Source organism: Tiliqua scincoides, chromosome 8, assembly GCF_035046505.1.
Source record: "Tiliqua scincoides isolate rTilSci1 chromosome 8, rTilSci1.hap2, whole genome shotgun sequence".
NCBI classification, from domain to species: Eukaryota; Metazoa; Chordata; class Lepidosauria; order Squamata; family Scincidae; genus Tiliqua; species Tiliqua scincoides.
This window is the reverse complement of record NC_089828.1, coordinates 40,396,275-40,520,366: the sequence shown is the minus strand read 5'-3', so window position 1 is coordinate 40,520,366 and position 124,092 is coordinate 40,396,275. Positions and strand designations below refer to the sequence as shown.

At 48.0% G+C, this 124,092-nt stretch overlaps 3 protein-coding genes and 1 non-coding gene across 6 annotated transcripts; 3 read left to right on the top strand and 1 right to left on the bottom strand.

Annotated features, from left to right (window-relative positions):
* Positions 1 to 39,955: 39,955 nt before the first annotated feature.
* LOC136658509 (procathepsin L-like) lies at positions 39,956 to 63,362 on the top strand. Its single transcript, XM_066635130.1, has 8 exons — positions 39,956 to 40,013; positions 52,198 to 52,334; positions 53,250 to 53,372; positions 55,702 to 55,860; positions 58,211 to 58,435; positions 59,420 to 59,579; positions 61,251 to 61,350; positions 62,844 to 63,362. The coding sequence occupies exons 2-8, from the start codon at positions 52,206 to 52,208 to the stop codon at positions 62,941 to 62,943; spliced, it is 996 nt and encodes a 331-aa protein (XP_066491227.1). The 5' UTR covers positions 39,956 to 40,013; positions 52,198 to 52,205; the 3' UTR covers positions 62,944 to 63,362.
* A 4,565-nt stretch (positions 63,363 to 67,927) lies between these two features.
* On the top strand, positions 67,928 to 76,484 carry MYDGF (myeloid derived growth factor). The gene is made up of 6 exons (XM_066636189.1): positions 67,928 to 68,111; positions 72,132 to 72,182; positions 72,623 to 72,684; positions 73,421 to 73,502; positions 73,971 to 74,043; positions 75,913 to 76,484. The coding sequence occupies exons 1-6, from the start codon at positions 67,944 to 67,946 to the stop codon at positions 75,990 to 75,992; spliced, it is 516 nt and encodes a 171-aa protein (XP_066492286.1). The 5' UTR covers positions 67,928 to 67,943; the 3' UTR covers positions 75,993 to 76,484.
* Positions 76,485 to 86,007: 9,523 nt separating this feature from the next.
* On the bottom strand, positions 86,008 to 99,408 carry TNFAIP8L1 (TNF alpha induced protein 8 like 1). 3 transcript variants are annotated; one of them, XM_066635585.1, is made up of 2 exons: positions 99,333 to 99,408; positions 86,008 to 89,037 (listed from the first exon to the last, which is right to left on the bottom strand). In XM_066635585.1, exons 1-2 carry the CDS (start codon positions 99,367 to 99,369, stop codon positions 88,472 to 88,474), a joined length of 603 nt encoding a protein of 200 aa, XP_066491682.1. In that variant the 5' UTR covers positions 99,370 to 99,408; the 3' UTR covers positions 86,008 to 88,471. The 3 variants fall into 3 exon arrangements, with proteins under 3 accessions (XP_066491682.1, XP_066491683.1, XP_066491684.1); XM_066635586.1 differs by lacking the exon at positions 99,333 to 99,408 and adding an exon at positions 99,099 to 99,167; XM_066635587.1 differs by lacking the exon at positions 99,333 to 99,408 and adding an exon at positions 98,322 to 98,370.
* Positions 93,523 to 93,594, top strand: TRNAG-UCC (transfer RNA glycine (anticodon UCC)). The gene has a single exon. It is a non-coding gene; the product is annotated as a tRNA-Gly (tRNA).
* Positions 99,409 to 124,092: the final 24,684 nt, after the last annotated feature.

The window sequence follows — 124,092 nt, the reverse complement described above, 5'->3', positions numbered from 1 at the left end:
CCAGGTCAAGAGAAAATGGGGATGGGGCAGGGGTTCAGAACCACAGTTACAAAAGTGACTGTTCTTTGCAGCTAGATGTACAGGTGCACTGTCAGCTAGCAGCAGCACACCTTCTGACAGGCAAACATCTCTTTTTCATTGATAACATCCTGTACTTTTTGTAGTAAGTTCCTGTAGTATGCCCTAGTTATTGTCAACTCTTTTGGTAAGTAATCTGTCAGTATTGCAAATTTGTGGTCCTAAACCCCAGACCACATGACCCTGCTGGTTGACCATATGATGGACATTCCTCACCACACACAGCTGACTTCTCTTCATGGACTGTTTGTGCAAATTTCTCTTGAAGATGGAGGAACCATATCATGGTTTGATACCCAATTTTGTCCAGCCTGAGACCTTCTCCTACTCTTGTTGTTCTAACTCCGATTGAATAGGACTTGTAAAGCCAAAAAACTGGCATGCATATTATGAAGGTCCCCATCTTTAACACTGCAAAATTACAGATCTCTAGTGTACCTACACTATTGTGAGGGTAAGAACTTTTAGCCTCCCCTTATACAATAGTGGAAAAACAAGATAAAACATGGCTGTAAGACACTCCTATCTCATGAATAATCTAAAACCTTGTGAAATATCCCCCCTTAAAGGGTCCTCTGGCAGTCTGAATTGAATCCAATTCACATTGGATTCAGAAAACACTTCCTGTCACCCAAAATCATGCTCCCCTAAACTATTTAAGCTATGAGCGGGACTGAAACCGTTTAAAGCAGTGTTTCTCAAACTGTGGGTTGGAACCCACTAGGTGGGTCATGAACCAATTTCAGGTGGGTCTGCATTCTTTTCAATATTTTATTTTTAATATATTAGCCTTGATACTACCACGGTATGTGACTGCATCTGGGGAAATGTTACAGACCTGTACTTTAACAGGTTACTGTGTATATGCTTTTAACAATGGTAGTAAATGGGACTTACTCCAGGGTAAGTGTGGGTAGGCTAGCAGCCTAGTATTGTTAAAAATTTTCTGGCTTGATGATGCAACTTTTGGTCATGATGTCACTTCTGGTGGATCCTAAACCCACTAAAAAGAGAAACACTTGTTTAAAGGATTTTGGAAAGGGAAGAGAATTTCATTGGTACACCAACCTTACTTTACATCCGAGTATTTGGGGGGGGGGGGAGAACAGCATAAAGGAGCTTCAGGCATGGAGCTCAGCTTACTGGACATCAGCAGGTACTAGGAGATGGTGTCCCAGGCCTGCTTAGATTCTTAGTAACTCTGCTAAGATAGCTTTCACTAGTGCCAGCCTTCATGGTAACTTTACCTGCTTTCTCAAATAAAAATGTTTGGTTACAGTGAACAGTGCTGGGAGGGCATAAAAGGAGTGGAGAATGGGTGACAAGGGGCAGGGAATGGCTAGATAGGGTCCCAAAAGGGGAGTGGGACGAACTGCGGGACCCCAGTCTCATACATTATGTACTTACTAGGGTACTTTATGTACTTTATGTACCTTCCTGTGAGTGAGCCCCAGGACTGCATAGGGGTTGACTCCTGAGTAGGGAGGCACTGGCAGGGCTCTGAGACTACCCTCCTGCACACACCTTCCTGGGAGTGAGCCCCAGGACTGCAAAGGGGTTGACTCCTGAGTAGGGAGGCACAGGCAGGGCTCTGAGACTACCCTCCTGCACACACCTTCCTGTGAGTGAGCCCCAGGACTGCAAAGGGGTTGACTCCTGAGTAGGGAGGCACAGGCAGGGCTCTGAGACTACCCTCCTGCACACACCTTCCTGTGAGTGAGCCCCAGGACTGCAAAGGGGTTGACTCCTGATTAGGGAGGCACAGGCAGGGCTCTGAGACTACCCTCCTGCACACACCTTCCTGGGAGTGAGCCCCAGGACTGCAAAGGGGTTGACTCCTGATTAGGGAGGCACAGGAAGGGGGCTCTGAGACTACCCTCCTGCACACACCTTCCTGGGAGTGAGCCCCAGGACTGCATAGGGGTTGACTCCTGAGTAGGGAGGCACAGGCAGGGCTCTGAGACTACCTTCCTGCACACACCTTCCTGGGAGTGAGCCCCAGGACTGCAAAGGGGTTGACTCCTGAGTAGGGAGGCACTGGCAGGGCTCTGAGACTACCCTCCTGCACACACCTTCCTAGGAGTGAGCCCCAGGGCTTGACTCCTGAGTAGGGAGGCACAGGCAGGGCTCTGAGACTACCCTCCTGCACACACCTTCCTGGGAGTGAGCCCCAGGACTGCAAAGGGGTTGACTCCTGAGTAGGGAGGCACTGGCAGGGCTCTGAGACTACCCTCCTGCACACACCTTCCTAGGAGTGAGCCCCAGGACTGCAAAGGGCTTGACTCCTGAGTAGGGAGGCACAGGCAGGGCTCTGAGACTACCCTCCTGCACACACCTTCCTGGGAGTGAGCCCCAGGACTGCAAAGGGCTTGACTCCTGAGTAGGGAGGCACTGGCAGGGCTCTGAGACTACCCTCCTGCACACACCTTCCTAGGAGTGAGCCCCAGGACTGCAAAGGGCTTGACTCCTGAGTAGGGAGGCACAGGCAGGGCTCTGAGACTACCCTCCTGCACGCACCTTCCTGGGAGTGAGCCCCACGGAGTGCAAGGGGACTGATTCCTGAGTAGGGACGGACAGGGTAGGGCTGGGGCCGCCCCCCTGCCCCCACTTCTCTGGGAGTGAGCCCCACAGACTGCAAGGCGGCTAACTCCTGTAGAGGGAGGCAGTCAGGGCTCTGAGGCTGCCCTCCTGCACACAACTTCCTGGGAGTGAGCCCCAGGACTGCAAAGGGGCTGACTCCTGAGTAGGGAGATTCAGGTAGGGATTGAGGCCGCCCGCCTGCCCCCACTTCCGTGGTAGTGAGCCCCACGGACTGCAAGGGGCTCTCCTGAGTGGGCGCAGGCGGGGCTGAGGCTGCCTTTGAGCGTCCTCTCAGGGTGCAGCGTCGCACGCCGTCGCCAGGGGCGCTGGTGGGCCCGCCCGGCTCGCTGAGCACAGGCTGGCGGCGTGCGGCTGCTGGCTGGCGCGAGCCAAGTGGGCGCGGCCGAGAGGCTGGCTTGTCAGGGCGCGAGTGGCTCACCGAGTTCGCTCCAGGCTCCAACTGCGCAGGAGCGGAGTTCGCGGACACGGGTGCCAAGGAAGGGCCCAACTCCCGGCTGCCGAGTCTGCGTACGTTGTCCGAGCGGGGCCAGAGCCTCGGCCCGCGCAGCGCAGACTGGAGGTCCGGGCAGCGTGGCGCCCGCTGCTGCAGGTGTCTTGTCTCTGCGCTGTGAGCCTCCTCCCCAGGGAGGAGCGTGCACCCGACATCCTTTTGCCCCCAGGCCGACCTTGCCCGAGGCTGCCCTCCTTGCCCACGTCCCTGGCAGTGAGCCCCAAGGACTGCAAGGGGGCTGACTCCTGAGGCTGCCCTCCTGCCCCTGGCAGGACTGCAAGGGGGCTTGACTCCTGAGTAGGGAGGCGCAGATAGGGCTGAGGCAGCCCTCCTGCCCCCACTTTCCTAGGAATGAGCCCCACGAACTTTAAGGGGGCTGACTCCTGAGCAGGGTGGCACAGCCAGGGTTCTGAGGCTGCCATCCTGACCCCACTTCTTTTGGACTGAGCCCCACAGACTGCAAGGGGGCCAACTCCTGTACAGGGAGGTACAGTCAGGGCTCTGAGGCTGCACTCCTGCACACACCTTCCTGTGAGTGAGCCCCAGGACTGCAAAGGGGTTGACTCCTGAGTAGGGAGGCACAGGCAGGGCTCTGAGACTACCCTCCTGCACACACCTTCCTGTGAGTGAGCCCCAGGACTGCAAAGGGCTTGACTCCTGAGTAGGGAGGCACAGGCAGGGCTCTGAGGCTACCCTCCTGCACACACCTTCCTGTGAGTGAGCCCCAGGACTGCAAAGGGCTTGACTCCTGAGTAGGGAGGCACTGGCAGGGCTCTGAGACTACCCTCCTGCACGCACCTTCCTGTGAGTGAGCCCCAGGACTGCAAAGGGCTTGACTCCTGAGTAGGGAGGCACAGGCAGGGCTCTGAGACTACCCTCCTGCACGCACCTTCCTGTGAGTGAGCCCCAGGACTGCAAAGGGCTTGACTCCTGAGTAGGGAGGCACAGGCAGGGCTCTGAGACTACCCTCCTGCACACACCTTCCTGGGAGTGAGCCCCAGGACTGCATAGGTGTTGACCCCTGAGTAGGGAGGCACAGGCAGGGCTCTGAGACTACCCTCCTGCACACACCTTCCTGGGAGTGAGCCCCAGGACTGCAAAGGGCTTGACTCCTGAGTAGGGAGGCACAGGCAGGTCTCTGAGACTACCCTCCTGCCCGCACCTTCCTGGGAGTGAGCCCCAGGACTGCAAAGGGCTTGACTCCTGAGTAGGGAGGCACAGGCAGGGCTCTGAGACTACCCTCCTGCACGCACCTTCCTGGGAGTGAGCCCCACGGAGTGCAAGGGGACTGATTCCTGAGTAGGGACGGACAGGGTAGGGCTGGGGCCGCCCCCCTGCCCCCACTTCTCTGGGAGTGAGCCCCACAGACTGCAAGGCGGCTAACTCCTGTAGAGGGAGGCAGTCAGGGCTCTGAGGCTGTCCTCCTGCACACAACTTCCTGGGAGTGAGCCCCAGGACTGCAAAGGGGCTGACTCCTGAGTAGGGAGATTCAGGTAGGGATTGAGGCCGCCCGCCTGCCCCCACTTCCGTGGTAGTGAGCCCCACGGACTGCAAGGGGCTCTCCTGAGTGGGCGCAGGCGGGGCTGAGGCTGCCTTTGAGCGCCCTCTCAGAGTGCAGCGTCGCACGCCGTCGCCAGGGGCGCTGGTGGGCCCGCCCGGCTCGCTGAGCACAGGCTGGCGGCGTGCGGCTGCTCCTGGCGCGAGCCAAGTGGGCGCGGCGGAGAGGCTGGCGTGTCAGGGCGCGAGTGGCTCACCGAGTTCGCTCCAGGCTCCAACTGCGCAGGAGCGGAGTTCGCGGACACGGGTGCCAAGGAAGGGCCCAACTCCCGGCTGCCGAGTCTGCGTACGTTGTCCGAGCGGGGCCAGAGCCTCGGCCCGCGCAGCGCAGACTGGAGGTCCGGGCAGCGTGGCGCCCGCTGCTGCAGGTGTCTTGTCTCTGCGCTGTGAGCCTCCTCCCCAGGGAGGAGCGTGCACCCGACATCCTTTTGCCCCCAGGCCGACCTTGCCCGAGGCTGCCCTCCTGCCCCCACTTCCCTGGCAGTGAGCCCCAAGGACTGCAAGGGGGCTTGACTCCTGAGTAGGGAGGCGGAGATAGGGCTGAGGCAGCCCTCCTGCCCCCACTTTCCTGGGAATGAGCCCCACGAACTTTAAGGGGGCTGACTCCTGAGCAGGGTGGCACAGCCAGGGTTCTGAGGCTGCCATCCTGACCCCACTTCTTTTGGAGTGAGCCCCACAGACTGCAAGGGGGTCAACTCCTGTACAGGGAGGCACAGTCAGGGCTCTGAGGCTGCCCTCCTGCACACACCTTCCTGTGAGTGAGCCCCAGGACTGCAAAGGGCTTGACTCCTGAGTAGGGAGGCACAGGCAGGGCTCTGAGACTACCCTCCTGCACACACCTTCCTGGGAGTGAGCCCCAGGACTGCAAAGGGGTTGACTCCTGAGTAGGGAGGCACTGGCAGGGCTCTGAGACTACCCTCCTGCACGCACCTTCCTGTGAGTGAGCCCCAGGACTGCAAAGGGGTTGACTCCTGAGTAGGGAGGCACTGGCAGGGCTCTGAGACTACCCTCCTGCACACACCTTCCTGGGAGTGAGCCCCAGGACTGCATAGGTGTTGACCCCTGAGTAGGGAGGCACAGGCAGGGCTCTGAGACTACCCTCCTGCACACACCTTCCTGGGAGTGAGCCCCAGGACTGCAAAGGGCTTGACTCCTGAGTAGGGAGGCACAGGCAGGGCTCTGAGACTACCCTCCTGCCCGCACCTTCCTGGGAGTGAGCCCCAGGACTGCAAAGGGCTTGACTCCTGAGTAGGGAGGCACAGGCAGGGCTCTGAGACTACCCTCCTGCCCACACCTTCCTGGGAGTGAGCCCCAGGACTGCAAAGGGCTTGACTCCTGAGTAGGGAGGCACAGGCAGGGCTCTGAGACTACCCTCCTGCACGCACCTTCCTGGGAGTGAGCCCCACGGAGTGCAAGGGGACTGATTCCTGAGTAGGGACGGACAGGGTAGGGCTGGGGCCGCCCCCCTGCCCCCACTTCTCTGGGAGTGAGCCCCACAGACTGCAAGGCGGCTAACTCCTGTAGAGGGAGGCAGTCAGGGCTCTGAGGCTGCCCTCCTGCACACAACTTCCTGGGAGTGAGCCCCAGGACTGCAAAGGGGCTGACTCCTGAGTAGGGAGATTCAGGTAGGGATTGAGGCCGCCCGCCTGCCCCCACTTCCGTGGTAGTGAGCCCCACGGACTGCAAGGGGCTCTCCTGAGTGGGCGCAGGCGGGGCTGAGGCTGCCTTTGAGCGCCCTCTCAGAGTGCAGCGTCGCACGCCGTCGCCAGGGGCGCTGGTGGGCCCGCCCGGCTCGCTGAGCACAGGCTGGCGGCGTGCGGCTGCTCGCTGGCGCGAGCCAAGTGGGCGCGGCGGAGAGGCTGGCATGTCAGGGCGCGAGTGGCTCACCGAGTTCGCTCCAGGCTCCAACTGCGCAGGAGCGGAGTTCGCGGACACGGGTGCCAAGGAAGGGCCCAACTCCCGGCTGCCGAGTCTGCGTACGTTGTCCGAGCGGGGCCAGAGCCTCGGCCCGCGCAGCGCAGACTGGAGGTCCGGGCAGCGTGGCGCCCGCTGCTGCAGGTGTCTTGTCTCTGCGCTGTGAGCCTCCTCCCCAGGGAGGAGCGTGCACCCGACATCCTTTTGCCCCCAGGCCGACCTTGCCCGAGGCTGCCCTCCTGCCCCCGCTTCCCTGGGAGTGAGCCACATGGGCTGCAAGGGGGCTGACTCCTGAGTAGGACGGCACAGGCAGGACTATGAGGCCGGCTGCCCGCCTGCCCCCACTTCCGGGGGAGTGAGCCCCAGGGACTGCAAGGGGCTCTCCTGCAGTGGGCGCAGGCGGGGCTGAGGCTGCCTTTGAGTGCCCTTTCAGGTCCCGCCCGGCTCGCTGAGCACAGACGTGGCGTCGTGCGGCTCCTCCCTGCCTTCTCTGGCAGTGAGCGCCACGGGAATGTAATTGGGGCTCTCCTGAGTGGGCGCATTCGGGGCTAAGGCTTCCTTCCTGCCCTCACTTCCTGGGAGTGAGCCCCAGGGACTGCAAGGGACTCTCCTGCAGTGGTCGCAGGCGGCGCTGAGGCTGCCTTTGAGCGCCCACTTAGGGCGCTCAACTTTAAAGAAGCAGGCTTAGAAATGAGCTCTCCCGAACTGGATTGGTAAGGGTGGAAAAACCTCTACCAGGGGCACAAGATGTACCAAGGGAAGAAAGGGGGGGGGGAGGGAAACTGAGGAAAGGAATACTGTGGGTCTGGCCAAGTTTCCACAGCCGCCGGAACCCCGATGCGCACCACAAGTTACCCATGAGCTGGCAGTGACTATTGACAGACCTCGCATGAGCAAACTGGAACATACTGAACTGACAACAGGGAGTCGGAAGACTTCGAGAGGACGGATCAGGCGGATAGACTCATACCTAATCCCAGGGACAAGGAGAGACTGATCGGATGGAGGTCGATGGCTTTTCCTAACAACCTTCCTCACTCATTTGCGGGGACACCTCCGCGGAGGCGGTCCCCTGGATGCATGAGAGAGCTCTAATCCGTGGCATCCTTTCAGAAGCAACCCAGATGAAAGTTTTTTGAAGAAAGCAACCCTGAAAGTTTTTTACTCCATCAGAAGAGGTACAGGTGTGTTTTCCATGTCCTAGGGAGCCCCAGAGACTCTCCTACATGGCGCTGCTCCTTGATCCAAGGTACCCCCCTGCTTGTGCCTCCCTACTCAGAAGTCACCCCTTTGCAGTCCTTGGGGCTCACTGCCAGGGAAGTGGGGGCAGGAGGGCAGCCTCGGGCAAGGTCGGCCTGGGGACTATCTTGGTTACAGGCTTTCAAGCATCTGATTGGTCAGTTTCAAGTTACAGATCCATATAAGGATATTACATTTTCAGAAAACACTGTTTCCAGCAACCACTAGGTGGCACCGTTTACCCATTTATTACAGATCTAGTTTGAATTCTTCTTTATCAAACAATGTAGACTTTTTATAGACTACTAAACCTTTGGTCCTCTGTAATTCTCAATATGTATATAAACTTAATTTGATACCAAAAAACTGAATTCTTCCTGCAAACAAGGGTTTTCAAGAGACTTCTTTTTGTTAAATCCTGCTTTCTTTGTTAACTTAGAGCTTCCAGATCAGGAGCCACTCTTAGGAATGTTCTTTTGCTTATCTGTTCTCTGTCCAACTGATTTGTAAGTATTTGCATCTACCAAGCACTATCTCTATCTGTCAAACAAGATAGACTGTCCTTTATATTAAACTTCTTCTGAACCCAACTATCTGCTCTTGGCGCCAGGGGAAAGACATAAATTTTCTGGTCACTCCCTAATTCTCTGTATGGTGTTTCTTATCTGGTTCCATTAAGGTGACAGGCATGATATAGTCTTGGTATGCCTTTGCTTTATGATAAGAATTCTAACTGGGAGGAGTAAACTTATACTGCATTCCAAGTTCATGAGCTTGTTTGTATTACCTTTGATTAATTGTGCTACATCTGCTTTTCAAGGCTACTTTGAGGCACATCTGAGACTTAGTCTTTTCCACTATTATGTGTGTCCCATGCTTTGATCAAACTAATTTTAACAGCTAAAATTCACTCTTCCTTATATATTGTTAATTGTACTCTTTAACCATTAAGGCAGTAAAGAGTAAATCATTTCTATGAACCTTGGGTGTGAGGTTTTGGCAGCTTCCAGATACCTCCTTCTGTTAATTTACAACCTTAGAGGCACTTCTCATTAGACTTTGCACAGTAGCCTGTCATTAGCACAGATCTGTAACATTTTCCCAAATGCAGTCACACATCATGATGTTGCTTTTTGGTAGAATGCATACACAAGATTCTTCTGACATGAAACTTCCTGATAGCTTTTCCCAGTGCACATTTTGGAAAGCCTATTGAGTTATATATTAACATGTTCTCTGTTCAGAAGCCTGAATGGTTCAAAATACAAAAGTCTCTTTCTTTTAATGTGCTTTCTCTGTTTAGATGCAGCCACTCAGGCTTGGCGGGGGGGGGGGAGGGGGGTGTAAATGAAACTACTGCTTAGCTTCATTTATCATACTTGACACCCTAGTGTAAAATTCTTTTCCTAATTTATTGCTTGTCTACTGGCTGCAGCTTCAGAGACCAAAAATGCTCTTTGTTCTAAACACTGCTAAGCACAATATTTTCCTATTCCTTGAATCATAGAGACAAATAACTAATCTAGCTATAAACACCCATTAACATTTGGTTCATTACCATTTGCATAAATGATTGGTCTTTTATAAAAGATTTGGGGTGCTTTCCAGCAAGCTATGTTTTAAGCAAAAGGGAGTATTTTCTGATTTAAAATGAAACTTAGTCTGTTGTGCCTAGCTTCATATATTATTGCAATTAAATTTGACAACTGAACATTCCAGCCTCTAACTCCTTTGAAGCTCTCAATCTAATCTCTATTGTGACAGCTCAGCTAAAACATTCCTTGCTGATTTATACTGCCTGTCTGGTTGCAGTTTGCACTTTTTACATCAGACTGAAAACCCGTGAAAGGCTTTTGTTCTGAATTAAACATGTGAGATGAACATTTGATCTGATCTCAGCATTCATTTTCCCTATTAAGATGCTTAGCTAATGTGTTTGTGAATATGGCTTTTCTTTAGCCTGCCTGAAGAGGGCGCTCAGAGGCAGCCCACTCAGGAGAGCCCCTTGCAGTCCGTGAGGCTCACTCCCACGGAAGTGGGGGCAGGCGGGCGGGCCGCCGGCCGCAGAGCCCTGCCTGTGCCTCCCTACTCATGAGTCAGCCCCCTCGCAGCCCAAGGGGCTCACTCCCAGGGAAGTGGGGGCAGGAGGGCAGCCCCAGCCCTACCCTGTCGGTCCCTACTCAGGAGTCAGCCCCCTTGCACTCCGTGGGGCTCACTCCCAGGAAGGTGTGGGCAGGAGGGCAGCCTCAGCCCCGCCTTCAGAAGTCAGCCCCCTTGCAGTCCTTGGGGCTCACTGCCAGGGAAGTGGGGGCAGGAGGGCAGCCTCAGGAGTCAGCCCCCTTGCAGTCCTTGGAGCTCACTGCCAGGGAAGTGGTGGCAGGAGGGCAGCCTCGGGCAAGGTCGGCCTGGGGGCAAAAGGATGTCGGGTGCACGCTCCTCCCTGGGGAGGAGGCTCACAGCGCAGAGACAAGACACCTGCAGCAGCGGGCGCCACGCTGCCCGGACCTCCAGTCTGCGCTGCGCGGGCCGAGGCTCTGGCCCCGCTCGGACAACGTACGCAGACTCGGCAGCTGGGAGTTGGGCCCTTCCTTGGCACCCGTGTCCGCGAACTCCGCTCCTGCGCAGTTGGAGCCTGGAGCGAACTCGGTGAGCCACTCGCGCCCTGACAAGCCAGCCTCTCGGCCGCGCCCACTTGGCTCGCGCCAGCGAGCAGCCGCACGCCACCAGCCTGTGCTCAGCGAGCCGGGCGGGCCCACCAGCGCCCCTGGCGACGGCGTGCGACGCTGCTCCCTGAGAGGACGCTCAAAGGCAGCCTCAGCCCCGCCTGCGCCCACTCAGGAGAGCCCCTTGCAGTCCGTGGGGCTCACTACCACGGAAGTGGGGGCAGGCGGGCGGCCTCAATCCCTACCTGAATCTCCCTACTCAGGAGTCAGCCCCTTTGCAGTCCTGGGGCTCACTCCCAGGAAAGTGTGTGCAGGAGGGCAGCCTCAGAGCCCTGACTGTGCCTCCCTCTACAGGAGTTAGCCGCCTTGCAGTCTGTGGGGCTCACTCCCAGAGAAGTGGGGGCAGGCGGGCAGCCGGCCTCAGAGTCCTGCATGTGCCTCCCTACTCATGAGTCAGCTCCCTTGCAGCCCAAGGGGCTCACTCCCAGAGAAGTGTGGGCAGGAGAGCCCCCTTGCAGACCATGGGGCTCACTCCCAGGGAAGTGGGGGCAGGCGGGCGGCCTCAACCCCTGCCTGTGCCTCAGTCACACTCAGGAGGTGTGACTCCCAGGAAGGTGTGGGCAGGGGGCAGCCTCAGAGCCCTGACTGTGCCTCCCTATACAGGAGTTGGCCCCCTTGCAGTCTGTGGGGCTCACTCCCAAAGGAGTGGGGCCAGGACGGCAGCCTCAGAACCCTGGCTGTGCCACCCTACTCAGGAGTCAGCCCCCTTGAGACAAGGCCATGAAAGCAATCTAAAGCTAATCATTTATGGAAATGTTTACTTATGTTAATGAACCAAATGTTTATGCTATATTATGGGTGTTTATAGCTAAATTAGTTTAAACATATTATTGGTTTATATGTTTAGGAAATAGGGAATAGTGTTCATATGCTTAGCAGCTTAATAGGGAAAATGTGTGCTTAGAACAAATCAAATGTTTAAAAAGCCTATGTGTTTAGCTTGCCCACAAACAAGCTTAAATCCATTTTGCCCTCTCTCAGTCTGAAGAAACTGCAAACAACAGACTTGTTGTAAATCAGCAAAGGAATGTCTCTTCTGACAAACTGCCAAGGACTAGATAATGGTTCGGGCTTCAAAGCATCAGATAAGGTGGAAAGGGAGTATGAAGCTGGAATTTCCATCTGTCAAGCTTAATTGCTCTCTAGTGAGCACTAAGAGAGTTATTTACACCAGAGCATCATAGAAGTGCCAAATGAATTACTAAGTTAGCATGCTTGCATGCCAATAGTTCTTTAATGCATTAATAATAGAGATTGTTTCTTAAAAGTGTAAATTAATGTTAGTGGCAATATATGGTAGTTCAAAGTGAATTTTTAGCTATCAGAATAGTTAGATCAAAGCATGAAATACATAGAAAGGGAAAAATTATTAAAGAGGCTTAAAACCACAAGTTTGAAAATGTAATTCAAATTGTAACCTTGAAGAAGCAGATGCCTGGCAAAAGTTAATTGAAAGAGTCTGACAGGAGACACTGGAATGTGGTATAGAGTTATTCCTCAGATAAAACTCTTATCTTAGAGCAGAAGCATTCCTAACTCTGTATCTCCCCTGCTTGATACGTTTTAATTGGAACTAGAGATTTACAACTCAAAGAGAGACAGATTTAGATAATAGCCAGGATGCACTTGCAGCCATTAATTAGGAAAAGATATCTCTTGGCACCAAGAAACGATAAAACCAAAGGTTATACACAGGTTAGAGACATTTTTAATGAGGAGACCTAAGCAGACAGTTTATCTTGTTTGACAGACAGGGATAGAGTTTTCTAAGATACAGACACCTGCAAATCAGCTAGACAGGAACAGATAACAGAAATAACATCAATGGGAAAGTCCCCCAATTAAGCCAAAAATAATAAGAGCCTCTAAGCTGACACAGGGAAATGAGATTTGTTTTAAATAAGAGTTCTAAAAAAGAATCCTTTTGTACAATACGAGGTTAGTTTGTCCTGTATTAAATAAATGAAGTTACACCACTATACAAATCACATATAAAAGGAATTACACATAAGGGAAAACCAAAAGGCTTAGTGTACACAGGTTGATAGAAAGCCCACAGTGATTGAGGAGACCAGACAGAAAGGAATTTGGAAAGATAACACTAGTAACTCTGTCAAAGTCAGAAATTAGTACAAGACATGCTAAAGGCCAGTAAAAGAGTAAACAGTGCCATCTAGTGGTTGTTGGAAACGTTTTCTATATGTCTCAGTTGTACATTTTGCCTTTTTTGGAGTTTGTAACTTGAAGCCAACCAATCAAATGCTTGTAAAGTTATCTCTGGCCAACCCTGAGAAAGCCCCCATTTCTGATGTCACACACCAGCCAATGAGAAATATAAGACTCCTCAGACAAAGGAGCCAGAATCAAATATAAGGCTCACACTGGAATATTGCTCTCTCTGAGGGCTCTGGGAGTTCCCACATGGTTCTCATTGCTCTCTTCGCTTTGGACAGGAGTCCCTGAGAAGTCCCTAGCTGGAAACGAAATAAAGCTCGCAGACGATCACCACTCTTGCTTACTGACTTTGCTTTTGACCTTGCAACACCCTTAAAGTCCATGGGGCTCATTTCCAAGAAAGTGGGGGCAGGAGGGCAACCTCAGCCCTATCTGCGCCTCCTTACTCAGGAGTCAGCCCCCTTGCAGTCCTTGGGGCTCGTTGCCAGGGAAGTGGGGGCAGGAGGGCAGCCTCGGGCAAGGTCGGCCTGGCGAAGGTCGGCCTGGGGGCAAAAGGATGTCGGGTGCACGCTCCTCCCTGGGGAGGAGGCTCACAGCGCAGAGACAAGACACCTGCAGCAGCGGGCGCCACGCTGCCCGGACCTCCAGTCTGCGCTGCGCGGGCCGAAGCTCTGGCCCCGCTCGGACAACGTACGCAGACTCGGCAGCCGGGAGTTGGGCCCTTCCTTGGCACCCGTGTCCGCGAACTCCGCTCCTGCGCAGTTGGAGCCTGGAGCGAACTCGGTGAGCCACTCGCGCCCTGACAAGCCAGCCTCTCCGCCGCGCCCACTTGGCTCGCGCCAGCGAGCAGCCGCACGCCGCCAGCCTGTGCTCAGCGAGCCGGGCGGGCCCACCAGCGCCCCTGGCGACGGCGTGCGACGCTGCACCCTGAGAGGACGCTCAAAGGCAGCCTCAGCCCCGCCTGCGCCCACTCAGGAGAGCCCCTTGCAGTCCGTGGGGCTCACTACCACGGAAGTGGGGGCAGGCGGGCGGCCTCAATCCCTGCCTGAATCTCCCTACTCAGGAGTCAGCCCCTTTGCAGTCCTGGGGCTCACTCCCAGGAAGTTGTGTGCAGGAGGGTAGTCTCAGAGCCCTGACTGCCTCCCTCTACAGGAGTTAGCCGCCTTGCAGTCTGTGGGGCTCACTCCCAGAGATGTGGGGGCAGGGGGGCGGCCCCAGCCCTACCCTGTCCGTCCCTACTCAGGAATCAGTCCCCTTGCACTCCGTGGGGCTCACTCCCAGGAAGGTGTGGGCAGGAGGGCAATCTCAGAGCCCTGCCTGTGCCTCCCTACTCAGAAGTCAACCCCTTTGCAGTCCTGGGGCTCACTCCCAGGAAGGTGTGTGCAGGAGGGTAGTCTCAGAGCCCCCTGCCTGTGCCTCCCTAATCAGAAGTCAACCCCTTTGCAGTCCTGGGGCTCACTCCCAGGAAGGTGTGGGCAGGAGGGTAGTCTCAGAGCCCTGCCTGTGCCTCCCTAATCAGAAGTCAACCCCTTTGCAGTCCTGGGGCTCACTCACAGGAAGGTGTGTGCAGGAGGGTAGTCTCAGAGCCCTGCCTGTGCCTCCCTAATCAGAAGTCAACCCCTTTGCAGTCCTGGGGCTCACTCCCAGGAAGGTGTGTGCAGGAGGGTAGTCTCAGAGCCCTGCCACTGCCTCCCTACTCAGGAGTCAACCCCTTTGCAGTCTGGGGCTCACTCACAGGAAGGTGTGTGCAGGAGGGCAGCCTCAGAGCCCTGACTGTGCCTCCCTGTACAGGAGTTGGCCCCCTTGCAGTCTGTGGGGCTCAGTCCAAAAGAAGTGGGGTCAGGATGGCATCCTCAGAACCCTGGCTGTGCCACCCTGCTCAGGAGTCAGCCCCCTTAAAGTTCGTGGGGCTCATTCCCAGGAAAGTGGGGGCAGGAGGGCTGCCTCAGCCCTATCTGCGCCTCCCTACTCAGGAGTCAGCCCCCTTGCACTCCGTGGGGCTCACTCCCAGGAAGGTGTGGGCAGGAGGGCAGCCTCAGCCCCGCCTTCAGAAGTCAGCCCCCTTGCAGTCCTTGGGGCTCACTGCCAGGGAAGTGGGGGCAGGAGGGCAGCCTCAGGAGTCAGCCCCCTTGCAGTCCTTGGGGCTCACTGCCAGGGAAGTGGTGGCAGGAGGGCAGCCTCGGGCAAGGTCGGCCTGGGGGCAAAAGGATGTCGGGTGCACGCTCCTCCCTGGGGAGGAGGCTCACAGCGCAGAGACAAGACACCTGCAGCAGCGGGCGCCACGCTGCCCGGACCTCCAGTCTGCGCTGCGCGGGCGAGGCTCTGGTCCCGCTCGGACAACGTACGCAGACTCGGCAGCCGGGAGTTGGGCCCTTCCTTGGCACCCGTGTCCGCGAACTCCGCTCCTGCGCAGTTGGAGCCTGGAGCGAACTCGGTGAGCCACTCGCGCCCTGACATGCCAGCCTCTCCGCCGCGCCCACTTGGCTCGCGCCAGCGAGCAGCCGCACGCCGCCAGCCTGTGCTCAGCAAGCCGGGCGGGCCCACCAGCGCCCCTGGCGACGGCGTGCGACGCTGCACTCTGAGAGGGCGCTCAAAGGCAGCCTCAGCCCCGCCTGCGCCCACTCAGGAGAGCCCCTTGAAGTCCGTGGGGCTCACTGCCAGGGAAGTGCGTGGCGGAGGGCAGCCTCAGCCCCATCTGCGCCCACTCAGGAGAGTCCCTTGCAGTCCATGGGGCTCATTCCCAGGAAGTGAGGGCAGGAAGGAAGCCTCAACCCCGCCTTCAGGAGAGCCCCCTTGCAGTCCATGGGGCTCACTCCCACGGAAGTGCGGGCAGGTGGGCAGCCGGCCTCAGAGTCCTGCATGTGCCTCCCTACTCATGAGTCAGACCCCTTGCAGCCCAAGGGGCTCACTCCCAGAGAAGTGTGGGCAGGAGAGCCCCCTTGCAGTCCATGGGGCTCACTCCCAGGGAAGTGGGGGCAGGCGGGCGGCCTCAACCCCTGCCTGTGCCTCCCTATTCAGGAGTAAGCCCCTTTGCAGTCCTGGGGCTCACTCCCAGGAAGGTGTGGGCAGGAGGGCAGCCTCAGAGCCCTGACTGTGCCTCCCTGTACAGGATTTGGCCCCCTTGCAGTCCGTGGGGCTCACTGCCAGGGAAGTGGGGCCAGGACGGCAGCCTCAGAACCCTGGCTGTGCCACCCTACTCGGGAGTCAGCCCTCTTAAAGTCCATGGTGCTCATTTCTAGGAACGCGGGGGCAGGAGGGCAGCCTCAGAGCCGTGCCTGTGGCTCCCTACTCAGTAGTAAGCCCCTTTGCAGTCCTGGTGCTCACTCCCAGGAAGGTGTGCACATGAGGGCAGCCTCAGAGCCCTGACTGTGTCTCCTTGTACAGGAGTTAGCCCCATTGCACTCTGTTGGGCTCACTCCCAAGGAAGTGGGGCCAGGATGGCAGCATCAGTCCTGTCCTGAAACTCCGCACTAGCGAGTCAGCCCCCTTGCAGTCCGTGGGGCTCTCTCCCAAGGAAGTGGGGGAAAGAGTGCAGCCTCAGAGCCCTACTCAGGGGTCAGCTCCGTGGGGCTCATTTCCAGGAAAGTGGGGGCAGGAGGGCAGCCTCAGCCCTATCTGCGCCTCCCTACTCAGGAGTCAGCCCCAGTGGTGGGACTCTCACCAGGTTCTCACCTATTCTATAGAACCCCTACCTAATCCAGCTGTTGGTTCTAAGAACGTTTGCTGGCCAGGGAGCACGTGCCTTGAAATGTCAGGGCTAACCCTCCTGGGAGCAGCAGCCATGCGGGGCCAACCCGTGGGGGCGGGGGTCGCTCCCAGTGGGTGCCGAGGCTGCTGGGGCGAGCCGGACGCGGCCAACTGGAGTCTCCTGCGATGTGGCTCCAGCTCACCAGCCCTTGGTGCCTGCAGATGCAGCCTGCTGACCAGGGCGAGAGAAGCAGCCCAGCTGCCCGCCCCATGCCTCCCCTCCCTGGCTGAGCTGGCCGACTGGCGAGTAGACTGCTTCTCCGTCTGGAGGCTCCTTGGGCTTAGCTCTCCTGGTGGGTCAGGGGCACAGGCGGGACAAAGAGGAGGGTGCCGGAGCAGCTCCTGCCCAAAGAGTTCAATTGGTCTTACTCCCAGGAAAGTATGGATAGAATTGCAGCCTTTGACCAGAATCCTATGCATATCTACTCAGAAGTAAATCTCATTATAGCCAGTGGAGCTTATTCCCAGGAAAGTGGAAGTAAGATTGCAGCCTTAGGGCACAATCCTATGCATGTCTACTCAGAAGTAAGTCCTATTGTGCTCAGTGAGGCTTTCTTCTAGCACCTGTGCAATCACAATGCAGCCCTGAGGTAAGGGAACAAATGTTCCTTGCCCCCCACCACAGGTTGCAGTGCATGCGCTATTGGTACAGCTGCACTGGCACTGGAAAATTGGATAGGATTGGGTCCTAAGTCCTCTTAACTGTAACTTTCTAGCACCAAGTCCTGGAGGTCTCCTTGTGACAAGGGAATGTTTGTTCCTTTACCTTGGGACTGCAGTGTGGCTGCATTGGCTCTGGAAAGTTGGATAGCCCTTAGGCTGCAATCCTACTCACACCTGGGAAGCAAGCCCAATTGACTATATAATGTGATTTACTCCTGTGTAGGCTTGCATAGGATTGGGCTGCTATTCCCAGGTAAGTGTGCTGAGGATGGTACAGTTAGCATTGCTCCTTCTCTAGCAGAAAAGTTCCTTTAGGTTATTCTCTCTCCCCTCCCCCCCCCCATGCAAGTGAAATGGCAGGCTGACTAGAAATTGAAGATTTTTTGAACAAGTTTGCAAATTGGGTTTAGGTCTTATCACCTAATGAAGAAGAACTGGAGAAGCACTGGGAAGAACTTGTGATCAGGGTGAACCTCAAAACCTGCAAGGCTTGTTATATGTGCTGTTAATTTTCATTTTTAGGCTGGGTTGTGGGTGCTTGGGCACCTACACAGCTGCAACACTTTCAAAGGACTGTGGTGGGGAGGTTCTGCCTCACCTGCCTCCCCACCCACTGCAGGCCCCTGCTTTGCACTCCCTAGTCAGTAGCAGCCCTCAAACTTGTGGGAGACTTGACACTAGAGTAGACCAAAGCGATGGGTATCTGCTGTTGCCTGTTGGAAAGCAACCTAGAAGAACAGTCCACTCATAGTACTTTTTTGCTCATTAGTGAAACTGTCCTTCAAGGCTGCCATTCTCTCTCAAACCCTGGAAGTCAACAACTCCCCTTGAACTTGTTGGGCTTCTTAGTAGACGTGCATTGGATTGCAGAGTTGGAAGTTGGATGGGGAAGCTTTAGAGTTCACTGGAATTCTTTTTGGGGCTGGGTGGTAAAAGCAATAGAGCAGCATTTCTCAACCAGTAGTACTCATACCACCAGTGGTACTTGAGGTGGTGACCAGTGGTACTCATGGCAGGACCCCCCCCCCCAGACCTCCCACTGCCTGGCAGTGAGACCAGCAGTACGATGCTACGAACAGTGGTAGGAGGCTCAGTTCTGCTTTGCTTGCACTCAAAAAAGCCCTCCCATCTACCCTGGGAGCCCAATCCTATGCATGTCTACTCAGAAGTAAGTTCCATTATAGTCAATGGGACTTACTACCAGGAAAAAGTGGATAGGATTGAAGCCTAAGCCTCTTAATAATAATAATAGGTATTTTTATATCACCTTTCTTGGTCTTTATTCAAGACTTTATTCAAGGCGGTTTACATATGCAGGCTTTATTTAAATCCCTTATTAAATAGGGATTTTTACAATTTGAAAGAAGGTTCTTTCTTTCAAGAACCACTACATTCAAGGTGTTTCATGGCTTCACATTCTGGCCTCCATCCTCCCACGCTCAGAGCAGATGGAATAGCTCGGCTTCAGCTTGTTAGCTGTTTACAAGGTCGGGCGGTGCTGGTGGCCTCGAACTGGCAACCTTGTGGATGTTATCTTCAGGCAGACGGAGGCTCTACCCTCTAGACCAGACCTCCTGCTCTTACCGTGGTTTGTTGCATCATGTCTGGCCTCTTAGTATGGAAATAACTGGTGATAAAGTCATTCCAGTTACTTCCAGTTGTACATCCCAGAGGTGGGCCATGCAAAATGGTATAGCGGGTGAGAGGCAGATGCTGAGGAATACTGTAATAGAAAAAAAGAAGGGGAGATGTAAAGATGTTACTATGCTGTTGTTGCTTTTGGTTGATGGTAGACTATGTGCTCAGTGCACTTTTGCTGACCAGATGTTCACCACTAAAAGTGAACCAGATCCTTGAGAGGATTGACTGCTCTGGTAAAAATCACCAAGTTCCCACTGAGAAGGAAGGTGGCCCAGCTCAAAGCCCAGTGCAGCAAGTTGGTTTGTGCAGATGTGAAGGTGCTATGCTGCTGTGGTGTCTCCAGAGGTTGGTAACATGGAGCCCTGGCAGTTCCCACCTCCTCTTCTTGGTGCCTTCCTTTTCATTATACAACTGCCTTGAGAATTCAAGAAAAAATGTCCATTTGAAGTGTGCATTTCAGCCGCATGTTTATCCTCCTTGGAAACTAGTGGCCAGAGGCCTGTAAGTATGACTATAGAGGACAGAATTGCAGCCTTGCAATTTGGATTTAAACATTGGGTTAAAGTTACAGTAACTTGGTTAAAGTTACAGTGCAAACCTATGACTGTCTACTCAGAAGTAAGTCCCATAATGTTCAATGTTGATTATGGGTTGATTATGTTCAAGGGTTATGTTGGGTTGATTATGTTCAATGGGACTTACTCCCAGGAAAGTGTGTACTGTACAGTATAGGAGTGCAGCCATAGTCTTTCAACTTCCTTTGCAGAAGACAATTGCAGCTGAGTTGCTCATTGCTCATTAGGACATAGAACCTGTTGTTAATTTATTTGAATCCCACCACTGGTCAGCCCCCTTGCAGTCCTTGGGGCTCGCTGCCAGGGAAGTGGGGGCAGGAGGGCAGCCTCAGGAGTCAGTTTACATAAATGAATATATTAAAGATGAACTTATATGAATGAATGAAGGTCTTGCAATAGCTCAAGGCCTTGCACAAAGGAAGGCTGGCCTTTCCTTTGCTACCGCTACTGCATCACAGACATGAAACAACAAGCATTGGAGGGAGCCCTCATCCCACAGCTCACGCAAGAGGTCAAACAGTCGTCTTCACGCTGAGAGCAGTTGCATCGGGCCAGTGTGGGCTCCAACAAATCTTCGGAGGGCCAGAGGCTCAGTGGAGACTGGGGGCTCCCTGAGGGCCGCATTGAGAGGTCTCAAGGGCCACGAGTGGGCCCAGGGCCGGGGTTTGGGCACCCATGTTCTAAACCCTTATCTCTCTTGTTCTGCTGCCAAGTATTCCTGACATTCTGTCTGTTTGCAATTTTCAAACAGAACAGTTTTTTTCTTTTCAAGCCTTTTTTTCCTGAATGAAAAATGGTTTGGTTTGCAACCTCATAAACTTTTAAACATTTGCCCTAATGGCATAACATTAATGGCAATTAATTACCTTCTATCAGGATCAAACCTATAAAACACACAGGTTGATTTGGAAGAAATGGGGAAGCCAGGTTTAATGAGCAAAGACTAGAAGTCTTTGGGTTTTTGCCCCGTGAATTAGGAAATGCATTGTAGAATCAGTTGAAATACAGATGTAAAAAACGTCCTGTTTCTCTTCCACTTTTGGCCTATTTGGTTCTTATGTTTGGACACTCGTAATCTTCTAGAACAGGGTTTCTCAAACTGTGGGTCACGACCCACTTGGTGGGTCACGACCTGAGGTCAGGTGGGTTGTGGAAAGATGGGTGCCGCCATCTTGGAATCTGGCAAATTAGGCAGGCAGCGCCATCTTGGAAGCTGGAACTGCGTTTGCCTAAGCTTGCGATGTATGTGTGTGGCCATCTTGGAAGTTGGCAAAGTAGACAAGCGACGCCATCTTGGAAGCAGGAACTGCCTTTGCCTAAAGCCCTGAGCTTTCTGTGTATCTGCGACGCCATCTTGGAGGCTGGCAAAGAGGGCAGGCAGCCATCTTGGAAGCTAGAACTGCCTATGCCTCAGCTTGCCTGTGTGTACTCAGAGCTCCTCCCAGGAGCAAAAGGGCAGCTTGTACAGGCGCACAGGAGTGAGTGTGGCTACTGAGTGTCTCAGGGAGCATTGCTGGATTATCTTGAGGTGGGCTGCAGCCTCTCTCTGCAAATGGGGGGCTTTGCTTTCTCTTTCACCACCACTTCTATCCAGCCCCAGCTCTGCCTTTCCCTCCTCCCTCCAGGAACTTAAACCTCAGGAGATCCCTGAAGTGGGGGATTTTTAAATAGGTTTAAATATGTGTCAAGGTCTAAATGGGTTTTTTCTCCTTATACTTTGCTATTGGAAAATGGCTGAGAAATAACCCAATAAAAGATAAGAGAGTACCATGAGATACTCTCCCTTTAATACAGTGAACATTGATAGCAGTGGGGGGGGGGTTGCAGTGAGAATTGAAACAAGCTTCTGAGCTGGACTATTTTTTCTTATCATTTGCAGTTTATGAACTACTAGGTAAGAACAGCAATGTCACTTCCTGCTTGATGATGTCACTTCTGGCCATGACATCACTTCCAGGTTGATGACATAAGAACATAAGAACAGCCCCACTGGATCAGGCCATAGGCCCATCTAGTCCAGCTTCCTGTATCTCACAGCGGCCCACCAAATGCCCCAGGGAGCACACCAGATAACAAGAGACCTCATCCTGGTGCCCTCCCTTGCATCTGGCATTCTGACTTAACCCATTTCTAAAATCAGGAGGTTGCGCATACACATCATGGCTTGTACCCCATAATGGATTTTTCCTCCAGAAACTCATCCAATCCCCTTTTAAAGGTGTCTAGGCTAGACGCCAGCACCACATCCTGTGGCAAGGAGTTCCACAGACCGACCACACGCTGAGTAAAGAAATATTTTCTTTTGTCTGTCCTAACCCGCCCAACACTCAATTTTAGTGTATGTCCCCTGGTTCTGGTATTATGTGAGAGTGTAAAGAGCATCTCCCTATCCACTCTGTCCATCCCCTGCATAATTTTGTATGTCTCAATCATGTCCCCCCTCAAGCGTCTCTTTTCTAGGCTGAAGAGGCCCAAACGCCGTAGCCTTTCCTCATAAGGAAGGTGCCCCAGCCCCGTAATCATCTTAGTCGCTCTCTTTTGCACCTTTTCCATTTCCACTATGTCTTTTTTGAGATGCGGCGACCAGAACTGGACACAATACTCCAGGTGTGGCCTTACCATCGATTTGTACAACGGCATTATAATACTAGCCGTTTTGTTCTCAATACCCTTCCTAATGATCCCAAGCATAGAATTGGCCTTCTTCACTGCCGCCGCACATTGGGTCGACACTTTCATCGACCTGTCCACCACCACCCCAAGATCTCTCTCCTGATCTGTCACAGACAGCTCAGAACCCATCAGCCTATATCTAAAGTTTTGATTTTTTGCCCCAATGTGCATGACTTTACACTTACTGACATTGAAGCGCATCTGCCATTTTGCTGCCCATTCTGCCAGTCTGGAGAGATCCTTCTGGAGCTCCTCACAATCACTTCTGGTCTTTACCACTCGGAAAAGTTTGGTGTCGTCTGCAAACTTAGCCACTTCACTGCTCAACCCTGTCTCCAGGTCATTTATGAAGAGGTTGAAAAGCACCGGTCCCAGGACAGATCCTTGGGGCACACCGCTTTTCACCTCTCTCCATTGTGAAAATTGCCCATTGACACCCACTCTCTGCTTCCTGGCCTCCAACCAGTTCTCAATCCACGAGAGGACCTGTCCTCTAATTCCCTGACTGTGGAGTTTTTTCAGTAGCCTTTGGTGAGGGACTGTGTCAAACGCCTTCTGAAAGTCCAGATATATAATGTCCATGGGTTCTCCCGCATCCACATGCCTGTTGACCTTTTCAAAGAATTCTATAAGGTTTGTGAGGCAAGACTTACCCTTACAGAAGCCATGCTGACTCTCCCTCAGCAAGGCCTGTTCGTCTATGTGTTTTGAGATCCTATCTTTGATGAGGCATTCCACCATCTTACCCGGTATGGATGTTAGGCTGACCGGCCTATAGTTTCCCGGGTCCCCCCTCTTTCCCTTTTTAAAAATAGGCGTGACATTTGCTATCCTCCAATCTTCTGGTACCGTGGCCGTTTTGAGGGACAAGTTGCATACCTTAGTCAAGAGATCTGCAACTTCATTCTTCAATTCCTTAATAACCCTTGGGTGGATGCCATCAGGGCCCGGTGACTTATTGATCTTTAATTTATCAATGAGGTCTGAAACATCTTCTCTTTTAACCTCTATCTGACTTAACTCCTCGGTTAGGAGGGGCCGTTCGGGCAGCGGTATCTGCCCGAGGTCTTCTGCCGTGAAGACAGATGCAAAGAACTCATTTAATTTCTCTGCCATCTCTAAGTCTCCTTTTATCTCCCCTTTCCCTCCCTCACCATCCAGAGGGCCAACCGCTTCTCTGGCGGGTTTCCTGCTTCTAACATATTTGAAGAAGCTTTTATTATTCCCCTTAATGTTGCTGGCCATGCGTTCCTCATAGTCTCGCTTGGCCTCCCCTATCACCTTCTTACATTTCTTTTGCCACAGTTTATGTTCCTTTTTATTCTCTTCATTAGGGCAAGACTTCCATTTATGACATCACTTCCGGTGAGTCCTGGACAGATTGTCATTTTGCAAAGTGGGTCCCAGTCTAAAAGGTGTGAGAACCACTGCTCTAGAAACTTCTGACTGGATCAGCAGCTGAAATGCCACTGGGAAATCCTCTTGCCTTGTGCTTTGTTTGAAATGCTGTTGCCAGATGGCCACATGCTGATGTGGATCTGAATCCTGTTGTACTTTGTGTCTGGGTAGCTAACCTGCTCCTAGGATTGGCAGGTGCCTACTAATTGGCCAGCCCAACCTAATAATGAAATGGAAGAGGCCAGGTGGATTCCTCACCCCTAGTCAGGTAACTGCAACATCATCAAACCTAGGTTACTTAAGTTTATGCACAGGAATGCCCCATGAGTGTTTCCTGCCAGGTCTGTCATGCAGGGATGTGAAAACCCCCACAGCTAGACTTGAGTCAAGTCCTGAGTTCCCACCCCCTGTGCTTGAGTCTTAATGGGTGACCTGGGGGACTCATCCAGAGTATTTTTGGGACTTGATTTGACATGAGTCACATGACTGTTCCATACACATGTCAGGTGCAGGCAAGGTGTGTGTGGGGACTGGAGTTCTCATTAGACATTCTCCACATATCCCCACCCATCCCATTGGTAAACAAAAGTTCTGCTATTCTTTGAGTGAAGGCAGCAGCGCAAAAAGCACTGATGAGATTCTGACGAACCCCAGCCATGCACAGAGTTCCATTCACATCATGATTCCTGATTCTGTAGTCAGAAAGGGCGCCAGCTCTAAAATGCGAGGGGTGGGACAGACCATGTGAGAGCAGGGACAGAAGCAGCAAGCCCAGGGAGAGTTGCTTGCAGCATCTGGGAGCCTTACCAGTATGACCCAATCTTTTTCAGCTCTACTCAGAAATAATCCCATTGTGGCCGGTCATTCAATGAGCCTGCTGAAGCCATGATTTTCTCTTGGATGGCTAGCAACTGGCTTTGCCACCTCCTTGTGCTTCTCCAGCCTCTCCTAAGGCAGGAACCCCATACCCATTCGTTGGGCTCCTCCTTCCATCCATCCTTTCCTTCAGAGATGGACAAGAGAGCCCACTCCCGTCTCCCCCCCCCCGCCTCCTACTCAATGCAAAACCAAAACATTTGGTCCCCATTCATTTCAATATTTTATTTTTAAAATATTAGATTTGATGCTCCCATGGTATGTGATTGCATTTGGGGAAATGTTACAGTCTGTACTATTAACAGGCTACTATGTATATGCTTTTAACAATGACAGTAAATGGGACTTACTCCTGGGTAAGCATGGGTAGGATTGCAGCCTAGGATTGTCAAAAATTGTCTTTTGCTTTACTTCTTAGTAGCATCCCCTCGCCTCCTGCTGGTGTAACTAGTTATTGTATCCAATTTGATCAAGCTTTTTCTTTGTGTCCATTCAACAGAGTTCAGTCATCAGCCTGCTGTTGCATTTCCTTCTGTCTCCTTCTTTCTCATCTTGTTTAACTCATTTTCTTTTGGTCTTTGGATAAATAAGTTGCATTTTGTCTCTTTGCTTGCCTGTGTAATTCAGTGTTGTCACATCTGATGTACTCATGGGTGCTGCTGTGGTGTGAATTTAAATAACACCTGGGGTTCTGTGCTCTCCTGAGAGTGAAATTTTTCTCAGGTAATTTATGGAGGAATTTATTTTTCCTCCATAAATTGGTCCAATCCCCTTTTAAAGGCATCTAGGCAAGATGCCATCACCACATCCCGTGGCAAGGAGCACCACAGACCAACTAAACACTGAGTAAAGAAATATTTTCTTTTGTCTGTTGTAACTCTCCCAACACTCAATTTTAGTGGATGTCCCCTGGTTCTAGTGTTATGTGAGAGTCTAAAGAGCATCTCTCTATCCACTTTATCCTTCCCATGCATAATTTTGTATGTCTCAATCATGTTCCCCCTCAGGCGCCTCTTTTCTAGGCTGAAGAGGCCCAAATGCCTTGCCTTTCCTCATACGGAAGGTGCCCCAGCCCAGTAATCATCATAGGGTGCAATCCTAACCGGCACTTATGCCAGCATAGGTGCCCTGGGAGGGTTGCAAACGTGCCGTAAAGCACTTTTGCACCTCCGTGGGAGGAAGCTGCACCGGCGCATCTAGATGCGCCAACACACGGAGGCCAGCAGAAGCCTCCGTGGCAGCTTCCTCACCGCTGCTTGTGCCTGTGCAACCGTGCTGACACAAGTGGCGAAGGTAGGCGTGGGGGTGTGTGGAGGAGGTGGGAGGGAGGCATTCTGGGTGGGGAGAGGGCGGGCAATGGGCGGCCCCGGGGGTGGGCGTGTGGGGAGTGGGGGGCGGGGCTGGGACCTGGTGGTTATACCGGATCCCTACCCCTGTCCCCAGGGAGAATGGAGTGACTTCAAGGCGCTCCGCTCTCCTCTGACTTGCGCCACCTCCAGAGGTGGTGCAGGTCCAAGGAGACTCATTGGGGCGAGCAGCCCTTACCCAGGGGTAAGGGGAAGAGCTTCCCCTTGCCTCTGGCTGAGCCGCTGCAGCCAACGAACCTGCGTTGGATGCAGCGCAAGCCTCCTGGCTTGTCCACTCCAGCGCATGATTGGATTGCACCCTTAGTCGTTCTCTTTTGCACCTTCTCCATTTCAGTGGATGAAATCAACGCAGCTATCAGCATTCTGAAGTGTGGCAAAGCCCCTGGCTTTGACGGCATCCATCCTGAGTTTTTCATAAATTCTGGGAGACACACAAGGAAGTGGCTTGGCAAATTCTTCTCGGACATACTTTCTAGTGGACATCTTCCACCGGAATTTTAAAAAAGCTAAAGTAATATCAGTCCTGAAACCCGGTAAACCACAAGACAGAGTAGACAGTTATCGCCCAATTCTTAGCTCATGTTACAAACTTTTGGAGAAACTAATCATAAACAGAATTGGCCCTATAATAGATGAACAACTGCCTGTAGAACAAGCGGGCTTTCTACAAAATCGTAGCTGTGTTGATCAGGTGTTGAGCTTGACAAGCTATATCTAGGCTGGCTTTCAACAAGGTTTAAAAACTACAGTTGTATTTATTGACCTAACTGTGGCATATGACACAGTGTGGAGGGAGGGTCTGCTATATAAATTGTGTCACATCATCCCATGTATAAAACTGTATCGATTAGTCAACAATATGCTAACTGACAGATCTTTCTAGATCATAATGGGAGACAATGCAAGTAAGGTAAGAAGGCTAAACAACGGCCTCCCACAAGGCTCTGTAATGGCACCCACACTATTTAACCTGTACATCTCAGACTTGCCAGTAACAAAAGGACGTAAATTTGGATATGCCGACAACTTGGCTCTAGCAGTGCAGGGAAAAAACATGGAGGTGTTGGATGGCCTCCTCTCAGAAGACCTCAAGATCCTGGGAAAATATTTTGCTGACTGGAGGTTAAGCATTAGGATTGATCTACTCCGCAGCAGAAGACTGTGCTCCAGTTTGGCTCAGCAGCTGTCATACTAGCAAGATTGATGCCAGATTAAACGAAAGCAGGAGGATCATAAGCGACTGTAGAAGACCCACTCCTGTCTGTTGGCTCCCCGTTTTGAGCCACATAGCACCACCAGCCCTATGGAGACAAGAGGCTTTAGTGAAAGAATATAGAAAAATCACCAACAACCCTCTTTTACCAGTACATGCCAATCTTCTTCATCTATCAATTGGTAGGCTTTAATCCAGGAAGGCTTCTCTGGCACTCGCACATCTGCACAACAATTTTAACATCAATGCCCAATGGAAAGCTAAATGGGCAGTCAAACGCCCAGAAACGGGTAGATATATAGACGATCCTACAATTAAAGTGCCAGGTTTTGACTTACCTCGCCAGCACTGGAAAACTTTGAACAGGATCCGTACCCTACATGGTGTTAGTCAGGACTCAGTGTTCAAATGGGGGCTATTATCTACCCCACAGTGTGATTGAGGGTTCTCCCACCAAACCACATACCACATTGTGTCTGGCTGCAAACTGAGGGCCCATGGTCTGACGTTTTCAATGAAGGTAACTCTGTCCTTGAATGGCTCATGAACTGGACATTGACATTTGATCTGGTTTAACTGATATATGTCCATATATTATATGCTAAATAAATAAATCCATTTCCACTATGTCCTTTTTGAGATGTGGCAACCAGAACTGGACTCCAGGTGTGGCTTTACCATCGATTTGTACAACGGCATTATAATGTTAGCCGTTTTGTTCTCAATTCCTTTTCTAATGATCCCAAGCATAGAATTGGCCTTCTTCACTGCCGCCACACATTGGGTCTACACTTTCATCGACCTGTCCACCACCACCCCAAGATTTCTCTCCTGATCTGTCACAGACGGCTCAGAACCCATTAGCCCAGGGGTGTCAAACATAAGGCCCGGGGGCCGGATGCAACCCATGGAAGCTTTTTATCTGGCCCCCAGGCTGTCAGCTGCTGAGGTGTCACTGTTGAAAGAGCAGCCCACATAAAAATTGGGCTGTCCTGTATCTTGAAGTATGACAAAGATTTATGTATTTTCTCTTCCGTCATTTGCAGCTAATGAGTTCCCAAGTGAGAAAAAGTGCTTATTTTTGGTTATGACCTGTTTAATGACATCACTTCCGGCCCTCAGCTGGCATCATGGATGCTATTTGGCCCTCTGTATGAAATGAGTTTGACACCACTGCATTAGCCTATATGTGAAGTTTTGATTTTTTGCCCCAATGTGCATGTCTTTTACACTTACTTACATTGAAACGCATCTGCCATTTTGCTGCCCATTCTGCCAGTTTGGAGAGACCCTTCTGGAGCTCCTCACAATCGCTTCTGGTCTTCACCACTCAGAAAAGTTTGGTGTCGTCTGCAAACTTAGCCACCTCGCTGCTCAACCCTTTCTCCAGGTCATTTATGAGCAGGTTGAAAAGGACAGATCCTTGGGGCACACCACTTTTCACCTCTCTTAATTGTGAAAATTGTCCATTGACACCCACTCTCTGTCTCCTGGTCTTCAACCAGTTCCCAATCCATGAGAGGATGTGCCCTCTAATTCCCTGACTGCGGAGTTTTTTCAGAAGCCTTTGGTGAGGAACCGAGTGGAACGCCTTCTGAAAGTCCAGATATATAATGTCCACGGGTTCTCCCGCATCCACATGCCAATTGACCTTTTCAAAGAATTCTAAAAGGCTTGTGAGGTAAGACTTACCCTTACAGAAGCCATGCTGATTCTCCCTCAGCAAGGCTTGTTCGTGTATGTGTTTTGAGATTCTATCTTTGATGAGGCATTCCACCATCTTACCTGGAATAGATGTAAGGCTGACCGGCCTACAGTTTCCTGTGCCCCCTCTCTTTCCCTTTTTAGAAATCGATGTGACACTTGCTAACCTCCAATCCTCTGGCACCGTGGCTGTTTTAAGGGAAAGTTACATAAGGAGAAGGGGAACAAAGATCTAGCAAAAAAATAGCAGAACTGGACATAGGAACCGTAAGAAGAAACTACCATCTGCAGTAGGATACTGTTTTATATTATCAGAGAAAGTAAAATAGTGGCTGGCTGAACCAAGAGTTGTTGGCATCCTTCAGTCTCGAAAGACTATGGTGTCACGCTCTGAATGGTGGTTCTGGAACAGAGTGTCCTCTCCAGTGCGCAAAGCCTGGGTAAAGTAGGTATGGAGGATAGGCTGTTACCCATGCAGCAAATTCCCCCTCTCCACATCACTCAAATGGTCCAATGGAAAGGCAGAGGCCAATATGGTTGGTTCCAGCAGCGTCGCAGGAGTTGCCAGAACGTGACTGTGTTCAGCCATGAACTGCCTCAGGGACTCCGGCTCCGGATTTTGTCTCGAGGTTGACTCCTGAAGCCTTTTCCATAACTGGATGTAGCCACAAGGCAGTGGAGGTTTGGGGTCAGAGTTTTCCTTCTCTCAGATGAGCTGCCTTCCCAGGCTGACGAGTCCCATCTACCCGGTGGCTGTTTAGTCTCCTCTTACGACAAGTACAGCCAAACTGAGGGCCTGTTCTTATCCCCAGCCCCCAGGGGAACTGAACCAAGAAGAGGAATGAATAACATCAAAAGATGGTAACCCAAGAAGGAAACACAAAGATTTGTAGGGCAACATAGATACACAGTAACATAGGTTGTAGAAGTGGAATAATAACAACTTCAACAGGACCAACTTATTGTCATTTTTGGAGTAACTTGCTACTGCTATGAATTGCAGTCCTCTGTGCTGGCTTCTAAGATCTAAGCCCCCTTGCAGTCCGTGGGGCTCACTCCAAGGAAGGTGCGGGCAGGAGGGCTGCCACAGACCCCTGCCCTGTGCCTCCCTACTCTGGAGTCAGCCCCCTTGCAATGGGGTGAGTCCTGAGTAGGGAGATACAGGCAGGGATGAGGTTGCCCTCCTGCCCGCACCTTCCTGGGAGAGTTCCACGAACTGCAAGGGGGCTCTCTTGAGTGGGCGCAGGCGGGGCTGAGGCAGCCTGCCTGCCCCCACTTCCCTGGCAGTGAGCCCCACGGGACTGTAAGTGAGGCTCTCCTGAGTGGGCGCAGATGGGGCTGAGGCTGCCCTCTTCCCCGCACCTCCCTGGCAGTGAGCCCCAAGGGGCTCTCCTGAATGCTGGTGGTCCCGCCCGGCTCGCTGAGCACAGGCTGGCGGCGTGCGGCTGCTCGCTGGCGCGAGCCAAGTGGGCGCGGCCGAGAGGCTGGCTTGTCAGGGCGCGAGTGGCTCACCGAGTTCGCTCCAGGCTCCAACTGCGCAGGAGCGGAGTTCGCGGACACGGGTGCCAAGGAAGGGCCCAACTCCCGGCTGCCGAGTCTGCGTACGTTGTCCGAGCGGGGCCAGAGCCTCGGCCCGCGCAGCGCAGACTGGAGGTCCGGGCAGCGTGGCGCCCGCTGCTGCAGGTGTCTTGTCTCTGCGCTGTGAGCCTCCTCCCCAGGGAGGAGCGTGCACCCGACATCCTTTTGCCCCCAGGCCGACCTTGCCCGAGGCTGCCCTCCTGCCCCCACGTCCCTGGCAGTGAGCCCCAAGGACTGCAAGGGGGCTTGACTCCTGAGTAGGGAGGCGCAGATAGGGCTGAGGCAGCCCTCCTGCCCCCACTTTCCTGGGAATGAGCCCCACGAACTTTAAGGGGACTGACTCCTGAGCAGGGTGGCACAGCCAGGGTTCTGAGGCTGCAATCCTGACCCCACTTCTTTGGGAGTGAGCCCCACAGACTGCAAGAGGGCCAACTCCTGTACAGGGAGGCACAGTCAGGGCTCTGAGGCTGCCCTCCTGCACACACCTTCCTGTGAGTGAGCCCCAGGACTGCAAAGGGGTTGACTCCTGAGGCACAGGCAGGGCTCTGAGACTACCCTCCTGCACGCACCTTCCTGGGAGTGAGCCCCACGGAGTGCAAGGGGACTGATTCCTGAGTAGGGACGGACAGGGTAGGGCTGGGGCCGCCCCCCTGCCCCCACTTCTCTGGGAGTGAGCCCCACAGACTGCAAGGCGGCTAACTCCTGTAGAGGGAGGCAGTCAGGGCTCTGAGGCCGCCCTCCTGCACACACTTTCCTGGGAGTGAGCCCCAGGACTGCAAAGGGGCTGACTCCTGAGTAGGGAGATTCAGGCAGGGATTGAGGCCGCACGCCTGCCCCAACTTCCGTGGTAGTGAGCCCCACGGACTGCAAGGGGCTCTCCTGAGTGGGCGCAGGCGGGGCTGAGGCTGCCTTTGAGCGTCCTCTCAGGGTGCAGCGTCGCACGCCGTCGCCAGGGGCGCTGGTGGGCCCGCCCGGCTCGCTGAGCACAGGCTGGCGGCGTGCGGCTGCTCGCTGGCGCGAGCCAAGTGGGCGCGGCCGAGAGGCTGGCTTGTCAGGGCGCGAGTGGCTCACCGAGTTCGCTCCAGGCTCCAACTGCGCAGGAGCGGAGTTCGCGGACACGGGTGCCAAGGAAGGGCCCAACTCCCGGCTGCCGAGTCTGCGTACGTTGTCCGAGCGGGGCCAGAGCCTCGGCCCGCGCAGCGCAGACTGGAGGTCCGGGCAGCGTGGCGCCCGCTGCTGCAGGTGTCTTGTCTCTGCGCTGTGAGCCTCCTCCCCAGGGAGGAGCGTGCACCCGACATCCTTTTGCCCCCAGGCCGACCTTGCCCGAGGCTGCCCTCCTGCCCCCACGTCCCTGGCAGTGAGCCCCAAGGACTGCAAGGGGGCTTGACTCCTGAGTAGGGAGGCGCAGATAGGGCTGAGGCTGCCCTCCTGCCCCCACTTTCCTAGGAATGAGCCCCACGAACTTTAAGGGGGCTGACTCCTGAGCAGGGTGGCACAGCCAGGGTTCTGAGGCTGCCATCCTGACCCCACTTCTTTGGGAGTGAGCCCCACAGACTGCAAGAGGGCCAACTCCTGTACAGGGAGGCACAGTCAGGGCTCTGAGGCTGCCCTCCTGCACACACCTTCCTGTGAGTGAGCCCCAGGACTGCATAGGGGTTGACTCCTGAGTAGGGAGGCACAGGCAGGGCTCTGAGACTACCCTCCTGCACACACCTTCCTGGGAGTGAGCCCCAGGACTGCAAAGGGGTTGACTCCTGAGTAGGGAGGCACAGGCAGGGCTCTGAGGCTGCCCTCCTGCACACACCTTCCTGTGAGTGAGCCCCAGGACTGCAAAGGGGTTGACTCCTGAGTAGGGAGGCACAGGCAGGGCTCTGAGACTACCCTCCTGCACACACCTTCCTGGGAGTGAGCCCCAGGACTGCAAAGGGGTTGACTCCTGAGTAGGGAGGCACAGGCAGGGCTCTGAGACTACCCTCCTGCACACACCTTCCTGGGAGTGAGCCCCAGGACTGCAAAGGGGTTGACTCCTGAGTAGGGAGGCACAGGCAGGGCTCTGAGACTACCCTCCTGCACACACCTTCCTGTGAGTGAGCCCCAGGACTGCATAGGGGTTGACTCCTGAGTAGGGAGGCACAGGCAGGGCTCTGAGACTACCCTCCTGCACACACCTTCCTGGGAGTGAGCCCCAGGACTGCAAAGGGGTTGACTCCTGAGTAGGGAGGCACAGGCAGGGCTCTGAAGCTGCCCTCCTGCACACACCTTCCTGGGAGTGAGCCCCAGGACTGCATAGGGGTTGACTCCTGAGTAGGGAGGCAGAGGCAGGGCTCTGAGACTACCCTCCTGCACACACCTTCCTGTGAGTGAGCCCCAGGACTGCAAAGGGGTTGACTCCTGAGTAGGGAGGCACAGGCAGGGCTCTGAGGCTGCCCTCCTGCACACACCTTCCTGTGAGTGAGCCCCAGGACTGCATAGGGGTTGACTCCTGAGTAGGGAGGCACAGGCAGGGCTCTGAAGCTGCCCTCCTGCACACACCTTCCTGGGAGTGAGCCCCAGGACTGCAAAGGGGTTGACTCCTGAGTAGGGAAGCACAGGCAGGGCTCTGAGACTACCCTCCTGCCCACACCTTCCTGTGAGTGAGCCCCAGGACTGCATAGGGGTTGACTCCTGAGTAGGGAGGCAGAGGCAGGGCTCTGAGACTACCCTCCTGCACACACCTTCCTGTGAGTGAGCCCCAGGACTGCAAAGGGGTTGACTCCTGAGTAGGGAGGCACAGGCAGGGCTCTGAGGCTACCCTCCTGCACACACCTTCCTGGGAGTGAGCCCCAGGACTGCAAAGGGGCTGACTCGTGATTAGGGAGATACAGGTTGAGGTCGCCCGCCTGCCCCCACTTCCCTGGGAGTGAGCCCCATGGACTGCAAGGGGCTCTCCTGAGTGGGCGCAGGCGGGGCTGAGGCTGCCTTTGAGCGCCCTCTCAGGGTGCAGCGTCGCACGCCGTCGCCAGGGGCGCTGGTGGGCCCGCCCGGCTCGCTGAGCACAGGCTGGCGGCGTGCGGCTGCTCGCTGGCGCGAGCCAAGTGGGCGCGGCCGAGAGGCTGGCTTGTCAGGGCGCGAGTGGCTCACCGAGTTCGCTCCAGGCTCCAACTGCGCAGGAGCGGAGTTCGCGGACACGGGTGCCAAGGAAGGGCCCAACTCCCGGCTGCCGAGTCTGCGTACGTTGTCCGAGCGGGGCCAGAGCCTCGGCCCGCGCAGCGCAGACTGGAGGTCCGGGCAGCGTGGCGCCCGCTGCTGCAGGTGTCTTGTCTCTGCGCTGTGAGCCTCCTCCCCAGGGAGGAGCGTGCACCCGACATCCTTTTGCCCCTCAGGCTGACCTTCGCCAGCTGCGCCCTCCTCGCAGGGCTGTTGTGCCGACCGGAGGAGCCCTCTAATTCCACAGTCAGGGAATTAGAGGACAGGTCCTCTCATCGATTGAGAACTGGTTGGGGGCCAGGAAGCAGAGAGTGGGTGTCAATGGGCAATTTTCACAATGGAGAGAGGTGAAAAGCGGTGTGCCCCAAGGATCTGTCCTGGGACCGGTGCTTTTCAACCTCTTCATAAATGACCTGGAGACAGGGTTGAGCAGTGAAGTGGCTAAGTTTGCAGACGACACCAAACTTTTCCGAGTGGTAAAGACCAGAAGTGATTGTGAGGAGCTCCAGAAGGATCTCTCCAGACTGGCAGAATGGGCAGCAAAATGGCAGATGCGCTTCAATGTCAGTAAGTGTAAAGTCATGCACATTGGGGCAAAAAATCAAAACTTTAGATATAGGCTGATGGGTTCTGAGCTGTCTGTGACAGATCAGGAGAGAGATCTTGGGGTGGTGGTGGACAGGTCGATGAAAGTGTCGACCCAATGTTCGGTGGCAGTGAAGAAGGCCAATTCTATGCTTGGGATCATTAGGAAGGGTATTGAGAACAAAACGGCTAGTATTATAATGCCGTTGTACAAATCGATGGTAAGGCCACACCTGGAGTATTGTGTCCAGTTCTGGTCGCCGCATCTCAAAAAAGACATAGTGGAAATGGAAAAGGTGCAAAAGAGAGCGACTAAGATGATTACGGGGCTGGGGCACCTTCCTTATGAGGAAAGGCTACGGTGTTTGGGCCTCTTCAGCCTAGAAAAGAGACGCCTGAGGGGGGACATGATTGAGACATACAAAATTATGCAGGGGATGGACAGAGTGGATAGGGCGATGCTCTTTACACTCTCACATAATACCAGAACCAGGGGACATCCACTAAAATTGAGTGTTGGGCGGGTTAGGACAGACAAAAGAAAATATTTCTTTACTCAGCGTGTGGTCGGTCTGTGGAACTCCTTGCCACAGGATGTGGTGCTGGCGTCTAGCCTAGACGCCTTTAAAAGGGGATTGGACAAGTTTCTGGAGGAAAAATCCATTATGGGGTACAAGCCATGATGTGCATGTGCAACCTCCTGATTTTAGAAATGGGTTATGTCAGAATGCCAGATTCAAGGGAGGGCACCAGGATGCCGTCTCTTGTTATCTGGTGTGCTCCCTGGGGCATTTGGTGGGCCACTGTGAGATACAGGAAGCTGGACTAGATGGGCCTATGGCCTGATCCAGTGGGGCTGTTCTTATGTTCTTATGCGCATCGCCCTCTGCTCCCTGGCTGCAGTCCCCTCCTTGCCCAGGAGGAAGGCCCACTGACGCTCCCTGCTCCAGCACACAGAGTAGCCTGTTTCGAGGACAGGGAAGCCTCCAGGGTGACCTTGGCTAAGCACTGCCTCTCAGATATGAAGTGTATCAATACCGGTTAGTCAAGGCCTCTAAATGAAACCTTCATGGGCAGGGGCAATGTACCTGGTGTAATGGTTTGGGAGTTAGACTTTTAAGACCCAGGTTAAAATCCCTACTCACCCATGAAGGTTCCTGGGTAAACTTGGCCCAGTCATTATCTTTCAGCCTCACCTACCTCATCTTGATTTTTACTGCTGTTCTTGGCAGCTGAAGGAGTTGTTGAGAAGCCTCAATTTCAGATCTGAGCAAAAGCAAGGTTTTCTGATTACCAACATAAATAGGGGGGGGGCTGTATCTGCAGATCTCATATCCATGGATTCACATCTGCAGATGCGGGAGGAGGGCCCCCATGCCCCAACCCCTCCTCAGGAGGCAAGGATAGCTGTGCTCCCCTTGCCTCAAGAGCATCCCGGCAGGGGCTGTGTGCATCAGCCCGTGGCCTCTGCTGGGCTCAGAGTAACTTAAACCAGCAAAAAAAACTACTTCTGGTCTCTCCGTGGAAACTGGAAATGAGGTTTTTAATGCCAGTGGTCTCTGCTCTAAAGGGAGCCAAATCCAGGAAGTGCTGCATTGCCCCAGGAACATCTCACCATTTGGGGATGTGAGGTGCACAGAACGACACAAATGAATGGAAGGAACAGAAACCTGTGTCAGCCTGCATCTGCTCTACTTCTGGAATTTATCATATTCGTTCCATTACAGTTCATGAAGAGTGGAAACTTTGTTGGGAAGAGTAAACACATCAAATAATTGAGGAACATGGGAGATATCCTTACCCTTAATTAGGGCTCAACTGAAGCTTCCAGATGCTCTTCAAGGAAAGCTCTACATTGTGCTCCAACTAGACAAGGGGAAGGGGAATGAACTCTGTGGGGCACTGAAGATACTTGCTGACCATTAGAAACCTTAGGATCAAAGTAGACGTGATCCTAAACAAGCAAAGCTTCTGGTTTTTGTTTCATTGTCGTAAACAGTGTGCATTGCGAAGGGGGAATGAACAAGACCAAAGCTGTGGTGGCGAACCCGGGGGGGGGGGGGGCTTTCAGTGCTTTTCCCCATATGATAACAGGAAGCTCTGCTTATATGTTGAAACAACAATCTGTTTTATTTTGAAACAGACTGCTACCAGTAAATTCCACTTTCAAAACAAAACACCAATCTGCGGTTTCTATTTGTCAACTGAATTGGATATTTCTAAATTCCATGAAACAATCATACTTTTTACAAAATTGACCTCCTTTTGATGCTGAAATATTGTGTGTTTTGCCCCTGCCAGGCTCGGAAGATGCTCTGCGCTCCCCTCACCTCCAAAAGTTGGGGGTGGGGATGGGGGCCTTGCATCTGCGAATTAGTGAATCCACTGATATGGAATCCATGGATATGAGGCCCCTTGTATTTATGTTGGTCATTGGAAAGCCTTGCTTTTGCTTAGATATAAAACTGAGGCTTCTCATCAACTCCTTCAGCTGCCAAGGACAGCACTAAAGATCAAGATGAAATGGATGAGGAGTGGCACATCCCCTGCAACACCATCCACACCATCCCCTCAGAACCCAGTGCCAGTAACTCTGGTATTAAGAAGACAGCAGCTCCTTGCAGAATAGGACAGCGTGATCTCATTCAAAGAGCTTGTGATGGCCTTATTGCTAGAGCTCACATCACTGCCCTACAAAGGGATTGTTGTAACTGTATGTATGGAGGACTTGTGACTGACATCAGAGGTGTCCATATACAATATAGGTATTTTTGACCTGAAAAAGTGTGTATGCCTCAAAATTGTGTCTTTTAGGGCGCAATCCTAATCCTTTATGTCAGTGCTTTCCAGTGCTTTTTTTGTAAATAAAAAGGTGCAGGAACTCACAACTTGTTAATCTTTTTATTTATTTATTTATTTATAAACCATTTTTTATTGGAGAAATAAAATATTTTTATGTGCTTCCCCCCTAAAGATGAACTTACTTCTGAGTAGACAGGCATAGGATTGGGCTGTCAATCTCCACATCCCCTTCCCCCTAGCTATTTTTTCTACACAAGGGGAAAAATACTGTACAGGTGCACTTGTAGTGTGTAGTATGTAGTGTGGCACTACTTCGAGGAGAGGAAGCAGTGAATGGATTCCGAAAAATGGCTTACATGAGTTCCATGTAATAAAATTACTCTAAGCAACTGTGGGAGTAAGAACAAAAAAGGACTTCTTACCAGAGAGGGGTCCTTAGGTGCACATAGAAACAGCTTCGTTTGCAAACAAGCTATTAAATATGGTTTAATTCAGGTATCAGAATACTCTGTGGCTTTGGGAAGGTGCTTGGCATGCAATTGTATGTTCTCTGCTGCCCTGAGCAGCTGCTGTGCATTGCTGGAGAGGAGCTGCAAATGCTGGCTGGTGGAGGGCATGCTTGTGGGGGAAGGATGAGGAGGATCTCTGGCAAGGCTGGACAGCACATTGTACACAGGTAGAATCCCTTTTCACCTGCCCTTAGCATGTGAAAACGGGTGCAGATATATATCTCTGCCAGGATTATTATCTCTGCTAATTGGGTAAGAGGCACTTTTTCAAGTGGGTGCTCCTTTTTTTAGCAGGGGGAGAGTAACTGGCCCACCTCACCCCAGCACTGTCTGTTTTAGTGGCTGTCTGCTGGTATTTTTTGCATCTTTTTAGATTGTGAGCCCTTTTGGGACAGGGAGCCATTTAGTTATTTGATTTTTCTCTGTAAACCGCTTTGTGAACATTTAGATGAAAAGCGGTATATAAATACTGTTGTTGTTGTTGTTGTTGTTGTTGTTATTATTATTATTAAGAGCCCAATCCTAGGTATGTCTACTCTGAAGTAAGTCTTGTTCTAATCAATGGAGCTTACTCCCAGGAAAGTGCCTAGGATTGCAGCCTAAGAGCCCAATCCTATGGATGTCTACTCAGAAGTCCACTTTAGTGAATGGGGCTTACTGTGGATAGGATGGCAGCCTCAGGACCCAATCCTGTGCCTGTCTACTCAGAAGTCAATCCCATTAGAGGCAGTGGGGCTTCCTCCCAGGAAAGTGTGGACAGGACTGCAGCCTCAGAGCCCCTCCTGTGCCTGTCTACTCAGAAGTCAGTCCCACTAGAGGCAGTGGAGCTTCCTCCCAGGAAAGTGTGGAGAGGACTGCAGCCACAGAGCCCTTCCTCGGCCTGTCTGCTCAGGCTGCAAGGCTATGACACTTTCCTGGGAGTAAGCCCCATTGAACACAGTGGAACTTACTTCTGAGTAGACATGCTTGGGCTCTCAGGCTGCAAGGCTATGCACCCTTTCCCAGGAGCAAGCCCCATTGAGCACAATGAGACATACTTCTGAGTAGACACGCCTAGGCTCGTGCTGCAGATTGGCACAGGGCTGCACCAGCCAGCTTCCTTCCCCTCCTCCTCCGACAAGCCAGTACCTGGGCGTTCTGTGGGTGCCGCAGCCCATCTCCCTGGCTGGCTGGCTGTCCGTCCTCCTCCTCGGCATCAACGCGTGTCCCCCGTGCCCTCCACCGGCTTGGAAGCTGTGCTGGGAAGCATAGCGCGGGGGGAGGAGAGGCAGGCTGGGCTCAGGCGAGAGCTTGGAGATGGGGGCAGGAGGGGGTCGTTGTGTGGTCAGGCAGGGGCCAGGCGCCCGCCCACCCTGCACCCCCCAGCACCCACCCAGCGAATGCCTCTGTTTTGCTCCCCCCTCCTGGAATGCCTCCAAAGGGGAGGGGCCCCTGCAAAAAGGTGCTGGAACTCCGTTCCCCCGCGTTCCATTAGAAAAAAAGCCCTGGTGCTTTCCAGCACTGATATAAGGGCAATGCAGCTCTGAGGTAAGGGAACAAACATTCCCTTACTTTGAGGAGGCCTCCATGAGTGACACCCAACTGCAGGATGCGGCACATGTCCCATTGGCACCGCTATGCCCGTGCTGGGAAGCTCTGACATAAGGGGTTAGGACTGCACCCTTAGATGCTTCCTTTGGAAATGGCCATTTAAGAAGAGCCCTGCTGGATCAGGCTAAAGACATATCTAGTCTGTTGAGTGTTATGCAAATTGTCATGTCAATTGTAAAGTACAATTGTTAATCGTTTGATATGCCAATAAAGGTTTCAGAGAAAGAAAGAAAGAAAGAAAGAAAGAAAGAAAGAAAGAAAGAAAGAAAGAAAGAAAGAAAGACATATCTAGTCCAGCTTCCTGTGGCCCACCAGATGCCTTTGGAAACAGGGCCGGCTTTAAGCCAATTGAACCAATTGCTCCCAATTGGACCCCATGCCTAAGGGAACCCCATGCTAGGGTAATACACTCTAGTTTTGTCAAATACACACAACATACATTGCAACAGACACCTAACACCACAATGCAGGTTTTATAGAGAACAGCAATAATTTTAATTTTCTTCTGAATTCTTAACAAGTCAAAGGTAATCTACACATGTTTGTTTACTTGTAGGCTTACACATATGCAATTTTATATTAAATCTAGCTGGATATCCCTGCTTCGCCATGTATCTTAAAATCCATTATCTACTTAAAATCCATTTTGACTCCAATAAACTTTCCTTTGATAGGAACAATTTAAATGTAGCACAACTACCCCATGTGAGGCAACACCCTGTAATTATTCAGTCATGGTTCCATTGAATGACATAACCAACATCACATTCATTTTCAGGTTTAAATTTCCTTTAATTTGAAACTTCACATTATAGTTTTAGACTTCAGGAAGACAAATATTAAGCTTAAGTAAAAATAAGGTGAAAAAAGACTTACAACTTTTATTTGTCTAATTAAGGACCTGTTGGTAGACCATACTGGTGTTTCTCCCCTCAGGTGTTAGGATAAAAATGAGTGAGCTCACTCTAGAGCAGGCAACGCAGAACTGCCCATGAGAGAAGCGCGTCCTCCCTCAAGTCAATCCCTGCCACATTCAGCGACTGCCCCTGGAATCTGCTGATGGTCATAGCAAAGCAGACCTTGAGGGGGAACTGCAGCCTCTTGGAAGGGGTACTCTGATGGTATAATGGTAAGTGGTGGTGTGGACAGCGACTCCCCCCAAGCAGAGCCGGTGAACACTGTGGCCTTGATGACGTTCCTGTGGAGGGCCTTCACTTGTAGCCTGGTGCCATTGCAGAGTTTGGGTGGGTTGAGGTTCCACAGCAACATCACTTTGAGGAGAAGCTTGTGGTCTGGGAAGCCAGGAAGGTTGAGGGTGTTGAGGAACTCCACAGGATAGTGGACAGTTTGCATCAGAATTCACAAACCTGTAATCAGTTTCTGCTCCTTCAAATGAGCTAAGTAGAGTGTGATCAATGATGGTAGCCTTGTTATTCTTGGGGGTCAGAATGGCATGGTTGCACAGCCAGTCTGTGGACATAGGCAATATTGCAGTACATCCTGCTGTGAGGGCTGCTAGGGTCATCACTATCAAGCCCAGCCGTGCAGGGATGGTAACCTTTCCCTCAGAATCTGGATGCTATCCGTTCCCTATTTTGAGTAAGAGTTCAGAGAATTGCCCAGCAGAGACATCGCCTCTCAAGTGAACCCTCATGTTCTTCCTGACAGAATTTCCAGATGCGGGGCCATAGATACAATGCCTTGACCTCATCAGCTTGACTTCCCCTTGGCATTACTAGCAGAGTCTGCTGGAAGTCTCCAACCAGCAGCACAGTGACTTCTCCCATCCCTCCATCATTGGCCCTGATGTCTTTGAGGGTTATGCTCAGTTCCTTAAAACCCCCAGTTGTGCACCATCCCCAACAATGAGCTCACAGTCCCACAGCATTTGGGCCATGTTGCTTTGTTTTGAAATGCTGCACAGCTGTGTATCTGCATGGATACATAGATGGCAGCATGGGCCATCTTGCCTCCCTCCAACAGCATAGCAACGATCCAGAAGATGCAACAACCAAGGCGAAGCCACATTCTCTCCTCACTTTCGCCAGGAGCAAGTTGATGTGGAAGGTCTTCCCAGCACCACCAGTAGTATCCAGGAAAAAGATCTTCCCAGCATCTGATTCAGTGCTGCAAAGGACCTGCTGATAGACAGCAAGCTATCCATCCATCAGTGAACCCTCGTTATTATGCCATACCGAGTTAAATTGAGGGACCCTCTGGTGTTATTTACAGCTGCTACTGTCAAGAGAAAATGCCTTCTGTGAGGGAAGCTACACTGCACCACACAACTCTCGAGCCAGTTCCCCTCCCTGACTCTCCTGTCACTGAAACACAGGGAGGAGTACAGCTATGTCTCCTGTGAGGGAAGCTAGACTGCACAGACAGTTGCCATGTAAGCCACATGCCTCTCTGAGGCAGGGGGAAAAGCCAGCCAGGCCTAAGTAATAGGAAAGGTTTTGTAATTCACCTTCAGCTGTTATTTACAGCAACTACAGTCAAGAGAAAATGCCTCCTGTGAGGGAAGCTAGAATGAGCCACAATACTCTAAGCCAGCCATTTTCAACCTTTTTCATCTAAAAAATGAAATTTTTCATTTTAGGCACTAAAATGGTCAAGGCACACCATCCATTTTTTGACAATTGAAAAGGCACACTGTGCTGTCACATCACTCAATGGCCCTACTAATAAATGACCCTCTCCCAAATTCCTGTGGCACACCTGGGAACCATTCATGGCACACCAGTGTGCCACGGCACAGTGATTGAAAATGACTGCTCTATGCAGAGCAAGGGCTGGTGATCGTAAACAGTAAAACAACTGTTACTTTTCTGTTATTGCAATGTGACCATCCTTTGCCATACATGTTGGCAACCTTCAGTCTCAAAAGACTATGGTATCACACTCTGAATGGTGGTTCTGGAACAGCGTCTAGTGTGGCTGAAAAGGCCAATTCGAGAGTGACAATCCCTTCCACATCGGAAGCAAGTGCAGTCTGTCCCTGGTCTGTCTCCCTGGCTATGGGCCTTCCTTCTTTGCCTCTTTGCCTCAGACTGTTGGCCAAGTGTCTCTTCAAACTGAGAAAGGCCATGTTGCACAGCCTGCCTCCAAGCAGGCCGCTCAGAGGCCAGGGTTCCCCACTTGTTGAAGTCCATCCCTAAGGCCTTCAGATCCCTCTTGTAGATGTCCTTGTATCGCAGCTGTGGTCTACCTGTAGGGCATTTTCCTTGCACGAGTTCTCCATAGAGGAGATCCTTTGGGATCCGGCCATCATCCATTCTCATGACATGACCGAGCCAACGCAGGCGTCTCTGTTTCAGCAGTGCATACCGCTATGCCATATCTACTTAAAAAGGGTTACATTTAAAGGGCAGGCCTAGCCTCAGTTGCCATAGAGACCACAGGCCTCTCTCAGGCAGTAGCACAGGAGGAAAAGCCAGTCAAGCCTAAGTAATAGGAAAACACATTTGACCCCTTTTGATGCCCTTAGGGGTTGAATTTCTAAAATCCCTTCTTAGTGGAAGGAATATACTTCATGAACGCCATATTTCTGGAAGGCTTCCCTGGGCCTCCCAATGTCTTATGAGGCATAAAAAATGCCACTTACAGTTTCTCTGTGAAACTGGAAGTCTAATTTTTTCTATTGTCGAGCTCAGGATGTCTTCAGCCTCTGCTGAGCTCAGAAGCCACTCTGGAAGCGAGGGGAGCAGAGCTTCCCTCGCCTCCAGGGGGCCAGACCGCAGGGATGGGCTTTTGCCGGCATCCGTGGTTTCAGCTATGAGGGGGTGTGTGTGTTCCAGAATGGAACCCCTGCAGATAAGGGGGTACACCTGTATAGATGTGCTTAGATCCATTTGGTCCATTTAGACCACAATCCAGAACACCCCTTGGGCAGCAGCAAGTCCCTTGCACCAGCCTATGACGGTTGCAAAAGTGCCATAAAGCACTTTTGTGCCATCTCTGGAGGAGGGAAGTTAGTGCAAGCCCTGTTCGGCTGGCCAAAGAGGTGAATCTGCACCAGTCAAACTTGGCCAGCACACGGCTCTGGAGGGGGAGCATAGGGAGGGTGGGAGGGAGGTGTTTTGAGGAAGGGGAGGCCGGGCAGCTGGTGGGCCCATGGGCAGGCAGGGGGTAAGCAAGGGTGGGGCCAGGATCCAGCACTTACGTCGGATCCTATCCCAATTCCCAGGCAGCCCAGCGTAGCTCCAGGCTGCCCGGATCTGAGCTATGTCTTTTGGTGGTGCAGTAGCCCTACTGGGAGCCACTGCATCATGACATGGGGTAAGAGGAAGCGATTTCCTTTATCCCAGACTGCGCCGATTTCAGCCAACCCTGCCTAGGATGCAGGACAGACCTGCCGGCTTGCCTGCTCCAGGGCAGGTTAGGATTGGGCTGTATGTCAATGCACTTAAGGGCACGGTTTGATTGCACTCCACTTTGTCATTGACATATAAAGCCTACAATAATTTTTTTATATATATTGCTAAGATTCTACAAATCTACAGCCCAACAAAAAATGTTTCCAATTTGGTAGTGCAGCTCCTAGGGCCAGCCCTGTCTGGGAGCACCCAAGACAGGAGATACCTCTCCATCCTGTTGCTGCTTTCTTGCATCTGACATTCAAAGAGAAGCTACCTTCAAATGTTGCATACAGTCATCATAACTTGAGAGATGGTTGTCTACATTTTCTCCTGGTCCTGTTGCTGAGTTTTTCACATGCAGACATGTGCTTCAACTGTTTTTTTTCCTGCATTTTGGCAAGCAGCTATGAAAGGGAAGGATGGCTCAAAGTTCATAATTACTTAGGTCAGAATACAAATTTGCCCAGCTTGTAAGGCTCAGCTGTATTACAAACTGACCACCACTTCCCTCAAAACGTCTTCTGACTCAGAATAGAGAACTATACCTTCTCTACCCCAAAAGTTCATAGCTTCCAGTTTAAATGAAATATTACCATAATCAGTGTTGGGAATTTGAGTCAGGTGACTCAGGCTCAAGTCGCAAAAATGCGTAATTTTTGCTGACTTAGCAACTCATGAGTTTCACACATGGAAGACTCTGAAAAAGACTCGAGTAAGGACCTTCCTGACTCAGCACTCGTCCCCACACATGCTGGCTCGAGTCTGCCTGTGTCTGGGGGTACCTGCTTACTGTTTTTGCCACTTGGTAAACCTTGTGGGGCCAGCATTCTGACCAGCGAGCAGTAGGAAGTTCCAGCCGGGAGGAAGGAATGGGTTAATGAATCGGGCAGGGGAGAAGGCAGGAATGAGCTCTGTTTCTTCTTCCCAGGAAGGAAGGAAGGAACCAAAGATCATTGGATAAACTATGGGCATTTGAATATTTTTATTAGCTGAGGAAGAGCAGAGAAGGAGTCCAAGGGGTTCTTGCCTTACAATTGGCTGCAAAAGCCCAGGGGGGCGGGAGAAAACTCTTTTGCCCTGTGCTACTTTCCAACCTTATGACTTCTCTTGGCTCTATTCTTACTTGAGGGAGGAAGCCCCACTGAATGACCAGCTACAGTGGGACTACTTCTGAGTAGAGCTGCAAGGATCAGGTTGTCCTAGTAAACCTCCCAGCTGCTGCTCATGATTCTCCTCCCTCTCGCCACTTCTGTCCCGGCTCTCATCAATCCCTCCCACCCTGTTTACAGATGGAAGGGGCAGCAGGGAAGTAGTTAAACAGAATTCCCACACTCAAGCAGAGCCTGGCAGCAGCCCCATTTTTCCCATGGCTGGCTTTTTAAAGGGGGAGACTCAGCTCAGGGAGAGAGAGGAGCCAGGGAAGGAGTTCATAATGATCACGCTTTACATGGCATGGCTCTGTTGTTACTTGGGAGGGGGACCCTCATTGAATGACTGGCTATAGAGGGACTACTTCTGAGTAGAGCTGCAAGGATCAGGTCATTCCTGTTTCCAGATGGGCAGGGACATCAAGGGAGTGTTCAGAGAGAACTTCCATACTCACACAGAGCCTGGCAGCAGCCCTGTTTTTTCCACAGAGAGCTTTTTAAAGGGGAGAGACTTGACTTGAGGCCATTAGAGTCACCAAAGGGTGACTTGGAGACTTGGAAAGTGTCCCCGTTATGACTCTTTTTTGAGTCGAGTTGCAGGGGGGCAGTGACTCAACTCAAGTCAAGCCCTACTGAGTTTTCCCAACACTGACCATAATTACTGTGGGGACAGTGGGGTGTCTGAGTGCAGAGTGCAGTTTTATTGCAACTTCTGCTCATTTTGTACAGCTACATACATTGTACTTGAAGTTGTGGCAGTTATGACAAAAACCAGAGGACATGTGGTGAAACCTGTATCCTGTTGGTCCCTAAGTTGGGGGGACACCGTGCAGGAAAGCCAGACCATGTACATATATGATGTGTGTGTGAATGTAATGTTTGCAAGCTACAGGTTTTGATACCTATGTGAATTATTTGGGCATTTGAGCATCATCATCTGCTCTTTTCCCCATCCCATTTTTTTTGCATCTCTTTTTTTTTTAGCAAAAAACTGGTTTCTCTGTGGAAACTGGAAATGAGGTTTTTAATGCCTTCTAAGGCATTATGAGGCCTGGGGAAGTAACTTTTTTTGATGTTTTAAGTCATTCTGAGCCTGGCAGAGGGCACAGGCAGGTATTTAGGTATTTGAGCAGCATTATCTGCTCTGTTTACTGTTGTGTCTCTGTACCAGTACCGATGCATTCCAGATTGTCAGTGTGTGTTTCTTCAAAAGACCCAGAAACACCTTGGTGGGACTGGTGAGCCTTAAAGGAAGTTCATCATACTTTCTGCTTGGAAAATGTTCTTGGAAGTGGACTTTGGGTCCATCAGGGTCAGGTCAGGGTCATCATGCACCCCTTCCATTCTCCAAAGTTGTAGCTCAGCACTCCCTCCGCATTTTCCCTCTGTGCCCCTCTTCTTTTTCCCAATCCAGAGCGCAGAAGAAGGAGGAGCAGTGGAGGCAAGCAGGCAGGCAGAGATGGGGACCTACAACTTTCTGTAATGTATTTGTAGGTTTCAGTGGTCGCTGCTCCAAAGGGAGCCAAATCCAGGTAGTGCTGCATTGCCCCTGGAACAACTCACGATTTTGGGATGTGAGGTGCACAGAACGACACAAATGAATGGAAGGAACAGAAACCTGTGTCAGTCTGCATCTGCTCTACTTCTGGAATTCATCATAGAAATTCTCTTAGTTGCATTAGAATTCATGAAGAATGGAAACCGTGATGGGAAGAGTAAACACGCCTAATAATTGAGGAACAGAACATGGGAGATATCCTTAGCCCTAATTAGGGCTCAACTGAAGTTTCCAGATGCTCTTCAAGGACAGACCTACATTGTGCTCCAACTAGACATGGGGAAGGGGAACGAGCTCTGTGGGGCACTGAAGATACTTGTTGACCAACAGAAACCTTAGGATCAAAGTAGACATGATCCTAAACATGTGAGTGAAGCTTCTGGTTTTTGTTTTATAGTAGTAAATCGTGTGCACAAGGAAGGGGGATGAACAAGGCCAAAGCTGTGATGGCAAACCGGGGGGGGGGGGCCTTCAGTACTTTGCCCCATATGATAGCTGGAAGCTCCGCTTGTATGTTGAAACAAAAATCTGATGTGTTCTGAAACAGATTGCTAAATTCTGCTTTCAAAACAAAATGCCTGTCTGTGGTTTCCATTTGTTAACTGAATTGGATATTTCTAAATTCCATGCGAGAAACATTTATACTTACAAAATTGACTTCTTTTTTTGTGGAGTTTAGAAACTGCTCCTAGGAAAGAAGCAGCTGACATTCTTTTCGAGGAATTGTGGGGAGGAAATTAATCAGAGACACCCCTTTAAATACATGAGCCATTTTTCTTTCTCTTGCACAGAGAGATGTGCAGATAACCAACAAGTATCTGTTTTCAAACCCTTTCTGCTGGAAAAGCAGGCAAGTGTGTTGGGGGAATGAATGCTGTCTTTGAGTCTGCTTGTAAGAATGAAGGCTTGAGGGGTGCCAGGGTTACCAAGTCTGAGTAAGGCTGTTCTGGGAGATTTGTTTGTCCCCAACATGGTATTATGTTGAAAATTCATGGGGACGCTTTTTCAAATTTTCAGGATTGCTTTCAGGATTGATGCTGGTTCCTGGAGACTTGAGGCCAGTCCTGGGTTCATGGCTAGCCTGAGATCTCCTGGCACCTGGTGTGTCAAATGGCATCCCCTTACTTGTTGAAGTGCCAGCCCCACTGCTCTCCTCCATGCTTCCATTGTGGTCCACTTTTCCAATCCAGGGAATGGGAGAGGAGGAGATCAGGTGGACGGTACTGGGAACCTCTCATCAGCCTGCTGCCTGAGGTGGCTGCTTCAGTTGGCCTCACCCATGGGCTGGCCCTGCCTGGAGGGTGGGCAGCCAGAAGTGTAGCAGAGGGGCAGTAAAGCTCCTAGACTTCTCCTACAGCAGGAGCAATGATATCAGCAGGAGTGCTCAGGTGCTGCCTTTGAAAATATCTCAAAGTACCTAAGCCAAAAAGAAGCAGCATGTTCTGTAGCAGGCAAAATGAGATATTTGCCCTGTAGCATATATTAATGTCTAGATAATTATCTTTCTCAAGGGCTGTCTGAGACGCAGTACTGAACTCAATAGAAAGTATGTGCTGAATACTTACTTAGAGGGTGACGTATATGGTAATAGCCTACTTGGTAGGTTTAGAAATGCCCCGAAGGAAGAACGAATTTGCAGTTGTGGCCTCAGAGAGGTAGACTCTCTTCCACACATTGTTCTGCACTGTTCTTTCAATCAAGTGCTCTGAGACCAGTATCTCCCTTCATTGTCAAGAATCAAAAAAGGTCTCTCTGAGAATACCTTTTTACAACTTCTGCTGGTGGGTGAATCTGAACCAGTGACCCTTCCAGTTGCTAAATTTTTATATTTGAGCAACTTGAAGCGGGCTAAGCTGCTGGTCCTAAGCAACTTGCAGTAACTCTATAAGTAAGTGCTTGTGTTTTAACCCTTATTTTTATTTCTCTTTTAACATATACTTTTATACACGACTGTCTGGAGATATTAGTTGTAAAACTATATATAAAACTATATTTGTATTGGCAACCTTCAGTCTCGAAAGACTATGGTATCGCACTCTGAAAGGTGGTTCTGGCACAGCGTCTAGTGTGGCTGAAAAGGCCAATCCGGGAGTGACAATCCCTTCCACACCGGGAGCAAGTGCAGTCTGTCCCTGGTCTGTCTCCCTGGCTATGGGCCTTCCTTCTTTGCCTCTTAGCCTCAGACTGTTGGCAAAGTGTCTCTTCAAACTAGGAAAGGCCATGCTGCACAGCCTGCCTCCAAGCGGGCCGCTCAGAGGCCAGAGTTTCCCGCTTGTTGAGGTCCATCCCTAAGGCCTTCAGATCCCTCTTGCAGATGTCCTTGTATAGCAGCTGTGATCTACCTGTAGGGCGCTTTCCTTGCACGAGTTCTCCATAGAGGAGATCCTTTGGGATCCGGCCATCATCCATTCTCACGACATGACCGAGCCAACGCAGGCGTCTCTGTTTCAGCAGTGAATACATGCTAGGGATTCCAGCACGTTCCAGGACTGTGTTGTTTGGAACTTTGTCCTGCCAGGTGGTGCCGAGGATGCGTCGGAGGCAGCGCATGTGGAAAGCGCTCAGTTTCCTCTCCTGTTGTGAGCGAAGAGTCCATGACTCGCTGCAGTACAGAAGTGTACTCAGGACGCAAGCTCTGTAGACCTGAATCTTGGTATGTTCCGTCAGCTTCTTGTTGGACCAGACTCTCTTTGTGAGTCTGGAAAACGTGGTAGCTGCTTTACCGATGTGCTTGTTTAGCTCGGCATCAAGAGAAAGAGTTTCGGAGATCGTTGAGCCAAGGTACACAAAGTCATGGACAACCTCCAGTTCATGCGCAGAGATTGTAATGCAGGGAGGTGAGTCCACATCCTGAACCATGACCTGTGTTTTCTTCAGGCTGATTGTCAGTCCAAATTCTTGGCAGGCCTTGCTAAAACGATCCATGAGCTGCTGGAGATCTTTGGCAGAGTGGGTAGTGACAGCTGCATCGTTGGCAAAGAGGAAGTCACGCAGACATTTCAGCTGGACTTTGGATTTTGCTCTCAGTCTGGAGAGGTTGAAGAGCTTTCCATCTGATCTGGTCCAGAGATAGATGCCTTCTGTTGCAGTTCCAAAGGCCTGCTTCAGCAGGACAGCGAAGAAAATCCCAAACAAGGTTGGCGCAAGAACACAGCCCTGCTTCACTCCGCTTCGGATGTCAAAAGGGTCTGATGTGGAGCCATCGAAGACAACAGTGCCCTTCATGTCCTTGTGGAAAGATCTGATGATGCTGAGGAGCCTGGGTGGACATCCGATCTTGGGGAGAATCTTGAAGAGGCCGTCTCTGCTGACCAGGTCAAAAGCCTTTGTGAGATCTATGAAGGCTATAAAGAGTGGCTGTCGTTGTTCCCTGCATTTCTCCTGCAGTTGTCTAAGGGAGAATACCATATCAGTGGTGGACCTGTTGGCTCAGAATCCACACTGCGATTCTGGATAGACGCTCTCTGCAAGTACCTGGAGCCTCTTTAGTGCAACTCGGGCAAACAGCTTTCCTACAACGCTAAGGAGAGAGATGCCACGGTAGTTGTTGCAGTCACCCCTGTCACCTTTATTCTTGTACAGCGTGATGATGTTTGCATCCCTCATGTCTTGAGGTACTCCACCTTCTCTCCAGCAGAGACAGAGGATTTCATGCAGCTCAGTGATGATGATCTCTTTGCAGCATTTTAGGACTTCAGCAGGGATGCTGTCTTTTCCAGGTGCCTTGCCAAAGGCAAGGGAGTCCAGGGCCACGTGAAGTTCCTCTAGGGTTGGTTCACTGTCAAGCTCTTCCAGCACAGGCAGGCACTCAATGTTGTTCAGTGCTTCTTCGGTGACTACATTTTCTCTGGAATATAGCTCAGAGTAGTGCTGCACCCAGTGTTCCATCTGCTGCGCCCGATCCTGGATGACCTCGCCTGTGGCAGACTTCAGAGGGGCAATTTTCCTCTGTGTTGGACCTAGGGCCTGCTTGATACCGTCATACATCCCCTTGATGTTGCCCGTGTCAGCTGCTATCTGTATCTTGGAACAGAGCTGGAGCCAGTAGTCGTTAGCACATCTCCTGGCAGTCTGTTGGACTTTGCTGCGAGCAGTTCGGAGGACCTGCAGGTTGCACTCACTGGGACAGGCCTTGTATGCTGCTTGAGCTCTCCTCTTTTCCTCAATGACTGGTGTCAACTCCTCAGAGTGGGCTTCAAACCAGTCTGCCGCCTTGTTGGTCTTCTTGCCGAATATGGACAAGAAGGTGTTGTAAACCCCTTTGTATTGTGTTGTATATAGTTGTGTTGTATATAGGTGTTGTATTATTTGTATTGGCAACCTTCAGTCTCGAAAGACTATGGTATCGCGCTCTGAAAGGTGGTTCTGGCACAGCGTCTAGTGTGGCTGAAAAGGCCAATCCGGGAGTGACAATCCCTTCCACACCTGGAGCAAGTGCAGTCTGTCCCTGGTCTGTCTCCCTGGCTATGGGCCTTCCTTCTTTGCCTCTTAGCCTCAGACTGTTGGCAAAGTGTCTCTTCAAACTGGGAAAGGCCATGCTGCACAGCCTGCCTCCAAGCGGGCTGCTCAGAGGCCAGGGTTTCCCACTTGTTGAGGTCCATCCCTAAGGCCTTCAGATCCCTCTTGCAGATGTCCTTGTATCGCAGCTGTGGTCTACCTGTAGGGCGCTTTCCTTGCACGAGTTCTCCATAGAGGAGATCCTTTGGGATCTGGCCATCATCCATTCTCACGACATGACCAAGCCAACGCAGGCGTCTCTGTTTCAGCAGTGAATACATGCTAGGGATTCCAGCACGTTCCAGGACTGTGTTGTTTGGAACTTTGTCCTGCCAGGTGATGCCGAGGATGCGTCGGAGGCAGCGCATGTGGAAAGCGCTCAGTTTCCTCTCCTGTTGTGAGCGAAGAGTCCATGACTCGCTGCAGTACAGAAGTGTACTCAGGACGCAAGCTCTGTAGACCTGGATCTTGGTATGTTCCGTCAGCTTCTTGTTGGACCAGACTCTCTTTGTGAGTCTGGAAAACGTGGTAGCTGCTTTACCGATGCGCTTGTTTAGCTCGGTAGCGAGAGAATGAGTGTCGGAGATCGTTGAGCCAAGGTACACAAAGTATAGGTGTTGTATATAGTTGTAAAAGTGTAGGTGTTGTATATATATATATGTAAAACTAAATATAGGTTTGTTGTATGTATGGTAACAGAGGCAAGAACAGTGTTGGCTCAAAGATGGAAAGATAGAGAAATCCCAAAAATGGATGAAGTGATTAAGAAACTGTTGGACATTGCAGAAATGGACAATCTATAGGCTTATACTGTTAAGGCCCAAATCCTAACCCACTTTCCAGCACTGACATAAGGGCAATGCAGCTCTGAGGTAAGGGAACAAACATTCCTTTACTTTGAGGACGCCTCCGTAAGCGCCACCCAATTGCAGGATGCAGCACATGCCCCATTGGCGCAGCTATGCCAGTGCTGGAAAGTTGGTTAGGATTTGGGCCTTAACAGTATAATCCTAGGCATGTCTACTCAGAAGTAAGTCTCACTTAGCTCAATGGAGCTTAATCCCAAGTAAGTGTGTGTAGGACTGCAGCCTAATTCAAAATACAAAAGATGGGGTGACTACGAACAACATCTTGTGCTATTGCATAAGTATGGCATGCAAATGTCAAGAATGAATCTGTCATGAACAAGTACCTGTCTCCTGGAGATCCCCCCCTTCCACCCAAATGACTGCTGTCTGTGTATACAAACCAGCTTTGTGAACCAGTCTGTCAAATCTTCTATCCAGAGCTCTGAGTCACATATCACAGACGGTACTTCCTTCTTCAAATGTATACTGGAATCCCATGTCTGACTGCCAGGGAGACAACAGCTTTGACAGAAACCTTCCTGGATCCCCACAGGGTTTAGCTCATACTTAGCCATTGGTCCAATCAGCTAATGTGAGTTGGAAGTGGGAAATTTCATTTGTTCCAAGATTCTCCATTCCTTCCATGCCCTCCCACCTCAGGTGGTCAAGAAACAGGTTATTAGGTCGTCAAGTGGAAAGGTAAAGAAAGTAGATATCCTTAAAATGCACAATCTGCCTATGAAACAATCTGCCTATGAAACTCCGCCACAGGATGGGGTTACATTGCAGCCTGTTTCAGTGGCAGACTGCTAGATGGTGGGGACTAACGCCAGGAGAAGTGTTAAAACACTAGAAGCATGATAGCTAAAACATAGTTAACGTTGGGGATGTTTTACCAATTTAGGTAAAAACATGATCTTGTTCTCGCTGGTGGCAATGACCTGGCTGCTCTTCCTGAGCCATTTCACCACAGCACATGATGTGTCTCTGGACAAAGCCTGGAGAGACTGGATGAGTGCCCATTCTAAAGTATATGGCAAGGTTAGTTTGTTCCAATGTGATTGAGATTCCACCTTCTTGTGTTTTTCAAAAATTCTGGCATGTTGAGCTGAGAGGCTCTGAGACACTACAGAATGTTGTTCTGGAGAACCAATATTTTAAAAGCAGGCATAAAGGCTGAACATCTCTTTGCATCTACAAAATTCCTGCCTTTTGTGAATGGAACTAGCACCCTTGTAAAAATACAATATTAGCACAGAAATTGCTCTACTACAGTGGTTTTCACTCTCCTGGAGAGTTTGAGCCACTGTAAGTGCTTGTGAGGGCGGGGGGGGGGGGGAAGGGAGGCAGCAGGGGCGGGTGGAAGTGGATCGCTCGGCTTTCACTTTCACTGCTGTGGGGAGCCCTGCCAAAGGTTTGCACTGGGCTCCCCGCACCCTGGGAAGGCTGCAGGAGGCTTGGTAAGTGCACCCAAGCCCCTGCAGCCCCCTGAGTGGCGCGATCCTGGGGATCGTGCCAGTGCCTCCTCCCTGCCTCCAGGCTGCCCCCACCCCTTAAGGGGGCAGAGGCCAGGGCCCACAGGCTGGGGCATCGTGACGCCCCAGTTTGAAAAGCCCTGCTCTGCTGGATCAAACCAAGACCCATCTAGTCCAGTAAAATGCCAGATGCTACTTTGGGAAACCCTCAAGCAGGTTGTGAAGGTGACCCCCCTGCCCTTTACCCCCAGGCAGATGCTGCATGTAGCTACACCTAGTACATGCTCAGACTCACTCTCTTCCCTAACCAGTGTTCAACTCTCAGCAAAATTTGTACAGTGCAGTGGGCACTGGAAACACTTCTGGAGCTGTACTTTTTTGACTCAAATTGATGCCCCCCTGACTGTCACTTTTTGAGGCAGATGGGATGAAGGAGCCTATTCAATTGTAACTAACTGACCTATGCAATAATTTCTTGCAGGGGGAAGAGGCTCACCGGAGAGCCACCTGGGAGGAGAACATGCGGATGATTGAACGTCACAATCTGGAGGCTTCCCAAGGGAAATACTCTTATCAACTGCATATGAACCACTTTGGTGACTTGGTAAGTGAACTGGATCATTGCATGGATCTTGAAATCACCCAAGGTGGTTCTTGTTAGGAGCGGGCTCCACTCTGCTCAGGCTCCCTTTTTGTTATCCTCTTCTATTTATACTTTGTCTATTGACTTTCAGACTTCTTCATTCCCTTGCTTCAGTTTATCAATCTACTCATCTGTTTCCCCATCCCCTTCTTGCTTTCTTTGCTTCTTTTGTCCTACATCGGACTCAGATGATACCTCGACTCTACTGCCCAGCTGCCCAATCCTTTTTCTCTGTTGCTGATTTCGCTCACTACAAGGCTTTACCTAATGGCACCCACCTGCCTCCTACTGTCAAAGTATTTAAATGCCAAGTTAAAAATTAGCTTCTGCACACATGGTCTATGGGTTCCTCAGATGGGGTGCCTGTTTCCAACTCTTCTTCATTGGCCCTCTGTTGATGGGGTGCCTGCCTCCATCTCTTCTTCATTGGCCCTCTGAGGGTCAGTCTCTCCTGTCCTCTGTTCCTCCTCCAGTCATTGCTGGCACCAGTTTGCGGTATACCCTGGAACAAAGCCTTGCACTGAGCAGAAAGGTGCAAAGAGCACTGCTCCATTTTCTCTCTTCCTATGCTCACTGAGTCCATGGCAGGACATTCACCAACTGGAAGGAGCCCTTATGCCGGGGAGGGACAGGAACAAGCCACAGGGGAGCCTGAACAGCACTCAAGTAAAGCAGCCTGCTGCTAGCTCACTGCACAAAGACAGTTGGGAGTCAGGCAGGAGGCGTTCAAGCCCAGTCAAAGGACTTGCCCTTCCTAGCAAGGCACTCACCTTTTGCATGATAGGCCAGAAATGCCCATGGCAGAGACAAAAAGATAGGGGGGGGAGGGAACAGGTCTAGAACTCACAGCAGCTACTCCAAAAAGCCACATGGGCCAATCATTGGGCTGGCATGTGATACATGCCTACTGCAGCAGCCTGCCCAGTTAGCCACACTTGCACATCCCCCATGCTTTTTGTTTCATCTCTGGCACCTGCCAGTGTGACTGTTGGTATGCTACCTCTTCTGTCCCCCTGCCACTGCCAACCATGGACCATGGCAGAGAACAGGCGGCTCATGATTACTGGGGAGCATCCTGTCCCTCCTGAATTCCAAGAGGTCATGGAGTGAGGATGTGATAGACCCTGGAAGCAGACAGACTGACACAAGCCTCCACACCGGCTTCCTTGGTTAGCCTTGTGTTATCCTGGCTGGGCTGATGTAAGGCTCCGGGGTGGGCAGGGAGGAGGCAGGGGGAAGGGAGGCGTTCCTGGGCAGGTGGGGGGCAGCCCCAGCGGGCGGGCGGGCGGATGGGGAGCTGGAGTCATGCCTGGGATCCAGAACTTATGCTGGATCCCAACCCACGTTCCCGGGGAGTTCAGAGCAGCTTCAAGCCGCTCTGCTCTCCTCGGACTTGTGCTACCTCAGGAGGAGGCGCAGGTTTGAGGAGACCCTTAGGAGCAAAGGTTTGGGAACTGCTACTATAGGCATTCCTTGGGGTCTGCACAAAGTCCTCACCTGTGGAACAGCTGCCTTTGGGGAGCAGGAAGAAACAGAGTAACAAGGACTTGACAACAGCATCAGCCACACTGGTTCTCTGGCTTGAGATGCCTACCTGGTGTTTGTGAGGGGGAGTGGTGTCAAACAACATTGGTGCAGTGTTTTTCTGATGTTGTAGGCATGTCCTGGTGTCTGTGGTGTCCATTTGGCAGGTGGAATTCTATGCCATGGCATTGTTCCTTTGCTGCACTGATCTAGAATGAAATGGAGATATACCTTAGCAGGGGTGTCCAAACTTTTTGGCAGGAGGGCCACATCATCTCTCTGACACTGTGTTGGGGGACGGGAAAAAAAGAATTAATTTACATTTCAAATTTGAAAAAATTTACATAAATGAATTTATTAGAGATGGAACTTATATGAATGAATGAAGGTCTTGCAATAGCTCAAGGTATATAAAAGACCTTGCAGCAAGCAGTGGAGGGAGCCCTCGTCCCACAGCTCACATGAGCTGTGGCCATCACGCTGAGAGCAGTTGCATCAGGCTAGCACAGGCTCCAGCAAGTCTCCAGAGTGCCAGAGGCTCATTGGAGACTGGGGGCTCCCTGATGGCCATACTGGGAGTCCTCAAGGGCTGCAAGTGGCCCCAGGGCCAGGGTTTGGGCACCCCTGATCTAAAGGATGGGTCTATGAGTTAATGCTTGAGGCAAGATTTGAAGCAGGACCTAATTGGTCAACAGCTCAACTATTACGTTACAGCCATCCCAATGAGAAAGTTTGGCATTGATGTTCACTCTAATTTCCTTCCCAGACAAAAGAAGAATTTAATCAGAAGATGAATGGCTTCCGCGGAGACCTGGCCATAGCACATGGTAGGAATGGCACAGTGTTCCAAGAATCTGCCTCTTCAAGGCTTCCCAAATATGTGGACTGGCGCAAGAAAGGATATGTCACCCCAGTAAAAAATCAGGTAAGCCAAGAACTGTCTGAGAAGAGTTAATGACCAAGCCAGGGATTCATAGTGGTTTGTAATGATGAGAATCCATTCCTCCTGAGAAAAATGTAAACCAGGGCTCAAGGCTTCCATTTAAATCAAGCAAACCTTGTTCTCTTTGGAAGGCTCACATCCAACCCTTTTGCACCATTTTGCAAATGTCTGGCAGGTCTGGTTTTTAAAACACCAGGATGTGATCCACATTTCCATCTGAAACAAAGTCCGAGGCTACAATTCAGTGCACCATCACTTAAGAATAGCACCTTAACAGCACCTGGAAAGCAATGGGTCTAACTTCTGAGTAAATTGGGTTGCAACTAGGTATAGCTGTGCTCACGCTCAGTCCTTGTTGCTTGTCTCTGTGCTATGAACTGAATTCCCTGCTCCCAGTTATGTGTTATAAGTTGTATGTTATATGTGGAGCTTCTGACTTAACACACCAGGCACCTTAAAGAAGGATTTGATTAATGGTTCTGCTGGTATGTTGTTTTCAGTGTACTTATTCTGATAGTGTTTACAAAATGGTTGTGAAGACCAGAATTTAAAAAGTCAATGAATAAAAATGTATCTTACAATCTTTTACTAAATTTTTAATAAATTAGAACAGTTTCTCAAACTGTGGGTCATTTCAATATTTTATTTTAAATATATTGGACTTGATGCTACCATGGTATATGTGATTGCATTTGGGGAAATGTTATACACCTGTACTTTAAACAAGCTACTATGTATATTCTTTTAACAATGATAGTAAATGGGACTTACTCTTGGTTAAGTGTAGGTAGGATTGCAGATGTCACTTCCAGTCATGATATCACTTTCAGAGGGTTCTAACAGATTCTCATTCTAAAAAGTGGGTCCTGCTGCTAAATGTGTGAGAACCACTGCCCTAAAGTGTACAACAAACAGATCCTGCAGATGTTAACAAGTTGAATTGATTGGAACTTTCAGGAATGTTAAAATCTGGTAGATTTAGGTCACTGAGCAGCCCTACTCACTGTAAAATTATGTGGGCAATTTGCCTCCCTCTCTGAGTGAAATGTGGGGGGAGGCAGGGAGAGGGCAGGGAGGAGGAATGCCAGGGGAGGGAGAGGGGCAGGAGGGAGGCGTGATGGGTGGAGCTCCGCTCCTCTGCATTCAAAGCCTCTGTGTCAGTCTGTGGGTCCGACACAGAGGCTCTTGATTCTATGGCAGCCTAAAGGTTGATGCAGAATTGAGTATCCCCGTTGTGGGGCTACTTGCCTTCTCCGGAGGACCACTGGCAACTGCCCCATTGCACATAGGATGCCATGGCAGCTGTTTTGGCACCACGGCAGTCCCGGCGCAACAGGCAGCTCAGGATTAATTAATTCTTGATTTCACAGGCCCAGCTGACCCTGTCCTATTAAGTAACATGGAAATATCTTGCTTTGCAAATTAGATAAGAGCTGAAGGGAGATTTTTGTGAACCAAAATTAGGGGTTCAGAACTAAGGTACTTCATTAATTGTCCTGACCATCCATGCCCTTAGAAATACTTGGGGGCCCCTTTTCTTTGCCAACATCAGTTTTTCCTTCCCTATACATTCTCTTGACAACTTTGTCCATGTTGTGGTCACCACCATTCACTCTAAGCTGTGTGGTTGCACAGATGAAATAGGAGCTCCAAACAGTTTCTGTCAGGGAGCTGTGGTGCTTGACAGTGATGTCAGAAGCATATCTAGGGTATGGCAGGTGGAGACACCTGCCATGGGCACCAATTGAAGGGATTCCCACTGCATCAGTTTCCTGGCTGAGTTTCATTTTCTGCTGAGCTGCAGCACAGTCTGCTGCAGGAGGAGGTCTGCCGCAGCCTGGCAGAAGATGAAAGTCAGCCAGGAAGCTGCTGAAGAGAGAAAGGGGGTGGCAACGACATCGTGAAGCCACCATCACCCCTCTCCAAACCTGGAGGTGAGGTCAAAGTGTTACTGCCCTTGGATACGCTACTCGAAAATGTCATCTCCAAACACTCTGAAGCTGCCCTCAAGCACTCATACCATGGTATGAGCACTCATACCATACTCATGCCACTCTGCATTCCCCTGTAAAAATTACAGGGAACATTGCTGGTCACATCTCTTTGCAATATGTCAGTGAGTTTGATCTCTGCTGGTCATCCCTCTTGCTGCAGCTCTATTCCAGCTGGGGTCCTGCTCCCAAATTCCTCCAGGACTCTTTCTTTCTTTCAACTGCCCATGCTTCAGCATTGGTGGAGAGTATCTTGCCTAAAGTGAATCCATAGCCAAGGTGGAACATGGAGCCAGATCAGACCTTTCACACTGTATCATGCTGATTTTTCATTTCCACAGGGAGAGTGTGGTTCATGTTGGGCCTTCAGTGCAACTGGAGCTCTGGAAGGCTTGCATTTCAAGACAACACACAAACTGGTGTCACTGAGTGAGCAGAACCTCATGGACTGCTTCCGGAAGCAGGATACTAACGGATGCCATGGAGGTGTGATAAACAGCGCTTTTGAGTATGTGATACAAAACAGAGGCATCAATTCAGAGCGAACCTACCCTTATAAGGCAAAGGTAACTTGTGAGTGAGAGTTCTGCAATATGGTGATCAAGTGGGACGGGCTCAACAGATTCTGGGAGGCTGGGTTGTGCTTAAACAAATGTTTAAGCCATACATTTATGAAAGCCTCTGGACAATGGGAAGGAGGAACAGCTTTAATGGTGGGCAGTGGCAGGTCTGGCCCATCCATGAGACCAGCTGAAGCAGTCACCGCAGGCAGCATATTGGCAATGGGTGCACACTTCTATCTACCTGGTTGCCTCTGCTTCCCTTCCTTTCCACTATATAGATTAGAAAAGAAAAAGGGGGACAGAGCAGAACTGTGGAGGAAAGCAGAGTAGTAGGCTAGACTCTACTACTGTCAGTGTCAGAGGAGCAGAAGCTGGCAGGCAGCATTTGGCAGGCACAAGTTGGTCTTGGGGCAGCCCTGGTGGGGGGGGGATGCCAAGTGCAAACCTTGCCAAATGCTATAAAGTCATGCAGTGGCTTTACTACCCAAAAGTAACAGCCTTGTAGCTGAGTGGCCCATTTTGGATTGAACAGGTTTTTCCTCCCTTGCATATGAAGCTGCCTGTCACCTGTGTGAGTGTCATCTAGTTGGCCACTGGTTTTTTGTTGGTTACTGATTTGTTCGCTGACCTGTACTGTTATATATTAAAATAAAGTTAATGGGAGTTACACCAACCCTAGCAATGCCACTGCATTTAGGTTGTGCATATGATATTGTCATTTATTCTGTCATTTATTCTGTCATGTATGGTCTGGTACAGGAGGAGGTCCATCATAGGGGGATGTAGTGAGCTGTCACACTGGGTGACACAAGCCTTAGTGACTCCTCTGCTGACAGTGTCTCTTCAGTGTCTTCCCCAGATCTACCTAGAGATGGCAGGGATAGAACTGGGGATTTTTTGCTTACAAAGCAGGTGATCTGCTAGAGAGTTATGGCTTGTCTCAGTCTCCTAGACACAGAGTAAATCCTGGCTGCATTTTTTCTGCAGGTTGGGCACTGTCATTACAATTCCCGGGCCAGAGCAGCGACATGCAAATCCTATGTGAATATTCCAAGGAACAATGAGAGAGCCCTGGCACAAGCTGTGGCCAGTGTTGGCCCTGTTTCCGTTGGTTTGGATGGTGCTCACTTTCAGTTCTACCACAAGGGTATGGTGCCTGTTGGGAGGGAAGAGGCTGGGTTTGCAAAAGCAAAGGTGACCACTAAGTGATGATCAAAAAGGCAACCATCATTAGCAGGGTGGGATGGGACATCCAATGAAGGGGTGGGGCACATGTGCTCCATTATTTGCAAATAGGCCAGTTGAATTTGCTAAATGCCCAATTTGAGCCAAATTCCACATACAGTATTGTCAAAAGTTGTGCATTCTAAGAATCTTGGCAAACAAGATGTGACACTTATCTGTGGAGCAATCAACTACATTTCTGCTCAGAAATTTTAGGCACACTTTAACTGCCCTTACTAATAGGACAGACCTTTAGATAAGTTAGATGGTTTCTTGTTGGGGCGGGGTTGCAACTGCTGCTCTGTGTGCAGTAGGTCACAGGTTCAGTCCCTAGCAGCATCTCTAGGTGGGGCTAGGAAAGACTTTTCTCCATCTGAAACCCTGAAGATCCTCTGCCAGTCTGGGTAGACGAGACTGAACTAGATGGGGCAATAGGCTAGCAGATGGCAGCTTCTTATATTCCTAAATTATAATTTTAGCCATAAACTGGGATGATAGTCATGTAATGTTCACATCCTGATGACACTCTAGCAGGGAAACATCTTTCCTATAAAGGTTCCAAGGAAGTGGGAAATAATTTGGACTCTTGCTTTTGAACCTTTGCCTTCTCATATTTTCTTTCTGCTGTAAAATGCAGCTTTATCCCATATGAGAAGGCAGGAAAGGAAAGTAAGAGAAGGGACTATGGAGGAACAACATGGGAAGACCGACCGGTGTGACACTGCAGTAGTTAACTTGAGGAGCAATAGGAGGACAATTCAATGTTTTATAGCCCAGTCTGATTGGGCCTCTGTGTCACTGAACATGCATTTCAGCAATGCAGTCTGCCTTACGGCTGTTGTACAATGTGGTGCACCATACTGCACAGCCTGGCCACTGCTGCAAACAGCAGGCTGTTGTGCATGCATGACAGCAACCATTGCAGAAGCCCCAGCACTGGTAAATTGGTATGGCAGGGGAGGGTGTAATGGGGAGGGGATGGGAGTGCCTCAGGGGTGGGAAGTGAGCAGTTATTGGTGCCAGCGGCTCTGCTGATATCTTATCCCCTGTTCCTGGCCTTGATTCATCTACTTGGGTCCACTTGGACTTGCACGAGTAAAATCACTGGTGCAGATCCCTGTAGATCTATTGAGACAGTGGAGGCTTGCCCCTGAGGCGTGGAACAAATGTTCCCTTACCTCAAGGAGGTCTCTGGGACTCAAAACACCCCTGCAGGATGCAACGTGTGCCACATTGGCACCGCTGCATTGGCACCAGGGGGAGTTGGACTGGGCTGTTAGTGGTTACCAACTGAAAGACCAAAGAAGATCTTAGAAATGTTGAGTTGAGGAGGCAATGGCAACCCAAGTCATCATCCCTTGAAGGTGTGCCATTAAGTGATGAAGACATTATCCACCTTTGAAGTGTCTTAAGCCAATTTGTTTAATAAGAGCAGAGAAATCTCAAGTTCCTTGCTATGAAAATTCTGATGGGAAAAGGAAGCAGTGCAAACTGCCCCTGCTGAAAGTTGATTTGAGCACATACAGAGACAATGGCTCACACTACCCTCTGTTTTGTCTCTTATCCTCCTCCAACAAATGTCTCCTCTGCCCAGGAATCTATCAGAAGAGATGTGGTAAACATGTGAACCATGCCATGCTGGTAGTGGGCTATGGAAACTCCAGGAATAAAAATTATTGGATCCTGAAGAATAGGTGAGAAGGATGGAACGGGGTTGGGGGGAGGCAGATATATTGTGTTTATATGTCTAAGCAGTGAAATACCAACCATTATGACATATGCGATCCAAAGGGAGGCCCTGTGCATTTTTATCCGTCTAAGGTGGGGTCTCCAAACGTTTTGGCAGAAGGGCTGCATCATATATTTGAAATAGTGCCAAGGGCTGGAAAATAAATAATTTATAAATGCATGGAGAAATGACGTGCTAAGAGTTTGAATACAATTAGTGGGTGGGGGTGGAAGGAGGTGGAGAGAAGAGGGCAAAATTGACTTGTACAGGAAGTGGAGGGAAAGAATTTTTAAAAAGGACTAGAAAAGCATGGGGTATACTGCATTCAGCCACTAGAGGTGCTGAATGGAATGGAATTATTCCACTGTATTACATTCAGTACCTCTAGTGGTTGAATGTGGTATATACCAATGTTTGGAGACCTGCAAGTGTGTCTTGCCAGCTATTTTTAACCCTGAGAAGCTGGGGAACCATGTGGACTGTATAAAATCCTCCAGAGGGCTGGATTTAGCCCCCAGGTTGGGGTTTGGGTACCCCTGTTTTTAGGAGACCAAGGTTCCTATGTGGTTTCCCCATCTTCACTCCCACAACAACCCAAGAGCTGAGAGATGGTAACTGGTCCAAGATTGCCCAGTGAGCTTTATGGTGAAGTCAATATTTGAACTCTGGTTTCTTAAGTCAAAATCCAACGCTATGTCATGCATGATTGAGAAACCTGGTCAAGATCATGCGCCTATATATCTGTGCCCATCGTAGTTGGGAGGCAGGGGTGGATTTACTGTAACACCTACTCCCACTAGGAGTAAATGGTAGCCATTGCTTACATAAGCAGAATAAAAGAATACAGTTAGGACTGAGTCCTATCCAACTTTCTAGTGCTGATGCAATCGTGCCAACAGGGTATGTGCTGCATCCTGCAGTGTGTGGGGGGGGAGGAGTCATGGAGGTCTCCTCAAGGTATGGAAATGTTTGTTCCCTTACCTCAGGGTTGCACTGCAGCTGCATTGGTGCTGGAAGGTTGGATAGGATTGGGCCTTTATACATACTCTGCTTGTAGCTGCAGGGAGGTTTAAACCTGCCCCTTGTCTCTGAGAGAGAATTTTGGCACCTCCACTCAACTACTATTTCCCACAAGACAAACCATTGTTCAAGGGGTGGCACAGGGGTCAGTTAGGGCACAAGTGTCCATGCTCATCAGGGGGCCTATTTGACTGATCCTTACCCCTAGTTCTTAGAAGGAAAATCCCAACTCAGAAGGAGTTTAAATGGCAGGGTTCATTGGGAACCACACAGGGTGGTGGTGGAGGATAGCAAAACCTAGTGCAGTGCCCCCTTCCGCCCGGAACAATACTGCTGGCTGTCCTAAGTTCCATCCAATCCCCATGTAGACTTTGCACGTACCCTTCTTCCAAAGTTCATGAACAGACCTCACATTCTCTTCATTTTATTCTCCCACAGCTGGTCTAAAGATTGGGGTGAGAAAGGCTACATGAGACTGGCAAAAGACAAGAACAATGAATGTGGGATAGCAAGTGATGCGAGTTTCCCTACCATGTAACCAGCCACGGCATGAACATACTTTCTTCTGGATATTTTCTTCTGTAGCACTATCTGTGGTTATACAAATGCTTGCTTGCTGAACCGTTCCTTTCAATTTCATAGTTTTCCCTTCACTGGAAATGAAATTCTGCAAATGTGGAATTCCAAATGCTTCCATATGTTAAGGGAAACCTGGTAATTCTGAAGAAATCTGCATCAGTTGGAATTTGGGCAATGACTATACATTTAGACCAGTGGTTTCCAACCTTTAGGAGCCCGCAGACCACCGAGGCAAAACTTGGAGTAGTTGTGGACCAATTTATAATAATTGGAGATTTATTACGAGATTTGTTATTTATAGGGAAGATTTGTGGGTTGCTGCTTATGTGAAAAATAATTTCAAAAATAGACTTTTAAAAAAGGTTTTACAAACAATATGTACACAACAGGATAAATACTTGAAGAATAAAACATTATGCAATTGCAAATGGAGCACCTGATTCTTGAACCTCTTATTTTGAACTACCGCAGATACTCGCCAATAAGTCGACCCCCCAGATAAGTCGAGGGCAGGTTTTGAGCCAACAATCACAGAATTTTCTATGATCCTCAGATAAGTCGGGGGTTAAACTTAGAGGGGTATCTGACTATAGTTTTGTCTGATTTTACCCCAGGCCAGATTCTGAAAAATAACTTACCACTAATTGTTACCTAAGAACTGTAGCCTCTAATTTAACATAGTAAAAGATCATAAGATACATTTTTATTCTTTTTAAATTCTGGTCTTCACCACCTTTTTGTAAACACTGTCAGAGTAAGTGCGCTGTAACCAACATACCAGTAAATCAGTGGTTCCCAACCTGGTATTCATGTACTCCCAGGGACACTCAACAGGACCTTTACGGGTACTTGAAAAAGAATGGAATAATGGTAGAAAAAGGCAGGTCATGTTCCAGAATGCCTTGCAAGGACCAGCAAGGCAGGAAGGGAGGTAGCTAGTTGGCTTTGAAAGCCCCATCAACAGCTAGTTTTTGGTCATTAATTCATGTATGAACCAGTGATTGAAAACCAGCACAGTAAAAAAGCTGAAACATAATATGGAAAGTGATGAATCACCCAGAATTTCTCAGCACACTTCTGGTGCAAAACAGTGCAAAGGCAGAGTCTTCTGTTCCTCAAACAGAAAAAAGAAAAAACACTGATGAATACATGAAGTCTGGGTTTTCATAGAGAGGAGATGAGGGCGCGTATTATTACAAACATTTTGCTAATATGAAGGGTACAATTTATTATTGCCCAGGGATATGCAAGTGAAAAAGGTTGGGAACCACTGCACGAGAACCATGAATCAAATCCACCCTTAAGGTGTCTGGTGTGTGAAGCCAGAAGCTCTACATACAACATACAACCCATAACACATAACTGGGAGTGTGCAATTCAATTCATGCATATATTTGCAACCCTTTTACTCAGAAGTAGACCCACTGTTTTCCATGGGTATTATTCTTAAGTAATGCTGCATTGAATTGTAGCCTGGGAATTGTTGCTTCAAATGGAAAGGGGATCCCATCCTGCTGTTGAAAAAAAAAAGACCTCTGCCAAATGCAAAGCCTTTGCAAAAGGGAATCAGATTGCAGCAGCAAAAGGGAACAAAGGGGAATAAAAGGTTAACTTTGGCTGAAATGTCCCAGGAAAGTAACTAAGAACATAAGAACATAAGAACAGCCCCACTGGATCAGGCCATAGGCCCATCCCGTCCAGCTTCCTGTATCTCACAGCGGCCCACCAAATGCCCCAGGGAGCACACCAGATAACAAGAGACCTCATCCTGGTGCTCTCCCCTACATCTGGCATTCTGACTTAACCCATTCCTAAAATCAGGAGGTTGCGCATACACATCATGGCTTGTACCCCATAATGGATTTTTCCTCCAGAAACTCGTCCAATCCCCTTTTAAAGGCGTCTAGGCTAGACGCCAGCACCACATCCTGTGGCAAGGAGTTCCACAGACCGACCACGCGCTGAGTAAAGAAATATTTTCTTTTGTCTGTCCTAACCTGCCCAACACTCAATTTTAGTGGATGTCCCCTGGTTCTGGTATTATGTGAGAGTGTAAAGAGCATCTCCCTATCCACTCTGTCCATCCCCTGCATAATTTTGTATGTCTCAATCATGTCCCCCCTCAAGCGTCTCTTTTCTAGGCTGAAGAGGCCCAAACGCCGTAGCCTTTCCTCATAAGGAAGGTGCCCCAGCCCCGTAATCATCTTAGTCGCTCTCTTTTGCACCTTTTCCATTTCCATAACTATAGCAGCTAACCAGCTGCCTGCCTAAGCTTAGCAGAGAAAGAACCTGTTCAGAGTTGAAAGGCTCTGATTGACCCGGAGATCAGACAAAGTGAAAATTGGAGCTTGATTACTTGGCAAAAATTTCACATACTATACCCGAGTATCTACTTGCCATGCTTTCTTGTTTAGGAGTTCAGTTCTGGTTCCAGTCAATTCAGAGTTCTTAGATTTGGGCCAAGTTGCAGTTCGCTGGGGGGAAAAAACCTTTCAAGCAGTTTAAGTCTGAGTGGTTTCAGTTCAAGATCACCCTAACCTGCTCAGAACTCTTGAGTTCTAAACACTTCCTTAGTTTACAGTTTATATTGCAGAAAATGGGGTCCTGCCTAAGGCAGGGGTTTGGACTAGATGACCTATTAGGCCCCTTCCAACTCCATGATTCTAAGATTACATACATTTGCATAAATGAGTGAGCTTCTATGTCAGTGGACAAGACTGAACTATGAGCCACAGTTCCTGGTTCAAATGTCACCTCAGGATTTAACCATATTGTCTAACAGTATACCTGCTCTGCACTATTGGCTGAATCATCTCCAAAGCATTCTGGGAATTGTAGCTTGAGTGTGTGTGTAGTGACTGAACCCTTGAGCTCTCTGCTCACATACGTAAAGGTCTCAGGGTTTGTTGGAAAAACAAAATGATTGTTACACCAATTTAAGGCTACAATTTTTTGCTTACTTACTTGGGAGTAACCCCATTGAATTTAGTAGGATTTATGAATACACAAGCACAGGATTGCACTTGTAAGTCTGTAGCATAAATACAGCTGAAGGTGTTGAAGGTGTTGGACCCTTAAGACTAAAGGATAATGCTGAGGTTTCCATGATGAACACTGGCGGAGTTACTGGGATGACTGGGCCATCATGGAGTTGTTAGGTTCAATTCCCCCTCTCCTTTTGTGCTTGATGCCACACTTAGAATATGACAGACCTTGCTCAGGCATTATGAAAATGTAGCAGCAAATTAGCTAATACTACTACTTGGACCATAAATCCAAGTAGTAGCAGCAAAGTAGCTAACACTACTACTTGGACCATAATCCAATTTAAGTCAGTGCAGGGTGACCAGATGTCCTCTTTTTCCAGGACATGTCCTCTTTTTTAGTCTTGTGTCCTGGAAAAAACTTAAATGTCCTTTTTCCTGTGAGCAGGCCTCTGCAGGCAGTAATTGTAATTAATAAATTATATGTAATATAGTTTTTAATATAATATAATATACAGGTCCAACCTTGTTATACATGGATTTTTTATACACATAATTGATTCAACACGAATGGCCCTTGCAAATGAGAAGGAATGTGCTGATCCCTGGAGAAGGGAAAAAATACACCCCTTTAAAATCAGTTTAAAAAACTGCTTTTTACTGTTGCAGACAGTCATACAAGTGATCAGGTATACTCTAATTATCCACACACTCCACAGATTTTTCTTTCTCAAAGCTGATGAGAAGGGCCCTTTAAATTAAAGGAAAACAGTTGTTTAATAATGCCAGAGGGCAGCTGGCTGACAATCCATCAATCATTCTCTCTGCAGGCTTCACTTCTCCCTTCCCCCTGAGCACATGAAAGAAGGCTTAAATGCAGCTATTATCACCTCCTCAATTCTTTCCCCCCTTGCTGGGGTTTGTGAGACTCATTTCAGGTGGGTCCCCATTCATTTCAATATTTTATTTTTAATATATTATTGATGTTACCATGGTATGTGACTGCATTTGGGGAAATGTTACAGACCTGTATGTTTAACAAGCTACTATGTATATTATTTTAACAATGATAATCAATGGGACTTACTCTTGGGTAAGTGTGGGTAGGGTCGCAGCCTAGGATTATTAAAAATGTTCTTGCTTGACCCACTTCCGTTGGGTCCTGACAGATTCTCATTCTAAAAAGTAGGTCTTGGCGCTAAATGTGTGAGAACCACTGTACTACACATATACATAAATGAATACTATACATATATAAACTATATATATTATACTTATATATACTATACTATGTATAGCATGCATATATATAGTGTATATAATATAATATAATTTAATATAAAACATATTCTTCAATAACAATAATATATTTTTATTTATAATACAGTATATTATATATAATATATATCATATGATTGTATAATATGATTTATTAATTGTTATTATTGTTGTTGTTATTAATTATTATTATTATTATAGAATATAATGTTTAAATTAACCACATGAAATCAATATATTTTTAGTTTTTATGTTGTCCTGTCCTACATTTTTTCATGTATGTCCTACATTTTGGGGTGCCTTGTCCTCTTTTGTGGTTATGACATCTGGTCACCCTAAGTTAGTGGCATCCTGTGGCAGTGAGTTCCACAGGTTAATAATGATTCACTCACTGTGTTTTTATCAACCTCCCACCCCAGAGCCTTTAAAATATGACAGGCTGATGAACAGAAACAAATACTGTTCACCACTCATCGCCTGGCAGCGCCCACTGTGTGCCCACGCTTGGAAAGGAGGCGAAAGGGGTCATGAATCACGAAAGGGTTAATCCCCTCCCAGTGTGGGCAACGCTGCCCTCTTTAAATATGGCCACCCTGACATCACGATTAAAAAATCACGAGGAGCCATGCGATTGGTCCTTCCTGCTTTCCGTAGCCCAATCATCAAACTCTCGCGTTTCGCCTTTCCTCTCCAAAAGATGGCGGCGCCCAGGCTGCTCAGTGAGCGGAGACTCTGGGACGGGCTGCTTTTCACTCTCTTTCTCCTTCAGCTCCGTCCTTCGGTGTTGCGGGCGGAGGAGGGCGTCACCACAGCCGAGTTCGACGTGAGGCCCGGAGGAATGGTCCACTCCTTCTCCAAAAGCCTGGTGAGAAGGAGAGGCTAAGCGATTAGGTGGCCCCAGCCGATTGGCTGAGTTGCCTGTCAGTTGCCGTAAGGAGGCGGGGCAACTGCGGTATCGTCGTTGTGATTGGTTCAAGCGGTGATTGGAGAGAAATCTGCGTCTCCCAGTGGACGAGGGGCTGGGGGCAAGAGGCTTCCAGAGCTGGAGAGGGAGGGAGTGAGGGGTGTTGGCGTGTCCCTGCGAGGCTTCCGTAGAAAGTGGCCAAGTGGCAGAACTCTGGTTCACCTGGAACTAAATTGGCCGTAAGCTGGGACTCAATGTGTGGGTGGAGTCTCCTGGCACTGCCCCTGTGTGGACGGACAGGAGTTCATTCGCTTTAGGGGGGCACCAGCCTCCTTTTGCGCTCTAGGAAGACCTAAAGGCCACCAATTGACCCTTGAAAGGTGGGCTAGGTTGAGAAGGTGCAGCTGTTGAAGTGGGGAGGTGCGGTGGGTGGGGAGGCAGGTGAGGGCAGAGCCTCCCCTCCCCTCCCCTCCCCTCCCCTCCGGAGTCCTTCAAAAAGTGCCACCACTTTGTGAGGTGCCCAAGCACCCACAACCCACGCACTATGTTGACATACTAAAGTCTGCCATTCCACACACTCCGTGCGCACTCCATATGCACACACACACACAGGCACCTGCCACTTAACAACCTTCCGATTAACAACAGACCACATATATGGTAGTGGTCAAAGCACAATAAAGATGCTCTTAATGAGGCAATCACCTCTTCCATAGCCTGCAGCAGAGTGTCTGCTTACAGAGAGGCTTCTAATAGTAAAGAAGAGACAAGCTGTCTCCAGTAACTTGTACAGCCAGCTAGTGTCTGGCAGGGAGTGTCTGTTTATACAACAAAGGAACTAGATTGGGCTGAATGTTTGCTTAATAATGTAATCGCATAACAAGGGAGAGTGTATCCCTGTCATTAAGTGGTGCAGACCTGTGTGTGTATAGGCCATGCGGTGGCTGAGTAGTTAAATACATTGGACTGCCAGCTGGAGGGTCAGCAGCCCAGGAGTTCAAGAACCCAGTGCTGCAGAATAGGGTGAGCTCCTGTTACTTGCCTCAGCTCCTGCCAACTTGGCAGTTCGAAAGCATGTAAATGCGTACCACTTTGGTGGGAACAGCATTCTGTGTGCTTCAGTGTTTAATCATGCTGGCCACATGACCATGGAATATATCTTTGGATAACATTTGGCTCCCTCAGCTTGGAGATGGAGATGAGCACTGCCCCCTCAAGTCAGACACGACCTTGCAGGATATATTCTGCCTTTCTATCCCACAAAGGGCACTCGGTAGCCACTAAGCTAGTATGGGCAGATCTGTGTGAGCTGACTTGGAGTATTATGTGTACATGTAAGGAGAAGCAGTGCAGCAGATGTGAAACCGAACTGTGAATTTGGTAGGTCCCCAGTTCGAATCCTATCTTCACCATCAGCTCATTGAGCAATCTTGGATAAACTGCAATCTCTCATCTCCCTGTAATATGGGGATGCTGATGCTTGCAGAAGTGTTTGTAAATGCTGCATTCATATGCATTAGCCTGTTGCTTTTGGATGCTCTGAAGTGCAATTTGAATGTCAACTATTTAGGGCACAATCCTAACCCCTTGTGTCAGTACTTTCCAGCACTGGCATAGCAGTGCTAAGGGGGCGTGTGCTGCATCCTGCAGTTGGGTGTCACTCACTGAGGCCTCCTCAAAGTAAGGGAATGTTTGTTCCCTTACCTCAGAGCTGCATTGCCCTTATGTCTGTGCTGGGAAGCACTGACTTAAGGGGTTAGGATTGCACCCTTAGAGTTGCATACTGAGTTGCAATGTCTGTATTGGAAGCAGCTTGTGCAGTTTGCCCCATTCCTAATCACTAGTCTGTGTCTGAATTTCTTATCAGTGAAAGTTTGTGGGGAGGGGGGTTGTCAGTAGATCTGGGTTGCCAAAAGAGAAACTTAGGCTGCAATCCTATCCTCACTTACCTGAGAGTAGGCTCCTTTGACTATTATGGGGTTTACTTCTGAGTAGCCACGCATAGGATTGGGCACTAATAGAAGCAAAGCATAATAGGAATTAAAAACGTATGTGTACAGCCAACTGAATAGAGCACAGATGAGCAAAATAGGGCTGTGTTGGGTAAAGGGCAAACTTTATATTTTACCTTCATATATCCCAAGGAGAAAGCAACCTAATTAATTTTACTTCTTGTTCATGTTTCCAAAATTATATTGTTGATCCAGCCCTCATAATTGCTCCATAGAGCATCTTTATTTTGAGGGCTCATGATCCAAAGAAGATACCATTGTTTTCAGTGGCGTCACTAGGGTTTGCATCACCCGGTGCGGGAGGCCAGCGCATCACCACCCCGTACCCTGTGGTGATCTACCATCGCCCCGCCCCCACTGGTTTTTTGGCTGTACCTTTTGATAGAATAAAGAGATTTCAATGTAGTTTGTTTCATTGCATTCTGCATGAAATTACACACTGATTAATATATAACATGATGGTAGTATTCCTCCAAATAGTGATTTTGGTCACTAGTGGTGTCACCTCCCCCCAGGGTGTCAACTTACTGACACCTTATTGGAGCAGTTCTCAAACCTTTAGCACTGGAACCCACTTCTTAGAATGACAATCTGTCCAGGACCCATCATAAAGCAAATTAAAATAAATAATTATAAATAAATTAAAGTAAAATCAATAAATAAGGGAAAGCCAGCTCTGTTCCACCAATGGAATTTTCTCTGTAGCCTGCCTGCAATAACACCCCCCCCCAAAAAAAAGAATCAGTAAGATTTTCACCCCTACCCAGTACATTTGTTGGGCTCCAGTTGCATCAAATCAGGACCATTCTGGTGGCCTCACATTTCCCTTTGCCTGACCTGTCCAGGAACCCAGGCATGTTTGCTTACTCATGAGTAAACATGACCAAGTGGCTTAGTTTTGCTTTCCATAGGGCTCAATACATTCGACAGCTTGGAGGGAGGGACATCCTTCTCGGATGTTTTTTGGGGGGCTACGTTCATTGGATCAGGACCATTCTGGTGTTGTTGGCTTCCTCTCTGCCTGCCCTTTCAGTTGGACTAAGGCATGTTCACCTACTCGCAAGTAAATGCGCGATACCCCTTGGTTTCTCTTTCCATTGGGTTCCATGCATTTTTTGTTTTCTGGTTTTTTGTCAATAACTTCTGATAGAAAGTAGATATTTCACTCCCGTTTTTTGCATTGCATTCTGCTCGAAATTCCGCATCCAACAATATATAACATGTTGGTATTACTCCTAACCGGCACGATTTTAGTACATCACCCTCCCAGTGCACGTCACCCCCCTCTTGCACGTCACCCGGTGTGGCCCGCACCCCCCATGCCCCCTAGCGACGACACTGATTGTTTTCCTTTATTTGTTAAAATGATTTCTGTCCTGCCGTTTCACAGAGCTATCCAAGGTGGCTTACAGAAACAACATATGAAATTACACTTTTAAACACTAGCATAGCCCTTAAACAATAAAACATTTGTGGGGCTGCAGATGAAATCTGTAAAATACAACTCTGTATTTCAGTTATGTAACAACAGAAGCATTAAAACATGCTTAAAAAGAGGACCTGCATGGTGAAAAAAGCCTGGAGGTTGGGGGGGGTGAGTCTCCTTAAGCAAAGCTTTCTGCAGTTATGACATAGCATTTTGCAAGTTCCAGCTGGGCCAAATTCAGATACTGAAGAGAGAAGAAGAGAAGAATCTCCTAATGGTGTAGCTAAGGGGGGCGGGGGGGTACACAACCCAGGTGCCATGCTTTGAGGGAGTGCCAACCTGTACCCCTGATGACAGACCAGAAGCAGAAAAAGCAGCCTTCTGAGACTTGGGGAGACTGTGCAGGGGGAATGTTAAAATTTTTTGTGCCCCTGGGTGCCACATATCTTAGCTATGTCAGTTGATAGGCAAGTGTGTAATGGAGTCAGTGCTAGAAAGAACACTGCATTTTTAAAATCTTTGTTTCTACCTTTTTTTCCCCAGGGGGACTACACCTGCACTTTTACCTATGCTGCTCAGGGTGGGACTAATGAGGTAAATTGTTTCCCCCTTGGATCAGTTTTGCTGAAGTTCTTTGTTGTTCACCACCCTGTAGGACTGTTCTACAAGTTGCAGTGCTCTTCTTGCAAACTGCTCAGAGGGAAGGTGCAGTCTAGAGAATGTTGACAAATGGTGGGTTTATGAGCAAAGCACATGCCGTCAGTTGGACTAGGGCTAGGAAAAACCTGACTCTTCTCTCTTGCCATGATATCAGATGTTTACAAACATGGGAAGTGTTTTCAGCTGTCATTTCAGGGACTGGCTGCTGCAAAGTTGTGGTTGCATACCAAGAAATACAGCTTGCTTTCCCAACATACCTGTCCATGTTGTGATTTGGGTTAAGGAGATTTCTGGATGCTTGCTTATGCAGTGGGTGGGTGCATGAAGTGATATGTGTATGTGATGATCGACTACTATCCCTCTTGTCTTCCCAGCAATGGCAGATGAATGTTGGAGTCAGTGAAGACAACCAGTTGTTCTCTTGTTCAGTTGTGAGGTGTGTACAATGAATTCTCTTTAAAGAACAGGGATGTTTCCCTTACTCAGTTTCACTGAGAGAGCATAGTCTTTCATGTTGCTCCTGTTCCCTGAGTTTGGAGGCATTGCCCCTCTCCGCACTTTTCCTCAGAAGTCATTGCTTGATTCTTCAAAGTGAACTGAATGGGCTTGTTCACTCTTGCGCAATATTCTGGGTGGAGGAAATTCATGTTAGGAGAGGGTTTGTTATGTATACTGTTGACCAAGAGGTTTGAACCAAGAAGTCCTCAGTTCAGATTTGCTTCCATTCTGTGGCAGTTCCTGCAGACCCAGAAAGAAGTGGGATGGAGAGGATAGGCCCTGTGCCAGGAGGCTGTCCTGTGCTTTCTCTGCTCTCTGCAAATACTGAAAGTGATGCCTTTGTTCTTCCTCTTCTCTGAAAGTTTGAGATAGCCTAAGGTCATACTCTAAATGCTGATTTGGTGGAATGCTTGGTTGCTCAGTGGGAGAGCACACACTTTGCATACAGATGGTCGCTGTTGAAATCCCCAGTATTTCCAGGTAATACTGGATAATCACTGGAACCCTGGAGAGCTACTGTTAGTTGATATAGACAGACCTGTGCTAGAGGGATCTATGGTCAACTCAGCATACAGCTGGTTCATACATAGTCTTGGTCTGTTTGGAAATCTGTTTGGATTGCTGTATATAATTTTCCTCAGTATCATAGTCATGTTTTCCTTTTTGCCTTTTAGGCCTCAGGGACAGTCTTACCTCTTTTTCACCCAGTTTAAAGGTGAAGTCAAAGGAGCCAAGATAGAGTATGGCATGGCCTACGTAAGTCCCTTTGGGTCTTTGCAATGCGGGGGAGATGGAAGAGATGATTGTGAATTGCTGTTAAAACATATACTGTTCAGTGGACAGACTAGTGAGATATAGGAGGCTGGACTGCATGTGCCCTTGGTCTGATCCAGCAAGGCTCTTTGTATGTTCTTATGGCAGTATTCTTGAAGTAACCTGTCTCAAATGTAGATGCAGACAGATTTGATAGATGTTAGATTTTGTTCATGCATGATGATGATGATCCGTTTTCCTTTTAGGAATAATGAATTTTTATTTCCCATCTGCACCAGCTTAGCCTAATGAAAGTAATAGTACCCATACTGTTCATGTGGCCCAGGTGCTGTCGTCTTGCAACAGTTGTCAGCTGCAATAAATGAGAGAAACTGTCAAGCACACCCACCTGAGCATCTGCCTCCTGTTGGGCTTTTCCACCCTAGCTGAACATCTTATGTCTTTTTGTAGTCCACAGCTGCAGCTGGAGGACAGAGTGATGTCCCCTTAAAGGAGGAGGAATTCCACGTGACCGAGACAGCAGGTGGGTCAGAAGAAGTGACGTATTTGTATTCTTGTGGCACTTCCACTAACTGCAGTAGAAGTTGAGTACAGAGGCCTGGTTGAGAGCTTTTGTACAGTCATGGATGGAATTTGATTTTGGTCCTTGGTCTGAGTCTTGTCCTGAGGACTGGATAGTATCTAATATAGTCTCATGCCTGTTAAGTTGGAAATTATTTGTGTGTTTGGGTAACTCTGATTGGATGTAGCTAACCAAATTTCTTCCACCAGTCCCTGCTACCACACTTTCTACTCTCCAAATGGTTTGAAGCTGTTAAGGACCACTTCACAAAGGGGAGGTCTATTGGTGTCTGTAAACCTTGATAGTTAAGTGTTCTGAGGGGCATATGTGCTGGGGGCAGATGGGGGCACACCACTGCCTCCATGTCTTTCTTGTGATCTGCCCAGATGCAGGGGAAATAATTTTTTATCCTGACTGTTGCTGTGTCCAAGCCACAGAGAAGGCAATTGCCTGATTTTCCCCTCCACCCAAAGCTTGTGGTTTTCTTGCCCCCTGATACTGTGCTGGAGTTCTCTCTATTGGAATCCTATTCCAATATGCCTTGTATCTCCTGTGGGTAGACTGACTTCAGAAAGGCATTCTTGGGGCTTTTGTAGGATGTTGTGCCCTCTAGTGGAACAAAAGTGACTTCTGAAGCTGTTCATTGTCCACATTTACACTGCTTACTTCAGGGACATCTACAGTGCCCCAGCGCTCTAGGCAGCCCCCATGCCTTTCTTGAGGCTCATTTGCAGAGAGTTGTGAGAATTCCTTGTCGGGAGAGATCCATTTGCTTTACAGAACTTGTTTAAGAAGTTGTGTGTATGTTATGTGTGAGTACTACCTCTGACTTGTACCAAGTGAAAGTTGCGATCACGCTGTTCTGCCAGATTCCCAGTCCAAGCTCCACCTGGAGAACTATGTCCATTTTTAGCTGATTAGTTCCCCTTCTTTCCTCTGACCCTGGTTCTGCCCTGCGGTACTGCTGGACCCCACCACCAGGGTAGCTCTCCTGTTTAACCTACAGAGGTCCTCCTTCCTGCCAGCAGCCTCCCGCCACTACAGCAGCCCCTTGGTCCTCAGCAGATCTTGGGCACAGCAGCCAAACACCAGTCTTAGCGTCTCCAGTAGTTTCTGCTCCAGCAGCTTCCAAAGTCCATTCACACATCAGTCCATCAGCAGTTCCAGCAGTCTATTAGCCATCAATTCCTCAGTCCATTTTTCCAGTCTGTCCTTCCTCAAGCTTTCCTCCTTCTGCTACCCACACTAAACTCTCCCTTCATCAGGTGCTTTTATGTCTGATGGACCTATTGCCTTCAAGTGGTTGCAGCTGTGCAGCACACTCTCTTCTGGATGCCCAGGCCTTACCCTTAAAGGGGCCACCTTTTACACCACATCCTACCTCCTCACCAGATCTTCCAGGATTCCAATACACACAACCCACTTCCAGTTTTGTCGTGGTAGCAATTTCCACTTTTTACAAGCTGTGGGGAGCCCTGCAGAGTAATCCGCGGGGCTCCCCACACCCCTCGGACCCTGGCAGCACATAAGTTTAAAAGTGATGCCCCCTTCCCTCACAGTGGCGCAATCCTGGGAATCACATTGCTGCTTTCCCCCTGCCCCCAGGGAAAGGGGCAGTGTTGCACGGCCTGGTGGGTTGCAATAGAGCTGGTAGACCACTGCCCTATTATGTTAGTAGCTGGAGCCCCCTCCCCCCTCCAGTTTACATTGCTTCCTTCAGTCACTTTGTCCTTGGAACCAACATGGCTATGAAGACCAAGTGCTTCTGCCACTTTGTGTTCTTGTCTGTTCCATACTTAAGTGTTGTCCTTTTTTTTTCTTTTTCCCTAGTGTCTCACAAGGAAGGCAAGTTCCGCTCGCAACTTGCCAAGCTGCTCATTGTCGCAAAAACGGTCCATTCTGAGTTGTGATCCATTCTCTTGGTTGACATTGGAATGGGGTATCCCTTGCTAGGGGAGAGCATGGTGAATGAAAAGATACTTTGGCCGGTATTCTTGCTGGGATGGGGTCATCTTTCCATTATACTGGGCTCAGTTGGACAACCATGTGCCACCTTGGTATCCCAAACTGGGAAACCCCCTTGAGATTTCTTTGTGCTGGCAAACTTTTGACTGTAAGAAGAACTGCCTGAGGTGGAGGGAAAAGAGTGAAGAAAGCTTTATGCTTGCTTGCTGTGTGTATGTCCACCCTGGAGCTATAACACCCAGCCTGGAGTTTGTGTAGAGATGATTCCTAAAACAGCACAGAAAATGGATTCCCTGACACTTTTTTTTGTTTTGGGACCAAAGTTTCTCTGTTTCTTCCTTCCCCCTTGCTTCGACTCAGTGATCACAAAGGAACCCGAAATTTTCTTCTTTGGAGAAAAAGGGCAATAGTACAAATAAACTTGAATATATCTCAAAGTTATGCTGTGTGTCACTTTCTCTCTTTGTGGCCTCTGCTTCTGTAATGGGTGTTGCTGCTGTTAATGAAGCAGTTGAGTAAGTCTCAGAGGTGCATGGAACTTTTAGACAGAATGCAGAGGTAGGTGATTCTATAAGTGTGTGCTCCTATTTTCTCTACCTCTCCAGAGGTACTATATATTGGGAGCAATATCTGTGGAGATGTTCCCAAGGAAAGCCACAGGATTGACCCAGTTAAGTTGGTGGAGGTTTCTTCTGAGATACTAAATTCTGTTCTAAAAGGTCATTGTGGCATTGGGGAGGTGTACCATCCTGCCTGTGTTAAACAGGAATGTAATCAGAATTCATTTTCATAGTCTTAATACTTAAAATTGTAGTTTATTTCTAATGTTCAAAACTATCATTAGCACAATAATCCTTACAACAGCTCTGCTAGATAGACCAGTGTCCTTCCCTTACTCTGTATAGAGGTGTGGGCTGAGAGAACATGGATTTGCCTGAAGCTTCCTGGTGAGCATGTGAACTTGAACCTGGAACTTCCTGGCTATGTGTATCCACCACCCTGGATCAGCTTAAAGATTTAGTAAAACTGAGATTCGCAAGAAGATGATCTCCACATCGGAGGGTGGAATTAGCATGGTAAAACTGAATATGCAGGATACATATTGGCTTGTGTATACTCTGAGGTTACTGCTTGGGATCATGTTATGAAATGTTAATTGACACGGGAAAAGGCAAAGAACATGCTAGAGATTCTTAGGAAAGGGACTGGAAATAAAGCAACCAGTATAGTCATGACTTTTTATAGATTAACTGCAAGGCTGCATACGTAATGCTTTGTACAAGTTTGGTAACTGCCTCTCAGAAAACATGTTGTAGACAAGGTGCAGAAAAAAAGCAACGGAAATGATCAGAGGGTCAGAGTGGCTTCCCTACTGGGAAAGACTAACATATTTGGGACTTCTTAGTTCAAAAGGAGGATAGTACAGTAGGGGGAGCATGATAGAGATTTATAAAATGACACCTGGGGTGGAAAAAGTGGCTAGAGAGAAGTTTTTCCTCATAAAACTAGAAGTGATATCTGATGAAAGTGATGTCAGTAGAGAAACAACAGAAGTATGTTGCACGGTGTTTAATTAACATATGGCATTAAACTACTACACAGTCTTTTGATGGCCGTCGTCTGCAGTTGCTTTTAAAGGAGATGAGACAAATTAATGCCGGGAAGGTCTGTTGGTGGTCATTGGCAATTATTGCTAAATACAGCCCACAGAATCAGAGGCAGACTACCCAAGGACAGATAGCTGGGTGTGAATGGGAGGACTGTTGTCCTGCTTCTCAAAGCATCTGGCTGTTGGGAAGAGGATGCTGAACTAGATCAACCTGTGGTTTGATCCAGCAGGGCTCTTCTTCTGTTTGGCTGCAAACAAGCCTCCTTGATGCAAGTTTTTTTCCTTGGCACGTAATTAATGAGCATCTCAGCTGGTGCTGACAAACAAGTTGAAAGCGAGTGCAGCCAAGCATTCTCCCCCGTCAGCATTCCAGCTCCTTCCTTGGCAGCATCAATCACCCCCCATTCTGCTTTGGTTTTCTCGCTGCGCAGCTGCCAGGGTTCCAGCTGGGCTGCCACCTGCTGTTCCATCCCCAGGTCACCCTTTCGGCAGTGACAGGCAGCTGGGGAGGGGGGAGGAACATGCTCCGCAAATCCTTCCTACAGTGCATATAAAAGTGGTGTAATTGAAATATGGATTCTGCAATGATTCTAGGACCATTTTAAAATTTGGAGCAAACCTCTGCCAGCATGGACCATCTAGTCCTCTTTCCATGTGGGGGTCAGCCAGGCACCTCCAAATAATTCACTAACAGGGCAGGAAGGCAACAATCCTCCCTTATTTGTCCACTGGCAACAACATTTGGAGAGGTTCCATTCCACTGTCAAAAACTATAGGCTGCTATTGGACCGCCCTCCTGTGAATATGTCAGATTTTCTTTAAATCCCTCTGTGCTTAGAAGAGCTTGTTAAATTAATTTGGATCTATTCTTGTAGGCCAGAAAGACCAAGCTGATGTTCTTAAGTCGCATCCAGATTCTCTCTGGAGTGCTTCCTAGGCCAGGCTGGAAAACAAGGGGCAGTGCATTGTAGAGGCAGTCATATCTCCTTGCAGAGAAATGAGGTTGCCCTACAAGCAGGGGTTAGCAACTTATGGCCCACAGGCAGGATCTAGCCTACCACCCAGAGTCATCCAGCCAATGTATTGCTCAATTTGGGAGGCAAAGCCTCCTGCCCAATTTCCTGTGCTCTGGACAGGGCATGGCAAAGGTGCCTGTCCAGGAGTGTGCTCTGGGTTACCAGGTTCTGCCGTTCCCTATCTAGCACATGGCAAATTGGGCAGGAGGCTTCGCTTCCCAGGCGGAGCTCTGAGCAGCTGCTTCCGGGAGCTTGGGAACCTGGAAGTTTGGTGGTGACGTTATTGCAAAACATCTGGCCCATTTGCAAAAAAGGGTTGCTGACCTCTGCCCTACAGGCTTCCAATATAATCTCAGTTTTAGTTGAGCTTGCGTTCTAGCAAATGGTATCCAATTTGATTGCTTTTGACTTGACCCCCCCCCCCCAATTCTTGCATGACAGTTGCCCCTTCATGTCTGGAAGGGAGCTGAAGCAGTATGGCTGGGTCTTTCCAGCTGTGGCAGGCAGTTGCTTTGGCTCAGCAGTAGCAATTAGGGGAAACTTTTCCTTCCTACACCTTTAAAAGCATAAATTCAACCTGTGAACATCAGTTGGGTGGAAGCAGCATCACCTGGTGGGGAAAATCCCTTGAAGCTTTTTTCAGACCAGTCGATAGTTTTTTTTTTTCTTTCTTTCAAGCTGCTGATGTGCTCCCTGAGTGAATAACAGGTGGGCAAGTGGACCATCAAAACGTGTACAGAGGTGGCTTGGTTTTTTTGGCTAATCAGCCTTGGGCATCTACGGATGTACTGATTGATGCTCTTGGTCAAATTGCCATGGCGAGGGTAAAATAATGATTTTTTGCTTCCAGACCCAATGCTGAGATACTGGTATTTTGTATTTTTAAACCCCTTTTATGTTTCACTTGGCCTGTAAAGTGCCTTCTATTTAGTCAAACCATAAGTTGGCTGTCAATTTTAGTGCTGAATTGATGACCTGACTTCATATTGCCTCCTCTTACTGCCAGTAGCAATCTAGAGTCTCAGGGGTAGGTTTTTCCAAGCCCTGTTATTGAGATCTTTTTAATGGAAGATGCTGCTGGGGACTGGCCCTGGGATCTCCTGTATGTGGAACAGGTGCTGTAGCCCCAGCTAAGGCTGTTCCCCAGAATTGGTTTCTGTCTGTGATTGAATTGGACATTTCATATGTGACACAAATGGAACATAAGAAGAGCCCTACTGGATCAGGCCAAGGGCCCATCTACTCCAGCTTCCTTTATCTCATAGTGGCCTACCAGAGGTCTCTGGGAACATTCAAGACATGATACTTGTATCCTATTGCCACTCCTTTGTACCTGGCAAAGTTCCTTCTGAACTTGGAGGCTGTAACCTGTCATCATACCTTGTAACCTATCGTGGACATAAATCCTCCATAAATCTGCCCAATCCCCTTTTAAGGCATCCAAGCCGGGTACCATCACAGCATTCCGTGGCAAAGAATTTCACACTACTATGCTACATGAATCATGGTGTTTCTGCTATTTTTCCAGCCTCTGGGTACCCAACCATTTTATTTATAACTTTTTGAACAGTGGTGACTTAAGTGCACATCCAACTTTAACACAGGATCTCTGGAAAGAAGCAGATGGTGGGTATCAACTCTGCTTTAAAAACTGCAGAAGCCCTGGCTGTTCCAGATAAACCTCCTATGAAGATGCAACCCTTAAAGATGAAAGAGGATTGTCTCTTTTACACATCCAGGCACTAGTCCCTGCAATTGCAAGAGATGTACAGCAGCTCCAGGTCTCTCTCTTTAATTACCCAATCTGCTTTCCTGGCTCCCCATGGTGGACAAGGCCTCTTACTGGAAGAGGTCACAGGGGCTGCCTGCTGTTTCTTTTTAGAAGTAGCATAATCTAAGAAGACTTTAAATGTTCTGCAACATGAGGAACAACTGTAGATGGCTACTGAGAAACAAATTGGAGCAATCACATATATGTGTAAAGCGAGAGTGAGCGAGCACAGTGTGCACACTGTAAACTGGTAAGAGGCAAATAGCCTCTTCCCAGTTCTCTTAAGACATCAAAATTGTGCATGTGTGTTGGGGGGGGGGAGGGAGAGTAGTTTCAAATGTTAGACTAGCTTGATATCCAAGCTTCACTATGGTATTAACTACTTTAAATCCATTTTGACTCCAACAAACTTTCCTTTGATTGCAATGAACAATATAAATGCACCGCATCAGGCAACACCCTGTAATTATTCAGTCATAGTTCCATCAAATGGCATGATCAACACCACTCATGTTCAGGCTGAAATTCCCTTTAGTTTTATACCTCACATGAAATGTTTAGACATTTGTATATAGAATTTGAAATTTATAGATGTTATCTAAAAACAGTAAAATTATAATACTTCTGGGTATATAATTTTTGTTTTATAAATTGCACAGGCCTACAAAATTGAGGGTCAGAAAAATTTTTCCCAAAATTTATGGTGATTTGATATGAATTTGGTGTGCCAATTCCAAAAATGGCATTCGTTTTGCCCTATCACATCTAGTTTTGGAGATATACGTAGTATAACTTCATTAGTGAATGGTTCAAGCAGCTTCCTCATGAGGAAGCTGCATGAACCATTCACTAAATGGATGTCATTTTTTTAATCAGCACCCCAGATATACCCAGGAATTGGTGTAACATTCAAGGAAGCAAAATGTGTGTTGGCCTTTGTTATTTTTGTATTTTGAATTGGTTTTGTGATATAATAGCATAGTGCCCATGCTACTGAAAGGTGTTTGCAAAAGTAACTGAAAACTAATAGAGGAAAAGCATAAACAATCTGAATAAAGCATGTTGAATAAAACAGAAAAGCGATGAAGTGAAAATATAACATTTGTGAAGAAATATTAAAAAGAGGATTGTAGTGCAAAGGAAGACTTTCCTAACTGTCAGAGATGTCTTGCATTAGAACTGTCTTCCTCATGCAGCATTGGGCTCTCACCCACCTGTCAGGGATGTTGTGGCAGATGCCTGCACTGAACAGAGTTGACTCATCAGACCTTCAAGATCCCGTCCACTTCTTAATTCTGTGATTCTAGATAAATGGAAGCAAGGCTAAGAGGAACTTCTTATATGTATTATCTGATGAGAATAAAGAGTCTAAAAAAAAAAGTAACTTTCCTTCAGATTTCCCCTGCTAATTGGGTAAGAGGCACTTTTTCAAGTGGGTGCTCCTTTTTTTAGCAGGGGGAGAGTGACTGGCCCACCTCAGCCCAGCACTGTCTGTTCTAGTGGCTGTCTGCTGGTATTCATTTGCATCTTTTTAAATTGTGAGCCCTTGTGGGACAAGGAGCCATTTAGTTATTTGATTTTTCTCTGTAAACCACTTAGTTGAAAAGCGGTCTATAAATACTGTTAATAATAATAATAATAATAATAAATTCCTGAAGGAGTCTAGCAGTGGGGCGGTGGTGGTTATGGGTCTAGCCGCCATAGGCCCAAGCAAGCAGGCTTAAGCATTTCTGCCCAATGTTGCATATACACAACAGGGATCAAATGTGTACAACTGTGGGCTGTGCAGAAATTGGTTTATTCAGTCAAAGAGACTTGTCTGTCTCTTCATTCGTGCAAGTTTATGTGACACAAATTATATTTGTTAATTAAAAAACCAAACCCTTATGGCCTCATTTTAATTTTGACAGATCTTCAGCATGGCTTGCACCTGATTATTAAAGTAATACCAAAGAGGGGAAAAAGTCAGAACCAACAAAGTTATAATAAATAACTCACAAATAAATGAGTCAGCAGCAATTTTTTAAAAAGGGAAAGGGAAGACCTGGATTATTTGTTCTCAGATGTCTGGGAGAACAGGACAGGTTTAATCTTGGGGGTTAAAGGCTGCTCTGCCTTCTCTGTGCCTGCATTCGAGATGGACAAGGGGAATAAAGGAAAAGCGAGGAGGGTGGTGGGATAGGGTGCCTCTGATAGAAAGGCCATAGTAGAACCTGTGTGACACAGGTACTTAACCTATTACTCTTATTTGTATCCCATATTCTCCCCATGATGATCAGTGCAGCAGATGTGGGACACTGCATTTTATGCTCCCCACAACCCTGTGTGATTAGTTAGACTGCAACATAATGACTGACAAAAAATTTCAACACAGGTCTCCCCAGCCCTGGTGCAGCACTCAAACTACTCTATCACATTGGCTCTTCATAGGTATAGCTTATGTTGCCAAAGGTTATATAGACATGACAGAATGTGTGTCCCCATGCATCCTCCATACTCCCTGCCTTGTAGTCAGTAATTTGGGCGTGGTCTTAGCCCCTGTAAGGGGAAGAACTGGTGTTCCTGACCAGAGGCAGAATGAATTTTTCTGAACAGCCCCTAAACATCTAGGAAGAGTTTCCAAGTTAGAGGATCTGACTGCAGTCAGTTGCAAGACATCCGTGCAGTGACATCACTAGAGTTTGCATCATCTGGTGCAGGAGACCAGTGGTGTAGCTAGCAGGGTGGTGATCTGCCCTGGGTACCACCCTTGGGGGGTGTTACATCACAAATGCCCCAACATTGCTAACATCGCGGAAGTTATGGATAACCCCATGCAGAATTTCCAGCGTAATGCAATACAAAAAAAGGATTGAAATATCTCCTTTCCATCAAAAGTTATGGCCAAAAACCGGAAACCAAAAAATGCACTGAACGCTATGGAAAATGTAACTGAGCCATATCACGTGTTTACTCGCAAGTAGGCAAACTTGCCATAGTTTGTCGGAAAGGGCAGGCTGAGAGGAATCCAATGACACCAGAATGGTTCCTATCTAATGAAAGCAGCTCCCAAAAAACACCCAAGAAGGAAGTCCCTTCCTCCAAGCAGACGAATGTAGTGAGCCCTATGGAAAACAAAAGTAAGCCACACGGTTGTGTTTACTCATAAGTAAGCAAATGTACCTTGGCTCCTTGTCAAGTCAGGCAAAGGGGAATGCAAGGCTAGCTGCATGGTCCCCATCCAGAGGCTTGAGCTGGTAAGGTGGGCACTGGGGAGGGCTGAAAATCTCACTGATTTATTTGTGTGTGTGGGGGGATGTTATTGCAGGCTGCAACCCCCCCCCCCAAAAGAATAAACCAGAGGCTTGAGCTGGTAAGGTGGGCACTGGGGACGGCTGAAAATCTCACTGATTTATTTGTGGGGGGTGTTATTGCAGGCAGGCTACAGAGAAAATTCACTTGGTGAAACAAGGCTGGCTTCTCCTTATTTATCTGTTTTTCTTTAATTTATTTATAATTATTTTATTTTTGCTTACTTACAGCCATGACATCACTTCCGGTGGGTCCTGGACAGACTGTCATTCTAAAAAGTGGGTCCCAGTGTTAAAAGTTTGAGAACCACTGCCATAAATCAAAACAGGCCATCGGGTGGGGGACACGACGGGGGCGGACACCCTAGTGACTAAAATTCTGGAAATTGTGGCTTTTAGGAATAATACTATCATGTTATATACCATTTGATGCAGAATTTCATCCATTGCTTGTGGGGAAATACTAACTGCATTTATTTTTCTGGCCATTATTATTATTCATTCCATGTCATGACTATTACTATCTCTGCCTCACCTACCTCACAGGGTTGTTGTGAGGACAAAATAAGGGGAGGAACCATGTACACCACCCTGAGCTGCTTAGAGGAAGGGTGGCATAAAAAGTGAATTAATTAATTAATTAAACAATATAATTAATAATTAATAATAAATTAAGTCATATGGGGTGACAAAAATTTATGGGCCCCAGGTGTCAAATGACCTAGCTACACCTCTGCAGGAGACCAGCATGTCACCCCATGATGGACCTCCTCCATGCAGTGGGCTGGGCAATGTCCCAGGCAGTGGGTGTGGTAATGCACCATTGCCCTGCGCCCACTGGTTTTTTGGCTACAACATTTGATAGAGATATTTCAATGGGGTTTGTGTCATTGCATTCTGCATGAAATTACGCATCGAATGATAATGATCGTATTATTTGAAAATACTAACATTTAAAATTTTTTGGCTAATAGTATTGTCACCCTCCCTGTGCACATCACCTTGTGCGCCCCCCCCAGCATCCGTATATGACATTGCATTCAAAATGTATGATTTAAAAACAATGAACATTTTAAATTGGTTTAATAGTAAATTCTTCCCTCCAGAAAATAGCTGGCAAATCTGCTTAAAATGACCAAAAGCAGCTTATACAGGAAGTGAGCAGTAACAGGTTATGGAACAAGACCTGGAAATATCCTGATATCATCATAAGGTGTATAGTTGAGACATTATGTGATGGTGCAAAGTCTCAAAATGGGATCCTTTATCAGTATATGTCACTGGGAGGCAAGTAGCTGTCTCTTGATGCTTGAGGCAGCATGCCAAATGCCCCTTACCCAACAATGTGTCAGCCTCTGCTCCTTCCACTCTCCATTGTTCTAGTCTAACACTCTCCTCTCCTACACATAGCCTCTTCTTCTCTATCCCCCTTTTCCTTATCCAATCCAGGTAGTGGGAGGAGTAGTGGAGGAAAGTAGGTGGATAGATTTCTTCAGTTGGCCTCATGGATGGGCTGACCCTGACTGTCCTCCCTGTTCTACTCCACCTACCTTCCAGTCTCAGAGAACATCTAAAATAAATCTTGGAAAGGGCACTGTCAAAGCAATGACTTGGAATTCAGGCTTGGGTCTCAAACAATCGCTTTTTGATGTCTAGGTTATTTAACCTGGAACATATGTTACAAGAAGCTCCTGAGCAGGTGTGTCTTCCTCCTCCTGCACATTGAAGAGAAGGTTTTTGTTCACATCAAAAGATGCTGTTTCCAGATAAACGTGAGACTATGGCTCTAGCTGACTCGAGCCAATTTGTAAAAATTATCAAATTCTGCTTTATTTGATATTCAGAAACATGGTTAACTTTTCCAGAAAAGAACAGGCAAATGCATTCAAACCACAAGGTTCAACGTCAGGGATACTGAAGCCGCTACCCAACTACTTTTTGAGTAATGTTGGGCCCATGACAGTGGAAGGAGCCAGGAATGTTTAGCATGTGGAAGCCCTGCTGCTTTAAAACTCATCTGCAAAGAAGGAGGCTAGAAAGCTTCAAGATCCTGAAATGCTTGTTTCTGCAACTATGTCATGAAGTGTGGGCTACACCCAACTTTGCTTACAATATCTAGAGTTGCAGAGCTGAAATCATCTTGAGAGAAAACATGACAATGTGTTCCAAAACTGTCCTATTGAGAATTAACCACTTCCTTTTAGTGCCTCTCCCCCATTAAGTGAAACACTGCACAAAAAGAATCTTGACTCTAATGCATCAAGATTCTTTTTTTTTTTTTTTTGCATGGGGGGGGGGGCAGAAAGATATAAAGCTGCAGCAAACTGAATTACATAATCATGCTGAGGATTCCTAATGCAATCATTCCACTTTGAGGAGATGCATAAGTCATATGGAACTTCTAATCTAGAGAGAAATTCAGAAAATAATTTTGAAAGCTTTCTTGGGTGTTTTGAAATGTGCTCCTAGTCCACATGAAGTGAGGACAAGGCCCTACTGGGCTTATGAAATGAGCTTGCACCCACGTACAGCATGCATCAGAACCCTCTGTGTGACACAGGAATTCTGTACAGACTCAAAGGCAAACAAGACAACATAGAAAGAGTTCCCTGAAGATAGAAAGCCTTGGGGAAAATGACCTACTGCAGCCTACAGTTCAGCTGCTTGTTAGATGGATTGTGAAACACAGCGCCTGTACGTCATGACACAATCATGACTGTGTACTTTGAACAGAGACGGACACCATTTGAGCACCATTTGAACATCTGATTGGTTGGCAGAGCATGTAATAATCTTCAGGTTATAACCAAAGAAAATTAGAACAGGGAAGTCAAGGCAGATTTGAAGGGGAGGAGGGTGGCAGGGCTGGTTCGGTAAATGAAATGACTTAGAAGTGAGACATTCCACTAAATAAGGCACCCAAAACTAAGGAATGTGAGGGTAGAAATATGATGCATGCCAAACCCTGAGATTTTGTTTCCTTCGATATGAAGGAAAAGGATGAAAATTGGAGTGTCAGCTTGTGCTGGTGGTGGTGGGCAACCTTCAGTCTCGAAAGACTATGGTATATTGTACTGTTTGCTGAGACTATGAATGGGAAAGTGAGAGTGAATAAATTACTCTCTCAAAACACACCAGGGGCCAGTTTGTACAATTGACTGAATCAAACGGTAAAGCTTTCCCTGGACTGGATCACTTTAGGCTACAGTTGAGTGGTGTAGGGTTGCATGATTGAAAGCTTTCCCTTTGCAAACTCCTCCCCCCCCCCGCATATAAAAAAATAGTAACTCATGCTAGACAGAGATTCAGCACAGATGTTGTCTTGGTCCAGATATGTTACTTTTCCATGTGTGTGGTGTCTGTTTTCATGGGGAGAGGGATGAAAGCAAGCCCCAGTCTGTAGCCTGCTGGCTAGGAAAACAGCATCCCCTTGAGCTTGCTTGATCAGTTCTGATGTTCTGAGAAAAGCGTAATTTCTTTCCTCTTCTTGATTGCATAGACTTGATTCTGCTCAGATTGTACGAACACACTCTTGAGAACTCAGGGTAATCCAAAGATATAAATTGTCACTACAAATTCATCACATACCAAAGAATGCATATCTTCATATGACATACAGAACTCATTGTCACAGGATCCTGCTTAGTCAGGTCATAAACAGTTTTCAAAAGCATTGGACAGATTCATGAGGCATGGATGTGCTTTCAAGGGACGGATCTTGCTTATCAATGGATCAGTATGCCAGCAGCTTGGGTTGCAACCACTCTGCATGGGAACAGTATATGGTGGAGAATCAGAAGTTAGGCCAAGCAACAAAGCATGGTCATCTCCATCATGACTGCTTGTGAGCATCCTGTGGGGTGTCTGGCAGGTCCCCTGTTGAAAAGAGAATGTGGGGCTAGAATAACCTTTGCTCTGACGCCACCAGGCCATTTCTATGAGATCAATGGCTTTTTAAATTATAGGTGGATCCTATGAAGCTAGATAGGTTTTACCCTAAGATTTGGTGATGGAAGAGAAATCAATTTCTGCCAGTTAGAAGTTCCATTTCACTCCATAGCTATGTGCACAGAAAGGAAACCCCCAAGTGCCAGAGGTCAAGGAACAGGAAACAAACATCTTCACAACCAGACTTCTGGAGGTATCTGAATGGCTGTGGTCAGGATGCTGGACTCAGTGGGTCTTTGGTTCAATCTTGCAGAGCTCTGTTTATGGAGATGTCTAGCAACAACTTAATGGAACCTCCATGTATAGAGGCACTACACCCCTAATGGGGACAAACAACAGGGGTGTAAAAACAACATTCCTGTAATGTTTTGTTTGAGAGCTACCTGGAATCATCTGGTTGACTTCTCTTGGAAGCAATGCTGGACTAGAATGATAGATCTTTGATCTGATTTGACAGGCCAGTTCTTATATTGCTGGGTAAGGCAGGATTCTGATCCACAGATGCTCTTCAATTGTTCTCTCCTCTGTTTTGGGAAAGTTTGCATTCCATCTGTGAAAATGGCAGCTCTTTACAGAACAAATACGCATCATAGGACAGGGAGGGAAGAAGGAGAGGCTCAGCTGCCCCCAGGACAAGAAGGAATAAAAACAATTCTTCCATGCTGCCAAACCCAAACCAAGAGACCATGATTTGTTTAGCACCACACAGGGACAGAGGCACAAAGTGGACAAGGCCAAAGTCAATGGACCGCTCTTGATTGTCTGAATGCCAGAGCCTGTGTACCAGTATTCATATGTTGCCTTCGTCCAGCATTTGGTTGAGGCCTTCACAGATCCTCTGCAGATGTGTGCGGAATGGCTCAGAAGGTCCATAGAGTGCTGAGAGAAACTCATAGTCCGCAAAGTGATTGAAGACATGGTTGATCCGGGAATGGGACTTGGCTGTCAGGTGAGTGTTGATTGCCTGGTGAAGCAGGTCACGGCACTCATTGAGCATGTTGGACATGACCCGGCGGTCAAAAGTGAAGTCTATCTGGTAGAAACTGACAGCTGTCATGGCCAAGGTGTGCACCTTTTTGCGGAAGCGCTCGATCAGCATTAGCTCATCTGTGCTGAACTGTCCATTGCGGTACAGGACCCCTAACTTCATGACAATTTTGATCAGGTTTTTGATGATCTTCTGGGCTTCCTTGCGGTTGTGGGTGTACTCCTTGGTGACCCGATATAGCTCATCCAGGATCTCGCTGCTGGTGTCATCAATGAAGATGCTAGCCATGTTCTTGGACGCCATCTTGCTGAGGAGCTTCTTCTGAGCTTGGAGAGCCAAATTCTTGGTGCTGAAGGTGTCCATTTTCACTGGAAAAGAGGAAAGACCATCAAATTATTATAACTTGAATATTATATTCTGAATAGGGCTACCACTGAATTAAAGAAATTCCCTGGTTGATCAGTCCCATGAGTTTCAAGCCATTGATTAAATCTACATATATTTACATACAAATAAACTCATAGTTCTGAAGAAAAAGGCATTCTTTGATCTTAAGTGATAGATATTTATAACACAGCAGTGCCATTTTGGAAGAGGCATTCTCTCCTGTGTGACAAATGAAGAAGAATGCCTATTGTCTTCTCTGTGAGAGAGAAGGAAGGGCTCTTATTTCTAGGGCATGGTCTGAGGACACATAATGCAAACTATATTGATGAAGCTAAGCAGGTATAGGTCTAATCAATGGCAGAATGGGTGTCTGTCTGTAGCACCCCCACATGCCCCCTACAGCACCCCAAAAATAGTAGCTTAGGGACACTCACCAAAGGCAGACAAGGACCAGAGCCTTTCTGACCCCCTTCTAATTTGAGCCTTTCAGGCAACACACATTTCAAGTGTGTTTGCATTCATATGGACTAGAAACCTGCTTTAAGAATTAAATGAAACCTGACATTTTCAAGAATCCGAGTTCTAAAGTCTGTGTTTTTTTCCATGTTCTACAGAACTATCACATATGGCTGGCCAGTTATACCAGTTATATCAGTATTACTTGCAAAATGTCTTTTCCTCAAATTCATGTCAGTTCTGATGCAGAGGTTGGACTCTCCCTGTCACTCCTTGCTTTCCAATGCTTTTCTCTTTCACCCACCTCTCTGCAATCTTTTTTCCAAAATGCAGAAAGCAGTAGGAGCGACAGATAACAGCTTCACAAATGGAAAGGATGATTTTGAACCAATTACTTTCCCATTTTGACAAAAATGTCCCTGTTTGCTCAGCTTTCCTCCTGGAAGGGTTAGATTAATCTCATTTCATTGGTCACTTCATTGGTCACTCATTTCATTGGTCACTTCATTGGTCATTTCAAGGCCACTGCTAGGCAATGCCCTTGTACTTCTAGCAAGTGGTGCCAGGTTTCTGTGGACCTAAAGAGAAAGTCCAGCTCTGGACTTACCCACCCCCATGGTTGCTACTTGCACTGGGTCCTGGGACTTCTGAGTAAGGCCAGGTGAAATCCTACCAATAGGTGTGGGCCCTCAACCAGTGCCCCACCTGATGAACCCCTGACTGCTAGCCCCCAGAACTCCACCTGTCTCCATTTTTCAAGCAACGGCAACATTGTCACCTTGCCAGTTCCTGTTTTGTGACACCATCACCATCATTATTCCTAGCAACAGAAATAGCTGCATAAAGTTTTTGAAATTTGATACATCAGACCTGGCAATCCTAGAAATATAGTAAGCTGGGTGGGGATGGGGCAGTAAGGGATGGGGCAGGTGAGAGACAAAAGAAGCCAGCAAATACCACTGTGCCATATCCACACCCAGCAGGGAAATTCCCCACTGCCAGCTTTTAGCCTGTTCTGTGCAGAGTCCAGTAATGGAAAAGCTGGGAAAGCCTTCAGGGCCTATAAATTAAATAGGTTTTAATGGAGCAATCCACAAAAAAATCTCAGGCAGCAGAAGATTGTTCCACCCGGTGCTATTTATGGCATATCAGAAAATGCAGCAGTTTGTATCTGTTGCCTTTTTACATGAAAACATTGATTTTAATAGCAGAAGCCCTTGAGCTGAAACCCATCCTCCGTGCTAATGAAACAAAAAGTGAGGGATTACTGGCATCCCCTGAACGGCCTGCACCTTGTGCCCAGACTGACAGGTATATGGCAAATCAGCTGCACGAGGAAAAGGACTGTTGGAGAAAGGAAAGGGCCAGGAAAGTGCTGGTGATTCACCTCCAGCCCGCTGCTCTGCAGAAAGAGTCACTTTGCCCCACCCTACAGGTCTCAGAGGCTGGCGGTGTTGGCATTTGAATTTGGCACCTGGTAGCAGGTGGTCAATGAACTGTTCAAAGATGGGTCAAATACTGTTCAAGAGGAATCCCCATTTCTATTGTGGTGGCACTCTGAAGATGTAACCCTGCGTAACCCCAGCTTGCTCACATAGCAAGATAATGACGTTCATGCTTTGCATGCAAAAGGTCCCAGTTTCAACCCCTGGCATCTCCAGGTAGAGCTGGGAAAGATGCCTCCTGCAAGATGGAGCCCAGATCTGGCTCAGTAGAAGGCAGTGTTATCTTGAGGAGCTGTAGCTCTGTGGCAAAGCAATGGTTTTACGTATCAGGTAAAACACAGGCTCAATCCATGGCATCTCCAGATAGGATCAGGAAAGACCCGACTGAAGCCCTTTTCAAATGCTCTGACTTGCCCTGACAGAATTTGTCGACAGACAAATCTTATGCTCAGAGTGTCATCCTCCCTGTGATTAGGCATGGTACCGTTATATCCCAAAGATATGAAATACAAGAGCATCTCTGAACATATATAGAGTGCTTTTAACTTACCCCTGAGTAACTCCAGTTTGCTCGCATACCAAGATAATGATGTGGTTCACAAGCAGATTTGTCTCCTCAAGACATCTATCCCTTTAGACAGTCAGTGGCATCTGTTAGGCCCATGGATTCTTCCCTTTCACAATCCTATTATTTTTGATAAAAGCCATTGCCTTGACAGGCAGACTCAGAGATAAGCATCTCCTCCACTAGGCTAGAGATTAAACAACAAAGCAGCAGGTTCCCTTCCTGGTCGGCTCATGCTTCCAGCTGGGTCTCATCATTAAAAACATTTTTTTTAAGTTAGAAACAATGTTGCCATCGAATGCGCATGGATGCCGCAAGGCAGTACCAGGGGAATTGAGCAAATCTCTGACTTTGCAGGGATGCAAAGAGGGGAAAGATAAAGGGGCTGTGTTTTTAATCTCCCCGAACAGTGGGGTTTGGTGTTCCCTAATTGCAAGATGGAATGGCTGATCGCTACCCGGGGCAAGACTCAACGTCATGCTCTTTTTGCAACCTGTCACAGTTTTCCCTGGTTATCTCTTTGCCCAAAGGATCCAGGGGACAGTTCTGCAACACCATGTTTTGCAGTGACTTTGATAATTTAAGAGTCAGAATTGCCAACAGACCTTGGCAACAGGTGAAACAGAAAGGTGGAGGAAGTCCTAACAACAAGGGGTTACATTCGAAAAGGAAGGGTATGGGGCTGAAAGTTACAGCTTATTCTTTCCAAATGCTTCTGTTTAGGGATAAGTTGTGGTCAGCCACTAACGAAAATTCTTGCAGGAGGCCCTCAACTGGATTCGGAATTGGCTCAGACCCCATGAGCTATATTGGTGAGAATCTGACAAAAAAAGATAATCTCTTTTCTGTCAGTTCCCTTTCTGCTCCGAGTGCTGGCACATTGAGCACTGGTGGTAGCATGCTCATGCATTTCATTGCATTGACTCTGGAGAATTATAGCTTGGTTTCACCTGTCCTGCACTTAGCTCACGGTACCAGTCGTGATGGGGAGTTGATTGGAAACCCAGGCCTGCAAAAAGGAAACATGCCTGGGACCACTAGTAGGTTTTAGGGATAAGGTGGGCAGCAACAGCACTGTTGCAAGGAACAACTGAGAGCCCTCGTCCAAATAGACCAGAAGTTCACACGATCACAGATGTATCATAGGTATGTCACATAGAAAACAACTGATGGGCATTTTTTTGGGAGCAAAGGGCTAACATTAAAGACCATTTGCATAAGTGTCTACAAAGCAGCCTGTCCAAACTGAATGCTCATCATTTTCTTCTCTGAGCCAAAGAAGAATATCAGGAAAAAATGATGCTAATGATCTCTAAAAGTGTTGCATATCCAGGTTAATTATGAATGTCGTCACTAAACAAAGCACTCTGTACATTCTCAGAGAGAGCCTTTTAACCATGTTTTCAGACTAAGCCCAAGCATGGAAAGAAAAATATTAGGCTTGATTTTGGTTCCGTTAAGCCATGGGAGAATGTGAGCAAAGAGTAAGAAGGAATCAAAGGCAGAGGTGAGATCGGCAGGCACAATTGCGTGCCTCTGGGAGCCTTTCTGCACATTTTTATTGGGAGCTGTCAGAGGTGCAGTGAACATCCACACAGGTAGCAGGGCCTTTTCAGGATCAGCACCAACATTCTGGATCACCCTCCCTCAGAAGCACCATTCCTTTTAGCATTCAGTTATAAACATGACTTTTTCATGTGCATTATGCGAGTGATTTTGTATTTAAGTTGCTTGGCTGCTGGTTCTTTGCACTTCAGGCATCTTTGTGGTTGGATCATCATTTTTTTGTTGTTGTTGCTCATCTACATACATTTCATTTGTTTTTATTGTCATGGCTCTTGTTGCTTTATGGTTCTGGTTTTGAAGGAAGTTGTCTTGAACTACCTCTGGCAGGGAAGGTAGGAAACAAATATTTGGTAATGAAAATAAATATAATGACATTTAATAAGAGGCATGGTCCAACATGTTTTCACTGCCAGGGTGCAATCTTGGCATCAGCAGCATTGGTGATTTAGTGGTTAGTATAGCTGCTTTCCAAGCAGTTGACCCGGGTGCAATTCCCGGCCAATGCAGCATGTACTTTTGGTCTAGATGACCTTGTGACTCCCTTCCATGATTCTAAGAAGGATGCACCTGAGCATGTATAGAGGACTCTCTCCTATGCTTCCTATCCTCTCCTTCCGTGAGTTGCTCTATGGTTGCAACAAAAATGAGAGCTGGCAGTTGCTCCAGTAATTAAGCCTGAAATAATAACTACCAGAGATTTCCTACATCTTCTCCTGCCTCTGGTAAAAAATTTAGATTGTAAGCTCCTTGGAAGCAGAGATCTGTCTTTTTTGTTTTAACTTTTGCAGTTCAGTCAAGTGCCATGTGCATTGATAGTGATGTATGAATGATCAATATGAATTCATCCAGGTTATAAGCCATGTCTCCAGCAATAAACTTTCTGTATGTGTCTTCCCTAGCACCTGTCTCCAACCTTGCTTCTCCTCACCTTGCTCTTGAAGGCTACATGCCCTGCAACTCTAGTAGCGATTATCTCAGGCTCAATTACAGGAGTAGCTGCCAGCTCTCTTCCCTGTTGCAACCATAAACCTCACTGTACACAGAGCGGCTCCCTTGCGGAGGGGATAAATTTTTCATACAGCAATACAAAAGGCTTGAATAATTAATGGCCCAACCTTTGGAGGGGGTCAGGATGCATACCAAGCGATGCATGCATGCTGAGGAAAAGGGAGCGGGAGACTCACTCCAAAGGTGCATCTCAGACTGTTGATCCAGAGATAACTCTCCCAGTTATAGGATTTCCATGACTCGGAGTTTGACTTGCAGTCTTCAGTCTCACTCTCAGGGACTCCAGAAGCAGAATCTTTGCACGATGGCCAGAACCAAGGAAGAAGTGTTGGACTAGGACTGGGGAAAGACCCAAGTTCAAATCCTCCACTGTCATGAAGTTCACCCTGCTCCAGCCAATGTTTTTCAGCCTAAACCACCCAATAGGGCGAAGATAAAATAGGAGGAGGAGAACCCTGCATATTACCCCAAACTCAGTGGAGGAAGGGTAGGCTATAAATATAAAAATAAAATAAAAATTTTTTGCTTAACTTGATGAGAGCAATTCTCCGCTTGCTGCGCTCTCCTTGAGATGCCTCAGCATGAAAGATCAGCTACAGAGTGAGGTGCCAGAGTGAGGTGCCAGAATATCAGCTACAGAGTGAGATGCCAGCTGCGGTTGCAGGTGCTCTGCTCGCTGCCCCAATGTGGGGCCCTCCAGGCATGGGGTCCAATTTGGCCAAACTGCCCTAAAGATGGCCCTGTCCTAGAGGCATCCACTTAGCAGCTGCTGGAAACAGACTGATGGGCTAGATGGTTCATCCAATCCAGGATGACTCTACTTGTTTATTTGTGGCAAAGAGGCCTACTTACTACTATTCACTTTTGTAGTAGAACCTTCATGTGAAGAGGCAGCCTACCTCTGAATGCCATCTGCTGAGACAGAACAATAGGGGAAAGGTATTCCCTTGTGTCCTGCTTGTCCAGATCCAACAAGATAGTTCTGATGGCAGGGGGAGTTGGTAGAGGGAGGAGGAAAAGCAGTAAAAGATCAGCAGATTAAGCCAAGTTATTAGGAGCCCACACAGAAGTAAAGTGTCCCATACACAAGTTCACTGTTAGAGAGAAATTGCTACTTTCTGGAAAACCTGGCCTGGATTCCCAAGGCAAGTCACTTTGGACAGAGGCGGCTGCTCTGTGGGAGCATGGCTCCTAGCGCTCCAGAGCAGCATAAATATCACCACTAATGAGCCAATTAGTTACGCCAAGCTAGGGAAATATTAGGCACCATAACAGATTGGATCATAAATCATGATGGCAAAGCAGCATCCCTCTGCAACCCACGGCCTGAGCTGTACATTATGTTCCTTTCACAAGCCAAATGCACAACCTGAGCTGGGCCTTTGCTAGGCCAGCCTTCCTCCCCTGAATTTCACAACCAGCCCCCCCATCTGAGCTACAAATAATTTACATCAGGTAGGCAATCAAATTTGTATTTTTCTGCTTCCAGAATTCACAGTTCTGCAGAATTTGGAAGTCCTTTGAGTAGAGCAGTGTTTCTCAAACTGTGGGTCGGGACCCACTTGGTGGGTCACGAGCCGATTTCAGGTGGATCCCCATTCAGTTCAATATTTTATTTTTAATATATTAGACTTGATGCTACCATGGTATATGACTGCATTTGGAGAAATGTTACAGACCTGTACTTTTAACAAGCTACTATGTATATTCTTTTAACAATGACAGTCAATGGGACTTACTCCTGGGTAAGTGTGGGTAGGATTGCTAAGAAGTTTCCTGCTTGATGATGTCACTTCTGGTCATGACATCACTTCTAATGGGTCCTAACAGATTCTCATTCTAAAAAGTGGGTCCCGGTGCTAAATGTGTGAGAACCACTGAAGCAGAGGATACAGCAGGAGAAGAATCAACATGCACTTCATTTCAACACCAGTGTTAGGTCGGAAAACATGTGATCTCTGAGCATGTACAAAGTATGCTTCCTGTATCACTAGGCAACTGCAGCTGGCTTCCACAAACCAGGTCAGTGGCATAAACAGAAGAAACTTGAGGGGATAAGCTGATTCACTGGCAAACAATTAGATAACTGACAGAAGGTGTGGGGCAGGAATGCTGGTTGCTAAGTGGTGATTCATCCTTTCAGTTATAGTCAATTGCTATGTTTACTGTATGTTTTTGGCAGATAAAAGAGAAAATTAATACACAGACACACACCTGGCGTTTACTTTTGATTCACAACCGTCCAATTCAGGAATTTTATATGGGTATATGCATGTTTTAACAAGTATGTTCTAGGTTCCCCCCCATCCCTTCTATTGCATATGCACACTCTTTATTTCTTGAACTTTGAATGAAGTGTGTGATGAGTGAATGAGTGAACTTTTGTATGAAGCTGCTTTCTGCTAAGTCAGACTGTCTAGGTCAGTCTTGCCTACACTGACTGGCAGCAGCAGTCCAGGGTTTCAGAGAGGGCCATTTCCCAGCCTCTCCTGGAGATGCCAGAGATTGAAGCCTTAGGCATTCTGCCTGCAAAGACATTCTGTCTCTAAAACTCAGTTGCAGCTCCTCCTCCGTAGAAAATGCATCTTCACATGACACAGAATTACCACATGAAACTCACTGCCACCAAATTTTCAAACAAGTGTCTTTCCCAGCCCTACCTGAAGAGCTGAAGAATGAATCTGAGGGGGCCCTTGAGCACAGAAACAATGACATTTGACCTAATATGGACATTGACATTTGGACATTGACATTTGACCTAGTCTAATTGATATTTAAGTCCATGTATTATATGCCATACACTAAATAAATAAAAGCACAGAAAGCATGTGCTTTGCCATAGAGTGATGGGCCCATTCCTGAAAAAGAAAGGCACAACCAACGGTGGCACCCTACATAAGAAGTATATCCTGAGACTAAAAAGCCAGAGAAAGGTGCAGCCTCTCTCTGTCCCTGAAAACAAACTCTGGATCTCAAATGCACCTACCAGGCTCTCATTCTAGCAGCTGTGGGGTAGCACCCTGGTACAGAAGGAAAAGAAATGTACAGTTGGGGTGGCAATCATGATCTGACTCAAAGTGCCCTGGCATATTTAATCAGGGTGTAACAGAACCTTTGCTCACAGTTTGGCTAACAAGAAAAGGAAACAACATTTTCAAGTTGTATGACTTGGAAAGAAAAACCACGAAGAGTGCATCCACTCTGTGGATTGGCAGAGTGCCTGTCCTTACCACCAACTTCTCACTGCCAAGGCCTATCCTTGAGCCATTTTCAGTGTTAAGGCCTAGTCCTCAGCACTATTAAAGCCAGGTCCTTGAATTAGGATCTATATGGGGAAAGTGGTTCCAAGTCAGAAGGGAACACTTCCAGGCAGTCAAACTTTTGTTTTAGAAAACTCCAGCCCCTGGGGGCTGGGCTTCCACACATGTGCAGAATGCTACTCCCCTCCAGATAAGGTAAACTTTTTTAGTGTACCAACAAAGGACCTCAGGGACCACACATCCCTCTACATGTGTAGCAAGCCATTTCTTTCTTAAAGGAATCTGTTTCTTAAATGGAACTAAGGACACGATGCCTCTGCACACATGAAAAACTACGTGAAAGAATCAATGTAGGACGGAGTACCTGGAACATGAGCCAAGTTCCTGCTCCTGAATATCCTGTTTTTTTCTCTTTCAATTATACCTTACAGCAGTGGTTCTCACACATTTAGCACCAGGGCCCACTTTTTAAAATAAGAATCTATCAGGACCCACCAGAAGTAACATCATCAAGCAGGAAAATTTTCAATAATCCTAGGCTGCAATCCTACCCATATGTAGCCAGGAGTAAGTCCCGTTTACTATCATTGTTAAGAGAATATACATAGTAGCTTGTTAAAAGGTCTGTAACACTTCCGCAAATGCAGTCACATACCTTGGTAGCATCAAGTCTAGTATATTAAAAATAAAATACTGAAATGAATGGGGACCCACCTGAAATTGGCTTGTGCCCCACTTAGTGGGTCCTGACCCACAGTTTTGAGAAACACTGCAGGCTTACCAAAAGTAGTTAGATAAGAATGGGGTGGGGGTGGGACACACACTAGGCAGACACCCTTTTCTGGCTCACAGCCTCTCCAGTTTGGGCACTGGGACAAAAAGGAGCCAGTAAAACTCTGACCCAGATCCAGACCTGAAATGAACTATCCAGGGTTGCTTCTGCCCCCCCCATCGCCTTGCCTTACCTGCTCTTCTGCATCCAGCTGTGCCACCAGGCCAGCCCAGGCAGCAAGGGCTGCCAGCCACCCCCCTGGCAGATGCGCCACCCCCAAACCTGGGAGAGGAAAGGCGAGCCCGTGCTGGGTGCGTTTCTTTTCGCCCTGCAGGCCGGCGGGGCTGAAACTCCACACTCCTCGCTCGGACACGCGCACGAGTTTCAAATTGAGTGAGTGCTGGAGGGGGGAGGTAAGAAGAGCCTGGCAGGTAAGGCAGCCAACGGCGCTGCAGGGCTACCTACGAAGCAGCCAATGGCGCCCGGGCGCAAGGGGAGGGCCCTGGCTTGGCAGCCCCGTTCTTGGTCTCGCTCCCCGGGCTGTCCTGGGGGCGGCTGCTCAGAGGAAGCCCCGCAACCCACCCCGCCCTCCGCCTTCCCAGGGGCCAGGAAACTCAGGCAGGCCACCTGGCTGCGCGGCAGTCTTCTGACCCGGTGGCGTAGCTAGAGGGAGGCACAGCACTCAGTTTCGCAGGGAGCCTCCCCTCGGCGTGCAAGCGGACCCGCTTCGGAGCCATTCCTGGTGGGGGTAGCAAGAAGGAGCAGGCCCTCGTCTGGCCCAGTGGCGTAGCGGGGGGGGGCAAAGCACTACGTTTTGCAGGGACCCTCCCCTTCGGAGCCATTCCGGGCGCCCGCCTCCCTTTTGCTCCCACCACCCAGGAGAGGGGAAGGTCCGCTTGCATGCCAAGAGGGGGCTCGCTGCAAAACTTAGTGCTTTGCCCCCTCCAGCTACGCCACCGCGAGCACCCACCTCTGCGCAGCAGCACGGACCTCGCGCCGGCTGCCCAGTTGGCCTCTGCTGTGGCTCGGCTCTGCGCCACGCCCCCGACCAGCGGCGCCTGCAGCGTCTAGCCGAGCCGGAGGTCAGGTCCTGGCCAGCCACCCTCTTTGTCGTCCGAGGCCGGCTGCTTCCTCTCGGCTGTCGGGCTTCCTCTGCCCGGGCCTCCCGCCCCAGCCCCTCTTTTCCGCGCTCCGATCCCCGCACCCTTTCCTCGCCCGCGCGGCTGCAAGAAGCTGAGCATCGCAGCAGGATCGCGGCGCGCTGCGCCTCCCCTCTCCAGGCATCCTGGCTCCTCCTGGGAAAAGAAAGGCCTTCGTTGTTCCGGCGACGTGGGTGGGCAGCAGCTGTTTTGTTTTCCACCCAGGCACATGCAAGACGTCCTAAAGCACAGAGAGCCTCTGACCATCAACAGAGTGCCCTTTGAGCAGGGGCCTGTGGTGGGTGGGGAGGCAGTGCCGCCATGCCATGGTGCCAAGTGGGTGCTTGCAGAACAACAGCTTGCAGAGCAACAATAAAAGTCCCACAACAGCTGCACTTTTCAAGGGCTTTTCACTACCTCACCTGCCTCCCCACCCACCACACATCCCTGCCTTTAAGGCCAGGGCTTTGCACCTGGAAGGAGAGTAGGAGTGGACAGTCTGACAGCACACTTTTCCAGTTCTCAAACAGGAAACATTTAAGATACTGTTGCTCGTAGCAGCTTCCCAAGGTCTGAGACAGGGAGAGGCCTTTACTAGCCCTGTCACTTTAGAGCAGGGGTAGGTAAACATTTTGGCTGGAGGGCCACATCATCTCTCTGACAATGTGTCAGGGGCTGGGGGAAAAAAAGAATTTACATTCAAATTTGAATAAATTCACATAAATTTACATAATTAGAGGTGGAACTTATATGGATGAATGAATTTATTTCTGATTTTATTTATAATACACATGAGAATTATAATACAGTCATGTAGAATCACATGAGAACTATGAACTGTTTGCCACACGCTTCTTGCACAATGAAAACATACAAACCAAGCCAGAAACACATAAAGACATGGTAAGTTGTTCAGAGGCATTGGGGTGGGGTGGGGTTAAAATAATGCCCAGGGAAAAGCAGAAAACACATGGAAACTATAAAAGACCTTACTCTAACTTGGCCTGCAGCTCGGGTCAGGCGATTGCAACTGGCAGTCGTGGGCTAGTGTGGCCTCCAACAGTGTTCAATGGGCCAGAGGCTCACTGAAGATTGGGGACTACCTGTGGCTTAGATTACGAGTCCCTGAGGGCTGCAGATGGCCCCCAGGCTGGGGTTTGCCCATCCCTGCTTTAGAGTGTTTATTAGCTACTGATGCCAAGGACTAAAATTGGGGCCTTCTTCAAGCACGAGCATTCCCATGCCAGTAAAGAGTGGTATCCATGCATGAAGGTGTCCAATCAGACCATTGGCCAGCCAATGTAACTCATTACTGTCTACTCGAATTGGCAGTGGCTCTCCAGGGTCTCAGGCAGAGAGAGGCTTTTCTCAGCCCTGTTACCTCAACTGCTTTTTTTGTAAAGGGTTTTGAACTGGGGACCTTCTGCATGCAAGCAGATGAAACATGCCCCCTCCTCATATATATGCTGCACTCAACCATTGATCCATTTAGCCAAGTACTTCCAACTTTAGCTGGCATCATCTTTTCCAATCCTGAATTCCTGTAACAGGCAATCCAGGAGTTAGAACCTGCAGTTCTCTTGCAAGGAGAGGTCTTTCCAAGCTCAGCTATTTGGATCCTTTTACCTAAAGATGCTAGGGACAACTTATTTATTTTTCACATTTTTATACTGCCCTTCCTCATGCATACTTTATTGTGCCACCTATCTAGTACATTCAGGCCCATTTAATTGTTTATAATGATGATTTTCAAACTGTGTTCCCGTGAATTCTGTGGCATGTTGGATGTTTATTGGATTTCCTGAATGGGAAGTTCAGAAATGGCAAAGCAGCTTCCCTGAAATACAGATTACCTACCATGACTGATCTTCCCCATATGATATGTGCAGATGCAGGGTACAGTGCATGTGTCCTAGGACGCATGCTTCATTCATTTGTAGGACATGTAGGTATCCTGAACCAGTCCTTAAGCCAGTCACTTGCCTAAGCAAAGAAATGCCACTGCATTACACTCAAGGTGTTTGATGCCAGAATTAGAACTGCTCCATGAGAAGTATTAAATGAAAGCATGGGTGGGGGAGGGGGGAGGATGAGCCCCACTGCCCTCCCTACATCAATCCCCTTTGCTACTGGCCACACTAACCAGTCTGTCCCCAGGCAGTGGAATATAATATATCAGTGGAATATAATATATCAGTCTGATTTATGTGGTCCTCCAAAAGCTGGAACTATAGCCTCTTGTTTCAACCTAGACTTGCCAGTATTAACCTCTGGAATCTGTTTCCAGAGAAGAGGAAACCTAGTTAGGTTTGGTGGGTTTGTTTGTTTTGGTTCAGGCCTGCAGACTGGCTGTAGTGAAGAGTATCTCTGGGCATATGCAGAGTGACATTCCTTCAATGGTGGGTGCAAGACTACCAAAATATCACTCAAGAGCAAATTTGCCACCCAGCTGAAGTAGCCCTCAGCTGTTCTCTGTTTTTCAGGATGTTTTGTGTTCAAATGTTATTTTAAACGTTGACCCATCCTATCCTCAGAGAGCCACCACCACTTCTCTCTGTATGCTTTTTTGAGTCTTGGGTCTTCCAGCTACAGTTTCTACTGGCTGCTAGATATTTCTATGATCTCTTCCAAACTGTCAAGTTTTGCTCTTTCCTTCTTTGTTGTAAAATCTTTTTCCTTTCTTTTATTTCCTCATTCCATTTTTCTTCTGTTCTTTTCCACAACCCTTTCTTGTCTCAGTACATTATGGTATTTCCAGATAGCCAGGCGGACTGACCTACATCCTTTCACTTCCTCCTCTCCCACTCATGGGGCCCCTTTCCGGCAGGCTCACCCCCCCCCCCAGCACACTGAGAAATGCTCTCTCTTCCTGCCAGCTCAACAAAGAGGGGAGAGCAGTAGGGGCTGAACATCATCATCTTCTCCTCTTAATAGTAGCAAATAGCACATGTTTTGTTGCATCAGCCATCCACACCATCTGTCTGTAAAGAGAGCCCTGCTGGATCGGTCCAAGGGTCAAATGAGTCCATCATCCTGTTTCCAACAGTCACTTCTGGGAAGACCACAAGCAGGGGAGAAAATAATAGCCTTCCCCTGTTATTTATCTCCAGCATCTGGTACTGAAGAGGTACACAGCCTTTGCCCATGGAGGCTCCACTTAACTATCATGGCTAATAGCTGTTGTTAGACTTCTTTTGCAAGAAGAGTTCTGCTGGATTAGAACAAGGTTCACTGAATAGACCTCATGTAATCAAATAACAACATATAATATAATCTAATAATAATGAGCTAATAAAAATCTAATGATTAAAGGGCCAGGGATACTTAGGAATAACACTCAGGATGCAGACCAGTCCTAACACATGCAATGTTTAATGTTCTGTTTTTTCCCCTTGCATATAGCAACAGGCAGACTCATATCCTTCCTTCCAGAACTTCCCCTGCCCTTCCAGTCCACTCTAAATGCTGGGATTGACTGGCCTGTGAGTTACTCAGAGGATTTTAAAATACTGATCTGGCTCAAGGAACAGATTCATCAGAAACATCACAGAGTCCAATTTTCAGTTCCCAATGATGGCCTGCCAAATGCCTCAGAGAAGCCCACAATTAAGGCAATAGCCTTCCCCATAGTTTGTCCCCAGAACCTGTTTGTATGAAACTATCCCCCTCCTGTACATTTGTTATTGTCTGGACACAGTGCTGCCATCCCTGGCCCTGTGCCCACCAAGCCTCCCTGTAGAATCTGCCATCTCCCATGTATGGGGGGGGGGCAGGTATTGAGCCCCTTGCCAAGGTCATCAAGACAACTGAATAGTGCACTGCTAATGAACAGGCTACCTACCCCACAGCGAACACTACAGCGACTGGGCGAGCCACAGTCAGGTCCTCTGAAGATTTATGCCTTTCTTGTCCTGAAGCAGGCTTCCTGGTTGCTAGAGAAACAAGAACACTATGGAGGTGGGTTCTGGGCTGGAAAGGGGGCAGGGCTGCACATGCCCATAAGGCAGGCTCCCGTAGAAAGAGTTCATTCAGTGTCTGAGGAGCTGGTAGCAGAAGGGTGCAAGGTTGAGGGCTTGATGGCTACAGACATGGGGTGTGTACAGGCATACGGAGGCTGTCCTGTGGTGGTGATGGGGAGGAGGAGGAGGAAATGGGTGCTGTATAACTCCTGCCTTCTCAAAGCTGAACTGAGACAACTGAGGAGGGTTCTCTAGTCTGGGCAGCAAGATCCTTCTCAGATGGATGGAGAGGGATGACCCACAGACCCAGCAAGTTGGTACTGCGAGTACAAGGTGGAGCTCCCCCTCCAACCTGGGCAAGGGGCTGGGAAATCCCACAGTGATCAAGACTGTTGGTAGAAGTTTCTGTTGTATCAGACTGAGGTTCAGACTCATCCAGGGGCAAACAGTGGCCAACCAGATGTCCCAAGACGCTTTCCCAATAGTTTTCTCTCACTATGTACCATCCAGCTGTTGAAATTCAGTGGCAACTTCTGGATAGCTTCTGGTAGCAGCTTCTGGATAGCGATGCCGTTAAGTATGGCAGTGTGTGAGATAGTCAGAACTAACCCATGGAAACGCAACTGACCTGGAAGTTCTGCACATGTACCACTGAGAAGAATGGAAGTTGTGCAAGAGGTACAGAACAGATTGTTGTTTCATTGAGACTTAGGCAAGAGAGCTTCCAAGTGGTTTGTGTCCTCATGGGAATTGGTGTGTAGCAGAGTGCCATGTTGGTTTTTGAGATAGCTTGAGTTAGCATACCTTGAAGTAGATCCATCCACCCATCTTTCTTCCTTTCTCTCTTCTGTCTTACAAAAGGGAAATTTAAATTTGCTTGAATGGGGGCTGGGAGAGAATGGGGGCTAGGGGTGTAGAGAATATTTACACCCATGACCTCACTTCCTGAACTTTGGCATATGTAAGGACAAGGACGCAGGCCACTGCTTGCCATGACACTATCTGCCTTTCCCTGCTCACAGAATAAAAACAGCTACCCTGGCTGACATGATACAGAGGCCAGCAGTTGGAGATGGACAGATTCTTGAATAGGGAGGAGAAGGAAGTGGGTGTGCTCGCCCTGTCAGTGTTCACTCCTTTTTAAAAGTAGAAAAATCAACAGAGTCTGGTTATGCAAGCCTCACAGAGAATTTTTGGGGTGCGTGTGTGTGCTTTTTGTGTAGGTGTGTGCAGTGCTTTTTTGTAAAAAAAAAAAAAAAGGTGCAGGAACTCACAACTTGTTAATCTTTTATTTATTTATTTATTTATAAACCATTTTTTATTGGAGAAATAAAATATGTTTATGTGCTTCTCCCCTAAAGATGAACTTACTTCTGAGTAGACATGCATAGGATTGGGCTGTCAATCTCTACATCCCCTTCCCCCTAGCTATTTTTTCTACACATGGGGAAAAATACTGTACAGGTGCACTTGTAGCGTGTAGTATGTAGTGTGGCACTACTTCGAGGAGAGGAAGCAGTGAATGGATTCCAAAAAATGGCTTACATGAGTTCCATGTAGTAAAATTACTCTAAGCAACTGTGGGAGTAAGAACAAAAAAGGAATTCTTACATGAGAGGGATCCTTAGGTGCACACAGAAACAGGTACTTTTGCAAACAAGCGATTAAATATGGTTTAATTCAGGTATCAGAATACTCTGTGTCTTTGGGAAGGCACTTGGCATGCAATTGTATGTTCTCTGCTGCCCTGAGCAGCTGCTGTGCATTGCTGGAGAGGAGCTGCAAACGCTGGCTGGCAGAGGGCATGCTTGTGAGGGAAGGACGAGGAAGATCTCTGGCAAGGCTGGACAGCATGTTGTACACACGTAGAATCCCTTTTCACCTGCCCTTAGCATGTGAAAACGGGTGCAGATATATCTCTCTGCCAGGTTTAAGAGCCCAATCCTAGGTATGTCTACTCGGAAGTAAGTCTCATTCTAGTCAATGGAGCTTACTCCCAGGAAAGTACCTAGGATTGCAGCCTAAGAGCCCAATCCTATGCATGTCTACTCAGAAGTCCACTTTAGTGAATGGGGCTTACTGTGGATAGGATGGCAGCCTTAGAGTCCAATCCTGTGCCTGTCTATTCTGCCTCTGTTTTGCTCCCCGCCCTCCTGGAATGCCTCCGAAGGGGAGGGGCCCCTGCAAAAAGGTGCCAGAACTCCGTTCCCCCACGTTCCATTAGAAAAAAAGCCCTGGGTGTGTGTAGTGTGCTTATCACAGCAACTCCTTCTGCCAGGGGAAGAACGGTTCCCTCTCTATGGAAGTCTTCATTTGGTGGGAAAGGTGTTCTGTTGCTGATGAGGTATAAAAGCAACAACTTTTAACCTTTGCCCAACAACCACTTAACCTTTGCCCAAATAAGTTTACTTCATTAATCTGGCATGAAGATGAAATGTACTTTCTGCAGCCACCCGACTCGCTTTTGCTTCCTGTTTAGTAGAGCTAGGTTCATCCAGCATTCAGGCTTTCAGCAGCCTGCTCTGTAGTGCTATAAGCTTAAACGCTTATAGTGACCTGTGTAAACAAGAACACTTCACTCTGGTAAGATTTTTAACAATGTTAATGGGCTGCCCCCCCCCCCCCCACCAGCACTATCCGTAGATAACTGAATCTGCAGATATGGGATCAGCAGATATGGGAGCTAACTTGTATACAAAAACTGAACTTGAACAATAGGTGCTGATCAGTTTCAGTTTAACATTCAATGAGTCCTGGGGTACAAATGACCCCAACATCAAACTACTTCCTCCAATTAAAGAAAATTACAAGTGGGGAGAGACATGAAACACCACTGGGCAATTTACTACATTAAAATTGAGGGGAAAAAGCAACTACAGAGTTTTAGAAGACTGACATCAAACTAGTGTTAATTTTTTTCCACTTCTCTGGAAAATCCGAGGGAAGCTCAATTACTGCATGGAACTTTGGTATAGCACTGTGGCTATGAGCTGAAAGTCCCTGTGCACTGCACCGTGTGAAGCAGTGAAGGAAGGACCAGTGTGGCATGACTTGATGACAGCTCAGGACTATTGGCAATGATGTCATCAGTAATTGCCAGGCCATCTCATGCTTCACTGTCAGCCACCTTAACTGATGCCAGTTGACCATTATGATATCTTTAATTCCACATGAGGGAGAAGGATATAAAGTATTACACATGGACATTTGTTTGCTTTTGAAAGCAGACAAAAACTGTTTCAAAAACTACACATTTTGCCACTGAATTCAAATATTTATATTGAACCATGAGCATGAACAGACTGCACATATCCCAAAAGTTGAACTCTGGCTTCCAAACTTAATTTTGCCCAGAATTCCAAGCAGTTTCAAATACGTCTGGAGATGAACAAATGTTATACAGTCTAGATGTTTTTTTTTTTTAAAACCCACAGTCATGAGGAGTTTGTGTAAACTCATCCCTCTGACAAGAACAGACTAGAAGCAATCTAATAAACACAGTTCATGAGTTCACAACCAGCATTTTTATAGATAAGCTGGTCAAATAAGGTATTGTCTCAATGGCTCTTTGCTTCTCAAATAACTTATGATGGGTGAACTCCCTGCAGTCTGATTCAGAATTTACAAGATTTCTCACTTAGGAAAAGGCTTGTTGAAGACACTTTTGCTCAAGCTGTGTAGTGACCTGTGCAGACTTTCATTTTACATTCTGAACAGAATCAGAACACCTTGAGGAAAAAAAATGACGCTAGAGTCGTAATGCTTCTGGACTGCCTCGATTCGGACAAATTTGTATTCTGAACAAGGTTATGACAAATTTTGGTGACATCACTGCAGAGAATGGATAACACCAGACTTCAGGGTCTGCTAGCAAAATTGATTTTACAGCTGGCACACTTGTTTTCACAACTAAGGTGAGAGCCACAAGCACAACTGAAAAGAGAATACAGTGTAAGAATTACTCAAAGGCTCCTACCCCCTCTGCTATATTTTTTTAATGAGTCATCATGCATATATGAGGGACAGATGGCAGGCATGGCAAGGAGTATTGTTCCCCAGCTTTCTTCCTTGAGAAAGCAGATCTGAATGGAAACTGCAACTGGTTCCAAAGCTGCATCCAGATTGCCAATGAGAGCCACACAGGGGAAGCACATTACTCCCATCCTGCAGTAACTACACTGGGCTTTCTACCTGTTTTCATGTCCAAGATGTTGGCCATTATCTTTAAAATCCTATATATAGGGGGATGCCAAAAATTTATGGCCCTGGGTGTCAAATGATCTCGGTATGCCACTGATGGCAGCAGTAGCCTCTTTATCCTTCCAGTGCTGGTAGAGAAAGAAGGAGGAAAAAAAAACAGCTGTGGTTCCAAATCATTTCTTTCTGCCTACTTGGTATTTATGGAGCATCAAGTAGGCAGGGAAAGGAGATTTGGATCTTGCCTCTTCTCTTTACTAGCATTGAGACACGCTCCTTGCTCCACTCAGCTGCTGCTTGTAAGGAGCAAGAGCAAGGAATGCTGAGTAACACAGGAGCTTGCTTGCTCTATCTCTGCATGATACCCCGCCCTCACCTTGTCTCCTTCAGACCAACCTCTACAGTAGGAATGGGGAGTGTTTTACTACATTTATTTCCACTCCACTCCATGGGCAGAGACTCAAAGCTTTGCAACAAGAGTTTTAACATAAATGTAGCACATATCCCCCCAAAGTGAAATCTAGCCTCTATTTTTTTTTTTTTTTTGCCCCAAATTCCAAATAGTTTTGGAGATGAACATTAAGCCATTCCAGATTTTTAAAAAACTAAGGGCGCAATCCTAACCAACTTTCCAGCACTGGCATAGCTATGCCAGCGGGGCACGTGCTGCATTCTGCAGTTGGGGGGCAGTCACAGAGGCCTCCTCAAGGTAAGGCAATGTTCGTACCCTTACCTCCAAGTTGCAAAGTTGGTTAGGATTCCAGCCTAAATTCATATGTTTCACAGGAAATACATCCACTGTTTTATGTTGCAGTTTTATTTGATTTCAAAGGGGTTGTGCAAACTCATCCCTTCAGCCTGAATGAACCAGATGTCATTCAATGCACCTAGCCAGTGTTTTAGAAGATCACATATTGTCTCCCTTTGTCAAATAATTGAGACCAGCAGAATTCAGAGTCATCCAGTGACACTGGTTGGTAATGGATCAGTGAGTCAATCCTAATACAGACTGAGCCAGAGAGACTTAAAAAATATAGTCACCACCTAACTCTAAACTTTAATAGACTTCTTGGTACTGCAACTCATGCAACAGCTACCTGTAAGGCAGAATATCATCACTGCATGGGCACTTGCATAGGTATGAGCCCCTAGCAATACCCCACAAGGCTCCAATGCTGTCCATGCTCCTAAAAGATTCAGATGGTGGGGCATTATTAACCTGATAAGGCTTTAACAGTTCTTGCCAGCAGATGGAGCTCTTGTAGAATGTTTTTGAGAGCACAGCCTTCCAGTCCCATAGCTCTTTGAGTAGTAGAACGAAAGAGGTTAAGAGCTGACCTTCTCTGATTCTATCTTTGGTACCAGTATTGTAGCTACAGGGAGGGCGGCATGGTAAATGTTGCAGGCAGTGCAATGTGCCATGTAGGTGGTTCCTCCCACTTGCTGTTAGCCATTCTGGACAGTGATGGCAATGCAGTTGCTTTTGCTACCCAGAATGGCTCCAATGGCAAGTGGAAGAGGCCACTTACATGGCACATTGCAATCCCTGTAAACTTACTATACTACCCCCTTTGGTACTATACCACACTATTCTTTGGTACTATGGATAACGGCAAAATATTTAATTAATATTGATTTTTATTAATAGGGGACATAGATTCCTGGCTCTTGGAAGTCAAACATCATATATATAGGTAGAACTTGAGAGCCTGATCCAGGAGTGAAGCTGAGTTAGCGATGTGGTTGCCCAGAAAAATGGTTGGGGGGGGGGGGGGAGAACAGAACATATTGTTTCCTAGGTTTTGGAGGATTTAAAAACTTTTTCCAAAGTTTTCTGGTGCAAAAATAGGAATTATGGCAAAAAAATTGAAAGCCTCTTCAGCAACATTTTCACTTTCAGAGGAAGAGGGATAAGCGAAAGGGGCTTCAATAACAATACAGAGTTTGAAGATTAATCAGAAGGACTAGAAAGGGGGCATCATTTATGAGCAATCCTGTCTCTCACCAGTTTTTGTGATGCAGTGACACCAATGGAGCACGTGCCCTGTCATATGGTGAGGATTACCATAAAAAATGGTTAAAAATGGTAAATATTTTTTACTAACCTCTCCATAGGCTGCCTGGCTGTCAGTGGATCTTCTTGGACCTATGTGAGGCATTTTTCTGGTGCAAGTCTGAGGAGAGTCAAGGGACACGTCTGGGCCGGGGCATAGGATCTTCGGGTCTGCTCCTTCCACTAAGATCCTCCCTTCCTACCCCCTCCTGCTTCCTGCCTGGCCTGATTCTCCCCTGAACTGACCCTGCTCATTCTTGCCGCCACCATACCTACTGTGCTGGGTGTCTGGAATCTGCTGGCAGGCATGCGAAGTCTCCAGTGCTGGTGGCTCTGGTGTTCATGATAGTAGCACGCCTTTCACAGCACCGTAACAGGACTACTTCTTCTCCTTCTTCACAGTATTTGTATACCACTTTTCAACAAAAGTTCACAAAGCAGTTTACAGTGAAAAAACTTATGGCAGCGGGTCGCAATAGCTGCTGCTGCTGTAGGCCCTGCATTGGATTGGACTGTCAGTCATTTTGGAAGGGATACCTAGACCTAAAGGTCAGCAAGGAAGAATGGTGGAATCATGAGGGAAGATGAGAACTCTGGGCTTGCACTGAAGATTGTGCTGGTTGATTTATGTATAAGCATGGGGGCCTCTGCCCCATGTTAATCAGTGTCACACTTTGGAATTGCAGATGAGATTTCCAACTCATCCACTAAAATGTTCTGAATGACATTTGTGACAATATGTGCCCATGGAACTGTCTGCAGTCTGATAAACTAGGGGTGTGTGTGTGTGTGTGTGTGTGTGTGTGTGTGTGTGTGAGAGAGAGAGAGAGAGAGAGAGAGAGAGAGAGAGAAGGTAAGCAGGGTGTATATTAGTCTTCTCATCTTGTGTTCTTCCTTCCTTGTTCTGGGCCCAGTTCTATCCAACTTTCCAGCACCAGTGCAGCTGTGTCAACAGGGCTGCACCCTATGGTGGTGGTGGTCTTTCTTCTCTCACCTTGAGGCTGAGTTGCAGCTGCATCAGTGCTGGAAAGTTGGATTGGGCCCTCTGTCATTCACTTCAGCCAGTGAGGGGCTATTTGGCCTGGGCCCAATAAGTGGCATAAAGTTAGAGCTGAAGATGCTCCAGGAAGCAATGTATTTGTTCTGAATAATCCTTCTTCCCTCACATTGATGGAGATTTATTATCCCATGCTGTCAGGAGCTGGCTGCACGCACTTGTGGTTCATTGTTGATTTTTTGCAAAGATTTTCAAGGACAGTCAGGCAACAACTGGGGCTATTGATGGGAGATTGCCAAATGCATGGGTGCCAGGACCAAGAGGGCCTGTTTTTTCAACAACCACTCAGAATGCATTCATAACAGAGAGCATCTGAGCATGCATCTGAGTCTTGCTGCCACCATCAAGTAACTACAACCTACCTTTTTGTATCAGGGACAAGAAAGAGAGGCTTCCAAACCAAAGGGTTTGAGGAGTCCTGGAAAATTTGAGTCCTAGCAGTACTCAGTTTAGATATGTGCCCCTGATCCCCATACACAGATATCTTCCCTGCTTTCTTACAGCCCAGTCCTATTGGTGGGCTTCGCCACTGGGCTCCGCCAGTGTTCCAATGGCAGAATGTGCTTTCCAGTCATTGGTAAAAGGTGCGCTGGAAGCATGCTTAGCCACCCACTTCCAGACTGCTGCTGGAGAGGCCCAGCATATGATGGCAAACAGAGGAGTGACCACCACTGATGGTAAGTCAGTGGCCGAGTGGAACAGGGTAGGGGCAGAATGGGGTGGATTGGGGGAGAGCAGGAGGCATGTCAGGAGGCCAGAGGGACTGGCACTTGGTGCAGGCAACCTGCGCTATCCCCCCGCTATCCCCTTCCTTATCCCCTTTCTCTCCTTGGACTTGTGCCAGCTAATGAGCCAGCTGAGCCTCTGAGGAGTCCCATTGGCGATTGGGGACTTACAAAGTGGTAAGGGGAAATATTTTCCCTTGCTTTTCCCAAGCTTCCCAATCTGCCCCCTACAGCATGCAGGCAGTCCATTTTGGTGCAGCTGCCTGCTGTGGTGGTGGGAGGAAACCACAGGATTGGGCTGTTTTCATATCAAATCCCCCCCATGCCTCCTAGTATGGAGGCAAACATCGCATTTACAAAAGCCTAATTTGAAGCAGTGGCATTTAAATGGATTAGAGCCTGGGGATTTATAATGGATTAAAGGACAGATTAAAAGGAAAGCTTGGATGGAAACTGAGCTGTGAGCTGAGGCTTTCAATGGCCTCCTGTGCTGCTGTCAGTGTTAACCTCCTGCACAGAGATCACTTACCCCAAGGAATGCCAGGTGTCAAAATGGGGATTTCAAGTAATACTATTTAACAACTAACAGTGGGCACATTTGGGGTGAATTTTAATTGTGAGGAAACTATTTAAAAATAATCAGGCTGATATCAAATGGTCTCCCAAATTCAGTGCCGAATTCGCAAGTGGGAAAAATTGGGATGGGGGTATTTTGGCTCTTGGGGGACACACAAAATGGGGCACAAAAGAAGCAGAAGGGGTGACATAAGAACATAAGAACAGCCCCACTGGATCAGGCCATAGGCCCATCTAGTCCAGCTTCCTGTATCTCACAGCGGCCCACCAAATGCCCCAGGGAGCACACCAGATAACAAGAGACCTCATCCTGGTGCCCTCCCTTGCATTATAAATGATGGCAATGCATTTCTGAGCTTCTAGTGGTCACCGTTTTAATTTCTCATAAGCCCCCTGGAAATCATTCCCAGGGGGCTTACATAGCAAAAAGAATGAGAAGATGCTTGCCTGTCCCCAAAGGGGCTCCTAATTGAAAAAGCAATGTGACAGCCTCTGGGAGGGATGCTGTGCTGGAATGAATAAAGGCAGTTGCTCTCCCCCTGCTAAATATAAGGAAGCCATATCTTTAAAAAGATGTCTCTTTGCCCAGTTAGTGGCTAGGTGAATGAAGAGTGACAAGCCAACTTTTTCATTTACCTCTGCTATGCCTGGTGGGGCTGACATTCATGTCAGCACACACAGAATTGAGCAATTTGACTTGTAACTCCTTTTCCTTTACTGTTGCTGCTTTCAGTGAACACACTAAAAGCTAATTTGAATTCATTTATCAGTGGTGTCACAACCCACCAGATGTTTGGACTGGAGTTTTTGGGTTCTCACCACTTCAAACTGTATCCAAGAGTTTAAGAACTAGTGAGATATCGCCATATAATGTTCAGTGTTCCTAGTAGTGTAGCTCATTGAAGTTGTGCAACTTTTATCTTGCCTATACCCAAATTGACCAGATATTTTTTAAGGGCCTTGGGGATTGTGCCTTGTGCACCAATGACAATGGGGTGGTTGTTTTTATTTATTACTATTATCATCATTGGTATCTCATATACCACTCTTCACCATCACAACAGCCCAATCCTTTCCAACTTCCCACTTACTGTGGGAGTAAAGCTCCCTCAAAGTTTGAGAACCACTGGCTTAGAGAGAAGGCTGGGGAAAATTCTGGAGGGCTGCAGGTAGTTGGGTTAATGGTGCAGCTCAGGCTAAGATAGTGTCATATGGCAAGGAAAGACTTCCCTGGCTTTGCCCTAAAGCAAGTCACATAGAAGCTCTCAAGGCTCCAAGTTTTAGGTCTAGCTGTTTGGTCCACCACATCCATCCACTTGGTCTCACACCCATCCACATCCATCCACTTGGTCTCACCAGCTCTTGAATGAATATTTGCTTCCACTCCGGCCTGCTCCTCCAGAATGCAAATCAACAACTCAGTAGATCCATCTGTATTCAAAGGGAGGGTGTATTTTTCATTTCTGCCTAAGTCCCCCAGGGAGATCTTTTGTGCAATTTGTAATTTGTATACTACAGTCTGTTTGCAAAATAATTGCATCCAACATCCACCCAGTTCTTCATAAATATCTCTGCTCCCTTAAATTATTCTACCCATTCTCCCACTCTCTCTCCCTCTTATGCTTGCAACTCTTTCTTAGAGTCCCATTATTAAGTGACTCCTCCCAGTCTCTCATCCTGGTTCTTACTTTATTTTTATATTGCCCTTCCTCCAGGAAGCTTAGGGTGGTATCAGTGGTGTCACCAGGGGGTGCGGGCCACAGCCGGTGGCACGCAAAGGGGGGTGACGCGCACTGGGGGTGACATGCTAAAATTGCAGTGGTTAGGAGTAACCCCATCATGTTATATACCATTGGATGTGGAATTTCCAGCAGAATGCAATGAAAAAACTGGAGTGAAATATCTCCTTTCTATCAAACGTTATTGACAAAAAACTGGAAAACAAAAAATGCATGGAACCCAATGGAAAGTGAAACCAAGCCGTATTGTGCATTTACTCATGAGTAGGCAAATATGCCTTAGCCCATTGGAAAGGGCAGGCAGAGAGGAATCCAACAACACCAGAATGGTCCTGATCCAATGAACATAGCCCCCAAAAAACACCCAAGAAGGAGGTCCCTCCCTCCAAGCTGGCGAATGTATTGAGCCCTATGGAAAGCAAAACTAAGCCACATGGTCATGTTTACTCATGAGTAAGCAAATGTGCCTGGGTTCCTGGACAGGTCAGGCAAAGGGAAATGTGAGGCCACCAGAATGGTCCTGATTTGATGCAACTGGAGCCCAACAAATGTACTGGGTAGGGGTGAAAATCTTACTGATTCTTTTTTTGGGGGGGGGTGTTATTGCAGGCAGGCTACAGAGAAAATTCAATTGGTGGAACAGGGCTGGCTTTCCCTTATTTATTGATTTTACTTTAATTTATTTATAATTATTTATTTTAATTTGCTTTATGATGGGTCCTGGACAGATTGTCATTCCAAAAAGTGGGTCCCAGTGCTAAAAGTTTAAGAACTGCTCCAATAAGGTGTTAGTAAGTTGACATCCTGGGGGGAGGTGACACCACTAGTGACAAAAATCACTAAAATCACTGTTTGTAAAAATGCCATAATGTTATATATCAATCAATGTGTAATTTCATGCAGAATGTAATGAAACAAACTGCATTGAAATATCTTTATTCTATCAAAAGGTACAGCCAAAAAACCAGTGGGGGTGGGGTGATGGTGGGTCACCACGCCCACCACCTGGAGTGTTACCCCGCCCACTGCATGGAGATGACGCGCTGGCCTCTCGCACCAGGTGACGCAAACCCTAGTGACACCACTGGGTGGTGTACATGAGTCCTTCCCTCCTTTTGTCCTCACAACAACCCTGTGAGTTAGGTGAGGTAGACAGTGAGCTCTCCCAGGGAGCTTTGTGGCTGAGCAGGGATTTGAACCTGGATCTTCCAGGTCTAAGTTTGATTCCTGAACCACTACACCATCCTGGCTCTTTTATGCCTGGAACTTCCTTCCAGAGCCTCATGGAACTCTTTAACCTTTAAATTAAGAACATAAGAAGAGCCCTGATGGAAAAGGCTGAAGGTTCATCTAGTTCGGTTTCCTGTACCTCACGGTAAGCCCACCAGTTGCCTGAAGGAGTATACAAGACAACAAGAGAGGTGCATCCTGTTGCCACTCCCTTGCACCTGGCATTCTGAGGTAACCTCTTGCCTTTTCTTCATTTATGCCTGGATATTGTTCCTAGAACTCCATGAGATCCCTCAGATGATTCCTGCTTTCCTCCTCTCCAATTGCCTGGAACCCTCCTGCCCATGCAACTTGCTTTGTATTGCGACATGGTAATAAAAGGCCGATCAACTTTCTGTAACTGTTCTTGGAGATTTTTTCCCAACCTGATGTGATGATGGAAATTCCGGGAGACCTTGTTCAAATTCCTTTCAGTTGCCACTTACAGCAGTGCTTCTCAAAATGTGGCACTGGTCAGCAAGCCACCAGCTGCCGGTCTGCGCTGTAGCTCTTGTGGCTTCCAGCTTCTCCGGTGGGTCGAAGGTGTCTGGGGAGATTGGAGTTGTGAAGTTTCCTGAGGCTTGCTTGTGGGCCTTCCATGTTGCCTCTCCGGTTGGCATGCCATGCCTTGTGGGAGGCTATGAGACAGCAGGGTGAGAGATGAAGGGAAAGAAGGGGGGGAGTAGGAGGCTTAAGAGCAGCAGAGATGCAGGAAACAACAGACAAGGAGCAGGATGGTAGAACTAAAGGGAAGAAGGAGCAGAAGGCAGGAATAAGACAAGGCTAGCCAGGAGATGTGATGTGCCAAGTGCCTATGCAAAAACAGTGTGTGTGTGCATGTGCGTGTGTGTGCATGTGTGCGTGTGCATGTCTCCCTGGCACTTTGGGGGGAAAAATTGCTGGTCCACCACATTAGAGTGGCAACTAGAGAAGCACTGTCCTAGAGACTGATGCTAATTCCTGGAGTTCCCAGGCTGATCTTGGTGAATTGCCAATCCTAATGGTGATGTTGACCCTGCACAGTTTCATCAAAATCCGAGTAACTTCTGGAAGGGTTGTTTGAGGGCTAGCCGTTGAGGCTCAAAATTCAGTTGGGAAAGGATGAAAACGCTTCAGTAAAAACGACAAAGGGTCTTATGGCAACATAAAGACTAACAAACTGGTCTAACAGACAAATTACTCAGAACATTGTGGACAGTATTGGCTGCTTCAATACATTTGTTACTCTTTAAGGTGCCACAAGACACTCCTTGTGTCTGCAGCTACAGGTTCAGATGTAGTTGGTATGATGCATCAGGGATGCTTTAATGGCTTGCAATTTGTACTGCCATTGGCTGAAGAAGGAGGTGATGGCAATGAAGCTTCTGGCAGTCATTGGCTCAACTGTCAGAGAGACTAAACAGGAAATCAGGACAGCTGCTGGTTGCTTTTGGCTGGGCTGCTGTGATCCCAGATTGAGCACTCTTGAAAAGAAACGCTAGAAGTGAAAGCAGTCCAGGAGAATAAGGAAGAGATAACAAAGCTGGAAGGAGATGTTCGAAGGGGCTGAGAGAATCAATTGCAAAGACAAGAAAAGCTGAAGGCTATGAACTGGCTTGAAATTTGTGGCCAAAGCTCTCTAGTTTTATCCTGTTTTGCTGGACTTTTGTTGCTGGCCAAAAGCATTTTTGGCTTTTGATCCTTTTTTGAGGCCTTCTGGATGGGGTGGGCTAGAGCTGGAAACCAGATCAAACCAAGTCTCCACCAGGGGGCAGAGTTTCCCCATCATTTCTCTGTCTCTTGGAATCATTAGGTTGCAGAAGTGAAGCGATCTCTGTATGTTTCTAATGTATTTGTTAGTGCTATAAGGCTGCTGTGAGTGGGGGTGGGGGATAGATGAAATAATATCTTCTATTTTCTCTCCTGTGTTCTTGTGTCATTGCTGTCAGTTTAATACAGACATCCCCCTTGCTCCTGCACCCTCCACCTCCCTGCCTTGTCTCTTTGATATCACTTTACATTGAAAAACGTGTCCATAATTCAGGGGGAAGAGAGGTGAGGACAAAGGGGGAAAAGAAGAAAGATCAGACCCACAATTCAGGCAGGAAGGAAATATAGAAACTGGCATGCCCACATCCATAGGAGCCAATATACCTGTTCTGGCAGGTGTCTACCAAATGCAATCTATTTGGATTTGACAGTGTGAAGAAAACCAACACCATGCTTAAACCCATAAGAAAAGAGGATTCCTGAGCACGTGCAGAGAGGTTTCTACTAACAGGCAACATGCCACAGTCTTCTCTAAATGAAGCAACCCAGGTTTGCATCCCTGTCCAGCCAGAGATGCCTGGATGACTTTGGGCAAATTACTGTTTCTCAATGAAACCTACCTTGCAGGCTCGTTGTGAAGAGAACAGGCAAGAACAGAAATTGTGGCACCCGGATTTTGGAATGTTCTCCCCGGGGATGTTCATTTGGTCCCAATCATTTTGTCTTTTGCTGGGTGAGGACATTTTTATTTAGAAAATTCGGCTCTGGGGGGGGAGGGTACGCATGCTTTTGTTTGTGTGTGTGTGTTTAATTTTCACTCCTTTATGATCTGAAACTGTTTGTCTGCTATTGTTTTATTCTCTTATCTATATTGTATTTATTGTTTTAATTTTGACTGTGTGCTGCTCTGCAAGTTTTTGCGGAAAGGCAGTTTAAAAGTTTTGTCAATAAAACAACAAATGTCTCTACATGCACCAGTGAAGAAAGGTAAGATCCAAATGCGTATGAATCTGCAACTAGTCCTTATAGTGGACTAGTCCTTATAGTGGTGGGATCGTCATAGCAGTAAAGTATAGTCAGTTTGGAGGCCAGACCTGTCCACTCAGCAGAGTCATCTGGCTGCAGAATTTGAATTAATATGTAGCAAATGTTTTGCTCAATTTCATATGTAAATGGAGGACGTCAGCAATTTCTAGTATGTTTCATTCACACATTGTTTTCCTCATAGACCTTCTAGAAACGCAAAAGGATGAGCCAAACTTTGTTGAGATCTCTTTTCCCCCACCTTTCCAAAACATAGCTCAGAGCAGCAAAAGTTTGGCATCGTGGAGAGATGAGAGCTATGGTCTTACTGCAAAAAGTATTTCAGAAACTTCAAGTCCAGATTTTCAATCTCCTTAGCAGGCAACTAAGCAGAGCTTCATCCATGAGGCCAACTTGAGCTATCATCTCAGCATCGGTTTGGCAGGAGGTGCCTATTCTGTCCTCCAATTCACCTCCACTATTCCTCCTCTTCCTGCCCCCTGAACTGGAAAAGACAAAGGGGTGCAGAGTGGGAGTGTGGAGTGGAGTGTGGAAGTGTGGAGTGGGGTACAGAGTGGAAGTGTGATGCAGTGGGCTACAGCATCTCTGGGCACAGCAGAGGCTGGTACATGATCAGGTAAGGGGGGGCAGCATTTGGCACACTGCCTCAGATGCCAGAAGGTCTTGGGCCAGCCAGTCCTCTAAAGCTGGGACCGAGGGCTGCCCTTGATGCAAGAAGTATTTCAGTAACCTCAAGTCCAGTTTTGAGGCAACATTAAAGGGTCATAAAGTTTGCAGGAAGCCAAGGAGAGCTCCCGCTTGAAAATGATACTGTCTTCCCACTAGTGCTATCGGGCCCCAGGCATCGGAGCACCTGGAATTTGCCAGTGGTCCTTCTTAATCCCTTCCTGCTGCAGCTGTGCTCCGATCCCATCGTGGACAAGGAGCGTGCCTGGCCCTGGCGTCTCCCAGCTCTCCCCTCAAGGTCCTGTCGGTTGGGGCCCTGTTTTTGCTTTCACAGCCACATTGCACAGTAACAAGAGAAGCAGCTGCTGCCTTGATGCCAAACAGTTGCCGTGCCAACCTGCACGGCGTCCATCAGGCTTACGAGCTCATCTGCTCCTTTTGGCCACTCGCCCCCTGCTCGGTGGAGGCCAGACAGTCGTGCGGACTACAGCAGCTAGGCAATCAGGGACTTTGATGGATGCCATCGGAGCTGATGATGGCTTTGGTGAGTGTCTGTGAGAAATGGCCGTTTCCTCTTTGACATGCTGGTGCTCGTCTGGTGGGCCATGTTGCTCAATTTGTAACAAGGAACATGGCAGAGCTTCAGTGTGGCTGGAAGATCTGGCTTCCTACTGGTTCAATAAGATGATAAGAAAGACTCAAGGTCAATCTACCCCTGAATTTCTGGGTTTCACATTGGCCAGTTAAGTATGCCTCTGAGAGGGCAGCATAGCAGTGGTCCTCCCCTGTCATTTGTCCCCAGCAGCTGGGATTCAGAAGTAGACCGCCTCTGAACAACATCACGACTAACAGGCACCAATAGACCTCTCCTCCATGACTTTGTCTAATCTCCTTGTAAAACCATCTAAGCCACCGGCTGTCACTGGGGGAGGAACTGGAAGGTTTCTGGGCAGGGATGGGGCAGAACAAGAGAGGGAGGAAGTGGATCTTGGTGCCACCAGCACACAGCAGATCCTAATCTCATTCCCGGTCCTGTTCCTGCTCCCTTACTCTCCTCACATTTGTGCCACCAAAATAGCTGGTGCAGATCAATTGGAGCAGTGAAGGCTTCCTCTGGGGTAAGGAAATGAAAATGACTGCCACCCACCATGGATACAGCACACACTCCTTTGGCATGGCTGCATCAGTGGTGGAGGATTTAGTTAAGATCCAGCCCTTAATCACTGTGCTATGCAGCCCAGAAATGAATAGTACTTTTGTGAAGAAGCCCTTCCTTTTGCTTGACTCCAATTCTCCAGCCAATCTGTTTCATTGGGTGACCTTGAGTTCTAGGATGGGCATAGAGGAGAAACAAGTCTCTCCAGTCCCTTTCTTCACACCAAATACCCCAGTAGCCATGAGGTGGCCCTAACACAACCCACTGCATCATTCATCTGTGTTTAATAGCATCTACCCCTTTGCCATTCAGCATGGCGTCCCTCTAGTGTCTGTTTGCTGGTGTCTCCATTGACTCTCTTTTTAGTTTGTGAGTCCTTTTGGGAAAGGGAACTTTTTAAAATTTGTTTTGTTTTGTAAACCTTTTTGAATTTTTTTTTTTGGTTGAAAAGCAATACAGGTCCAACCTTGTTATACATGGATTTTTGTATTGCCCAAATTCTCCCTTCTAATGCCCGCTTTTGGCTAATTAACACCCTCCTTTTCCAAGAACAGCTGTAGTGTGCAAAGAAATCAACAGAACTCCTTATCAGTTGAGAAATTAACAAGAATTCATTGCTACAAACACATTCCCTACAATTCCTCTTGTCCAGAGGCTTTCCCTCCCCAAAACTCCACTTAACTTAGTGAGTAAAGGTCCAAAACCTCCAGTCCAAGTCCAATCCAGGTCTCCAAAGCACAGTCCAGTCTTCCCAATCCAGTCTTCTGCAGCAGAGTCCCTGCTCTCCAGCAGAGTGTCTCCTCCAGAAGGGTCCTGGCAGTCCTCTCTTCTGTGTCCTCCAGCAGAGCCCTAGCAGTCCCCTTCTCCCATAGGTCTGGGTCAGGCTAGCTCTTGATCAGGAAGCCTTTGGGTCAGGGTAGCTCTGGGTCAGGGTAGCCCTGCTCCTTCTGAAGCTGCCTTTTATCCTGCAGCCCCTTGTTAAGTCCAAATGCAGTTCAGCTGTGAGCTACCTCCTTAGCTCATTCAAAGTCCCATCAAGGTCAAAAGAAGCTCAGGTGTCCATCCAGGTCACCATTGGCCTTGATTGATTACAGCTGTGGAGCCAGCCCTGCCCTTCCCAGAGCTGAAAAACATGGAATTGCTTTCAACACCACAGCAGCCACCTGATGATCTTCTGATCTTCCATTACAATTTTTTATACACGGATTTGACTCAACACAAATGGCCACTGCAGATGAGAAGAAATGTGCTGATCCCTGAAGAAGGGGAAAAATGTATCCCATTAAAATCACAGTTTAAAAAAACTGCTTTTCTTACTGTTGTAGAGAGACAGTCATGCAAGTGATCATTCCATTCTTCAGCTGAACCAGGCAAAGGGTCCTTTGCATTTCTAATTGCTGACAGTCTCTCTACAACAGTAAGAAAAGCTGTTTTTAAACCACAGTTGTAAAAGGACACACTTTTTAATTTTTTAAAAATTGCTTTTATTTAACACATTTTATGGTACCAGCAGGGAGTTCCAGAATCAAACCCCTGTGAATGTCAAGACACAACCTTATTAGGAACAATGGAGGGGTAAGAAACCTGGAATTAGGTCTTTAAATACGTATATTTTTCCACTGTTTTTTAATCCACGGATTTTTTTATCCACTCGGGGTTCTGGAATGGAACCCTAGTGGATAACGAGACATGACCTGTAGATACATATTTTAAATAACATAATAATAATAATGATGTAATGATCCTGTGTGTGCATTCTTACTGAAGAATATCTGAAAGACTTCGCTGGATCTGGGGAAGTGTCAGCATTCCTTACAAGAATCCCAGCTCATGGTGGTCCACCAGAAACTGATCTACCCCCTGTCCATATCAGAGTGCCTTTGCCTGCCTCCCTCTCCAGGCTTGTCACATCAGCCGTTACCTTCTCCTCCCCAACAAACTGTCCAATACAGAGAGAATAATATTGGTCTACTGTGCAGGGTTGTAGTAATAATCACTCAGAGAAATATGCAAAGTGCTTTGAGTACTTGGAAAACATGATGTATAAATACTCAACATGAATCTGAATCGGTGCACTTTCACGGACACACTGCTCTCTATCACTTGTTCTGGGGAACAGCAGAGCTGTTTGTTTTAGAGAGGATTATGGATCAGCTGCTAACAACTCACTCTTTCCAGAATCCCCCTCCTTTGAAAACAGGTGCTAAAAGACAAGAGCCTGATATGAGCCAAGCTCTGTTTGCTTCTAACTTGGGGTGTGCAGATTTTTCCGGTTTCATTCTGTGATTGTTTTGGAATTTTGGTCCGTGTTGCATTCCACATCTCTTGAATTATGGCCTAACAGAGAGACGTTCTCATGTTAATTCCAGAAGCATGCACACTTTTCTAACACTTTGAGGAGCTTCAGTTCCTCTCTGTCTATGTTCCAATGGGCATTGGAGCGTTGATAAAATTCTGCCAAAAACAGAATATGTTTACTAGTATGCAAGGGGGCTGGGGTTGAGGCTTAGCTTAAGTTTGGCTCTGAAATAGAATTAATGTATGGTTCCACCTATTTTGATACGTGGGGGATTGGTGGAGGACGAGCCTGCCTCCTTGTCCATGTCAATCAACATTAAATGAATAATGAAAGAAAAAGAAGTTAAAAAAGAGAAGGACACCCAGGGCACACTTTTCTTTCTTCCTTTTCTGAACTAATAATAATGAAGATTCTCTTTTAGCACAAGATGCAATTTCTTCACCATGCAGGGCTTTCTTTTGTGTAAGTAGGTCAGCCTTCTGATCTCCCGCTTCTCAATTTCTGTGAGCATCATTTCTTCTAATCTTGAAAATGCCCCTTCCTTGACTCTCCAAGATCTCAGTGCCCCATAAAAGAATTGTTGCCAGCAGTCCATGTGTGTTTGTCTGGAAGAAAAAGCCCTATCTGGTGCTTTCGGTTAATACACCCAGGCAGGGACAATGCGGCAGTCCAAGCGTTCAGAAAGAGGGGGAGAGTTGCTTTAGGGCCCCCAAATCAGCTAGGAGGGAGAGGGAAGAAGTGTGCATCTGTTGCTAAGCAACAGTCTATTCAGCATCCTGGTGGTCCAATTCTTTGCTCTTTGTTCCATATATCATGCTCGGAGGTATTACTTCTTCAGGACAAGTCAGAAGAGCGGAAATAATTGGATCCATTCCTGATCTAGAAATCCTACTTGAATACAATTATCCAACCACAAGCACACCTTAAGTGGCCGCCATTTGCTTGGCACTCTACAACTTTGTGCAAGTGCTGGCACTCTGGGGCTCCCCAAGATTCCACGCACCTACTGTTGGGGCTTCCTGAAATTCTGTTTAGGATTATAAAGGGCTCTGGAGACCGAAATGTTTGAGTCTAAACCACTGGCTTAGAAGATGCAACAGGCTCAGCAGGAGGCAAACTGAGAAACTGTGTTTAGGGACCTCTGCACCTGTGTGCCCTACCCCGATGCAGGTGAGAAATGGTACGTAGCTCATTTTCATTAACAGTATGCCCTGTTGAACACAGTGGGACTTTCTTCTGAGTAAACATGTGAAGATGACCACTTTACTGTATCTTTAACATTTATCTGGAATGTCTTTTAATCCTAATTTTCAGTTTTCATACATCTATAAAATGCATCAAACCATTGTAACCCATTCCAAGAGTGTGAGATGCAGCGAGCGAGATCTTTAAATAAAATACAGTTAAGTTTCAAAGTGGAAATTAGCAGCAAAAGAAGAAAATACTGTAATGAAGAAATTTACAGTTGTATAGTCTTAGTGGGGTGTGGCTATAGGTGTTGTCATGAATTGCTCCTGAACTCCTGCAGTCCTGCAACAATTACCACTGCACTGCAGATTTCCCACTCGCAACTCAATTTGCATAACCACCGCTTTTTGGAACTGAGGCCCTGTATGATATTTTCCTCAACCCAACCAAACTTCTGTTTTCCTCTCAGGAACAGCACCAATGGTCAACTCTGTGTGACTGACTCTCCTCTCAGCAGTTCAAAATAGAATGAACATGCTACGACATCACAGCAACCAGCCAATGAATATAGAGAGATGTATACATGTATAGTCTTAATCACCTTTTTGTTTGTCATTTTGGGTTATCTTCTCTGCTCTTTTTTCCCTCCTTATGCATTTAAACATCAGCATTTCTGGGAAAATTATAGTTTTAATTCAGCTTTCTTGAAAAATAAAAAATTGAGTTACATTTTCATAGAGAGCTCAACAACGATTATTTAATGACAGAGGGAGGCAAACCTTCATCGTTGTAAACGCATGAAACATAAACTGTCAACTGCGTCAAGTCAAAATATAGTGTAAATATCCTTAAATAAACAGACTGGGCCTGCTGTTCCTATTTATTTTGTGTTTATAGTGGAGTGGCAAATACCAACATTTTTTCTATGTACATATTTAATGTGTTTACTAATGAGATATCATCCTGACATGTCCATTCCTAGAAGATCTACATATGAATGAATGTGCCCTTTTCCGGTGTTCTGTGGATTGCCTTTGCTCCACCTTCCCTCCTTCCTTCTCAGAGAATTTTTAAAATCAGTATTGAAATTGGTGAATGGGCATTGTGCCACTGGTTTCAGTTGCTTCCCTCTGCTTTTTCCTTTGGGG

Excerpts from the sequence above, each read along its gene's own strand:
- LOC136658509 (XM_066635130.1), top strand. The coding sequence starts at position 52,206 with ATGATCTTGTTCTCGCTGGTGGCAATGACCTGGCTGCTCTTCCTGAGC. Across the intron at positions 52,335-53,249 it reads ATTCTAAAGTATATGGCAAG|GGGGAAGAGGCTCACCGGAG; the intron begins GTTAGTTTGTTC and ends AATTTCTTGCAG. Across the intron at positions 58,436-59,419 it reads CCTACCCTTATAAGGCAAAG|GTTGGGCACTGTCATTACAA; the intron begins GTAACTTGTGAG and ends TTTTTTCTGCAG.
- MYDGF (XM_066636189.1), top strand. The coding sequence starts at position 67,944 with ATGGCGGCGCCCAGGCTGCTCAGTGAGCGGAGACTCTGGGACGGGCTG. Across the intron at positions 72,183-72,622 it reads CTCAGGGTGGGACTAATGAG|CAATGGCAGATGAATGTTGG; the intron begins GTAAATTGTTTC and ends TTGTCTTCCCAG. Across the intron at positions 72,685-73,420 it reads TTCTCTTGTTCAGTTGTGAG|GCCTCAGGGACAGTCTTACC; the intron begins GTGTGTACAATG and ends TTTGCCTTTTAG.
- TNFAIP8L1 (XM_066635585.1), bottom strand. The coding sequence starts at position 99,369 with ATGCTCAGCTTCTTGCAGCCGCGCGGGCGAGGAAAGG. Across the intron at positions 89,038-99,332 it reads GCCGCGCGGGCGAGGAAAGG|TGAAAATGGACACCTTCAGC; the intron begins GTGCGGGGATCG and ends CCTCTTTTCCAG.